We start from the raw sequence: 144,179 nt of genomic DNA on the forward strand, positions 1-144,179 counted from the left end.
AGTCAGAGGGAGCCTTCCAGTGTCCAAATGTCAGGATGTTTCCTCTGCTCGCTTTCTCACACCTGGAAATGAATTTTCATGAATATTAAAACAACAAACCCTGGTTCTGTCACACCCATATACAAACATATACAACAATAGACACAAACTCACTCTTTTCTCTCGCTCTCTCTCTCTCTCTCTCTCACACACACACACACACACACACACACACACACACACACACACACACACACACACACACACAATAAATATCAACTTGGCCATGTAGGAATTAGTCATTTTTTAATGTCCAACATTTCTCATGTTTCCGCGGTAACAGGGGAACATCTGTTTCCATGCCTCAGTCCCCTTGCCGACGGCGGGATAGAAGGCATCCCTTAATGAACACACAAATCCAACAAAGACAATCTTCCTCCTCTCCCTGACCTTATCTCTCTCTCTCTCTCTCTCTCTCTCTCTCTTTCTGTCCTTCTGCCACTCTGGATTTAATTTTTTTCTCAGAGCACATCAAAGCGTTTTAGTCTCAACTCAGCCTTTTGCCTCCCCTCGTCTGTGTGGCTCCTATTGGTCCAAACCACGTTAAGCTTTGATTTGGGACGTACCTGCACTATTTACACCCAGTATTATTCAGCCTTTAGTTTGGAGATGTTTAGATATGTTGATATTGTGTCTGGAGATGATGAATGCACCAATACGATTTTAACTTGTGTTTCTTTAGTCAAATTAACCTTGATTATTGGATATATAAATAGTGAAAAGCTAGTTGTTCCACATCAGACTGTAACCCTAGGTGTAAGTAGAGACATCTTCATCTTTACCTCTTTTCTTTCCCTCCGTCTGTGAATTTGTTGCGGTGAGAGACTCTGATCATAAGAAAACATGTGACATAAAAGAACATGTTTGGACAAAATAATTCATACATACTTCTTTACCAACAGCCTCTCATAGAAAAAAGGAAACATAAATAATAAATACAATGTCAATAAATTATTCAATAAAATAAATGTCATGTCTGTACAAGTTAAAGGTACTGTCAGCTATCTGTGAAGGAAAAAAATAAATACATGGAAAGAGTGAGAGAAGGGATCCAAGTCGGACCTTGTAAGTGTGCTACCCCTTCAACAGATCACGATCAGCAAGCGGTGTTCCCTGGCAGGAGATTTTTTCTTATTTTTTGGCAATACTACTCTCATAATAACGATGTTGACTTATAACATCCCAGGGAGATGGAAATGACCAAGCAGCAGTGGTTATAGTGGGACATGATTTGCAAGGTGTGTTTTCCTGTATTTCCATCTCATCCTTGCAGCAGTTACGTTTTGAACACAGTTGTGGTTTCTGATCCAATTTACTCTCCTTCTACCTGTGTCTGGTTTTGTACATTGTGATTTACTAGGAAGCTTATTTAGCTTTTTTTAAGACTTCTAACTTATTCATCAACTCTTTCTCTTGCTGTTCTAGCGATAAAAAAAAGATTGTTTAGACTGTTGTTTAGTCATAACTGCTCTCTGCTCGAGAGGACACTCACACACCCTATTTTTGACTTCTGTTTTTGCCTTCCCAATTCCTGAATCCCTCTGCGAGCTGGTAGAAGCTGCCTGCCTGTTACCTGAAGGCCTGAACTCAATGCTCGCTCCAGCAACTGTGAAAGAGGAGCAGCTCCAGATGGAAAGACCTGCATCTCAAAACCACTCAGAGGCTTTTAGCAATGACACAAATGACATCTCCTCTACTCTTCTCTACAGTGCTGCAGCAGAGTCAAGACTCTACAGCTTCAGGGCCAGTGCCTCTTTTCTGTGTCATGTTCTCATATATGAAGGAAATTCTGAAGCAATATCCCCAGCAACTGTGTTCAGCCAAGCAAGTAAAGACTTCTGGTATGGGATCCATGTGCAACAGACATGACACTATATTCAGATAGATAGCATGGTGGATATGTACTGCAGGTCTGCTTTGAGGTCTCCAAACTAATTTCTGCACACACCAGGGTGTGACTCTTAATGCCTTCCCTCTGATCCTCTCCCCTCCTACTGTATGTGCCAAATCAAAATCCACTGGCATCCAAATACTATATCAACCACAGTGTTATGTTGTAACACATATCCATGGCCAAAGTAATCAAAATAACTGTTCACTAAAATGACGTGTGAAAACAAAACTGAAATACACCAAATGCGTTCACATCTTGCAAGTCATTTTCATCACAGAAAAATGGAGAACATCGATGCATTGTACTGATTTCAAGCAGTTGTCCCTTTGGCTTGGATTTGCACAGATCTTTTTACATGAGAGATTGGGCTGCTCCCATGGCATGTCGTGAGGCAGTTTGAGTGGTGATGCATCAAAGTGCAAGAAACCTTGAGGTGTGTTAGAAATGGTTGTAATATGATACAGCCTCATACAGACTGATGTCTACCTTCACCCAGCAGGTCTCCAGGAGGACACTACAGATATGCTCTTGTGATATCAATGGACTGATATGCTCGGCTTCAGACAGCACCAGGCACAGAGATTCACAGACGGAGGACAAGGTCACATTCATATACAGTGGATCACAAAAAACAGCACAATCTCCACAAGGAGCTGGTACTTTGACACTCGTGACTGAGTTTTAATAGTTGATCTCTGAACCCTTAACGTCGGCCATCTTACTCTGCACAATCATCTTGTTCCATCAAATCTCTTCTCTCATAATAATCCCTTCCTCTATTTACAATCACTTTCTCGTTACTTTGATATTTTGCCTTTAACCCGCACGTTGGCGTTTTTTTGATAATCTCATCAGATACTATTGCCGGACCCCTGTCACTATACACAACGTTGATGGGTGTGAGGGAAAAATTTCTGAGGGAAAAAATATTATTCTGGGAGAAATTTGGGGATTTCTTTTTCTTTGTAGGGGAAATCTCTCCCTCAGTTAGAAAACAAGACTGCACTCGCACCAACCTCACTCACAACCTCTCAAAAGACACAATCATTAAAAAAAAAAGAACATCACAAGAGATTTCTTCTTCATCTCCAATGAAAAAGATACAAAATGTATAAAAAATGCTATTTACAATCTTTTTTTTCCTTTCAGACAGATCTTGTCCGGATCAGACTGACTTTTGCGTTTGAAATCGGAGGAATTCGCGTTTGTCTTTAAGAGTTTTTTTAGGTAGCAGGGGCGGTTGACTCATCGTCCAAAGAAACGTTACAGATCACTGTGGGCGTGGAACTTGATAAACTCAATCCATACAGCACACACTGCCCACACACATCCTCGTCTTTCCTCGGCGGACGCTCTCTTTCCCTCTGTCTCCTTAGTCCAAAGTTTGTTTGTAGTCCTCCAATGTCCCATGGTGTCCCAGTGGTTCAGGGCCAGCCATGACCTTTGAACTAATCCCTGGTGTTCCAAACACTGTCGCAATGCATAAAGGGATATGGAGGCTGTCATCAAGACTGCCCTTCACTTCTGTTGGCTCTGTGGTGAAGGAAAGGAAAAAGAGTCATCAATAAGTTTATACAGTCACCTATTCACCGATTGTATATTCACTTACACATAATGACACATAGGGGAACAAAATGAGCTATAATGCCTTGATTCCACTGCGCAGCACAGTTTGGTTGGGCAGGGCACGGTAACCCTTAATCAGTCTGTGGGTCAGAGCCATTGACCGGCGCTGGCCAAGGCAGATAGGTAACTACTGAGGTAACAGTGGAAACGAGGCTTTTGAGGCAAAATGTTTAAGAGAGAGAGAGACAGGAGACAGAGCAAACAGACTAAGAGACAGCAGACACATTGGGCCAGTTTCACAGACATGGATTAAGCCTAGTCCTGGACTAAATGGAATTTTGAATGGAGATTGTCCATTGAAAGTACAATTTAGTCCAGAACTAGGCTTAATCCATGTCTGCGAAACCGGCCCATTGATAAATAAGCTGAATATCAGGAAGAGGAACAGAGTAAGGTTGAGATGAGAATATGGAAAAAGAACAATAAGAGGTAAGGAGATCCCTACAGAGCAGCTGAGGATGAGGAGGAAGAGAAAGAGGGGAGGAAAAGGGAGGGATGCAGGAAAGTGAAAGCAAAAAGTGAGATTATACAGGATCAATGTCCAAGACAAGGAAGATAAAAACAGACATGGAAAGGGACAGAATGAGAGCTTTAGTCGAAGCAGAGGTATTCACACACAAGGACTTACTCGGAGTCAGGGGAGACTTCAGCTATGCTGTGGGAGGTGGCAGACGGGGAAGGGGAGGGGCCGTGGGCGGAGCCATTAGGCCCAGGGTTAGAGGCAGCGGGGGGAGGAGTGAGGACAGTGGAACTGAAGGAGGCTAGGATGGAGGACAGAATGTCCAGGTGTTCACTGGACGGTTGTCGACCCAGAGTGTTTGAACCTGCGAGCTGTGTGCCAGGCTGAGCAGGGTACCTACATGAAGGGGCAGAGTCCAGGCGTCCTCTGGCAGACAGCTGCTCCTGCTGGGGCTCCTCTGAGATGGGAGGAGGAGGGGAGGAGGAGGGAGGCTGGTCGGGGTGAGCGGGCTGGCGTGGAGGCAGAGTGCGGAGCCACTCCCTACATGGCTGGGCCTGGGCTCCCACTCCGTTGGTCTCTAGCTGTTCTCTGGACCTGCTGCTCATCAGAGCCCCTCCCAGGTGTTCCCTGGACGAGGCCTGACGTCGAGTCAGTGTGTTGAGCTGAGACCTGGAGCCGCTGAGGTATCCCTCCATCCCCACTCCTCCGTTCCCACTCAGGTCCTCCCTGGAGGCGTGGACGCTGCCTGTGTGATGGTTGTCCAGTCTGTCTCTAGATCCTGTCAAGTTCTCCCTGGATGAAGAGACTCTCTGGTGCTCTAGCCCGAGGCCCCCGATCCCCGGCCCCTGCCCCAGCTCTCTCCTCCTGGGTAAGAGATCTAGGTTGTCCCTGGAACCCCGGGAGTCCAGCCGGTCCCTGGACCCTCCGACAGTCTGCCTGCCTAGAGGATCCCTGGACAGCTGCCTGCGGGCCAGTGAGTCTAGCTGTTCTCTGGAGGAGTAGCGTGAGGCCGGCTGAGAGAGAGAGCCTGAGCCTCCAGCTCCAGCCGTGGCAGAACACATGCGGCCGTAGGACGCTGCAGGAACGCCCCGGTGGCCCAGAGTGGAGGTCTTGTACCAGTTGAGCTCACTGGGGACTCGGCCCATGGTGGAAATCCCCGGGGGACCGCCCACGCGATTCTTCAAAATACCTGGGAGGAGATGATGGAAAGAAGAAAGTGTGAAAGGCAGAAACAGTTGAAGAAGAAAGGATAGTAAAAATCAGAGCAGGACAAAGTGTTTGAATGTGAGGGCGGAAGGATTAGAAGTGAAAGGTGGACAAGGAGTGGGATAGAGCAGTAAAAGAAGTGTTTTGGACTTAAATATTAACCTTTGTAGGTCTTTATAAAGTTTATATACTTACTGTTAACATATAATGAATGAAAACACCATCTGAGCATTCTGGAAATCCAGTTGAGAGACTTCAAAATGAGTCATCAAACTAAAATAAACACCTTATAGTGTTATCTTGCTGTCAGCCACTATATATAAAGTATGCGTGTGTGTGTTTTTGTGACTATTCTGAGTATACATTCTGCTACTGAAGCATCATAGTGTTTTGTTCACAGTCATATTTTATGCATAGGGGTCATTCTCCTGCATGATATGCAAAAGTGTAAAGAATGGCAACCAACAAGAAAACTATAACTGCAAGAAGGAACAGAGTGATAGCAAAAAGAGAGGGCACTCCTCTGTCGCATTGAAGTTGTATTGACATAATTAAAATGTAAAACAGACAAGCTGCACATACAGCAGCTACTTTCACAGCCATTGAGCCGTGCTCTTAAACTATGCTTTGCTGATTCAGCTCACACAGCAGACATCACCACTATCTTTCTCTTGGCAAAATGCCCCATGTTACTCTTGACAACTGCGGCTGCATTAGCCAGACTGGGTCAATATTTGCCCTCAATGTTGCAAAAGAGAGAAAGAAGAAAAACATAACTTCTATAGCAACAAGCCTGTAAATCATTTCAGAAGAAACATTATTTCTAACATTTATTCACTAACATTTTAAATGTGTGTTTCACATTAAGTATTGACGTGGCACCTTCCTAACTGAAAGCATTGGAAAAATGGAAAGAAGGGAAAGACTAAATATAGAATGGAATGATATTAAAAGGGATTGCAAAATGTCAGGGTTCCCTTAGATGGTGTGTATTTGTGTTTCCCTCACCCTTGCGGTGCCTGTGTGGATGGGTGAGGCTGCTCTCATCCCCGCTGGTCAGCGCTGCATCAGCCTGGTTGTTGTTGGCAGCGTCCTTGCTGTAATCTGCCCCTAGGGGGCGCTCTGATCCCCACTTCTGAAGACTGTGGGTCTCACACTCCTCTAAAGCTGGCCAGTAGGACAGAAGGTCATTCCCATCCAGATCTGTCCCACAAACAATAACAACACCTTCTTCTTACTTTTTGATTTAACATCATTTTTAGATACAACTCGTGAAAAGCTTTTGTTAAAATCTGACATGACGTCATTGATCACTGCTTAAGCAAAACGCAAGAAGTGATGAAGAAATTGAATAGATTCTTTGAGATAGTGGACAAAATCACTATTATTGAAATCAAGACTGAATATAATTATGTATGTTTATAATAACATTATAAAGTAATAGATTATTAAAGCTAGTTAGCAGAGCCCATATGTTCCTATGCATCATGTTAATCAATTGAATTTGACAACTAGCATTGTGCTATATTTTGTTGACACGTAAATCCTGACAAACACAAAACAGATGTCTGTATCAAACAGGTGTCCGCAGACAAAAAACACATTTTCATTATGAAATAATAAATAATAGCCAGAGCAAACTAAAAGTGCCATAATGGTAAAGAATGTATCAGCCAACCATTATCCATTTATCTGTCAATTCTGTGAAATCTTCACGTTGCTTTTCTCAGATCAAGTCTAAGATATTTAATTTACAACTATATTTGACATTTTTACTTAAATAACTTGAACATTATCTTTATTTAATTTTTACAGTTTAATTATTTTCTATCAAGAAATGAAACAATCATAATTCATTCCTGCTATGAGATATCTGACATTACTGCAGCGTTGGGAAGTGCTTACTTTGAAAACCACATACTGTTTCATCTAAGAGTTCAGTAAGGCTTTTGTTCAATCTGTAAAATGCATTAAATAATGTAACAATAAAAACCATTTTATTGTCTTTGTTCTGTCTTTTTCAGCTGTCCATTTAACACTTAAATGTGCAATATAAAATTCCCAGCACAGTCCTCTACCAGCGCCCAGTCCACGTTTCTATTGACCCGATGAGGTATAATGCTTTGTCCCATTGAATAGGCCGCCATCTTTAAACTGTGACCTTTCATTAACAAGTCCACTTCCCTCAGCCCTTCAGTTTGACTGCATTGATGAATTGATTACACCGTACCAGCCATCTGGAGCCCATATTGCACTATTCCACTGACAGCTCTGGTCTATATTTTACTCTGAATAGAGTTCACATGATCCAGCTGGCTTTTTAAGCTAAGCATTGATTACTGGATTTATAGATTTGCACATGTCTGGCCTTTTGTCACAGTGAAACCTTTCACAGAACACTACATATACATGACATTTATATCACATACTAAACTCATAAATAATGCATGATATGTCTTCATGTGTATCAGAAGGAAGAAGGTATTGATTAATGACTTCCAGCTGACATTTTCTTTGGTTGTATGTGTGTGTTTGTGCCTAGACGTGTGGTATGTTTCTACATATCGGAGATAAAAGAGTGGACTGATGTAGCAGGCAGCAACCTTTCTGTCTGGACATTCTTTTTGTTCCCATGAGTCCAGGTTGATACTACAGCTGCATTCATCTTCAAAGGAGCCAGCTACAAACCTTAACCACTTTTCAACCTTACAGGAGACACATTTGATACTTAAAGGACAGATTTCCGGTGGGGTATTCATTTCAAAGCATACATGTATTCTATGCAATCTGTGTTAACGAGTACCTTTCCCACATATTACATCCTTTATTCAAATCTTTGATAAGGCCGTCCCGTATGAACTTCTCATAGGTTACATGTTCATGCATCCTCAGTGTGCTGTCAACAACTGTTGAATAAAGTGCTTTGAGCATGACACTTGACAAACGTCTTAAAAAGCAAAGGTAGGGGAAATTTTTACTTTAAATTCTGGTCTACCTTTGGTGCCGTTGTGGGTGGGCTCGGTGAGCAGGCGCTCGCTGTGATTGGAGCGTTTGAATCTCCGCTGGATGCGCCCACGCAGTCGCACGTTGTCCTCGCTCTCAGAGGAAGGGATGGAGAGACTGCGCTCCTCATCCATGGAGAGGTCAGAGTCTGAGTCAGAGTCCTCACCTGGGAGGGGAAGGAGAGAGGGAGAGAGAGACAGAGAGAGAGAGAGAGAGAGGGGATTAAAGAGGAAGGAGAGAAAGGGTTGACAGGTTTTTCTTTTCTCCCTTGTGGATATTGAGATTAATCTTTAATGAAATTCATATGGAGAGAGGGAGGGAGGCGGAAGGAAAGGAAAAAAGAGAAACAGGGGTGAAGAAATGGTGGATGGGTCACCACTGCTTATTATTAATGTGAGTCCATGGTTGTGTGATTGTGAACTCAATGTGTTTGAGTGTGTGTCTTTACCTCCGTCTCTGTGGAACATGGCTACATCCAGGTCTGTGGCTCCGGTGTGGACGATGTTTTGTTCCAGAGTCTGACGAGCCAAAAGATTTTCTCTGAAGGGAAAAAGGGAAGTAGTGAGGACACACGCACACACACAGACTGTCTACTGTATGTGTGTTATAGGGAGCATACACACATATAGCATGTACTGTACATGCACAAAAGATGGATGATCACTGAGCAATAAAGACGTCAAATGCCACTCTCAGAGCACATTAGTGTTGCTCTACATACAGTACAGTACATTGTTCCATCCAATCTCCTTCATCTTTACCCCACTGACCCAATAATACATGACCGGGGTTTTTATTAGGACAGGAATCTCTTCTCTGAAGCAAGTCATGGAGAACCAATCAAAGCTGACAGATTGCTGTTTCATTATTTGTACATAGTTGGTTAAACAATTGAAACCATTTGCTCTTCAACTACAGGATGTATTGTGCTAGTCTTAATATACTCTGCTAGCCATAGCGTGAAAGTTTTCCATTCAACAGTTGTGATGTGCGCCTAAAGAGTGTGTGTGTGTGTGTGTGTGTGTGTGTGTGTGTGTGTGTGTGTGTGTGTGTGTGTGTGTGCGTGTTGGTTCACTTGTGTACCTGGCGGAGCTGACAGATGAGACGGTGGATGCTCCCAGAGTGATGCGGTGCAGCCCGCTTTGCTCCAATAGAGATGCATTGTGATAGGGGTTCTGAGCCTGTGTAGACAAACATAAAGGTTGAGAGAGTGAGGTTCATTTAAGAGAAATGAGAGGAATAGATAATGTTAGATCCAACATCAAACTGAATGGTATAAAACATATCGGCTGTAATTACACCACATACTGCACAGTTTGAAAGTGTAATCCCACCCTCATGGTGTACTCATCAAGCCCTTCATCCATGATATATGTTTGTATTAAGCCTCTCCCTGATACTTTTCTATCCATAAAATAAGATAGTGAGTTGTCAGTATTTTAATTTGTGGTTAAAATCAAATAATGTAATTTAAATAAAACACGTCTTGACATTGGTGGGAGGTATTTGTGTCGCTGAATGTTGACCTGAACAAAAAATGAAGCTAGGCTAGTGGGGCAGATTTTAGCCTGAAAATAGGACACAACCTCCACTTTCCACACTGTACTATAGGCAACTGTAGTCATAAATAAGGTATTAGTGGTCTTTCCTACATACAGTCCATCAATGGTGAAAACAGCATAGTGTTTGTGGCTAATATTAGTTTTGGGAAGGTACAACCATTTTTTCCCCAGATGACTCAGTGATGGATAGGAAGAGCTATGGAGGAAATGGGGGTTAAAAGGGTGGAATGAAGTATGTATAAACTAAATAAATGCACGCATGTAACACAAATATCTCATGCACACACACACACACACACACACACACATCCAGGCTACACATGAAGTCCCACACACACACGCAGGCACTAAGACAGATGAGATATAATGAGTGTTTTTTTAAAAAGAGGCTAAAGAAAATGGAGGTTAAAGTGCACTGAACCATCGGCTGATAAACACACATACAAGAAAGAAGAGAGAGTGAAGGCAGGCACACACACACACACACACACACACACACACACACACACACACACACACACACACTTGACTAAATAGGCACTGCACAGTGCTTTTGTAGAAGTGGGCTAAAGAGCAGGCAGGGCTCCACTGGTCTGTATATTGTATTATCTGGGTCAGAAATAAACCCTGGAGGTAGAAGACATAGAGAGGGGACAGGAAAGATGGATGGATGGATTGAGGGAAGGAGGAATGGAGGGCAGGAGGGCTTTAGTCTAGTAATTTTTTGTGTACAAATCATTATCACAATACAATATTATAGCTAATGTTAATTATTGAAATTAAAAATAAACCAAGTAAAAATGTAAATGTAATTACATTAATTGAGTAAATAGCATGTGAGGTGTAAACGGTTCAATAAAAATACCAGTTTAGAACACGATAGCAGACGACATAAATCCTTAAAGGTGTAGCAGAGATGAGCTGCAGCCCTATGAACACCTAGTCAGAACCTGTATGTGTGTGTGTGGTCTGGTTGACTGGATATAGACAAATAGTATGGCGCTCCCGGCTCCCATTCCTCTTCCCCGCTGCAGTCTACCGTTTATACATTGCTAGGAACGGGAGACAACAGAAAGTGCGAGCGTGTTTGAGATATGGTCTGATAGTTTCAAGCTCTTAATGTTGCTGCACTGACACGGCACACATGTGTGTCATTAACTGTTTTGGGTCGGCACCTTTTATAAAAGGTCCATGGTCAGCATCAAATTGCACTATTTTTAAAGGACGGGATGCTGCTTCCTGGGCTAAGCCAAGATGATTGTGATTTGTATAAAGAAATAAAAACAGGCCAGCCCAGTTTTCCCCCTGTATGCTAGAAACAACATAGCCTGGATCCAGACCATACTACTAGCTGTGGTTTGGTCTGGCTGTGCGAGACTAGTGTGTGTGTAACTTACATTGTTCTGTGGTTGTCTTGGTGGGTCTTCTCCAGGGCTTTTCTTACCCAAACAGGCAACACTCCAGGCTTCCTTCACCTCTGAGTTGAACATAGTGAAGACCAGCATCACTGACAGACCCTGGGAGGGAGAGTGGAAGAAAGGCACCGATTGAGAGTGGAGCAAACAATAAAACTTAAACTGCTATTCTGTAAGATCCCTTTCCTAAGAGCACACCTTTTAAACCAGCAACAACAAAATGACAATCATTTGGCCAGTCATTTTGACATACAGTGTATAACAATGTGAAAGCTTAAATGAATTGAATGGAGGTTGTGTCAGAGTAAACCAGTATATACATTATGGTGAATATTAGCCCTTCAAACAAAAGTCCACAACTACAGCTACAAATACAACCATACACTTTCTTCATACCTGCACAAGGCAGAGGACATCAAATATGTAGTAGAAAGCTAAGATGCTGTTGTTAACAGCCATCAGACCACACAACCAGGTGGAGGTGGCTACCAGCAACAGCAGGATGGCATTTCGAATGGTAGCACTGGAGAGAGAAACACAGGAGGATGGGGTTAGATTACATTCTGTTTTACACGCTACGGAATTGCCCAATAACGTGCATTTGAAGCCATGACATGGTAAACGTTTTAGAGAATGAATTGGTAAATATGGTTAATGATGACACTTCAGTTGTTTAAGTAAACTTATTTGAAGCTCTTGAAAACGTCTAAGCTTCGCCCAAATATGTCCACAAGCATCAAGATATCAATTTACCATTTTGTCTGAAATCTACATTTGTACTGCAGACAATTTTTTTTAAATGTTACAACAGACTTCAATTAGCAGAGGCTTCTTTTAACACAGACTTAAAAAAAATATGTTCAGTCAACAACAGTGTTTATACAGTACCCTATGGAACCTGAAATAAAGCTACTAGAAGTAATAAAGAGGCTTACAAGGCATAATGGTAAATGGTCAAGACAGTCCCTTAAACATAATTAAACAAAGTGGGTGTATACTCACATGACAGGGATCTTTTTGGTCTCCTTCTGAGAGGCATTGAAAGACATCTTGGCTACGATCATGAAAAGCCCTCCATTTATCTTGATAAAGGGAGATCAATACATACGGTTAGGCAACATTCCTTAATGCATTTCAGCTACTCCAACACTGCCGTTAGCAACATCAGAGATGAGGATACACAGATTAGACTAAATCAATGTGGATAAAATAGTCAACTTTTACAGAAAAACGGTACATTTATTAAATGGCAAAGTGCTTTTTGTTTCCCTTTGTTCAATCGTATTTGAAAATAGACAAATTAGTGCATAAAAAGAATAATAATTGAATAAGATCAGATGAAGAAAAGGCCCAACAAAAAGAAAAATACAGCAACAGGGGACAGATAGGGAGACAGTTACCAGTATGACGATGGCTATAGGACCAGCAAAGCTCCAGATGAGTTTGTCATAGATGGAGATCCAACAGAAATCTGGGTTCCCATAACCCTCAGGGTCCAAGCCCACAGCCAGGCCTGCAGTGAAGAGACAGACAGTCAGACCAGACAGGGATATCTAAACTAAGATCTCCTCTGCTAACGGACAGAGGCTGTGCACTATGTGACAGCAGGACTTTATCTGAATGACAGTGGCAGGAAAGGTCAGAGACAGTATATAACACATCAAACGTTCATTACAGTTGTGGGTGGTGATCAGCTCCTGTGAAACGGTGGCTGTAAATGAACTATGAATTATATATATATGCAAATAATAAATGATTGTGTCTTTTGTGCTGGCATTTAAATAAATCACTGCTGAAACTATTTTATTCCATTTGCCTGTTTGTTTATTTTCCAAACAGGCTAATGGCATTATCCGATGTATAGTTATATTTTTTTAAACATCCTGATTGCTATTAAATTCACAAATTTTAGCTAATCTTGCTGAACTGACATCCACACACAACTTTAATTTTAAGGTATTTGTTTTATCATAGGAGCTTATTATTTATTTATCAATTATTTGTAGACATCCCTGACAGAAACTCAATTATAGTGCCAGACATGGTCGCTACCAGACGTGTCACATATTGGAGACATGTGAAGTATATATTCCCTGTGCATCCTTGCTTGGTTTTCAGACATGGGTATAACGACGTATTCTTACATTGAATTGCAGAGTAAGAGAGACAGGGAAAGCATAAATAAGGATGGACAGACGGATAAACACACCTATGAGCCCCAGGAAAGAGACATGCAGTCAGTATTCACTCAATATTGTGTGTGTGTGTGTGTGTGTGTGTGTGTGTGTGTGTGTGTGTGTGTGATGGGAGCAGATCTATTCCTCAGGCAAGGTGGGTCAGCACTCGATGTGTGTGTATGTGTGAGAGTGACAGAGTTGACAGGTGTATGAGTCTTAAAGGAAACTGTAAGTAAGAGAGAGAGAGAGAGAGAGAGAGAGAGAGAGAGAGAGTGAGATGAAGAAAGCAGAGCGATATTTCTTGCTTATAGCATGTTGCAAGGAGAACATTGCTCGTGCCTGTGTTTGCGTGTGTGTGTGTGCATGCTTCTGTGCATAACTATCTCTATATTAGAATGTCACTGAAACCTGCTTAATACAAATGTCAACAGGACACCTTATCTACAGAGCCAGACTCATTGTGAATGTGTGTGTGACGTCGTTGTCTGTGCACATGTATGATAGTGTGTATAACTGGGCAAGGTCTGTGTATACATGGACATATAGACACGTTCCAGCAACTATCAGTGAGATCTTATGTGTCAGCATTTGAGTGAATGTGTATGGGAGGCTCTGTTATGCTAATGGTTCTGTTATGCTAATGGGTCAGAGGCTGAGGCGCAGATTCAAGATTGTGTACGCGAGGCCAACAAGCCTTTTGAGTTTTCACTTATTAAGTCATAAATTGTCCCCACTGGAGTAAAATTAATATGAAAAACGTGACTTTTGGTGCATTTTTAAATTATGTATCCTATTTTAACTGTTACCAATTTTTTTTTTATTCATTCCATCTTTTTTTCTTCCTTCATAAAGTTTTTTTTTTTTAATCTTATTCCATCCCTGCTTGTATGTGTATTGCATTTTTATTTTAGCGTAAATGACTGGGCATGTTATTTCTACTTTGAGTTGTACTTCTTGTATTAAAGGTGATACACAAATAAAGTGTATTATTATTCTAATCATTACGTGTGTATTACCTGTGATGATGGCGGGCACTCCCCAGCCTATGGCGTAGTAGAACCTCATGGCACCATAGTTGATGTTGCGTAGCTCGGTCTGCATGCGGTAGATGTGAAGGCCCTCCACAAACATCCAGGCAAACGTGGACATGAAGAAGTAATGCAGGAGGATGGCCACCACCGTGCACAGGAACTGGAGGGAGAGAGAAGGACAGCTATTAAAATAAGGAATGGAAAAAAAATCAAAGGGAAGCAAGAGGGAGATGGGTCATGTAAAGGAAAAGGACACAATTTAATAAACCAAAATTTGATGCAAAGAAGGTGAGAGATACAATATCTGAACCTTTGTATTGATATTGCGAGAGTTGCATACATCTCGGCAGGCGACCAACAAGTTTCTATTCAAACACAGCAGGCGACAGCGATAAATTAACAGCCGTTTAAGATTGAATTACCAGAACAACTCATTTGATGGCCGCTTGTTTGAGTATATCCCCAGGAAATAAACAAAATAACTGATATGAATGTCGTTACTGTGCTCAATTATAGGAACAACACCCAAGAGTGTAAACTGTGATTATGGGTCCAACCATAAACACCATCAATAGAGGAAAGAACACACAGTATTAGGGCTGCAACTAACGATTATTTTGATAATCGATTAATCTGTCGATTATTTTCTCAATTAATCGAATATTAATCGATTAGTGTTTTGGTCCATAAAATGTCAGAAAATGGTGAAAAATGTTGATGAATTTTCCAAAGCCCATGTTGACGTCCTCAAATGTATTGTTATGTCCAAAACACACAGATATTTCAGTTTACTGTCATAATAGGATTAAAGAAACCAGAAAATATTCACATTTGAGAAGCTGAAATCAGAGAATTTGGACATGTTTTATAAAAAATTACTTGAAACGATTAATCGATCAAAATAGTTGGCAATTATTTTAATAATCGATTAATAATTGATTTGTTGAATAATTGTTGCAGCTCTGTGTGTTAAGTCAGAAAGTAATCAAAGTAATCATAATAGATTTATTACAAACAGCAAGAGATAACACTGACTTATTTCCAGGTTCTAGGGGGAATTAACAGCTCAGTTGAAGAACATTTACACTTCAATTGTTTTAATCAACAAATTAAAATCGATTTTTTTTTTTAAATATCCATGAGATAGTATTGATGCACATGGAGAGTCTTGTGTTTATTGCCATAGATGTGATGCTGAGAGGATGTCAAATCAGAGATGGTTATTCTGTAATAACGTAGTTACAGTATGTGCTTCCATAATAGCAGGAATAAATGCCAATAGGTGTTTTTAAGGCAGGAGATACTTCCAAATCCTTGTGTCAGTTAAGTGCTGCAGTGTGGTTTGGCAGCAATGCTGAACTTCCATATCAATAATGCAGAATTTAAGCATTTAAGCTTCCTGGTAATTACACTCAGGCTGTATTCAGGCAGGTCTGGAATGGTTTGTTTGTTTGAACTTATGGGTGCTTTGATTATTTGACCAGATGGGGGTGATGCCACGCAAACTGTGCCTCTGAATTACAGCACATACACATCTGACGAGTGTGAGTCACCATCTTACAAGAGAAGTGTTGTGCTGTAAGAAGTCTTAGATCTAATCCGACCACAGGGAGCAGCTTAACCAAGCACAGCTTTCTAATTCAAAATAACTAGTTGCTGGTTAGTGATAGTTAGCTTCCAAAGCCTTTTATAAAATAGAGAAGTATAACAAATAGGAGCCTTGTGTGATTTGTTCATTCGGTGCTACAGTATGTCTTAGATAATGCAAACACAGATCAATGTTATTCCATATCATTAGCAGTTCAAACTTGTTGGCTAATGATGCAGGGACTTCTTTGAAAACTTGAAACTTGCACAAACTCTCTTCCTTTGTGAATAAGCATGCTGTGATTCAGGTGAGTTTTTATAAGGTCTGATTGTGTGACATGTAAGACTGCAGTGTTGCACGTCCCAGATTGTAAGTTTAAAAGAAGCGCAGTACAAAGTCCTAACGACACATCCATAGAAGTCACAGAAATAGCAGCAGGCTTGGCAGGAATGAAGCCAGACGATGGATTTCACACGCCCCCACACACACAAACAAGAATTCAAACACTGCAAGTTACACACGAAAACATAGAAAGACTGTAAAATGCACAAGAACGTACAAACTAGTGTGCACACTAAGACACACGATTGCCGCGAGCACTAACATGCTCTCCCAAGCATGATGCACATGAATTAGAGAACATACTGTTTAGCTAGAAGTAACCCGTAGCTGTGTGGGGGGGATACAGCTTAATTAATTGGATTTCATGCTGAGTGAGCAGATATTTTCAGTATCTTCTCTACAAGACTGACTGCTCTATAAACACATACACACACAATACATGTGTGATGTAACAACATAATGAGAGAGAGAAATGGGTCATGAGAGACAGAAGAGGTAGTGCAAGTGTTGAGCATAATTAGGAAGGAGACTAAGATTAAAATAAACAGTAAAAAAAAAAAAAAAAACGGGTAGGAGAAAGATAGAGAACTGTCCAACAACAACTGTCCAACAACAACTGTGAAAAACAATCAATGATACTTTTTTAGGAGACGTTCTTGATACGAGCTTTAGTGCTGCACCAGAAAAGGAGGATATTATCGCTGTTGGTTAGAAACCTTGTATGTCCATATGGTCAATTCCCAAGCTATTTTTAATGCTTTTGGTTTGAAACGGAGATATGAGGTTTCCGCCAGACAGCGACAATATATACGATGATCCACCGTACACTGAAAGCTAACACATTTTGAGGCTAAAAGCAAATGTTTGCTCAATCACAAAGCTGTAAGGTAGGAAATGGAGGGACTGTGATTTGAGATACAGAGATAAACAAGACAATCTTAAGGCATCACACGCAAGCACACAACCCCACGCCAGTATCTACCTGCTGTTCAGTCTGATTGACCCCGAGCAGAAAGACCAGCTCAGACAGAAACATGGCGGCCGCTGTGTTTGAATGGATGCTCCTGGTGTTGGACTTGAGGCCTCGCAGACAGGACAGCACCAGGACAGTGAGCAGCAGGGCCAGCATGGAGGTGCACAGACAGGTGTATGTGATCAGGGCCAGAGCCTCCAGATCCCCCTCCAACTGCTGCTCAGAGAGAGAGAGAGAGAGAGAGAGAGAGAGAGAGAGAGAGAGAGAGAGAGAGAGAGAGAGAGAGAGAGAGAGGGGAAAGGGTGGAGAAAGTTAAAAAAGATGGTGTTATGGTGTGATTTATATCATTTTGGTGAGTTTTGATATAAAGGTAGTGTAGAGAAAAAGAAGGGATAAGTAGTAGTTAAAAAAGGTGAGAAAAAGGTAGAACATGGAAAGGTAAAGCGAGACAGACAAGGGTAAGAAAGGAGTAAAACTTAACAAAAGATGGAACATCACTGTAGAATAAGGCAGAGGGATGAACACGAATCTCTCTGACGTGTTGAAATGCAAATGAAAATGCATTACATTGTTTGAGATTTTAAAGAACATCAATAGCTGAAAATCATGAAATGGTAATGGTTAAGTGCACCAGACTACAGGCTGGTTTGTAATGCTGAACATGAAAGGACTGAACATTGACCTCTGTGTTTAAACTACACCTCATTTTAAAAAGAGAATTAATGAAAGCAGACAAGAAAAGAAGATCTACAAAAAACGATTTTGCGATTAAGCCGACAGACCAAGCCACCTAGCAGACCTTTTTAATCTGTCAGAGGAACGCAGAGTATCAAAAGCATTACATCGATTCATCGCAACCTTTGCATGCAAATGACACCACCAGAATGTTATTTGGGCAAACTGGGCACATCTACAGCATTTCAAATGATTGGAATTGATATACACCTCCTCTCATTGCTCTGGACTATACAGTGGATGCATAAAACACCATAATTGAAGATTCTAGTTTCAGACTCCTAAAGCTATTTTTGTCTATCTGTCTGACATAGGCCAGATGTATGATACATCATCACTTAGTATGCTGGAGTGTGATAGGCAGTGGGTTAGCATTCAACCGTTAAAATCTTCTACAGCTGTAACAAGGCTTCCTTTAGCCGGCTGAAAGTCAGACAGGATCTAATCCTCAAGGATTTCATACTTCCACACCGACTACATCCAACAAAGAACAGCTCAATTTCAAATGAATTTGGAAGAAACCTCCACACACTGGGTCTACACAGCAGGATCACTGATCAAAATATAATATATATATATAATATAAATAATCAAATACATGACAAGCATATTTTTAACTGAATGATTATAAATATGCGGTTCAAATGTCTATGAGCAGTTCTCCACTGACAGGTGACTAACCTCTCTCTGTGAACTGTCCATCAAGACGCCAAAGGTGCCCAGTCTCTGGCACTGACAGCGGACATGAGAAGTGTTCCTGTACACCACGATACAGTCCCTGACTGTCCAACAGCCTCCTAATTCATACCTGCAAAGAGAGATAACAAGGGGGTTTTATGATGCATCAAAATTGTGTGCAGACTTTTTAGGACATATGAAAAGACTAACTGTATGTGCAAGATATGTTCATATTTAGTGTTCTTATGATCTATCAACATTGACAGGGCATGTGTGCATGTGGCACTAGAAAGTCTAAACTGAACACAATAGCACACTTTATTATTTGTGAGTCAGATGCAAACAGGTTGTTAATATACCGAGCTAAAGACAACAAGTGGCACGTATCTGTCGATTGACTGTATTGTCTCTATAGAAGTGTCAGTGTAATCTGCACTCACTGATTGCTGTGGTTCCACTGCACACACAGGGGCTTGCTGCGATTGGCTGTTTCCAGCAGCCTAAACTCAAGCAGGATGGGCTGGTCCAAGTGTCCACTCACAAAGGTCTGATTGTTGTAGACAGAGACACTGACCACTGGGGAGTTCATTACAGGGTGCCTGGGAAGCCTGAGGGGGTGGGGGGGGGGAGAGAGAGAGAGAGAGAGAGAGAGAGAGAGAGAGAGAGAGAGAGAGAGAGAGAGAGAGAGAGAGAGAGAGCACAGTTAGCGTACATCTACAGAACAGACAGGAAGTAGAGTTTGATGTCCTAGTTAGGACGGTGAAAAGGCAAAGACAAGGTGAGCAGAGAGGAACCAAATTTGTTAACTAGACTTAAATTACTTTATCGAAAGCTATTGAAAACTGAACAGTTTGTTAAACTACATAAAGTTTCAATGAAAGAAAGAGAGAGAAAACAGATGTCAAGAAGAATTTGGTTAGTGCTGAATAAATAAGTCTAGTGTCAACTGACAAAAATGAACTGACCTCAAATCAAATGTATTGTTTTATGAAAAAAATTAAGAAATAAAAATAAGCATTTCTCATTCCAACATCTCGAATGTATCAGATGTCATCTTGGCATTTTTAATGATTTTACAGAACAAAAATATTAATGGCATAATATTTTTGAACAAACTCTAGGATGATGAGATGCTCCTGTTATATGAATGTAATAGTGGTTTTACTGTTTGCTCCTTAACAGTTGACACATGTGAACCCAGCTTTCTCTATCCCACATGCTTCCTTCCTCAGAGGGTTCAGAGAGCTGCTATAGTCACATCTGTATTGTTGTGAGTGTGTTTGACTCCCACCTGACTCCTCTGCGGTCTGTGTGGTACTTGGGAGGGAGGGCGGCGCCCAGACTGCGATAGATCAACATGATGACGATGGTGATGGGCTGCTCGGGCATGGAGACAGCGCGTCGGGCTGCGGTGTATTCTCTCGTCTGATTGGCTGAGACACTGATGGGGGCGGCAGCAGAGTTCTGAGGGGCTGAGACTGGAACAGAGAAGTCTATGTGAGTATATTCTCTAAACTTAAACACTCAATACTTAAATGATATTAGTGCATTTGTTCGTACGTTCTTTCTCCGCCCGCTCCTTTTCCTTCCAGTTGTGTTGTTGTTGTTGTCGTTGTGACACCAGGGCAGCAGGGGGCAGTATCACATGGGTGTTGGCATCCCACAAAGCCTGGCCGCGAAAAAGGCTTGTGTGGTAACGTGGGAAACGCCGCCGCACGTGGGTGTGGTTCTCCACACGGTCTAGGTTCATGACTGAACAGGTGAAACAGGTGTTATTATTCTGTACGAATAAACATAAAACGTTATTAATGCTATAAACATTAATTACTTAATACTGTTTAAATCAGTTTTTGTCACCATTCAAAATAACATAAAGTAAAGAATGTCTTTTATATTTGTTAAATTGATGAAGTGCTCAAATTGTAGAGGCCAGCTCAGTAGTTGATCTTTATTAAAGGAACAAGATTGGTAGCCAACCTCAGCATAATGTTTCCCATTCTTTAAACAGTGATTCACTTTGAGGCCCGCTGAACATGATAAAAGCATTTCCTGAATAAAGAGCAGGCTGTTACAGCAAATCAGTTACTGTCGCTTGGTTTTTCATTCACATTTGGTTCCTTAAATACAGGACCATCGTATTCAAAAGAGACTTTTACAGCCTTTCACTTCTCCCATCACTTGACATTGTTAGAAATTGTGAAGATTTGAGCTCCATTTCAAACTGGAAGAACATAGCACTGATCATGTGCTATGCCACTAAGCACTGAGGCAGATTTATTGGCATGTCTGACCTCATTGGATACAAAGTAATATGTCGGGTAGATGCCACCACAGACTGAAAAGACTTCCTGACATTTAACAAGACCAAAGGTTTGGCCATTTCTTGTTTTCTAAATGTTTCTCTTCCTTTAGCAGTGTTGACAAACTTGTTATGTAATCTGTACCACATGCAACACTTGATAGGTGTTGAATTGGCAACAGCCCTGGTAGGAATGAAGCAAGACAATGAATGTCATATTCAAGTTAATGCTCTTAGCCCCCAAACACACACACACACTCAAGTTAATGCTCTTAGCCCCCCTCCACACACACACACATTCAAATTGAATTCCTCTAAAAACACCCCAAGCTCTTTAAAGTTAGCAACTGCCGAATTTTGCTTCACCAGCTTCTTTCAGTTTAGTTTTGGTAACACAGTTAATCCCAGATTTGGGATTAGCTGTACAATTGAGATTTCCTTGCAAGAAACCACTGCAAGAAAATCTCAAACAACCTTTGATGTGACTCTTATCTCTCTTATTTCACTGTATACGCTTCCCCTTTGGAAAATATGAGGCTACTTTAAATTCACTTTCTGAGCGGAAGGAATAACAAATATGGTCAACGGTAAATTTCAAACTCTCTGCCAACTGGTATAGGGTGAATAAACCAGAGAAGATATGGGTTTGACACACACCGTTATTTTATTTGTTTTAGTTGTTGTTGTTGTAGATCATTAATGCCAAATGATCAAAATTATTTTTCTACTACTTAATACATTTCAGCTTGTCAAAACTGACTTTAAAAAGCCGAGGAACAGACACACACAGAAGCAGGTGATCACACACGCACAGACCAACACACAGACCAACACACAGACCAACACACAGGATATCAAGTGATTTCTCTCCTCTCTCTATATTGAGCGCTCTTCCACTTCTGTTTGCTGGATCAAGTGTTCGCTCATTATTGAACACTTCACATTGACTAGTACCTCCTGTCCATCGGCTCATTTCCTATCATAAAACCATTGTGTGTGTGTCTGTGTGTGTGTGTGTGTGTGTGTGTGTGTGTGTGTGAGTGTGTGTGTGTGTCTGTGTGTGTGTGTGTCTGTCTGTCTGTCTTTCTGTCTGTCTGTGTGACTGAGATAATCTAAGAGTTATCTAAGAGAGCTTTCATTAACAGTAAATACTAAAAAAGGTTTTTATGAGCTTCAGTGTTCAGTGGTGTGTGTGTGTGTGTGTGTGTGTGTGTGTGTGTGTGTGTGTGTGTGTGTGTGTGTGTGTGTGTGTGTGTGTGTGTGTGTGTTGGTGTGTGTGCTAACACTTGTAAGTCATTTAATGTGACCTTGTGTGTGTGTGTGTGTGGCATCCTTAAATCCAAATGATTTATGTTGGCCTGTGCTATAGCTACAGCGTTACAGCGCTTCAGGGTGTGTGTGCTGGAAGCATTGGCTGCTGTGTATGTGTGTGTATGGGAGTGTGAAATTCATCTCTTTGTGCTTCTGCCAGCGCTCTGGCTGTGCAATGATCATTTGCATTAGCGCTGTTCATCTTTACATTGAGTCATTGTAACTGATTTCACACAAAGTGACTTTCACTATTATGAGAAAACCGCTGCAAATCGTCTGTAAAGATTAGGATTATATTCTCTGTTATTGGGTGATTAGCAAGTGATTAGCTAAGTGCAGCATGTCTCAGTGTCTGTGGTGTGTGTAGTCATCTCTGAACCCACCTATGTTTGGAGCAACCAGTGCCACGGGGTTGAGGTAGGTGAGCTTCATGTTCTGGGCCAGGTTCTGTGCGTACGTCTCCATCAGCTCCGTCAGCTCGGCCGGACCTCCACCAGGGATGTGGTTCTGACTCTGGGCCAGGGCCCGCCACAGTCCAGAGGAGCCGGGGCCCAACAGCGCACTGCAGCCCCGCACTATGTTCTGGAAGCAGCAGAAGAATCAACCGTTACTGACAGGGTATCATTCTGGTGGTGTTCTACTTTTATGTGCTGATCCAGAGGCTCCATGTGTTTTTGAGGCAAGTAAAATACAACTATAAAACAGATGGAAGTGGACAAAGGAAGTGAGTCAACATCGTGGATCAGAAAAGACAAGAGGGATAGCAGATATGAAGAAAGTGAATCTGTTCTGTCTGTGCATACACCAGCTAGATAAGGCTGGAAAAATGTTTCACAAAAATATGTAATATTCTTTGTAACAGCATGATAGCAAAGTGGAGTTACACCTGGAAGACAAGGGGTTAGCACTGCTGCTATAAGGAGAAGTGATGAGCTAGTGACTAGATGATCAACGCTCACCAAAGGGCTAGAGTCAACATTTCCTGACCTAATTAAGCCTAATTAGAATTAAATAAGCCACACACTAAATCGAAAAAGCAAACAATATCAGGGCCGTTATTATGAATACAAAGAAAATAAAGAAGTGACGAAGCACATGGTCTACAATAGAACATAGTCTTATCCAATGTGAATCCTTTTGTCAACTATTCTGAGGATGCACACACTACTGGCTTATTATTAATGGGAGTGAAAAACAAAAGGGAGAAGTTGGACTAATATCAGAGATCAAAAGAGACAGCCAAATCATAATTATTTTCTTTATGTATTTGTTGTTTTCATGTAGGTTTGCTCATTAATCCCATATTAATTACATTCAATTGAGAGAGTGAGACGGGGAGAGAGAGAGAGAAAGGAAAAGTCTCAATAAGATTCCTTGCAGTCTGACTGCACCAAAACCAATAAAGCACTGGAATCTCACATAATGCTCTAGGGAGTAGAAAATAACAATGTACAGTGTCTTATAGGGAGAACGTAGTGCGTAGTAGAGGGAGAGGAAGGGAGAATCAGAAAGAGGGATTGTGGATAGATGGGATGCAAGGAGGGGAAACAATGTGATGATATTAAGCACCAAATGTTCCTGTGTTCTTAAAAAAAGACCATTACAGGGGGCGCTCGTGGTATAATGGTAAGAGCGCCCCCATAGAGGCTCAGTCCTCGTTGCAGCAGACCTGAGTTCAAATGCGGCCAGGGTCGATCTCTGCATGTCACCCCCCCTCTCTGCCCTATTTCAACTCTGTCTTTCCACACTATCAAATAAAGCTAGAAAATGCCAAAAAATAATAATAAAAAAAATTAGGCACATAAGACATCCCTAGTCCAGTATCCTTTAATGGCTTCTTCAGAGTTTGTTTGGAGAAAATGGGGAGCTCTATTTCATTACTAAGATTGAAAATGAGCCAATAATTGTCCATTAAAAGTGTCAAGGTGGACCAAAGGCTTTAAACCCAAGTAGGCTGTACACTGCAAAAGCTTATATGGCCTGTGTTTTACTATCGAAAAAGAAAAGGGTGATATAGAACAGAGCCCAACCAAGGGAAGGACACGTGAAGAGTTTTAAAGAGGCAGCAGACAGAGGATTACAGAGGGAAGGCACACATCACTCAAGGCTGACAGAGAGGCAGCATGGTTACTGGCTTGCTAACAAACCATGTGGATCACATGATTTTTTATTCTCTTCTCACTATTGCTCAACCATCGTGTTAGCACGTGCTGTAAAGTACATTATGGAAAATGAATGCCAAATGTTTAAAATAATATTATAGAAAATATAATATCTGAAGTTGTCTGCATCATTTTTACAAACACATTTGTCTCCTTTTTGTGTGGTGCCTGATAAGACATTAGCCCTGTCTGGAGATGCAGTAGTGTCCATGTGAATTTGAATCACTCCTTGAACATAAAAGCATTTCATCTCCCTCCACTCCTCACTACATTACTGATGTGAAAACACTTTCCTTTGTTTCTCCTGGAGCCACAGGACTCCGTTACGACCGCTGGGTTACTATAGTAACAGTGTTCTTTATTACCTGTTCGTCTGGCCCTAATAGCTGCTGTTTAAAGTGAGGTGTCAAACATTTCAAGAAAGGCTACATTTTCCAGGAAAACTGGGCAGCTCCATTTGGAAGCTGGCAAGGTAAACCAGAACCACATCATTAATTTGAGATGATGGTGTGTAGCAGCACAAATGTTCTAGAGTCAAAAGGTTAAGGTAACAAGTGAGGGGAGTTGAGCTTTCTGTTCAGAAAACACAGCTGTGAACCAGCTAACCCAATGTTAAACCCTGATGGCCATATTTCTGATGTAATGCCAGGTGAAGTTCATGTCTGTTGAAATGTCATGCAGGAAAAGATTTTCATAGGATGTCATTAATGCTACTGCTGAGTTGCTATAGCAACTGTCTTTATTTGCCAAAGATTATGTATTGATCATAAAAAGCAATGTAGCCTACTGTTTTTGGCGTCAGGCTCCAACTGTGATGTTATTTGAATGCCGAAACAAAATGTTTATATTTATTTATGATTGTTCATGAAATAGTTTTTTATTGAACAAAAACGTAGTTATAAGATTTTGTCTGATGAGTCAGCCCCTGACAGATGACGTTTGTAAGAAGAGGGAATAACTCAGATTTTGAGTTAAAGAAACACTAAAACATCCTTTATATCTTGTTCACAGAATCATAACTGGAGTCACAGTGTGTATCTGTGAATTCGGAGTGTGCAACAAGTGTGTATTCATTCAGATAAATATGAGTGATTTTTATGTTATTGTTCACCCTAACCTTAACCAATAAAATGTACAGCACAGGAGATATAATGCGACAGCCAGACTTTATGCAGTTAACTAGGCCGGGTCCTTACTCCTCATGTAGAAACTCTTGAAAATAAATGAAAATAAATCTTTTAATCAAAGATCACATGTATCTTCTATGTTTCATATTCTTACAGAAGGAAAGAGATTAAATTAATCTGCTCATAGAGTCAGATGTGACTACCACTATCGCTCAGTTTCTATGGCAACTCATTGTTCACTGTATGACAACAACCTTATTAATGACTGAGTCTGTTTCAGCACTGGGAGGCGTGGCCACTTCAGCTACAGTTGTGATGGAGAGGCTAAATCCACCCTGTTAGCAAAGCGTTTAATAATGTCTGCTGTGTTAACTGTAGGAGGGTAGAGAAATGCTTTTGACCACCATGGCCCATCGTGGATATGAATGAATCACCTCCTGGCTGCATTAAGTCATCTGCTCAGTTACACTGATTAAAATGTCAGGCAGTGTGAGATTACCATTCAAAACCATGGAAATTCCTTACTTCCAATAGAAATACACGTCTGCTTTACTTTATTGCCAATACTATTATTAAAGTTATTATTAGTACTGGTACTGCTAGCAGATAACACACAAACTGTGTATTGTATCAATGTGTTACAATGTGTGTTTGAATAATACAAATGTTTAAATCTTACCCAGATTTAATAGTACAATTCTCCTGAGTGAAAAAATGACAGGGTGTCACTTCCACTTCTTTTAATAGAGATTTGCAATTTGTCAATTACTGGCACACGAGCCAGTAATTTCAGACAGTAGTCATATGATAGGTAAGGGAGGAGGGGGGTCAGTGGGGGGGGGGTGGGGGTACTTAAGCCCATATATCCTGCCACTTATTTGTGATGTATGCACAGCTAATATCCTGTCAACCAAATTTGATTTATAAGCCAAATGATTTCTAGCAAAATGATTTGGAGGTTTTTGTTAGAGCCTTTTTGCCAAAACGCCAACATAGCCTTAAATGTTCCCTTGTCAGCTCCACATGCAAAATGAGACTCTCAGTTAATATGAATAGATGACATGTTTCAATATTTCATGAGATACTGTCACTGAATCACCATAGCAACACTACCTTCCACCTTCAGAGGAGAAAACACATCTTGTCGTAACTATCGTGGCACAAGGTCTGTACCCCATCAATATTCAGCACATCAATCACATGTAGCGTTTTTAAACCCCCGGCAGCTATTTCATGTCTTTTGTGCAGGTTTCTGCTTGCTGCCCGCAATGCCACGGACTGCTTTGTCCTTAAAATAACTTAGAGACTGTATCAAGCATTAGATGATCAATCTGTGAAGGCAAAACACTCTTTTCTGTGGTTGGATGCGCTCCGTTTAAACAACTTTTCAAAAAACGTATCAGCTTTTTAATTAATCTTTTCTTGGTTGTCAACGCCAATGTAGTCCGCTCAAACAGACCTGGTACTGTAGCCGTGATGTGTTGAGTTCCACACATTAAAATCAGTGCAAACAGATTATTGGCTTCACATTTCACTATCTGTTTTTTTCAATTGACCTTTTACAGATTGTACATTTGCTATATTTTGCATGTTGCTCAAACTGATGTTTGCACTCTGGTTAGACCCACCTACATTTCGTTGTATTGTAACCTGTTGCTGTGTAATGACAATAAAGTGAATCTAATCTAATCTAATTACTTCAATTTACCTTTCACCAATATGGTGATATATACAACAATATAATTACACATGCCATGACAATGCCGGAGCTCATTTCCACACTCTTAGTAGTGTTTGTTATAGTGTAAATAAGAATTCACAATGAATCCGTCTATTGTCCTAATGCTGCTGTTCACTCTTTTCCTGAATGGGTCTTTTGTATTTGAACAGCAAGGTGAACAATAACATTCAATAAACAGTAAATATGTCTCCATATGTTCCACCATATGCCACTTTTTTGCTGTAAACCTGCCACCACTCATCACTGCTGTACCCTTCCACTGACAAACTGTATACATTGTGAGTGTGTTTGTTGAGAAATGAACGTATTAAAATAATGTATTCTTGTTGTTACCTCGTTGAAATGTGCGTCCTGAGTAGCGGTGAGTCCGAAGCCGTTCTGTTGGGTCTCGAAGGTCAGCAGGCGGGACAGCAGCCGCTCAGCGATCTGCAGGTCGTTTCCATAGAGACGGGCGGTGGCCTCTGTGACATCACGCAGCTGGTGGGCAAGCTTCTTCTCCATGATGGTGTTCAGCTCTGTCTCATTACGCTCCAGAGAGTCAAGCTAAAGAGAGACACACCAACAACACATGAACAACTCAATCTATCCTCTTGTTACACCTATTAAGGAATTATGACAACATTGAAATGTACAACAATACTGCCGACTGTCTACATTCAGCATGGTATTGAATTTTACCTGTAGGTAATTTAAAGTTACCTACACATGTAAAATATTAGAATCAATGTATGCAATTTATACTAGATTACGAACAACATCATTGGAATTATGTGCTTCACAACCTTATAGATTAAAAAAAAATGGACAACCATATTCCTGAGTCCAAGATCTTGGCCGACTAACCCTAACCCTGATTGCACATATCAGCAAACAGTTAACCTTACTTTCTGGACTCAGTTTCTGATGGTTGCATTCAGTGCTATAACATTTTTGTTTAATTGGGTACATGTTAGATTTGCCCAGGATTTAGCACAGTTCAAGTGTTGGTATCCATGAAGACATACGTTAATACAGGGCTGTACGCTTATTTTTTAAAGTGGTAGCACTGGTGCTAGCAAGCAAAAAAATTCAGTAGCACAAAAATAAATTTGGTAGCACACAAAGTATGATCGAAAACTTGCATGACCCTAACCCTTGCATTTAGCTCTAATTACCTTTGAGCATGTCATCTTGGTTTTATTTGAGATTCTCAATGAATATGATATCCTAGTGTGCAGTAATAATTGTAGAAAAATGAATAGGGGTGCACTGATTGCAATTTAGACAAAAGAGTCTAACCTGCCAATGGCAATTTTTTTGCTGATTCAGAATTATTTCCCCCCATAGAACTATAAAAATAATGTCAATATCTATATATTTTTATAAACATATCATTATTATATTAGGCTAATAATAACAAACATTTTTAGAACATTTCATTCTTTTAATGAAAACCATACTTTAAAACATTGAACATATAGCCTATTAAATAAATTAGTAAACATATTTATACAATTTAGGCCAAGTTAAATAGGTTGTGTCAATCTTTGTTTAAATCATAGATAGTAAATAATAGGTTTAAATGTACTACTGTTGACTGCAGGGCTGTGAAGCGCTAACTTCCTGTTCTTACCTGCTTCAAAATAAAAGTCAACTCGCATTTGGCTAGTAACCGACTTTTATTGTGAAGGCGCACAGGAAATGTTCTGTTTGCACACGCACTAACTTGACTGCGTTAATGTAAAGAGAGTCGTCTCCTTCCTGTTTTTAACCGTTGGTGAAGTTAGACGCTATAATCGCCGCACGAGCACAGATCCCGAGCACACATCTTTCACCAGCCAAAGTGGAGGGTAGACTTAATAACTTACTCGCCTAAGACTACATTCACCCGCATTTAGAGAGTGTTAATGTAGAGCCCTCTAAGCAGTGTTGTGCATCGCTCCTCTGTGTCTCAAAGAGACAGCATCTGCTCATTAGCACTGGTGCGACTGGACTTGTATTCATCATCGCACGTGATCAATTTCAGTAGCAAATGCGATCAAAACTGTCGCACTGTACAGCCCTGTAATAGTATTATTGGTATGAATCTACTTACAGCGACATTGAGCTCCACAAATGGAGGTGAGGTACAGTTGTAAAGGTCTGGCTCCAGCCATCCTCTCTCTGCATCACAGTGTCTGATGGCCGCACCTGTAAGGAGGAGAAACAGGCAGTTCTACTAAGTAATGCACAAGGACATGTCATATATGAATTATACTCTAGTTCTAAACTACATTAGGTTGTATTTCTGAGTATATCAATAATCATGTGTTTGAATGCACTTTAGTTAGTGTGTATTAGTGAGTACAGTACGTACCAACAGAGCCTTTGGGGCAAGGCACAGCAGCTGGAAGGTTGAACTTGGTCCGAGGCCACCAGATCCCCTGAGTGATGGTCTTTGGACAGCCATCATAAATGACTGCAGAGGGAAACAGAACAAAAAGACATAGATGAAGTACAAATGTTCTACAAGCACGAGAGCATAAAATAACAGCAATAAAATAAAGGAAGTAATTAAGAGAGGGAAGATGGAAGGTATCAAAGCAGCACACAAGAGAAAAGCCGAGGCAATGAAGGGAGAAGATGATGAATAGAAGATAAATATAATCAAAGCTTGTGTGGTTATTTAAGGCTTAGACACAAGTTTGGCCAACATGATCAATTTGAAAGACAGAATATAAAAGGAAACTGAAATTCTATGATTACACAGTTATGAATAAAGCCCTGAAGTGCCTCATTATTTCACTCATGACTCATTGAGTCATTTCATTGACCATTAACTCAGTTTGAGTACTGGTTCAAAATCCATCTTGAAAGTTATATTACACAAGACACAGTTCTCTGTACCCCTTGCCAATTTAAGAAATTGTTTTGTTGAAAACTAGCAGTAACAAAGCATTGATATCAAAATCCGGCTGTGCAAACTATTATTGAAAAGTGGCCTATTTTTGTCAATGAAACACATTGGAGCCTCAAGACCGTGTGGATGGAAAGAGTCATATTCCACAAATGTCACGTTTCAACATGTAATCATAGTGCCTACTACCTACTGCCTACCACTATGCATTTAAGTATTTTGCAAAGAACACAAAGGAGCACTGAAATGCTAAGCTTTTTCGTTTTCCAAATTTTATACAATACACATCCAATCTGCTCAAAGACATATTACTAAAAGAACGCTGTGGCCCGTCTTGGGTAAACCAGAATAAATTGGGAAAGGCAGCAGAGAGAAACGTAATACAAAAAAAATAAATTGAACAAAATATCTGAAACTAGGGAAATAAGCATTCCTCACCTTCACAGCCTGAGTTTGTGACCTCAGCGAAGGGGTTGTCACATGCGTTGCACTGGCGACCAATCACACCGGGCCTGCACTGGCACTGGCCTGTCTCTGGGTCACATGATCGCGAGAAGGAACCCACCGGATAGCAGTCACATGGCAGGCAGGTGTCAGACCCCCGCAGACGGTAATGAAACTCCTGAACGAACACACACACACACACACACAAACAGAGACAGGGTATGCATAAGTCAGCACACAAATCAAATTCAGTCAGACGAATGTAAAATGGCACAGCGCCGCCCGCCAAGAATAGTGTCAGCGATTACATCACCACATGCATTAGGGCAAGATTTAATACAATGACCCAAAAGGGGACAATGTCGTGATTACAAGAGCAACCATGCGAGCATAGTGAGTCAAAGAAACGGACAAAGGAAAGACATACTGTATATTATTTAGAATGCTGAACTTACATGAGAATAGATATTTACCAGCACATTGTGTTGAGGATGAACTGTTTCAGTCCCCCTCCACTCAAACATAAGTTTAGCTTATTGTAACATCTCTTGGATGTTATGTTTGAGCTTCACTCTGCAGAAGGATGTATGTGCAGAATTTAAGAATTGCGTCTCCAAGAATATTCTGATGCATCACATCCAGTTTGTAATACAATCTTGGTCCAATATGTAACTTACCTAGTGTGACGTGGACACTTAAAGCACATTTTTAAACATAAGATTCTGTAAAGTATGAGACATCTTGCGTTCAGCGGTAACATTTTTAAAATCAAATGAAAGTATGTATGAATTAAAAAGGGCCTGGTTGTCGTTACCAAACAAGGGGAAAGCCTGTGAGCCTGTAGCATCTTCCTGTTGCTTGTAACAAACTGAAATTCAAAAGTAATGTGCTGCTACATGAACAGGGCGCTCTTCTCCCAGCTCAACCCTGAATTATTTAAGGTTTTCTTAAGTTTCATATCTCAGAAATACACATGATCAAAGGGAGTCCAAGGCATGATCATCATCCTTAACAACTTGTGAAAGAAAAATCAAACACTTCTAAGAATGACACCTGGAAAAAAAGCAACAATGTTTGAAGGAAATCAGGGCTCATTGCAATTCATTGAGTTGTCATGTGCTGTGCATAGCATCTTAATACAAATATGTATTTCTTTAACTGAAGGGCATTCGAAATAATTTATTTCATTATTCAGGCAGTATCGATTGATAAATCAATGTAAGAGGATCACTGCTAGCTACCATTTTACACATCACTCACTGCAGAGAAAGCCAGTTGACGATAGCACTTGAATACTTGATATAGAGTTATGCGTCACTCTTGACCAGAATGATATGTATGCAGTCTAAATAAAAATATATTTTTTTTTACAGATCATTAAATGCAAAATAAGAATCTATTGTTTTAAGATAAATTATCAAGACAATTGAGAGAAAGAGGCCAAAGAGCAAGGGGAAACATGACGTAAAGTGTTTTTTTTCTTTTTCCAAGGGTAATATCAGAGATTAGAGATTAAGGTCAGGAGATCAGATTAAGGGCAGGATAAAACAGAGTTAAACATGGCACTGGCTACACACAGGCATACCAATATAAACACACACACGTTTACACAATATGTAGAGATGATCATGGTATCATGGTTGGTATAGTTTTTATGCCTGGCTTAGTCGATCAGAGCATGACACTGTGAGATGATGTCTGTGTGTCTGGGTTAAACTACAGCTAAAGTGATTTATAGAGTGACACCACTAATCCTAACAGTATTAGTACTCAATACGAGGATGTAAAAATCTACTTATCTACACTCAGTGTGTGTGTGTGTGTGTGTGTTTTTCCAGTTTACCTTGCAGTGACAGTGCCCGCTGGTCTTGTTGCAGCTGGGGTCAAAGCCTTTGTTTGCATCACAGTGACACGGTCCACAGGTAGGAGTTCCCCACCAACCTCTGGGACACTGGTGATCAATTCTAAATACACAAACACAAACAGTTAGAATCAGTATTAGGAAATAAAGTAACTTGTATTTGTCCTTCAAAGGAATCCTATAAGAAGACTGACATCTATGCAATAAGACATCTTTAGAGCTGTTTTATTATATTCCCTCTAGATTTATGAATGTAAAAAAAGAAAATTATCTTTAGCTCCATTTAGCAGGAGCAGCCACACAGTGGACCGTAATCTCCCAAAGAGGAGCTTCTCTTTCTCCAATTAACTTTTGTAAATCTAGAGTTGCTATTCATTCATTTGAAATCAGTGCGGGACTTAGCCTGGTTTCTAAAGCTGCTCCTGATAGACACATATTCAGATTTTATCACCATGGCTTTATCTTTCTCTTTGTTCACATTTCAAATTAAGGTGCTCTCCTTTTGCTCTCACCGTCTGAAACTACAATATTAAATCTGATAGGACTGAGAAAACACTTTACAGAAATGGTGTTAAAGCTTAAACACTGAAAAGTTGATGATACATGCTTTCATTCTCAAGATTGCTACTGAGTTGAACAACTTTAATATTGATAAATACATCAATAAGTGTAAATCAGCAAATCCTCACGTTTGAGATGTTGCAACTGAAAAATGTTTGATACAAAAGAAAGTGGATTAAGTCCTTATTTGGTCCGGATTTTCGGACTTTTCCGTTTGATCTGAACTTAAATTACAGGTGTGAAACCTCCCGTGGACCGCGCTCCGGACTAAATCGTTGCATTCAAACTGATGAAGGCTATACCGCCGAATAGTCACGCTGACGAGAGATGCACGCCCATCAACAAACCAGTCAAGGTCCAGCATAGGGGGACGCAGCCCACGTAGGTAATTAACACACCTAGGTATGTCATAGAAAGCTGGCAAAACTGCAATGTGAAACCAAACCTATGCGGATCAAATCTATACAGGGGATTTAAAAAAATAGTCCTTGGTTTGAACCTTGGTGTAGACTTTAAGGTGTTAAAGCCACCTTAGATGAAAAAGAGCAAAATACAGAGGAGCGAGGCAAAACTGACATATCAGGGCAAATTTGGAGAGAGTCTTTCAGACATTTTTCATCAGCAGCAAACAGTGTGTGTGTTTGTGAGAAACACACACCAACTACTGAAGATCAAAGCTTAGAGACACTATAACACACACAGAGCAGATTGTGTTTTTAGATTTAAACTTGTGTGGATTTCAAAGGCAGGTGGAAGGAAAGGAAAGGAAAGGAAAGGGTACGGTCAGGGTCACACTCACTTCACAGTTTAACACACACACACACACACACACACACACACACACACACACACACACACACACTTGACCTTGGTGTGGTTGTGTGTGTGTTATTACTTTAAGTCTTCACTCATCCCATAGAGGATTACATGCAAGGCTGGAGACGTGAGACAACAAGGCAGAACTAAAGCTACCAACACACACACACACACACACACACACACACACACACACACACACACACACACACACACACACAGACACAGAGCTTAGCTGGTCTACGGCATCAAAGAACTTTACACTGTATTGGAAACTCATGGGGAAACTGTAGTTCAAATGTTGAGTCTGTGTGTGAGTGTGTGAGTGTGTGTGTGTGTGTGTGTGTGTGTGTGTGTGTGTGTGTGTGTGTGTGTGTGTGTGTGTGTGTGTGTGTGTGTGTGTGTGTGTGTGTGTGTGTGTGTGTGTGTGTGTGTGTGTGTGTGTGTGTGTGTGTGTGTGTGTGTGTGTGTGTGTGTGTGTGTGTGTGTACCTGTGTTGGCAGTACTGCCCATAGTGGTTGTCTCCACAGTCACAGATGTATCCATGGGAATAGCTGGGCTTCCTGTGGCACTGAGCCTCGTTTTCACATGGATTCAAATGGCAAGCATCAGTGCAGCCTCTCCCATAGTAACCTGAGAGAAACAGAGAGACACACAGAGATTGGTTAAATATTAGAAATGTGTCCTGTCTTGTGCCTCCAATCAGCATTAACTAATGCCTTTTACACACTAATTGAATAATTACATTTTGTCACAACAACAGGGGGCGTTTTGTTAACACACAGGCATCAAAAACAGAAAATCAAAGAATATCTGTTTTACAGGTTAAAGTTGTTCCATATGAATCCAGTCTTTCACACAGGAGATATCATATTTTACAGAAAGGACTTGAGGTACTTTTGACCCTGAAAACCCATTTTTTTCAAATCAGCAAAGGGTTCATCAAGATCAGCCAATTTTATGTCATAAACCTAACTATTAATACATATTAACTAAAGTTTTTTTTCTCAGACATTAAGATTAAAATACATTTTTAAAGGGGCTTTATAGCAGGTACATTTTGGTTAAGTTAACCTCTCCTTGACCATATTAGTACATCTGTTTGATATTGTAACACAGGGAACAATGTTTAACATATATGATGGAGTTTAAAAATCTAAATAATCACAAGGCACAGAGAATATGACAAATTAAGACATACATAAGTAGGCACACTGTCTGTAAAAAAAAATACTCCCTTGCATAAACAATAATGAAATGAACAACTATTGAAAATATGTGGAACATGGCTCTATTTCCCATCTGTGTGTCGGATGTAATAACCTGTCAGTTCACAAGTTCTCATCTGAAACAACTGTGATTACCAAAAATGTCACTCTCCAGACTCACTCCGACTGGAATAACCACTGGAAAACAAGCCACAATTACTATGCTGTTGTTGCACGGGTCTTCTGAGAGAAAATGACAACCACTGCTCTATGAAAGCAATTCAAAAATATAGGAATGTATTTCGATTCAGCCACTGTCAACACACACGTTACATTTCAGCATCTAAGAAGGAATTACACTAAGCATAGAGTGAACTTTTTTTTTCTCCAAACACGAGAAGAAAAAAACACATTTAAGATGTATGAAATAATGACTTTAATAGGATTGATAATTAGTTTATCTTATTTCTGAACTGTAAAGGGCAAAATGTATACTCAGTTGGCTTATTTAAAATGTTGTGAATTAATTACTTGTAAATTGTTTTGAGGAAGAAAAAAATGCCAACTATTTGCTGGTTGCAGTACCTCATGTGTCATGAATCATGGTTACAATCATGATGTCACTTTTATGGGTTTTGAAAAATAAAGAAATTGGAAGATGACGGTTGGGAAAATACACAATATAAATAATAAAAAAAGACATTAAGATGAGACATCAGTCTATGACAATAATCTTTCACTGTAGTCTTAGTATGTTTTCCTCTCAATAATAGGCATAATCTATACACTACTGCGAGTTTGAAGCAGCATCTTGCATGTAAAAACATTACATACACAGAAACAGATTAAAAATCAGGATAAACCACAAAAGATTATGTGAAGTCATTTGAGAAAAAATGTAAACATCTCACAACCATAAACGCAGAGAAATTTGCCTCGATAAAAGCAAAGACAGCACACTACAATGAGCCTCTTTAGCACAACAACGTACAACAAACACACACACACACACTGTACACTTCAGTGTGTGCCAATGCAGCAGGCTGAATCACGCCGTCATAGACTTCAATGTAATCCCCCCAGACACTCCACACAAACACACCAGCCTCTTATATGCTAATACAGGCCAGCACATACAACCCCTCTTTAGTCTAACCACCAAAGCAGAGTGCTCTATACACACTTTGGGGTGTATTTAGCACAAATGAAATACGCCTTTCACTCTGACCTGCTTTTAATTAAAAAAATACTTAATTGTTGAATTTAGTCTTTAATGTACCTGCATTAACAGTTGGATTAAAATAGAATGGGACTTAACTGAACCACAAGACCCCACTTTCATGTTGGGATTGAAATTTAAGCAAAACATCCAATAAATCTCATTAACACTAGCTCTGAAAGAATAGATGAAAAGCAGTCAAGATAATCTTCTTCCTGAGATACTGACAGACATCACACACATTATAACAACATGTATTCACATGAGTCTTAACACAACATAAACACTTTCATAATTCATTAATATTCATTTTACATTAATAGTGCTATTTAAGAAAAATACAATTCCTTGAGGAACTTTCTAAAATATATCAGTTATCCACTATCTGCTATAGGATGCTTCACAATTATATTTTGTAAAAGTTCATACTATATGTATAATCAAGTAATATACATATAAATGTTGGTGTGATGAACACATTGTTAAATATTTAGTGTTTTCATTGTTTTGAATGATTGACACTGCACTAGAGTATTTAAAATACAATTCAGGGTTTTCGAATTGTGTCTTTTTGAGTCCAAATTATCAATGTTCTCCTGACCTTAGCAATGAAAGGCCTCACAAGTGCTCCAAGACAAAATACTCATGTTAATAATAACATCAAAACTAACCATCAAGTGTAAAAACCGAAAACAATGTGATCTTTGCAACGAGTCTCTGCCTCACCTACGGTCCACCCCCTCCCTCATCAAGCCAGTTCTGCTTTCAAGCCGGCACCTTTTCAATTGAACAGCAGTGAATAGAAGGATGTCTCTATAGATTGAGGTGTGACTAAATTGTGTGTTCAGCATGTTGAGGTTGACATTCCTCCATTTAGAGGGGGCAACTATGTGTGAGGTCGGCTTTCATGTCTTCGTCTATAGAAAATACAGAAACCACTCTGCTTTTTTTTCAAGCATGTGGCCTTGGCTGCAGCTTTAGAGGTACACAGGCTTTCCAATGACCCCTTTTCTCTAAAGCTCTCTCTCTCTCTTTCTCTCTCTAGCTTATTATTTCCTTTGTGGAACTAAAACACCCACACACCTTGGAATATGCAATAAACACACACGGACCTTGCTTTTTCTTATGATTATTTTTTGGTACTTTATATGCTTGTATTGACAGTGTGGAGAGACATAGATATACCCAGGCAGGGTACGAACCCGGGTCTGCAGTGACAAGGACTGAGCCTCTATGAGTGGGGCGCCCTAACCACAACACTACGAGCGCCCCCCCCCCCCCCCCCCCCCCCACCTGACTTTGCTTTTTCTACCTTCTGAAACATTCATCTACATTTCTCTAGCTTCCTCTTGCTTGAAAATGAAGCCATTTGAAAATAGTTCTGGGATTATACAAACACAGGGGTTAACATAATTACAGCTACTGTTCCTTTTCCAATTGCTTGTTTCACAATTTCTTCCCCCATAAAAAACAAACACACAGGTATGATTGCACGTTCACAAAAATGGTGCCAGCGTTCCGTTTCTTATTTGTTCTTTCAGGGTCACACACACACACACACACCTACACACACACACACACACACACAAACACACACACACACGCACACTATCAGCCCTATACATCTTTACACTTTCACCATGGCAACTGACTGCCTCGGCTGTTTCCAGACGCTTATAATGACACTGGCCTTGTCACTACAATATGGGAGAGAGAGAGAGAGGCTAGAGCCTTCAACAACAAAGAGTTGAGAAGGCAGGGTTTTTTTCTTTGACAGTCAGGGTCCATCATTTATTTGAAAAGTTCTGCCTCTCGAGCTGTGCACACATCCAGTGTCACTTACAGCTTTGCATCTGACTTTAGGACACTTTATTGTAACACAACATCAACTTGATTCCTTCACAAGACTACAACCAAGAAAAGGAAAGGCGAGTCATCTGTTCAACGAAACCATCCGTTCATATCCTGTGTGTCTGAAAATCTTTTTCTGATAGTGCAGAGATTGTACATTTCAGAAGTGTCACATGAAAATGTGTTGGTGGGATGCCATATCGACAGGACCACATCATTTGCCTTCCAAAACCCTTCAAATCAATGATATAGATGTAATGATAAGGCTTGGTTAGGTTTAGGGAGATATCTTGTTTTGGGTTTGAATAAAATAACTACTTTGTCAAGATGAAGAAACTTCTGTTGCCATTCTTACAGTACATACATTGAGATTGAGGTTAGGCAATGATTATGACTTTAGGGAAGTTCCATTTGTCAACCCATCCATCCTCCAGTCATAAAGTCGCTGAAGAGCATTGTCAATTGACTACAAACACAAGTAGCTGTCCCTCTTTTTGGGAGGGTCTTGAAAAACAGTATTGAAGTATTCAGTATTGAAAATGTTATGAGTCTGAACAGGCTTCACATATCTACTACAGTACAATTTAAAATACTTTCTCAAGCCTTAGTGGCCCAATGGGTTACAGTTACAGGGCATAACACCTGTGTGTCTCTAGTTTTGATATCAAACCTGATCAATAAATGACATTTCTAGATGAGGAGTAATTTGTCATTGAGAACAACTTTGCCCTGATTCAGCACCTTGAGGACCTGGCATCCAGCGTAGGAACCCAGGAAATACAGCTTCAAACTCATAAATCTCTCCCTAGTTCTCCCAGAGGGACTGAGCCTAATATACTGCAGCTGCACACCAAACACTCAAAATAGCCTCATGTTTTTCAGTTTTCTGACAAACTCCATCTGAAGGTTTATACATTCGGCATGTGTTGGTTTAAATCACAAATGTTAATGTCTTGACAACAGTAGGAAATACTGATAAATGACTCATTACTACGGCACAAGTGGTTATGAAATTTCCTATTCTCAGACCCTGAGCATATGTTTTCTATATCTATAGCTCAAGCAGACATAAATCAACATGGCTGTAATTTATCATATTAAATTCAGTTTCTCACCGCAGTGAATTAGCCTGAAGCAACAGGCAGCAACTGTCAAGTAAAAACACACAGTGAGGGAATGTGAGAGCAGATGTCTCTGCGCTTTGTAATGCAGAACCATGTCTTTATGTGTGTTTGATTGATTGTGTGTGTGTGTGTGTGTGTGTGTGTGTGTGTGTGTGTGTGTGTGTGTGTGTGTGTGTGTGTGTGTGTGTGTGTGTGTGTGTGTGTGTGTGTGTGTGTGTGTCTTCTAAGAAGACGTTTTGCACATATAAGAGCTGCTGTCAATTCCTTGAGAGACCCATTGGGCTATTTTTCTGCACCAGACACACACACACACACATACACACACAAACACATGAAAGTGAATTATTTAGAGTGTTACTCTCCTTTCTTTTTTCTCTATGAGCTTTTATTAAACTTTGATTTGATGTCTCTAAGCTGAACTCATTGTAAAGCAGTGTTCATTTTTAATGCTCATTGTGCTGATGAAAGATAATGCTAATTAGACAGTGGTTGGTTGGTGTGTGTATGCACGCTTGTATGTGTGTGTTTACAGTAAATAATAAGTGTGTGTGTGTGTGTGTGTGCGCAGGCATTAATGTGTGTTACTGCTCCATGCTAATAAGGCAAGGTGTTAGCATTAGCTTGAGGGCTGGTGCAGGATGCTACAGGGATAGCAGCGCCTCTCTGCTTCCTCTTTCATGCTGTCAGGCCGGAGGCTCTTTCACTTTAATGAACCATAACCAACACACACACACACACACACACACACACACACACACACACACACACACACACACACACACACACACACACACACACACACACACACACACACACACACACACACACACACACACACACACACACACACACACACACACACACACACACACACACACACACACACACACACACACTCTTTCTTTCCTTTTTCACTCCCTTCAACTCTGCTTTAATCTCATGCTCTCAATTTAAAACTTTTCTTTCTTGAAAAACTTCCCCTGGCTTTGTCTTCTGTATAAGAGAATAAGCAGGTTGAGCTGCAGAGAAGGGTGATGGATGCTTAGAAAGAAAGTATCAATATATTGAATAACTACGGTAATATGAAAAAGATTGGCCACTTCTCTCTCTCTCCTTGTTTTTATCTTTCATGTGGTCTCATTCCGTTAATGTGCTTTTCAGGCTCTTGTCTCCTCTTTCCTTTAATCATGAATATAAGAAATCTCCTTTAATCATGTCTGTTGGTCCAGTCTGTTCAATCAATACCTGTAGAAAAGCTGAAGGCAGCTGTTGCATCACTGGGTGCTAATAAAGCCTCACATACATAAAGAGATCTCCAAGTTAAATTTAAGACTGTTTTTATACCTTTTTAATGCCACTTGTAAATTAAATGCCAACGTCAAGGCAATACTTGGAAAAGAAGGACCAATATAATGGAAATTTGACGCATTTTATGGTACTTTTATGCGCTGCTTTTACTCACATCAATATCACATTGCCATAGTGTATGAATAGCTTTGTTAAGTGTATGTATACTCTTATAACAAATCAAAAAGTGCTTATTTGGCACATTACGCCAGCTCTCCAAGTATTTATTTTAACCTACAAAACAGCAACCAAAAGATGTAAGACCTTTGTGAAGGACGTTTTATACTTGGCGGTGAAATTCAATACTTTTAAGGCCTTATTTTGAGAATATTAAATTCAATGCTTTTTTAATGTGTTCAAGAGCCCGCGGGTACCCTGTAAACATCAAATGTCACTTTTCCATCCTCTGTTGTGTGTGCATCATGTCATGTTAATTCTCTCTCTATTCTCTGATGTGTGTGCCATTGTGTGCATAAAAGTGGATCTATTCCCAGACGTGTAACCAGTGTTTTCAGGCTGTTTGATTTGACTTTCTCGTGCCCCGTTTCTTCTCTTCTTGCCTCCAAACTTTTAGTGTTTATTTGAAACTATTTCTGTCAGCCCCCCCCTGCCTTTTTGTCCTCATTAATCATTTAAATGTTCAGTCCCCCTGCTCCTCCTCTGCCTCTTTTTCATCTTTTTTAAGTTATTTGTCTTCTCTTTCTTTCAATGATCCTCTCTTTACAGCATATGTCTTCCCTTAACACCCTCTCTCTTTCTATACTTCTTCAGTTCTCTCCTTCTCTTTTAATAAGGTTTTTATACTCCACATTAATTCTGCATCATTATATTTAGCTGACTAAGGAGATTTTGGAAGTAAGCCTGCAGTCAGTCTCTTGCTCTCTGTGGATGGGAACTCATTATGCGTTCCCAAATATCTGTTTAACCCAGTTAAAGATCTGGCAGACGCCTACACGGATACGGCCATATTATAATTATTCCCTTTTCCTCTCTTTCCAAGTCGGCTTACTTCTTACACCCTCTCCCCACACACCACTATCTTATCAAATACAGAGTCAAAAGTGTACAAAATGTTACGGCCATTTCCCTGGCGCAGCGCAGAGGTTTGCGCGCCTGCAATCTAGCTTGCATGACTGAAGTGGAAAATTGTTCTTGGCAGCGTCACTTGGCCAGCTCTTTTAATGTATTCATTGGCAAAGTCAAGACACGATAAAATGCAAGAGATTTGCAGATGTGAAAATTGTTCCAGGGCTCTAATCTGTCTTTAACTTGACAAGCATTACACACTGATAGAGCAGCAACTTTTATTTTATTCTTTTTAATGAATCCCCTATTTTTCTATAAATCAATTAATTGTTTTGCCTGTAAGATGTTTTTGAAGCAGTGAAAAATGCTGAACATAGAATCTTTGCAAAAATACAAGGAAAAACCACAGAGATATGAAGACATTAAGATTGAAACCTGAATATTTCGCATTAGATTATTGATCGGAATCCTGATTTTATTATTAGACTACTAGATGTGTGTTTAGCAGCAACTAACACATTCAGAACTATCATAGCAACATCAGCCTGTTCTACAACAACACCAGCGTCATGTATCTGCTCACTCACCAGGTTCGCAGACACAGGTGTGGCGCTCCCATTGGTCAGAGCACTGGCTGTGGGAGGGGCAAGGGGAGGAGACACAGGGGTTGCCCACAGTACAGCCGCTCTCTACTTTGACAGCTCTGGACGGGCGGGGCAGGGGAGGGGAGTCTGGCCTTACGCCCAACCGAACGCCCTGTAGAAAGAGAAAGAGAAAGGAGGTATTTGTTTAAACAGAGTTGAAGAAGTTGGTTCCATTCATTTATATTAATACATTCTGTCAATCAAAAACCCAGTTCTTAGCACATTTCCATATCACATGTGCCAATAGTTCAAGCTTCCCTCCACCCATCCATCCATTGATATTAAACATGTGTCCATCCTCACCTGTATACATCCTCTGATCCCGTTCTTCACCTCTCCAGAGCCCAGCACTCCTCCCACATGCAGATGTTTCACCTTCAAACCATGAATCTCATTTCCCACTATCACTGTTCCCTAATGGGGGGAGGAGGACAGATGGAGACAGGAAGGGCAAAGATTATGACTATTAATCACTGTGCGCATACTGAATGCCTTCACAAAAATACAAAGGGAGCTCTGAATATCAGTATGTGACCACGTTAAGATATTTTAACTGATTTGAAAACATTAAGGCGTGAAAAAAAGGTAGGGAGGATGAAAAGGAAGTCACAGGAAAGCAAAGACATTATCAGCCCACAAGGTTTGTGTAAAAATATGCAATGGGAGATTCCCATCTTTAGAGGTGTATACCATGTGATAAAAGCTAGATGGAAAGGAGGTCGTTGAGAAGAGGGAAAATGGTTTCAGAGCAGCAGAGTTAATAATTGGCAGAAAAGAAAACTATTACATGCCAATATCATGAAAATGGTCAATGATTCTGGAGCAATGTTGACAGGCAACTAAGCTTGCACAGCTTGCAACAAGTATGAAAGGAAAATCAATGATCCCCATTTACCACCGTTCCAGCTCCAGTGGAAGATACAAAGATGGAAGGCAAGGTCTGCCTTAAAATATCTGCACACATGCCAAACTTGGATATGACTCTTTAATTGGCACTTGGCGGCTGCAATGTTTAATATTTTTTTTTTAAGGTTTCCTGCACAATATACTCAGTATGTTACTGGATGCACTTTGAACATGTGCCTGATGAACCACTCTAAAGAGAAGACAAGTGTCACTTGCTGATATGATTTAAAAATCTACACCAAAACAAAACATACAATTCAACATTTTAATTCACTACAGATTATGTAAACTAGGATTACATTTCCACCTTGTAAAGACACTGAATCTGTGTGTGTTGTGAGCATGTGTCTCTCTCTGTGTCGTGTGTGTGTGTGTGTGTGCGTGTGTGTGTGTGTGTGTGTGTGTGTGTGTGTGTGTGTGTGTGTGTGTGTGTGTGTGTGTGTGTGTGTGTGTGTGTCTCTATCTCCATGTGTGCGTGTGTGTTTGCGAGCGTGTGTCTTAAAAAAGACCAGCTTTAATTTAAAATTCATATAAGTCATTTCAACTATTTCTATCAATTTTTTATCAAATTTTTTTTTGTCAGTAGTGGCGATCAGCTGTGTTAATGTCACTAATGTTCACATGTTTTTGTACTGTAGTCTATTGTGGCTTCTTTTCTCTTAACCCTTCACTCATATTTCATATTTTATCATTCAAATTAAGAGCTCTACATTTTAAATGTTGTCCATCAGAGTCTCTTCTGATCTTAAAGATCCAATTATTAGAGCAGGACATGGTAAATTAAGGTTGAGAATCTGTTATCTGTTGTGTTGAGGAAAACCACAGCGGGAAATGAATTGTTCGGGGAAATTAAGTCTCATTGATTTAGTAAAGCGGAAATGATGAAACCTTGTTATTCATTAAATTATGTGTGTTCAGGGCAAATAAGACATCTAATGAATTCACAGTATTTATCATTTGCTGCCAATTAAAATTGCATCACCCTGCTTATCACTTTGTGTGATAATTGCTGGAAAATCAAGAGACTAAAAGCCTTTCCTTTGAGCTTTGTGTCACATCTCACATCTACCTGATAGAGTCCAAAGTCCAGTCGCAGCGTAGCGACGTAGCGCTTCTCACTGCCGCTGCGAACGTCTCTCAGCTCCAGCTGGAGGTCATGCCACCGGCCGTCTGCCACCTGAACCTGATCCAAACGCAAACGCAGAGGTCTGCTGGAACCGTGGGTCACTGTGAACACCAGCTGACCATTCATCACCTGAGAGGTGTGACAAGCACATAGAGAGAGGAAAAGAGGGTGAAGAAACACAAATCATAGAAAACAGTCAAAGAAGAAAATAAACTGCTTTGAAGGTAAGTAGCTGTGTGTGTGTGTGTGTGTGTGTGTGTGTGTGTGTGTGTGTGTGTGTGTGTACGTGTGTACGTGTGTACGTGTGTGCGTGTTCACACCTGAAACAGCAAGCTGGTGTACTGGCCAGCCTGAGCTTGCAGTAACGTCCCCTCCCGTGCTCTGGTTCTGAACACCAGGCCAAGGTACCAGGGCATGGAGATGGTCACATCGTTCTTCAGGTCCCACCACAGGGCGCTGTTACCCAGGAAGCGATGGGGGTGGGCCATCACTGAGGTGAAGGGTTAGAGAGAGACAGTTAATATAAAGGTCTGCAATATCCAGAACAGACTCAATATGTCACTGGTCTGGGACTGAATCACCTTTTGAGCAAAAAAAGATTAAATGTAACATTTTGACCAGGTAAAAATAATAAAGGGTGTCCTGGAGGCTTGGGGGTTAATAGGCCACACTGTTAGTGCAGCCTCTCTCCCAGGCGGGCCAGCACACACACTCATTTAACACACTTATCACATAAATGACCTATGAAGTTGTCTTAAAATAAATATAATTAAAATATAAATACCACAAAGATTGCCTTGTCTTTTTTTGTGAAAACGTAACATGGCGTTTTCAACCTGCTTACTGACTTTTCCATCATGATGAAGGATTTTGTTAAGTGTTATACTGACAAAACGTCATAACTTCAACATTTTCTTTACAATCAAACCACTCCACTTGGGCTACAGTAGTTGCCCTTTTGGGGAATCACTTAAGACTTCATCTAGGTCCAAGTGCAGTCACTGATCACGAAACAAACAACTGGTCCAGCTGGCACTAACATGCGACCCAAACATAATGATGTAACAGAGGGAGTGAATGGTGCAGACTGAGACTGAGTCTTAATGAGTCTCTAAATACTGTATTAATATTAGTATTAAAGTGTGAAGTGGCCCTTTAAACCAGCAGTCACTTTCTATTATTTAATCAATTTATAAATAACAAAAGACACTTAAAGGTGTTACCTGGAGCATTTTGACTTCAGTAATTATTCACTAATTAATGAGTAATTAGTTTAAATACTGCTGACAAGTAAGGTCAGTGGCCTTATCTGTCATTTCACGATTGTTTCAAAATAATCCCATTTATCAACACTAGCATGAGACAGAAACTGCCCATCATCACAGCCATGATCACACTTGATATTAAATATATACCAGCGTGCCACAATACATGTGACACTGCTGAAAGTTGCCATTGGTAGAAAATGCCTCCTGTAAGGATGAAGATAAGCACAGTCTCTCACCATGGCTGCAGTCCTTCCCTCCGTAGCCCAGGGGACAGTCACAGGAGAAAGTCTCCCAGCTCACCCTGCAGGTCCCTCCGTTCTGACAGGGGCTCGAGTTACAGAAGGACAGCTTGGCACTGCAGCCTTTAAAAGCAACAAAGACACCCACATCAGTGATTATCTTCTTTTTTTTTAAACAACACTATGATGTGAGTCTAAGAAATTGCATAGAATAAAACATAATGCAGAGGTGAGCTAATAATCAGGATGTTAACACCTCACATGTTCAGCTTACTAAGAAGCTGTTCAGTTACCAATGTCCAGATTTAGAGGTATTCAAGATTCAAATGGCCATTACAGCATCCAAGTCTCCAACTTTGGTTATTTGCATTTTTTGACTACGGTAGTAAAGACAACTTGAACTTGAAAATATTATATCAAATGAGTTCTTTCATTAATGATGTGTGTTAATTTTACAATAAAACAAAACAATTACACCATTGAGGTAACTAGTAGGGGAGAACGGGGTAATTTGTCACACGGGTTGGTTGTCACAATCGTTATATCTCGGAACCAGAAGGCGCTGTCTGTGATATTTTGGTATGTAAATATCCAGAATTGGGATCAGAGGTCACCTACATAGTCTTCCTTGGAGTTAGACTGCTGAATTTGAGGTGAGACGACTGTTTGTGTTTTTCATGTCAATTTGAAAATATTTAGCTCCTCTGTATTTTTCTTCTAGGCTTTTACACAATGGGTTTATAACAAAACACTTGTTACCCATACAAAGTGTGAAGGGTAAACTATAGTTTAGATTGTGGCTAGCAAGCTAATTAGTTGTCAGATGGTTGTTGGCCTTGATGCTAGCAAGAAATTCAAGTTGGGGTTGGTCGTCACATTTTTTGGGGGGTTGGTTGTCACATGTTATCTCAAGGCTGCAGCCAGAAAAGGAACCCAATAACGAAATAAATTGTCAAGCTGTATCCTCACTGACACCCCAGAGAAGGAAAGAATAGAGCAGGAAAAGGCAGCTAGCATGCAAAAGAAAAAAGGGCAACAAAATCAAAACAACCCAGTGCATCCCAAACTAGACCAGCTGCCAAGGCTACAGTAAGTTATGTAGGCCTATTTGTCAACTTGACAATGCAATTAAACTTTCAAATTTAGTTCTACTTTCTTGTCTTCTTTTTAAGATTATTCCCATTAAGATAACATTGTGACAAACAACCCCATAGTGTTTGACAACCGACCCCTTGATGGGGTTGGTTGTCACAATGTGTAAGGGTGTCTTTGATGATTAATTTCTTCTTTATTACAATAAGATAGAAAAAGTGAGGGGTACACATTTCAAGCCAACACCTTAAGCTTCAATTTAATGTAGGAATGACTATTGCAAGATGTTTAGGTGATAAGCAATTCTCACTAGAGTAAAAAGTGTGCCTACTTACCCCGTTCTCCCCTAATATTGCGGATTACATTATCATTTAATTCTACATCATGGTCGTTAAATATAAGTGCCCAGTCATTAGTCAAAATCTAATTGGATGTGCTTTACTGTGTACTATTAACGATTATGTTTTGTTTCAGTTTACTTAAGAAATACAACAGCCAAATGTCATATTTGGACGTAAATGTGTCATTGCTCATGCTCTTGTAGGAGGGAGTATACAGTTAGCAGTGCTGACCGGGGATTGTTCCATTGTTAGCGATATATCCAGCCAAGTCCAGAGGCTTGTTGTCAATGTGCAGCTCCTTCATGCAGCCGATAAACTCCCTGGAGCCAAACGGGAAGTTGTCTGGTACGTTGGGAACTCCGCCCAGAAACAATGGACCAGTCAGGTCCAGAGACCTATGAGAAGAGGAGAGACACAAGAAGAGAAGTGAGTTAGGTGGAGAGGAAATGGGAAGGAGGAATGGAGGGAAGAAGGAGGGATGGAGGATTATCGCTCAAGGATGGAAGGGAGGAGGAACGAGTGAGGGAAGGAAATGGAAGAAAGGGACAACCATGGAAAGAAGGTATGAAGGAGGCAAGGGGATTAAGCAAACGCCCAGATTTAAATGTGTCATCAGAGGTGAGTTTCAAAAGGAACAAGAATAATAAGAGAATAATTTGGGGAGAAATAATTTAATAATGATGTTGTTGAGGGTAAAAGCAGAAACCGCAGGGGAAATAGAAAAGATGAAAAAGGAAGAGAGACAGACGGAGAGACAAAGGAACAAACAGGAGATTAAATATGAGCTGCAGCAGCTATCAGGAGAGAGCAGGTAAAGGTGGATCATGAGGCAGAGGGAGAGGGGCTAGATGTTAGAGGATGTCTACAAACAACAGTCTCAGGCATTCAAAGGAGACGGGAAAATGTGGCGACAGCATGGGAGAGAGATGAACAAACAAGAGATTAAGTGTGAGTTACAGCAAATATCCAAAGAGAGCGCGTGTAAAGGCGTTATGACAAGACAGATGGAAGGCGAGAGGAGAGAAAGAAGGAGGGGCACAGTCAGGAGACGGATGAAGGGGACAGTCAGGGGACTGCAAGAGCCAGAAGAAATGTACAGAAATGCTGTTGACATTTTGGAAGAATTAGCTTTTTTTCCCCCTCCAATGTAAGATATGGGTTTTCCTTTTTAGATTCCTTTTTAAAAGCCAGTGGAAGTAGATGAAGTAGCAGCTAGAGCAAACATCAACAGAGGCTGCCATTAGCAGAGGATGTCATGTCAGAGTAAGAGGAGCGGTTAATGGAGAAATAGAGAAGGAACAGAGGAGGAGAGCGTTGAAGCAAAGTCTTTGGCCTTCCTCTTTGATCCGTCTCTCTGCCTCACTTAACGCTGACAGAACACAGCCATCTTGATTACAGCTTACAGAGCCACACATCAGCACTATGACAGGCTGCTGTTTGAGTGTATCTCTGTGTATGCGGGTGGCATGCACTTGTTGGCACAAATGTGGACAGATAGTTTGGTAGACACCAACCAGGTGTAGAATCAACTACAGAAGTTTGACAAGGTCAAAGGTAACATACACACTGAAAGCAACAGAGTGGATTTTTAAAACAGTCAATTTGAATGTTTTATATATATATATACAGTATCTATATAGTAAGTTTGATTTGATTCACTGGGAATACTGATGATGCTTCGGTAGCTGCCTTTTCTTTTCCAATAGGTTTCTTCCAATTGTGCTCCTTCTGTGGCGTTTAATTTGTCTAAAAACTCGTAGACATGAAAACAACAACCGCACAGCGAGCACACAGAACAGTATCCGCAAGCAGAAAAAGTCATCATTAGTGCTGCACTACTGGCCCAAATTCTTACAAGTGTACTTTCTATAACGTTTATACTATAAAGCCATATGTAGCCTGATAATTATTTGCTTTATTTTAGCAATGGAAAGTCATTTTCAGGTAGTAAGACCCTGTTTTGTTTCTTAAACAGTAGTTCACTCTTGAGCATGCTCCAGCATCTACAGGTATGTTTACGCCGGAGGTCACATTTGACAGTTCCAAGATAAGCGGGCAACAGTGCTCTGACAGCAACTGTAATTGTTTTCTGTATTATTAGGGCAATCTTTTAGATGTGGGAAGTTGAAGAACTTCAAGTGACCAAACTTAAGGAAAACACAGGTGTGAATAAATATTTTAAAAAAGAGATGGTGAGATGAAAGCAAGTCAAACTCACTTCTTGCTGCTGGTCTGTTTGCCCTGTGCGGCGCAGCTGTAATTTCCCAGCTGTGTCCCGAAGCGAAGGGACAAGGCTGTGTCACAGTCGTCAATGCTCACCACAGCAATCTTCTCATCTGACGGACCCTGGGCCTCACCGCTTATACTGCGCTTGGGCTGCACACGCACACACACAAGCGCACACACACACACGCACACACACACACACACACACACACACACACACACACACACACACACAAGATTGAATACAGAATACAAGAATACAAAACTCAGAAACACAATGACACCAGCACACTACAAACACATTTTTTTAGTACCCACAATTAGGGCCCGACCAATTTATCGCCGATTATTGCATATTTCGGAATTATCGGCATGAGCCGTTTTTTTGCAGATTTTTGCAGATTTATTTTTTTTTTTTTTCAAGCATTCATGTGTGAAATGTATTGCTGCCCTGGAGGTAGCCTAAATGAATAGCATGTACAGCTTAATGCTATAGCCTATTTACAGCAGCAGCAGGTGTGTTGTAATACATTGGATTAATTTACACTTGATAGTTCCCCCTGCAACCAATAGCAGAGGCATTGGTCATCGCTTGACTGTTAATAATAATAATTGATAGAATTTATATGGTGCTTTTTTGGAGGTCATTCAAAGACACTTTCCATCATAGAGAATCATACATGTAGAAAACGAAAACAAAATACAGAAAAAATTAAAATAATGTTTGAAGTGGAGTCAGGTGTCATTATGCGTCCTTAAAGAGGTGAGTTTTGAGTTGACTTTTGAATTAGTTTATCGAGTCTGAGATGCTGATGTTTGGGCGGAGGGAGTTCCAGAGGGTTGGATGCAGTAAGATAAAATGCATAATGTCTGAATTTAGACATATTTGTTACACTTTATTTTTTTTAGACAATGCGTATTGCAATAAAGAAAAAGTTCCTGTACATATTTTCAACAGTAAAGGGTGTATATATATTTAAGGGTTCAAAAAAGTAAATGTTTTCAATATATATATATAGGCTATATATTTTTATTTTATTTTTTTTAATCGGCCGATTTAATCGTGAACGGCATCGGCACTCCAAAATCACTATCGGTCGGGCCCTACCCACAATGCTACTGCACATCATGATAAAAGGAAAAGGGGGGAAATTTGAGTTAGTAGGAAAATGGAGCAAAAACTGAAAAGACAACACACTCACTCTCACTCACTGCTAGTGAAATAAATAAATAAATATTGAAGCAGAAAAAAAAAGAAACAAGAATGTGTATGTGCACCCTGACACACACTCATACTCACATAGCGTGTAGCTGGCTGAGGAAAATGAAAGCACATGAAGAAAATTAAAGGAGATGTGCCACAATTATGCATGAATGAAATGGTGACAAGCATACGCCCACATAATACTATGCGCACACGAACACTGCAGCTAAATTCAATGTGCTTTGTCGGAGGCTGAGAAAATATTCTGCCAACGCATCAGAACACAGTGCAAATAATAAATAAGTCTAATGTGAAACTTCAAAGGATAATTCATCAAACAAACATCAAAACCCGAAGGTCAGAAGTAAAATAAAAAATAAAAATGGTTTAGGACACTGAAAGAAAGAGAGATGTAAACCCACCTTGTTGTAGTAGTGGATGTGAACAGTATGCCAGTTGCCATCGCTCACGCCGCCAGGTAGGAAGGGACTCACCTGAGTTGATGACTCACCTACATTTAAAAAAAAAACAGGTGGACATATGGTCATATGTCCACACATACATTTATTCTTGCCTCTTTGTTTATACCTCATGTACGCTACTTGCATACATGTATGTATGTATAATGTTCATGTGTTCTACACATATCTATGTGTATTATTCAGCTAACCATTTTACTGAGGTCTGCGGTGGCAGGAGGGACAAAACGACCAAAGAGGGGCCGATGTCACTTGGCTCTGTTGTTAAAGTCTTGGAGAGTAGGTGTATAGTCTTTGAAGCTAATCATATATTTTAGTCCCCAACAGGATTTAACAATCTAATCTGTGACCCTAACATCTCTAAAATGATGGTAGTGGTGGTTAGCCATTACTGTAGCGTGAACAAAAAGACATCTCATCACAGTGAGGAATAGAAGGATTTTCTCATAGTAAGCGTAGCGATTTCACTTTGTCTACAGTTAACCGCTTGTCTGAACCTTAATATCGTCTAAACCCTCCCCACTTCATGTGGCTTTATAATCCTTGTTCTAATCTAATGTAATCCAATAAAGCAATGATAGCCCTACGCAACTTTTGAGAACAAAACCTTATCTCCTTTCCCCATGGGTATATATGGTCAGTATAAATACAAGTACTATAACTTGCACAATCAAATATACAGATATAGATATAGAGATATAGTACCCGTGGAATATTTGAGCACCACTTGTCCTTCCTGGATTTCCAAAGCAATGAAGTCATGTTTCTCATTGAAGCGTCCATTATAGAAGAGAAGACCACTGTTCTCCAGGGTGGCAAACCTAGACAATGAAAAAACACAGAAACCCATGTCAGAAACAAAGACCCTTATACTGTATGCACTATGAGCAATGCTATATTTTATTAAGTGTTGTTTAAATTTTTTTTTTTTTAAATTGTATCCTGAAAATATACATACAGTACATTCTTAACTATGGCTTGGTTAATGTTGCATTTGACCATGATACAATGAGCCATACAACACCTAATTACACACAAAAACTACTCCTGACCTGCAAGCCTCCTCATACAGTGTTGGTAAAGAAGAAGAAAGGTATTCAAACCGTACTACCACAATACCGTCAATAAAGCATATGGCTGCACCACTCCCTTCAGCTGTCATACAATAGTCTATTTTCTAAATCAAGGCCAGGGGGACTTGCTGAGGCCACGGCTGCCATGTTAACACCAGATCAAAAGCGCTGCTAGTTTTTTCTTGATTCTAAAGCACAGATGTCAAATCATCTCTACTGCTTAGAAGAGAGGAAAATCCAACAACAAAAAATGTCTTCTTTAAAAAGTGCTTTCATCTCGTCTTAGAATGTTTTGAAACTGAATGACTTGCTTGTTGCTTTATGAACTGGAGGCTTAATGTCAAGCCCCATGAAGAACTTCATTTCTACTCATTCTTACTTTGAATTTGCATTTTACATCTGTGGCTTGAGCATCTAACAGAGATCAATGTGGCTGTAACAATAGATGAATTACTGCAATGCAGCAGGGTTTAGAAATGTACAGAGTGCTATCACTGTTCCCATCATGACAACCTCAGACCCTGGTTATCTGAGAATGATGCCACTGTAAGATACACCCAGGATTAATCAATAGCAGACAATATATCTTGTTTGTATGGCTCTGCTGTAGTTCAAACAGCACCATGGCATCCTATTGTGTAGTATGGAGATGCTATCTTTTCAGGCCAACAATAACAGCCAAAGAATAGTGAAGGGAGACTGTGTGGACGCAGCACAGAGAGGCTGAAGGTTTTGATAAAGGCAAAGGAGCATGTGTTAGAAGTTCAATTCATTGGTTGATTTAGTTTGCTTACAAGATCATCAAATACAGTATAAGGCCACTGGTTCTCTTAACCTCATGAAGTGATGTCCATCAGTGCATTCAAATGTTAACCTTTACAGTTCTTTCATTTACAACTACAAACACTTCTGAAACAGCCTTTGAAGGAAAAAGGAAAACATTTTTGTAGCGGAGACATAAAATGCTTTGGGAGAGAGTGACATGAATAATGATTAAGTCCTGTCCGGCCCTGATGTGAAAAACAAGCCAAGGAGTAAAGCTGGCGACAAACAGGAGAAATAAAGCACTGATGTTAGGGGGAGAAGGCTGACAGTCAGTCAGAGTAATGTGCATCTACAGCTCCCACATGTCAATGTGTTTGACTGGATGTGGCAGGACAGTGATTAAAAAGACCATCCAGCGTCTGACTAGAAACACCCCTGCCCTTCTCCAGGGCTTCATGATTGTAGTTGTTGAAAGAAAAGTCACTTTCCTCCCAATTTAACGATCAACTACCACACAACCTCTTAAACATTCATAAACTGAGCTGCTCTTCAAGAGGCAAACAGTCACATCACTCTCACTTCATTCCTTGACTTAGCCTCACTGCTCAACTGGTGGCCGCAAATCAGTGAAACACATGTAAGTGCCTTTACATGCCGGCAAAGCACAGAAGCTCATTTGTCAGGAATACCATGACCGCACTTGTCTCATAGCAACCACTGCACGGTGGCCACATCCACCTAGCAACAACCCCATGGGCAAAGTTACCTTAGCAACGATCATAAGACGACATCACCCATGGCAACCATCCCATAACCCTGCCTGACCACTCTGAAAGACCACTTCAGATCTCCCAGAGACCACCACTCGGTATGTTGAGAGGAGAAGGAGCAACAGGGAAACGTAATGGTGGGCGAGCCAGACAAAGACAAAGAGCCTAAAGTAAAGAGATGACCACTGACCACGGCAGATGATACCAACAAGGAACAGAATCTTAATGCAAAGAAAACATCTTAACTTTAATGCAAATGTTCTGAGAAGCTTGAGAACCCTTGGCAAAAGTTACTTCCATTAATGCATTAATTTATTTTAATAATTTTATAAAACTTTGAACCCCTTCACAGAGCGGGCCTAGAGTCACCATAAAATGCATAACTTGCCTTTGAAACAATAATGTAAGGGGAGACCGCCGGTGCAAAAAGTTGCGATATAAGAGACAATGGACAGAGAAAGAGGAAAAAGAGATGTTACTGAAACAGTAAATTGATGGATGAAAGGAGAGAGAGGAAACACCACTCTTTTCAATGGAGAGAGAAGTGGAGGCCACAGAGAGAAGACATGAATAATAGGATTGATCTCTTAGGCGGAGATGAAATAAATAGATTAAAGCAATGAGGAGAGAGACTGTGAGAGAGCGGAAGAGAAGTGAGAATCAAAGAGGAGTGGTTGTTATGGATCTGTGTCTGAGTGCAACTGGATGACTATAGAAGCCAAAGGAGCAGAAGGAAGGAAGGAAGGAAGGAAGGAAGGAAGGAAGGAAGGAAGGAAGGAAGGAAGGAAGGAAGGAAGGAAGGAAGGAAGGAAGGAAGGAAGGAAGGAAGGAAAGAAAGAAAGAAAGAAAGAAAGAAAGAAAGAAAGAAAGAAAGAAAGAAAGAAAGAAAGAAAGAAAGAAAGAAAGAAAGAAAGAAAGAAAGAAAGAAAGAAAGAAAGAAAGAAAGAAAGAAAGAAAGAAAGAAGGAAGGAAGGAAGGAAGGAGGGAAGGCGAAACCAAAGAGACAATTTAAACTGTTGAGTAACTTGTTTCCTATCTACTCACGTTAAGGAGATGGACAGGTGGAATCTCTGCCTGAGGCCCCGGAACATGGCGAAGGACTTTGGTGGGAAGGAGCGGGCGGTGACGGTGCAGTATGGCCGCTCATAGCCTCCTGCAGGACACTCACAGCGGAACCCTCCTCCAGACAGCTCCCTGCACGTCCCTCCATTACGACACACACCGGGAACACACCTGCCCTGACGCCGGTCAAACTCACAGCGCTCACCTGGGGGGGTTGAAAATGAAAGACATTTATTCATTTACATGTATTACTTTTTTTATACTACACACACAACAATGTCTGTCTGTGTTATAATAGGTCATCACCATCATACGGTGTGTCGGCGTGCTTCTAACGCACTAGCTTAATAACTGCTCATAGCTCATTAACTGCTGACGTTAGCTTGATAACACAGGCTTGTTAATGGCCCATGTTAGCTTTTCATCTGTTGAAGTTAACCTTTTAACTGCTGACTTAGCCGGATAACTGCTGAGTTAGCTTTTAAACTTAATAAGCTAGCTTGAAAATTGTCATGCTACCTTTTCCCTTTTCTGAAGTTAGTTTAGGCTCCACACACACACACAAGTTGACCATGTCTGTTGACTTATTATGACAAGAAAGTTATACATTCAGAAATGCAATCAGCTATTCAAAGGCAGCTTGTTGCTTTAAGGGCCTTTGATATTGTCAGCAAAGTCTGTGTTGTTTCACTTGAGAGCCTTCTGTAGGTTTTGAAGAAGGATACTTAATGTGAGGGTCTTGAAATTGGCCTAGTCTAAAGTGAGATGTGTTTTTTTTCTTCCATGTCAACAGCTTCACAGAGCGCTACCGGTCTCCTACCAGGCAGTGAACTGCAGCCACCGCTTTAGATGTAAATTAGTACTTGATTAGATGGTGGCAGCTGCAGAGTGCTGATTCTTAAAGGGCAGTACTAAGAGCCACTGTTATAGAGGACTAATCTTAAGAAAATAACACAGAATATAAAAAATTAATAAAAATTAGAGTTGACAGCGATGGGATACTCAGTGAACAGTATTTGGTAACGTATATGTATACAGGAGAAAAAAAGAGAAAAAAAATCATTTTCCTGCAGACTGCAAAATCTGCTGCTTGAGAAGTTTGAGGAAAATAAACAAGGCCAACCGATCTGCAGACAGGAATAAACCCAGATTTGGCTGCCAGTCAAACAAGCACCAGTCTGAACTGTCTCAGGAGGCAGAAACACCCACGCAGCGCGCACACACACACACACACACACACACACACACACACACACACACACACATAAAAAGGTATGTGGGAGTAGACGCTGGCTCTTTTTTTTTCACTTTTCCTTGAGCATATTTGGACACACACATTGTCTGACATTTAGCAGCTGCACGCAAAGACACACACACACCCAGTGCCCTCCATATGAACAGAGCAGAAGGGCTTTGAAACTAGCCTCGAGACATATGGCTCCTTAAGGACCCACTTTAGAACCTGCTGACGGTTACACACACACACACACACACACACCCACACACACACACACGGTAAGATAACAAATAAAGAAAGAAAATGCATACATATTAATAATGGATGCAATACAGAATTTGTTCCTTCTCAAACAAAGACATTAACACACAAAAAAGTCTCATATTTCCCATTTTCTTTCTCAATCTTTTTCATTATAACACACACACACACACACGGCTCATTGCCCCTGCCCCGAGGATGTCAGGTTTTATCATGTACCGTTGTGTCTGTCTCCGTTGGCACTTTGTTTGTGGTGCTCCTAGATGCCAAAATACCCACTGGCAGAGTTTGCACATTCTAAAAGCCACACACACAACCGCATACACACACTGATGACGTAGTGCATTCATGAGTCAATGAAACCCTTCACCTTTCCTCATGATCATCCGGACTCAAACATTGTCTGACACGTACAAGACATGGATACACAGAGACAACCTCTCACCCACAGTCAAAACACAGGCAGGCAAACACACGTGTACACACACACACACACACACACACACACACACCTAAGGGCAAGTCATGACCGCACACACACATGAGCAAGTCTGACACACTGATGGAAAAGCTGTGAAAGTGCACACAGTCATGACACTGATACTGACAATATGTGACACAGGAGCAGACTGAACCCCACGTTATAATGTATTAGGCGGTGAAACATTTAAAGCTTTTACAACACACAAAGGTAAACTGCTTAAAATGCTGTGGTTCCTTTCATTTTGCTCTTATCTTGCATCTCTCCATCATCTTTCCACTTTTATGTGAGAGATATGAAGTGCAATGAACTGAAAGTGCTCAACTTTGAAGAGAGTGAGCAAAGGAGGCTTTTATTTAACTCGAGAATGTTGGCCTTGCCTGCTTTCAAACATGTATGACTGCTGTGGTAACTTCTGCCCAATACAGGCGGGCGGCCGGGTTGTAAATGAAGAATACTGGAGGCGTAGTGACCGTGAAATGACTTTATAGGTATAGCACATATCACGGCATACATCTACTGGTCATAGCAGGAAGTCAAGCTCGCTACGGAAGCCCCGAGGAGCTTATATACATCCAAACAGGAATGCACTTATCTGGCGATGCCAGTTAACGTTACACCACTTCTCCCCCTTTAACTTCCAACATTCCACAATATAGAAACATAACAATGATGTTATGACTGGCATACCTCTGAACATATACTGGTACCTTAGCACAGTTAAGAACTAAGAACACCTGAATAACAGTCACATTTGACACAAGCGTGTCACGGCACACTCTAAATGTTTGACTTGCTGATTGTTTACTCTACTTTTGTGCGGGATCATTCAGATCAATAACTTTTTTATACTTTTGTTTTTACACCTTACTTTTCTAAACTCTACATCCTTCCCTTGCCTCTTTTACTTTAACTGATTCATTCAAGAGATTCATCCCATTATTCAACACCTCCATCCAGCCAATGATCTACCTATTTACCTTTCTCTCTCTACTCTTATCAAAAACGATTTTCTCCATCCATCACTTGCTTAAATCATCATCTGTCCATCCTACTCTTCATCACTCCATGCCACCTCTCTCCTCACGCTTCCGGGCAGCCCATTTTTCTGCCAGTGACAGGCTGACAAACATATTCTTACATCACCAAGTCACCCCCAGGACACAGACACACACACACACACACACACACACACACACACACACACACACACACACACACACACACACACACACACACACACACACACACACACACACACACACACACACACACACACACACACACACACACACACACACACAAGAGGCACACCCAGTTCAGATTACAATAGCCCAAGGACATTCAAATTATCATCACATCTGTCTGTCCTTGTTTAGCGGTCTCTCATCCTCTCTCCCCTTTAACATTAAACATATACTTCCAAGTGCACACAACAGGGAACCAATTAAATAGGGAAACACACACACACACACACACACACACACACTCTCTCTCTCTAAAACAGCACAATTTCCCAGCCTTTGTCTGTAGCACCCACACACCCATACAAACCTTCTCATTAATATTAAAATAAATAAATAGATAGACGTTAATACTCATGAATTATGCGTGTGGTGAGACCAGACCCACACACCTACAAATACGCATGCTGGTTCATTATGCACATCCATGTGCGCACAGGTTGACAGACAGGTTGGCAGGAAATAAATTGATGATGGAAGACAGACAGAAAAACAAAAAGCATAAACTAATGCATGCACACATACAGTATCTTAAACTGCGGAAGAAGAAAGAAACACACACACACTAATTAAAGGGGCAAAGCAGAGCAGACGTGATCTCAGACTGACTTAAGAGCTTTTTTATTCCCGTCTTTTGCCGAGACGGTGTGAAGCGTCTACTTCACCGAGGCACTTACACTGATCAGCATTGATAGAAAACCCACACACACATAGAGGGACAGAGAGTGGCTTCAAGTGTGTGTTTCTCATTGTGCTCAGCATTCACACTCACAATAGACACAAGGGGCAAGCAATACTAACCGCAAGTGTCTGATTGCTAGATGGCAGCATAAAATCTCACACACAAGAACTTAATCTACACACACACACACACAGATGGTTTTTAATGAACATACCAGAATGGAAACGCACACACTCTGACACACAAGATGCCGCCTAATGCAACGACACAGTCACACAAAGAAGCACACCCATACACCTTTGAACCCCATCGTACACGCATAGTACCATTACTACAATACTGCAATTTCATAGTTGGTCGCATTCATAATTTTATGCTACTTTATGCTTCTCCTTATTTCAGAGAGAGATATTGTACGTTTTACTCCGTTCCAGCTGCAGCTACTCATTGCTTTGCAGATTACAAATGTTCACACAAAAGTAATGATATGGGCTTATATTTGTTGTTGTTGTACTTAATTACGTTAAATGCCCATAAGCCAAAAAAGGTAATTTACAATTTAAAAAGTAATTGATCCACTTCCTCTTAACCGACTAATCAGCAAATCCCCTAATAATTTCAATACTATAGCCAAAGGGAGTTGCTAAAATTGTCTCAAGTTAAAACAGCTAACACATTCAAATGTTGCTTACCGTATGTACTGTGTCTTTAGGACATTTTGCTTGTAATACTTTTTTAAGTTCTACTAGTACATATAGAATGCTGGACTTATTTGTTATGGAGCAGTTTTACATTGTGGTATTTCTGCTCGTATCTAAGTAAAGAATTCAAATGAATCCAAACAACCAACACCGCCACAAAGGCATTTCCACTTACAAACACAATACAAAATGTGCATCACACGACTCGCTCCACCTAAACTTGAAAATACATTTCAAGTCTCTAAGAACACTAACTCTGACTCTTCTCTGCTTTTTGCCTTTATTGTTTGAATGCAGCACACTAGTTCCATCCATTGCCTTCGTTTTTCTTCCAGCCCTCCCTCTTTTCATCCCTCTGTTTCTATCTTAGTTTTCCTTCCTTCGTTTTCTACATATAAATCACTCCACGCTCCACGCTTAACTGTTCCTCTCCTTCCTCCCCTCATATCTTGCCATTTCTCTTCTCTTTCTTCATCTCTTCTTCCTCTGTCCCTGACTTAATGCATTCACACCGCCCCTTGATTCACATGGATGTATTATTCATCAAAGCCAGTATTATTCAACCCCCCCCCCCCCCCTCTGGCATCTTAGTTTGCTCCGCCCCACCTCCCACCCCATCCTCCCCAACACATGGTACATCCCCAGAGGCAGACACACTCCCAGTCTTCTCCTCCTCTTGCCTCTGTAGGTCTCACCCTCACGCCCTCTTTTTCTTTAGTACTTTCTTCTGCCTTAACAAAAAGAGCGCTTCAAGGACTGTATGGATTTTGAGTTCTGGGTAGACATGTCATGAGTCATACAATGCCTGATTTAATGTTGTAATATGATTTAATGTTGTTATGGGTTGTGTTTTTCTACACCGTCATCCATGAATTTAACACAATTCAACGCATATCTTATTAGAACTTTTTACATATCCTGTTCTGATTCCTGGGACGGAAAGTGATGCATTTTACCATTTCTGGTTTACTTGGAACAAACTAATGAGAAGTTGGGTAGTTGGCATGAAAAGCACTAGCTAGCCACCATAGCTGAGTGAAGAGACAAAGACACTACAGTGTTTGACTGACAGGAGACCTCAGGGAAGTTTAGAGCACAGTCACTACAGCTAAGCATCACAGACAGAGTAGTGAATGAGTTCATTGGCTGCACGGCTTTTTCAATATATATTTTGGCTTTGTGGTTTTCAAGGCATTCATACTGTAGTTAGATGGTTTGAGTAAAAGTGAAATACAAGTCAATTGTCCCAGTGAAACAAGTAAAAATCGAGATTCAAGTTGTGGGACTTCTTTCCTCTGCCAGATGGTTATTCTCTGAACAGTCTCTGCGGTTAAAGGCTGACTTAAAGTAACGTAACACTGAAACTGAGATGTCTTGTCTCATTTTTCCAATCATCACACAGCTCATTGTCAAATATAATTTACCTTAATTCAGAATCGTAGAGCCTGGGGGCATGAATGGCGGTGATGTCATCAGGTGAATCTTGGGTTAACATTGTTTGAGTTTGATTTGAAAGTACAGTTTCCAGCCATGATTCACAAAATGTCCCTATGTTCAGTACAACCATCGTAGCTGCTGTACAGTCTTATTAGTTAGTCCATTATTAACTGTCTATTGAGCAGCTCCACAATGTGTATTTGGATGATCATCACAGTTTGTTTCTCGGTGGTCCACCTTTAGCTCAGGTTAGCTAAAATACACTAAATAAAACTGTCCTGAACAATATTACAGAAATAACACCCGTGATTCTAGATTGGATAAATGCTTTAAATGGTTAAGGAGGCTCCATGTTAAACCATTCAATGTCATAGTTCTTTCAATCTTCTTAGGTTGATTTGACACCTGACTCTTTGGACCGTTTGGTTCGTTTCCAGGGATAGTCAGATTTATTTTGGGTGGTGCAAGCTCAATTGAACTCAGATGCTGACCAAACAAGTGAACTCTGGATGGTCTGAAAACGTTGGTCTAGGTTTGCGGTTCATTTGAGGTGTGAAAGCAAATCGGAACAAATGAAGGAAGTGAACCAAAAAACAGTGCATCGTGGGTAGAAGGAGACATCACATCACGCACTGGTAATCAACATTGTTGTTCAGGCAAGCGTGAAAAATTCCTTGTGGACAGATGTGGTCCATTTAAGAGGTGACAGCCCTAATTGAAATGTGTTCAGATGACCACATAACACAGTCGCTTGTGACCGCACACTAAAACAACGACTTGTTCAAATTATTTAGCGAGCAACCGGAAAAATGCGCAAGAGGAGGGTCTTGTCCTTTATTCTGTCCAATAGATGTGCAGTCGTTTCAACGGTGTGACATTTGTTTAAAGTGTTTAATACGCATGACATTCTGGTCCACATTACACAAAGTGCAGTGTGAAAGTGATCCCAACCAAATGAGAAATCAACACTGATGCAACTTCATCCCCGGATTGCAGAATCTACCGAACTATAGGTGTGAACGCGGCCTTACACACAGTCTCTCTCCTCCTCTTGCTCCAGGCGTCTTTCTTTGATTTGCTTGTCTGCGCCACGCAGTTTATACTTTTTCACCCTTTCATAATACTGAACGTTCTCTTTCCAGAGGGCTCTTTGCACCTCATTTTCCTTTAGATTCATTTCTTTAAATCTTTAACATTCTTGTAGTCGCTCCCCTTCCTATTCCCCATATTCTCTGCTAAGGTTCCTCTTTACTGTATTAATGTACTATGCAGTACCATGCAGTGCAGTGTTTCCCCCAGAAAATGGCTTAGTCAAGGTCTCTGCAGGGATTACCACACACAGAACAAGGCAAGTGAGAGGCATTAAGTAAACAAAATTACAGGCTCCCAGGAATTAGTCTGTAACCTCTTGTACAACATCTTCTATCAGCACGATGGCCTGGTGGATAACCGTTAAGTATTGACTGATATCATAACAGAAGTCGGTGTATATTTTGCAATGCTACTGATAGTTTTTGAGTCTATGCATAATGCATAATCAGTCTAAAGACATGGAAGGGGAAATCATTGAGCTACTCAAGACAAATATACAGCAGGTGACGTTAAGTGAATATCATTAAAGTAAGCAATCGTCAGGAAAATAAATGGTCGAATGTCAGAGGGAGTCATATTGTATAGTGTACAGAGTGTGTAGCCCATTGAAACAAATGGTTAATTTGCTATACTATGTAATTTATTGTTATGTTGTTTTTGCATATGGCGCCCACTTTATATTTTATTTTATATTTGTATTGGTATATTTCAATTTGTACTGTTTTTTTTTAGTAGGCCTATCTTGGTCAAATTAAATGTACCATATAAATAAACCTGACCTTGGCCTTGGTTTGTGATATTGGGCAATAAATGAAACCATATTTGATTTGAAAGAACCCAATCTTGGCCATAGCTTCAAAATACAATATGTGGGGGATTTCCAGTGACTCAGTACGAATGATTTGATGAACTTGAGGAAAATTGACAACAATACAGGGATGTAATGACTTGGCTATGTTAGCAATCAAAAAGCAAATTGGTTCATAAAAGGTTTGCAAGTTGATCCAAAAATATAGTCTCACATGCCCCTGGGGCCCCTTGATGAAAAAAAAAATCGTAATTCTATCCATGAAGTTGCCCTGTGACAATGAGCTTCTTACATAGAAATGAATGGGCGCCATGTTTTAATCCACCTTCCTTCTCATAATTAGTCCATGTGTAAATGTGGTGGGGCGGCCATTGTTTTCCACATTTGTTAACAGATTGTGAATTATTCTATGAGATCAAAGGAATTACTATATTCGAAAAATAACAAAAATCGACAAAAAAAATGAAAAAAACAAACAAAACAGAATGGAACGTTGGGAAGTAGAATGATGTCACACATGATGTCACAAATACATGACATACATCAAAGGCATCAAAGGAATGTTGAATGGTAAGTTTACCAAGGACTCAGACACTTCAGAACCAGCACATTGTTCCAGAGATACTGTAACACTTAATTTGATTGATCTTGAATAATCAACATTATTTTAAAAAGAAAAAACAAAAACAGATAAAGCATCGAATTACGGAATATCAAAGAACCAGAAGAGAAGGATTAGTTAAAAAAAACTTACTTATACAACCCTACAAATAGCCATAAACCGTTTTTTTTATTGAGAAACAGCAATGGCAGAATACAATAGATCAACTGGGGAAAGTTACCAATCAGATGCCATGAGCTGTGCACAAATGGTGGATGTGGAGATGGGACCTCCCAAGGACAATAGGGAAAAGCTTTTCAACATAGGCTTGATGAAAGAAGGTACCAGCAGTACTCGCTTCACTACAAGAAGATCAAAGAGGACCAAAAGGACTCAAGACCAGGCTCACCCAACAACCCAGCCTGAAGTCAGACTCAGTACTCTTATTCAAGAGGTAGGGCAACCAGGGGACATACAAAAACACCTGGAGGATGTCTTTAATGAAGATGCCCGTAAAGAGGGGGATGCTGGCGTCTATGTGGAGCTCAGTGATGAGGCCTCAACTGTAGAGAAGTCGAAGCTTCAAGTGGTGTTAAGAAGGTTAAAAGAGGAGCACACAATAAGAATAAAGCTGGAGAAAGAGCTTAAAAAAGTCCTTTTAACTTCTTCCATTGTGCTTCAAGATGTAGCGCCCGGAATTCGCCATAACAGAGAGCTGGAGCAAGTTAGGCAGTGTGAGTGTGAAGTTGAAGAATCAAGAAGAAACTTTGACCTGACTAAAAGCCTACAGAGAGCAAATTCCAGACTGGAAGAAGAAATTAGAGCGCGGGTTTCAGCTCAAGAGGAGACCTCTGAAGAGAAGTCTAAGCTTCAAGTGGTGATGAGAAGGTTGACAGAGGAGCACAAGATGGGAATAAAGATGGAGAAACAGCTTAATGACGTCTTTTCAACTTTTGGAACAGAGCTGGAACAAGTTAGGCAGGGGCTGACGGAGGTAGAGACCGAGAATATCAAACTGAGAGGGGAAAAGAAAGCCCTCGTTCAGCAGATAGAAGCTATGACGGTCTACCAGCAAAATGTTTTCAAACGTGTAATACGTCAGCATCGGGAAGACGGTAAAAAGATTCAGGAATTGGAGGGGAAAGTGGAAAAGATGGAGAGGGAAATGGCTGAGCTTGACGTAAAAGCCGCTGAGATTGTGACAGAAAACGCTGCTCGAGTTGTTTTCACAGTCGCAGATGTTACAGAGGAGGTGCAGGAACAACTTCAGAAGGCACGTCAGCAACAAGCAAAAGAAGCCCTGAACATTTTACCACAAGGGGAGGTCCCAGAGGTGCCACAGATAGAGGCAGAATGGCCCAAACAAGATGTCCAGCAAGCTCTAAAAGAGTTCCACAAGCCGACAGAAGAGGCCAAAAAAAACCTTCAAGAGGCTGATAATCGAATGGCCAAAATGTCGCCAGTGGAAGCCGAGCAAGCAACGAAACGAGTTAAGGAGCGCACACAACCACTTCAAGAGGCTGAAAATCTAGAGGCTAAAATGATGCCACTTGAAGCCGAACAACTACTTCAACAGGCAGAAAAGTCCACAGAAGCCACCAACAAGCAGCCACCAACATTGGCCGAAGAACCAGTTGAGGACACCAAGGTTCAAACAGAAAATGAAAAAGACATTGGCAGCATGGACTCCGATGCTCCAAAGAAGGAGGTACAGGAGCAGACAGAGAAGGTCCAAGAGTCATCGAAGGCCGTACATTTGCTCATTCAAGTGCCCCAAAAAACACTTCAAGATGTCATCCAGGATCCACCAATGGCCGAAAAGCTTCTACAGGAACCCGGCACGCCCACACAAGTGTCACTTAAGCCCACACCAAAGGCCCAAGAGCCCTCACAGGAGCATGGACAGCCCCTGAAAAAGCCTTCTCTTTGGAGGCGTTTTAAAAAATGGCTCACACCTAGAGACCGCCGCACATACAAGCAGCAGGCGTGAGAGACATAAAGTCGCAAACAGTGACAAAGCTTAACCACACACACACACACACACACACTAGGCATTTTACAAAAATGCCTAACCGTGTACACGACAGAACATTTTTCGTGTACACGGTTAACCGTGACGTCATTGTCCTTGTGCGTCTGCCGTCTCAATAGTATCCAGCTGCATCCCCGGAGAACAATACTGAGGCGGGGCGAGAGTACTGAGTCGGGGTGGGAGTACTGAGGCGGGGCGGAAGAAAATACAAATAAATTTCGAACGTTATTTAGACAAATTATATTGTTTTGGCGATTAAGTTCAGGCATCACAGCTGGGTGGTTAGGCTTAGGGCAAGTGGATAGGGAGAGGTTATAATATATAGAACATTAGATTATGTTCAGGCATCACAGCTGGGTGGTTAGGGTTAGGGCAAGGGGATAGGGAGAGGTTATAATATATATATATAGAACATTAGATTATGTTCAGGCATCACAGTTGGGTGGTTAGGGTTAGGGCAAGGGGACAGGGAGAGGTTAGAATATAGATAGAACATTAGATTACGTCAAACAATAAAAAAGACTGCAGACCGATAGGCTACTAGCCCCGCCACAGTACTCCCGCCCCGCCTCAGTACTCCCGCCCCGCCTCAGTATTGTTCTCCGGGGCTGCAGCTAGACTCTACTCCATTTACACACCTCTTATAATAGGTCCATGGTACACACACACACAAACACACCCACACACACACACGTTCGCCTGTCATGCGTTTGCCACATAGATAATGGCATGCCGTCGTTATCGAGCTTCATTAATTCCCTGATTAATATAGCCTATCGCTTTCTACATGTCCACGTTTATGCAGGTTGAACAGGTGCTATAAAGTTTGGGCTACTTACGCGTGTAGTTTGAGTCAACCGGGTAACTTTAATCTTTAGGTTATCTTTCATCACTCGTCCGTGGCTGTGACTCGAGCCAGAGCACGGCGACTCCCCGTGTGTGTGTGTGTGTGTGCGCGCGCCGATACACACACTCAGACACACACACACGCCGAGGGACAGACAGATTCGGCATACTAGCTTTTACCCTCCCCAATTAGTTTATTGGTGATGTAAAATCAATAAATGCGTGTCTCCAGAACATATTTAAAAACTTTGGGAAAAAAAAATTTGAAAAAAAAAAAAAAAAACGGTTTTCGTTTATTGATTTTTCCTAAACGGTTACACGTGTACACATGTACACACACACACACACACACACACACACAAACAGTAACAGCTTAACATCACACTAGCTGTATAAGTCCATAGGGCAGTGCCGAGGTTCAGTATTTAGTCCTGACACACAGACACACACGCACTCACGCAAACAAACAAACAAACGGGTTTCTATGTGTCAGGACTTTGCATGTTCCACCGTGTCTGCGTGGGTTTCCTCCGGGTGCTCCGGTTTCCTCCCACAAAAAAAAATCAAACAACTATTGGACTTGATTCATTTCAATAAAATCTTTCAATATACATATTTCTCAATATTTGTATTTCTGTAAAGCATTAAGAGTGTGTCTATCTGCATCAAAGCCTCTTTTCTCTCCTTCCCATTTCTCGATCTCCTCTTTCCCCCATTTCCACCTCATCCGTGTTAACCACCCTCAAAACCCTCTTTTCATGCCAAAGGATCAAATCCTTCATATTGATAACCATCACATTCTACATCTATTTTCAATTGTCTTTAGCTCCCTACTTTATTTTAGACTCCACCCCTCACAGACACACACACACACTAACAATGCTCTTCTTTCATTTTCTATTCCTCCTTTCTAATCTTTAACATCCAAGGTTGAACATTTTCTCCCGTTGATTGCAACTCGATTGATGTTCAAGTTCAAACAGATTATCCCTTTACGGAAGTGTAAAACATAAATCTAAATGCTTTCTTTTATAAAAAAGAATGCAGGGTTGAGTTGAGTTATGGATTCACCACAAGTCAGGTCACTTTGTAGAGGAGGAAAAGACCCCAGAACTAAGCATGTATGACTTGTATCAGGGTGACAAAAGTTAAACTGCACTTCCATTTTGCAACCAAGTTAAAAAGGTCTGTATTGTAAAGTACAAGACAATAGACCTAAACACACTATGATTGTCCTCCTATTTAATTGTTTGGTCTTAATTGCCTTAATTGTTTGTTCATTTTGATTACCGCAACTCTGCATATCAATTAACAACTTAAAGACATCCTGAGTTTCTGTGTCTGTGCACTTGGGTCCCCTGCAAGAGAAGCTGACAAGATTATAGTCTGACACAAGATTCTTCAGCTAAGGATCAGGAACACGTCTCTCATATAGTGCTCATTCAAACAACTGTATGTGTAACTCTTGGAGGACTGTGTATATGCATAAGTATTCACTGCAGCCAAGAGCCTCTGGTACACTGTGATTACACAGCATTAACTTTTAATTGACATGACATGCACATCTCCCAATAACACCACAGCTACAGAGCCGCCTGAGGAACTTGTGTAATATTTTCTTGGCCTTCCTCCCTCCCTCCCTCCCCTCTATATTCTCCCAACTTATCTCCCTGTAACTAATTCAGTCTCCTCCTCTCTCCTTCCTCTCACACTGTTTAATGCATGTATCCCACTCAACTCAGCACATCACGTCCCCTGCGGGCACATTTTTTTGTATAACATGCACATTTTCGAATCACGTCGATTATGTATTTAGATGCGTCTATTTCCTCTATTCTCCACCCTGCTGCACTATCAGTGCTCATTCCAAACCTCATTCCAAAAACTAAGCTGCCTCATTGCTCTGGCTATCTGCACCACTTACGATTTTTTTCCACTCCCCACAAAGTCATTTATTCTACTTGCGTGTGCTGCATGCTTGCTCTTACACACACACACACACACACACACACACACACACACACACACACACACACACACACACACACACACACACACACACACACACACACACACACACACACACACACACACACACACACACACACACACACACACACACACACACACACCATTTTTTTTATTTCCTCAACGTAATCTAGTCTACCTCTCTTTTACACATAAGGAAAGACACACACACACAAACAGAAACACACACCTTATTCTCCATTACCCCCTATCAACTAATTTGTTCCCAAACACACACTCACCTTATTCTACGTTACCCCTCTCTCAAATAATTCGGTCCCACACACTCACAAGCACCCACACACACACAGACACATACTTTCACTCTATTGACCTCTGAAATGAATGTCACTGAGACTTCTGAATCCATCCTACACCATTATCTCTCACTCTCCCTCCTTAACTCCCCCGCTCTCTCACATCCAGCCTCACACTCTCTCATCCACAAACCTCAGGCCTCATCCCTCTTATCTTCAGCCGGTTTCCCCCTGTCCTCAAAGCGTTTTTACTGGTCATTTCTCCACTTCTATTATGCCTTTTAAAATGATTTTCCATTCCACCTTCATCTCTTGCACGACATATCTTCACATAACATGCCATGCGTCTAACACTCAAAAAGTGGTATCTATTCCACCTTTTAGGAATTTACTCATCTCAAATACTGTCACTGTGTTATCACACAAGAGTTTTTCTCTAAAATTCGTTCTCCCTGAATTTCTAATTTCTCATATTGTGTCTTATCATTCTAAAACAAATTGGGTTTTAATTTCTCTTTCTTTTTTCCTTTGTGCTAACTTTTGATAACTCAACTTTGAACATGTGCATTGTTATAGACTTGTTATTTGCTGTCCTGGTGTGATTCATTCTACAATAATCAGCTGTGTAATATGATACATGCTTTCAGCAGAATGCTGAATAATTCCTTTCCAATAACTTGTGTGGTGCTTTGTACAGTTAAGGGTTTTCCAGTTGTCAAAAAACTAATAGATATTAAATGTAAATATTTCCAATTTAAAAGTAGTCCATTTGTTTGAGTTAGAAAATCCTGTTACTTCTCTCTTAAGTCTAATGGAGCATACAAAGCGTCAAAACATACATTTTCTTGGCCTGGGAGTTGTAAATTTCTAAATATATATCTGCCTAAAATATTCTTCATAATTAACTCTTCCATGGCTCACTTCTGCCATCGGGCATATGTTAAGTATTCTGAGCATTCCTTCTGCTTTATCATAGACTGCCAAGGTGTGCACCTGTGTGATTGGAAGAATAATACTCTTTTTTTGGCAGATGGTCCTGTCAAATTTAGTTGTGTCATAATATTGTATGTGTACTTGTGGGAGTTCAATTTGTGTACTCCCACAACTCCCTTGTGAAGCTAAAATGAGTTCTCCAGTTGGACTGGTTCACCTTTCTGCATCTTCCAAGTCCACTGTCGGTGTGTGATAAAGTAAAACAAGTATTGAATGTAATTTAATAGTCGCTGTCCCGGGTGCTGTCCAACATACATGCCAATCGGATTTCAGCCCCTGAGCTTAACTCACATTCTCTTGGAATATCTGTTGTCTTGTTACTACTGGAGACGCAGTGTGTCTTTCATATGTGGTCACCTATGACTTTAAATTTACTCTTTACCAAATGTAACCGTCGGTGAATCTCAATTCAGGGGTTACAGCCTACGAAGGCTGCATTTGAAGACCGATTGCGTCATAGCGGCGCGCAAAGGCTTGTTCCATTTGCAAGGCTCCTTCATATGCGGCCGTGAAATGCAGCCTTCGTTTCACGGTTTTGAAGGCTGCAACAGATGGATCCTTCGCGGCCCAACATATCCCAAGATTCATTGCGTTTTTTTCAGAGATGGCATAAAATAAAATAAAAAATAACAAAACAGCAACGTGTTGCTCCATCTTCTTAACTTTTATCTTCCTTTCTTTTTTTCTTGTACTTTTTTTTCTTTTCGTCTAGTAGGCAACTTCTTTTTCTTTTTTCCTCCGTTGACAAGGCTGTCTCCGTTGGCAGCAATCAGGGTTGCTAGGCAGCACAGGAGCGGCGAGTCGTCACGCAAACCGGAAATGCTCGTAAACGGAGACCTGCGAATACCGTCTCGTTTAACAACGCTCGATCGGCCTTCACAGGCTATAGCCTTCATAGACCGGTCTCTGGATTGGGATCCAGCTCTTATCTTCCTCTCCTGTGGAACCATGCCTCGTTATTCCAACACCTGGTTGGTAGTCTGAGAAGCTAACGACAAACCCCTCTGTTCTAGTTCTGCCTTCCTTTATTCATACCGCTCTCAACCTCCTTTATACCATCCAACTTATCTTTGCCAAACGTAATTTATTTTTCTCTTTTTTATCAGCAGTCATCACCGACCCACCTCACTCTTTCATCCCAAAGCCCCAAACTAATCTACTCCGAACTTCAATCTCTGTCTCCCCCCCATTTCTTCAGTCTCTCTGTCTTTCCTTAACCAAACAAATCTATTTTCACAGCCTATACTTCAATCTCACCTCCAGCTACTAAAGTTCTTCCTTCTGTTCTACTCCATTGCTCACCGCTCTTCCCCTTTTCAAACAGTGCACACATTCTTCACCAGGCTCACATTCACTTATTCGCTGGCATAATGCTTCACAATCCTCACATAGTCTTAGCCACCTCCAGCTAATTAGCTCTGAATGTGTGATCTGTTTTGCCTGCCTATCTGCTGGATTACATTTCTCAGTCTAACATGCATATCTGCTTTATCAGATCCAGAACTAATCCCACTGCTGCCTACCGCATTTCCTCTGTCTCTCTTTCTCTAGCTCTCTGTTTCTCAGCTTCCCTCAGTGCAAAGAAAAAAACCCACATCACTTCACCACAACCAAGCTACTTAATTTCACTCGTGTCTCTCTCTTCTCACCATGTTATCGTCTCACAAACTAATTTAGTATGCATCTATGCTTCTCTCTCTGTGTGTCTCTCTCCATCTCCTAATCTTATCCTTGCATCTGTTAGAACTCTGAGGTGTATCCATCTTATATCTTGCTATATTCTGCATAATGTGCATTTCTCTTTATCCCTTCTGGGTCTTTGTTCTAAAGCGATCTTTAAGGTTTAGTGTCCATTGGGAACTTCTCTTCATACCAGTAAGGTTTTTCTTTTTCTTGGTTTCAGGGTTAATGACTGTTAAACATTCCTGACAGCACAACAAGCTTCACATGTTTTCCGAGAGAAGTGAGCGCTAGAGGTTACAAATATGCAAATTCTTATGAATGAAAGAATGCAGACTGCAGAGCTTAAGCTGAATTTAACATTGTCACAGCAGGGGATGGGACTACAACTTACCGCCTTACATTTGATGAACTCTTATGTGAAAATAGAAGAGTTGTTTTCTTGAGAGAAGCAGAAGCTAATTATTCCATGCTAAATATACATTTCTGCTCGTATCACTTCCTAACTATATACGCTTTATTCACAGGATCTGATAACATTATAACTAAAGAGGGATTCAATTTATCAATTTGAACCTATAACACATCAGAAAACTAAAAACCTTTTCACATGTAACATTTAAGCCCTATTTTTACTTGAACTCTGGAATGTAACACAGTAAGTCCTAGTTTTCATTTCAACCCTGGGCTAACACTGGCTATTTAGTACTCAGCTGAACGATAAATGACCCCAGCTGAAGCAGTGTTTCACACTCCATTTTAGCAGTACATCTCCGGGATTGGCACCAAAGGGGTATACCCAGGGCTGACCTTTCTACAGTGCAGGGTTCACCCTCTCATGTGTAAAACAGCGGTTGTATCCCTCATCCAAAGTGTCAAACCTTGTACTGAACCCAGGGTTAAATGTGTGGTTCAGAGAAGGGTTAGCCTGAGGTTATGTTTTGTTATTGTGAAATCCTTTGCCCTAGTAGTGGAGGAGTTAAGAGGCTCAGTCATCTTTAAGGAGCTCAGGTTTAAGCCTGCTGGTGTTTTAGCAAAGTACACTTAGAACAAGAGGGGCTGAGTCAATACAATCTCTAAAATTTCTTCTTAATAAAGGATCATCTTGATTAGCCTCGGATTTATTTGTTTGTTTAACCTTACTCAGTCCAGTTCAATGTTTTTGTTAACATCTATAAGTTAATACAGTTTGTTTTTTTATTGTTGAAATAATTACATTAATAACCTTACAGATTAATAGCATAATTATATTTCACTATAACAGTTTTGATGAGGCCCTTTCCCGCCAGCTTCCAAATCATCAATACTATGAACCAGCTGATCTACACTCTTCATCAGGGCACTGGTTGCTTCACATTTCATGACTCAAGGTAATTAGTTTTTTTTTTTACATGAAACATTTGGCCTAGGACGAACACAATTCAAATCACATTGCCCATTGGAAGCTTCTTTGCTAGACTTAAACACATTTCATACTGTGTGGAAAAGTAATGTTTCCAGTCTTGGTCAAACCCCAGGGCTAAGCTCCTACCTGAGCCATACATAGAAGAAAGCATTTCAAAGTCACAAAGAGGGGAAGGATGGAGGAAGGTTTCGTAAATAAGGGAGAAAGCAAAGTTGGTCTGCAGTCTGGAGATTTCTTAGTGTTGCAGAAGAATCAATTGGTCCCTGTTTATTCACGCTCCTTCTCCTCCTCCTTTTCCTCCCTCTTGCCCCTGGCACAGACATCGCAACACCCGACGCCTACGCAGGAAAAGAACTACGACTATACCCAGAAACCCATCTGATTTCCCCTCAGCTCTAGTCCTTCATCCCTGTCTCTGTCTCATTGCCCTGGGATGTCTCGCCCCATTCTCCTTCCATGTTATTGAGTCTGAATTCATCCGTCTCCCTGGTCCTCTCATACTGCTGTCATGCCTGTCTCCTCTCTGTCCGCTCCTCATCTCTCATGTTCTGTGGTTCTCTCACTGTCCCTGCTATTCACCAACACTCACTGGTATTTTCTCTCCCTCAACCTCATACATTTGACCCTTTCTGTCCTCTGTCTCCAACTTTATAGGCCCTCTACACACCCTGTCTGAACAGGGATTTTGCAGGTTCACTGCATGTCACACCATGCCAGATGGGTCTAATAAAATCTTTGTCGGACTGTACGATATCTATTTTTCTACGATATATTCTATGTCTAGGGAATGTCTGACAAATTGGAGCAGTATGATGTAGACAGAAATAAATGCAAGCAGACATGCCATCAGTCAGCCTAGCTCCAGCCATATAGCCACTGGCACATTTCACTTCTTTGTTGATGTTTTTTTAACCCTAAAAAAAAGGAGCTTACAATGTTCCAGCGGCAAATTTGCTCTGAGTCATATCAAGTCATACTCCGATTGGTTGGTTTTGTAGACATGGTTCGTAGCAACAGTCACGTTGTAAGAGTTTGGTTCTGAATTTTTGTATACTGACAAAGATTTTTGAAGGAGCCTATCTTTGGTTTACTAAAATCCATGTCTATGTATCTCTCTTGATAATGGATGTATCACTGGTATAGCCCAAAATCCAACAGTGTGTAAGGAAATCCCCTATTATATGTCTCTCTCTGCCTCCTACTTGCTTTCTCTTTCTACCTGCATTTGGCTTCACTCATTCCTTCTGTTCCTCTCTTTCGGTCTGTCTCAGCGGTAGTTTGGAAATCACTCAGACTGTCTCGTAACAGAAATGTGTTGCCTCACTCCCTCAGCACTCTTTTGATTGAAAATAAAAGGCTAGATGAAATATCCCCCAGACACACACACATACACAGATGTTCACAGCATACTCTGCTACACCCACTCAATGGTTTGAAGACTGAAGCAATGCAGCAGAAGGGGCAAGAAAGAAAACACGAAAGAGAGGGCAAATTAGTAGTAGAGTATTGGGAAAGTTGAGAAAGACAGGCTGTTATGTGTGAGAGAGGGGGAACAAATTAGTTTGGAGACAGTGAAAAAAGTGAGGGGGTTTGTGTGAGGGATGGTTGGTCTGTGTGTGAGTGTGTGTGTGTCTAAATAACACGTAAAAAGCTGTGGAGGAATATGCTCTCCCAGGTCTCCGAGTGTGTGTTTTTATGTTGTTCAGCTCAACACAACAACAGAGAAAAAACACAGTGGATCAAAAAGGAAGACAGTATGCGATATGAACAGAGACACACTGACAGTCAGTTTACCAGGGTAAAGACTTCACCAAAAACATACACATCAGACACACACACAAACAAACAAACAAATGCACCCACTGCATTCCGTCCTTTTCCTTCAAAAAGCTTCTTCACACATGCTATCCATCTTTTCATATCTGTGGCCACACCTTTCAAACCAGCAACATAAATATTAATTAAATCATTGATATACAAAAATAATTAAACAACTATAAATGTATGTGTTTGATTTTGCTTACTATGCTATTAACCTTCCAATGCAAAGGGTTTATGATTATAAAAGTATGTAAAACGAACAACACTCCATGGTTTTGAATTTTTTTCAAATATACCAAATATGTGCAGTCATTCAGAATGGATTAAATCCATTAGTAAAAGACAAACTAAAAGTAATGAAATAATAGAATGAAAGACATTCTAAGACACTTAAGAATTATTTGGGATAAATAGATAACACAAAGGCAAAGGCATTCTAGAAAACATTGTACGTTCAGTGTGAAATATTTCAGTCTGTTTTAAAAGATGTTATGAAGAACAAATTGTATATTTGTTTTAAAATGTAATTATAGTATGAGCTAGGGCTTTAAGTTATATGTGGTACCAACAAGTAGGGGAGAACGGGGTAAGTAGGCACACTTTTTACTCTAGTGAGAATTGCTCATCACCAAAACATCTGTCAATAGCCATTCCTACATTAAATTGAAGCTTAAGGTGTTGGCTAGAAATGTGTGTCTCTCTTTTTTTCCAACTTATTGTAATGAAGAAGTAATTTACCATCAAAGACACTCTGACACATTGTGACAACCAACCCCATCAAGGGGTCGGTTGTCACACACTATGGGGTTGTTTGTCACAATGTTATCTTAATGGGAAACATCTTAAAAAGAAGGCAAGGAGGCAGAACCAAATTTGAATGTTTAATTGCATTGTCAAGTTGACAAATAGGCCTACATAACGTTCTGTAGCCTTGGCAGCTGGTCTAGTTTGGGATGCACTGGGTTGTTTTGATTTTGTTGCCCTTTTTTCTTTTGCTTGCTAGCTGCCTTTTCCTGCTCTATTCTTTCCTTCTCTGGGGTGTCAGTGAGGATACAGCTTGACAATTTATTTCGTTATTGGGTTCCTTTTCTGGCTGCAGCCTTGAGATAACATGTGACAACCAACCCCCCAAAAAATTTGACGACCAACCCCAACTTGAATTTCTTGCTAGCATCAAGGCCAACAACCATCTGACAACTAATTAGCTTGCTAACCACAATCTAAACTATAGTTTACCCTTCACACTTTCTGAGGGTAACAAGTGTTTTGTTATAAACCCATTGTGTAAAAGCCTAGAAGAAAAATACTGAGAAGCAAAATATTTTGAATTTGACATGAAAAACACAAAACATCCTCTCACCTGAAATGCAGCAGTCTAACTCCAAAGAAGTCTATGTATGTGACCTCTGATCCCAATTCTGGACCTTTTTTATATCAACATTTCAGAGCTAGCGCGCTCTGGTGGCGAGATATAACGAATGTGACATCCAACCCATGTGACAAATTACCCCGTTCTCCCCTACTACATTTTAGCTGTACTTCATGGGTATACTCATCACTACCAAGCACAAACACACTTCAACTCTTAGTTGTGTATCTTGTGCAAAAACACACAACACGGCTTAATCAAGCCCTTATGTCAACCCATAAAGAACCAATAAAATCACCTAAATTGGTGAGATTTTATATTCAAAATACTTAAAGCTGGGGTATGTGATTTCTAATTGGTCAAAGTTAACATGAGCTGTACACTTTGACCAATCAGAGTGAGGCTCCGATTCTTATTGGCTGTTGGGACTGTCCATTCACTTTGGCACGACTTTGTTGGTGTAGAGCGTGTCGGGGAGGGACCAAAGAGAACAAGTGGAGCGGTTGAGGTATTTGGATTCGAATCTCTATCCCAACTGCCATTTTCTCCCCAAATCCTCCACCCCAGCTTTAATGCACAATCCCTCACCACAGCACACACTCCCCGTTCCTACTCACCGGTGAAGTCTTCCCGGCAGATACAGGTGTAGCCTCCCTCTCTGCGGGCGCACACCCCTCCGTTCAGACAGGGGTTGGAGTAACACAGGTTGATCTCCGTCTCACAGTAATCCCCCGTGAAGCCTACCGGACAGCGGCAGCGTAGGCCGGCGATGGGGTGGATGGGTCTGAACAAGATGGAGGGCGAGGAGATGAAGGGAGCGGAGCTGTTGAAGCGCAGCACGGAGATGCACTTCATGTAGTTCTGGCACGGCTCACGCAGACACACGTTGTCGTCAAACGGGAGAACCTGAAGTGGGGAGAGAGGAGAGGAAGATGTTAGTGGGATTCTTTTATTTTATATAGCACACATTATTCTGACTTCACTTTTAATAGCAGGAAAGAGATGTATCTACAAACATAACATGATGGCCCATTTGGACGTTCCAATGGTTTAATAAAAAAGGGACATTTAACCAGCTACAAACTTAAAATGGTTATAATATACTTACTTATGATAAAATCACTCATTCCCAATTTCCAACTAAAAAGTGCTTTTACTTTGAAGGAATTGGCCTCGAGAAACCGGTCCTTAAATAATAAATTCATAGATAGATTATGTCAACTGAGTGGGTAATTCTGTTTCGTGGTTAGTTCAATACATACCAAGGCATTACATTTTAGAAATGTATCATTTAAAAATATATATATGAATGAAGTTCTATTCTGAAAGATAACTACAGGTGACAGACAAAAGAAAAGCGGAATGCCGAAAGGGAGTAAAAGAGTTCAATAGCCCCCTGTAGTGCAGCATAAAATACTTAAGAGACATAAACATATACTTTGAATATTATGTACAATAGTTGAGTAAATGTAGTCTTCCAGGGAGAAAGAGTAACCGGCCCGCCTACAAGGGCCCTGGGATTGGAGCACCTGATTAGGGTTATTGATTACACCTGTGTCTTTTCTGCTCTGACATTTCAAAATGTCTGCCACTTGAACAATGTAGCCTACTTTAAGTGGTAGGTAGGCCTAAAGCTCTATGGTGGGGAAAAAAAGAGGTTTGGACTGGAGGTATAGGCCCTATATGACTGAAGAAATTATCTGCAGGAGAACATGTAGGCTATTTCAATATTTCTAAATAAAAAATATATTTTTTTAACGTTCAAAGACAGCAACACCATGCTAAAATGTATCTAAAGAAGCACCAACAAAAAGAAAGCTTAAACAAACTATTATTGTCAAAATTACAAGGTGTTTAATAACTATCCACCTTTGTTTAGGCTACTTAACTTTTTTTTAAAGTTGACGTGCCTGCCACGAGCTTTACAGCTACAATTATGAAATGCATATGTTCGTATGTTAGCATGCTAACGCTAAAGTTACCTAATATTTTCATGCTCGTGCCGAAACATGAGTACAGTAACCCTGCACACTTTCCATTTCCACTGTGAAAATTGTGTTGGGACGTGTAGGCTTTATTATCCCTCAAAAAGAGCCCCCTCAGTAAATAATAATTTCATATATTTTTTATTTACCTTTACCTTATTCGTTCTAAACTTCTTCCTCATATTGTGAAGTCGCCAACGTCCAGAATAAAAAGGTATTTGGTTGGTAAAAAAAAATTATACTCATAACATATAATTGGCTCCCAGCGTTGAGCCTATCAGCAGCAGTAGTGTGTAGATGTCTTTTAGCCCTGGGTCCTGCCTGTCAGGCTGCAGAGCTTCAATGCAGAGGCTGCTCTACCCCTTTATAATAGATTCATGGCTCTTCCCCTGTAGACTACATTTAGGAAAACACATTTCTATCCGTGATCTATCCAAGAGGCCTATAGCTGTGACATTTACCTCTAGGGGCTAAGACATGGCAAATAAGTTAAAAAAAAAAAAATAGAGAGAAATTTAAGATGACCTCTGTGATCCCTTTTTTAAATAATAAATTTTTTTCAGAACTTATTTTGTTCTTACATATAGTATTGAATCATTCTTGATAAAGCCATCTTGCATACACTCTACAGTATTTTTATTTGTACTTTAAATTCTTTGCACGTTTTGCATTGTACAGCCATTCACTCCAGACGAGTGTATTTACTGTTTCCGGTAAAGATATATTCACCAGATTGTGTCTTCTTAGACGGTGCGAGGATGTCGTTTCAGTTTGGAAGCTGTGTTGTATTTGTGTGACAGTGTCTGTTTAGAGAACTTTGCATACCTTCAGCCTTAAACTATGAATCTGTTGATACTGCTGTGCTCTCTTCATGAATATTTTATATTCACCTGCTCCCTTCCATCCAAACATCTCTTTCTGTCATGAATGTGCAGAGATTCTCTGAGGGTGTGCAGGCATGCACTGATGTGCATGCTGTGTCCAGGTGTGCCTGATTTCATGCATGAGCACATACAGTGGTCATATCAGTGTGTTGCTGCAGGAAAGCCATATGGCTGAGCTGGCATGGCATCTGTATTATATTATTATCAGTTCACATGCAATATGCTCATATGACTGTGAGGTGCATGCCTGTTTGCACACTGTGTCTTATTTTGCTTCATATGAATTTTACTTGATACCATGAATCCAGCTGCTGTGTAAACGTGTGTGTTCATTTGTGTCATTGTGTATGGGGATGATAACATTCCTTCTCAGGTTATTAATTTAAAGAATTGGATAAATTCCCAAGAAGAAAATAGAGATTTGAAACATGTTTGAATCATGTAGCGGATACATGCCCATTTACAGAGCCTTTAGGTCCACACAGTAGTACGGACAGGTAGCTTGTGAGGTGATTTGACTGTATATTCTCCAGAATCGCTGACTGCATCTTTAATTCTTGTGATTCTTGTATGTGAACTGTATGCGTGTTCTTCCATATTGTGTAAATCTGTGCCCACCTCCATTTGCGTCAGTGAGGTGAGCCTGGGCCTGTTGAGGTACAGCTGTTCCTCCAGGGCCTCCGAGGGGAAGAAGAGTCCTCCGGGCAGAGCAGCAGAGAAGCTGACGTTGAGGATGCCCCCCGGCGCTGCGTCCAGGTCGGGCTGGATGTTGAAGATGAAGACGTCCTCCACGGGCACAGAGAGCACCGCAGACACGCCCTCCAGGAAGCTCCCCAGCAGCGGGGACAGGAAGTGCTCCTGGGACATGTTCTGCAGGCGCACCGTCACACTGCTGCCCAACATGTCCTCTGTGATGATGAGCACGCGCAGAACGCACTGCGCCGAAATGCTGTGGACGCCGTCTGCAAGGTTAAAGGAGAGAGAGCAGAGGAGGGAACAACGGTTAGGTGAATGAATAGAAGCTCTCATCATTCATGGTGCGCATTCAACAATTCGATCGAAGGAGCCCGATCCGACTTGACAATCTCACGGTCAAGTAGTTGCAAAGTTTTGTTTGTGAAACGAGGATCATACTATCCGGGCTATATAGGGGTGAGGAATGTCTGATTTGATATGGCCTATTGTGGTATATCAGCCTTTTATACTGTTTAATACAAATTTTAAAATTAACTCATGAGCTTCTAATCAATCTCCTTGGTGTGAATGAATGGCAGACTTAGTCACAATAGAATCAGCTCTCATGCCAAGTGAGAATATGGATCAATTAAATTAACATGATTCGACGATTAGTCCACTATGGGCAAGAATCAACTATTTAAAATCTTAGTCTGGGACACTAGTGTGGTAAGAAGATGGACTAAATGGTTGGAGGAGATGGTGAAGGAAAGATAAAGATAGAGAGGGTTGGAAGAGGGTGATGAAGGAGGAGAGGAGGGAGATAGATGAAGGGGTAGAAGGGTCAGGGGCATCAGGGATAAACTGAAAAGAATGGAGAGGAGGAAGTAAATAGACAGTGATAAATGAATGCTAGCCAGAGAAGAAGGATTACACAGGAAAAGAGAAAGAGTGATGAGGTCACAACGATGTCATGAGATATGCAGCTTAGACCACTGTACATGCAGGACTCTAAATTGCCATATAACGTGTCATACAGTGTACGTACGCACATACAAATACAAGAGAATAATGAGGTGAATACAGGATCGTTATTAAAACTGCTTTGTTTCAAACAGAGAACATGATATGTGATATAAAAGTCTGCTAACTTTAAGTCTTATAAGACTAAGAATATGTTTGCTATTGAAGAAAACAAACTCCCTTGAAGCTTTTTATAGTCGAAAAACACTGCGTTCTCAAGACAGGAACAGCACGAACGCACATACACACAAGTCTGTTTTCAGCCAGACCTAATGTTCAATAATTCAGTGTGTTGTTCACAATTGAGAGAAAGATACTGCCAAACAAGTTGTGCAGGAAACAGAATTTCTTTGTGATTACTTTCACTGGCAACGTTTTTTTTTCCAATTCCAGGAAGTGTGATGTGATGATCATAAACTGGACAGAAGTGATAGGGAGTGGTTAGAGACTATACCAACGCACTTGATTGAGCTTATGGGAAAGATGGTGTTTTACATGGTATTGGTTAAATACTGAAATGTGTCCCATCGATCTTGTAATGTTTGAGACACAAATATACCAAGTGCATATGAGTTTCCTAAAACATAAGCATTACACATCAAAATGCAGGTAGCATTCGGGCCAAATTTAGCCTGTCCAGCCTTTGAGTGCAGTGGAAAATATCAGGGTGGAACATCTGTCATTCAAATAAAATGACAACAATGAACTAGCTTGAACACAACACTGCCCCAACATATGTTTTCATTAAATCTGTGTTTTATAACGCACTAGTTGGGAGGGGCTGAGGGACTGTTGAGAACTCAAATGAATCCTCTGGCTTAGCAGACACGTCTGAGTGGAGGTCTGTATTAGCAGGGTCGGGCTCTCGTATGATGTACTGTAATTAGAACCTGAATTTAGGAGCTTCTTCATTAGCTATGTACTTGTCATTAGCAGGCATCGGATGGCATGGTCATTTTCTGAAATCCATCACACCACTGATAATAAAGATTGCGCTGTTTTTCGGTCATATGCTCAAGTAATAAAGAGGAAACTGAGTTATATTTGTTGGTCTGTAGCCTGGAAGTTTATTTCAAGTCTTGTAGTACACGTGATTGAAAATGCCACACAAAGACAGAGGGAGAGAGATGGAAACATCATTCTCATCTCCCACCCTGTCTCCTCACATTCAAATTCAACAGAGCGCTCCTTTTTTTTCTCAGAAACCGGCTACTACACCTACAAAATGAGTTCACGTGAATGGCAGCAGGTCAAACCCTCACAGACAGTACAAAAATGTGTTTGGGCATCGGACACAGGACACGTTTCATCTACACCGAGAGACAATCCGGTGCTGCGCTGTATTGTAAACTGTAAAGCAATTTGGTACAACAAGCTGGCTGGTCTATAGCTTTAAAATGGAATACAAATTGGCACACAACCAGCACAACAGCATGAGGAGGCAATTTCCTGCATCTGCACTAACTGTCCAAGAGCATGGAAACGAGTAAGTACGTTATACGTGAGTGAGTCTTGATGCAAAAACAGCATGGCAAAAGGAGGAAAGAAGGGAGCATGGCAGTTGTGGATGGAGGGTGAGGGGTGAAAGAGACAGAGGGAGGATGTGGGGAAGAACAGAGAGGCAACGGAGGGTGAAGGAGAGCAATGGAGGTTTATTAAAAAACTAGAAAAAAGCAAAGGAGACCATAAAGGAAACAAGAGAAAAGAAATATGAGAAAGGGAAAAGGGGCATTTAACCAGGGATCAATGGAAAAGATAATAATAGTTATCTACTCCTTTTAATACCGGTTGATAATCTATTGATTATTGATGTTCACCTTTGCTCATACTATAATAAATATCATTCTATTGTTGTAGAATTCCATAAATGGTTAAAGTAGGTCAAATGAATCAATTGATTTCCCTCATTTAGAATTGATTACACATTTGCTGTCGACATGAAGTGTTTCCAAAATAAAAGCAGACAGAAAGGTGATAGGGAGAGAAAGAATCAGGCAAAAAAGGTTTTAAAGGAAGGAGAGACAAAAGAAACAATGCGTAGTTTGTGATTATTATTTACTACAGATAGAGAAGAAATAAACTGCGAAAAATATTTGAGGTAAAGGCAGCAGGCGGATACAGAAATACAGTATGAAGACGAAACAATTCAGAGAGAGGAAATGGTGAATAAATGGAGAAAGAGACGGAGAGGGATGGAGAGAAAAGAGAAGGAGGCATGGGGGGTTGGGGCGGAATGGCAGCTGGTTTGATTACCGGATTATGAGGAGCCTCACTCCCCACTGACCTCCAACACACATGCGCACACGCACACGCACACAGAAACACGCACACACACACACACACACACACTCAAATCCAGAGCCCTCAAATCCAGAGCCCATCATAAGAAATGAACAGCCAGGGGAAGGAGTGGCAGAGGAGAAAAAACTCCCACAGTAAAATAAACAGAAAACACTGGAATGGATTCATTATGGAGAAAATGATGGATAGATGGATGGATGGACGGATGGACGGATGGATGGATGGATGGATGGATGGATGGATGGATGGATGGATGGATGGATGGATGGATGGATGGATGGATGGATGGATGGATGGATGGATGGAGTGTAAGGTATTAAGTAAATGTCACCCGGTCTGCTGAGGCTAAAAGCCAGCTCTGTTATCAGCTCTCTGGATCACAATGCAAATACGCAGCAGTAATTGATGCTGATCTCCTATTGTCATTGAAATGAGACAGAGATCTATGAAAAGACCCGGGATAATCTGCTGTGAGCATAGGACCAGATCATTTTACAAACACCAACTCCCATCACAAATACCCACTTTCACTCAAACATATTTCTGTACAGCTAAAACACACTACACTTGTGAGGACCAAGATTGACACGATGCATTCACTGGCCCTTAACTCTTTACATACCTACATGGCTAACCCAAGGACATACCCTAAATATGAGTCACGTTAAAGGAGTAGTTACACACTTTGTGACATATGACACAGTCTCATGTCTATATACAGTAAATATGAAAGCAGGAGCTATAGGAGGAGATTAATTTATCTTAGCACTGAGACTGTTAAAAAGGATCCAGCTAGACTACATTCATGTAATTACCAGTAACACACAGACACACACATCTTATTCAGGAAGTTAGATTACATATGATTTGGAATGAACTCAAAATTACATTATGCATTATTCTTTCCACTATGGCTTTGTTCGGCAGTACTTTGATTTAATTGATATTGTTCAAACTGGAGAGTATACACTGCATATACCTCTAAGGCTTGGTTTATTTCAAAAGGGTGAACAAAAAAACGAACTTTAATAGTACATGCTGTATTCCCTGCTAGAAGATCTTGCGGTATTTTTCATCTCTGCCTCGTCTTTACCAAGGTTTCTTTTTTTTTGACAACCTGTTCCTTGTGCCAGTTCCCATGTAGCTTGCCGTAGACTTGAGTTTGACAGTGTTTTTCCCCTGCCAGGCACACTGAATAAGTCAAAGGCTCCCGCGAAGCCCCTCCAGTGGCCCACAGGGGACAACTGTGACACTCAGACAGGAAGATTTGACATCTCAACAAAACTGGTAACTTTTGGGAAATGGTGCAACTAAATATCCATGCCTGTTTGCCCTGACACTGTTTAACACACACACACACACACACACACACACACACACACACACACACACACACACAATGTATCAGCCATCCGAGGTGATTTTGCCCCAGGCAGCCATTAACATTTGAATACAAACCTGGTGCACAAGGAAACATTGCACAGTAAAATATATCTTCATTTGGCTTCTCTGCGTGGCTGCGGCTCAGCTAATTTGGCCGACCTGCATCGACACAGGGCTCTTCACTCAACCCCTCCACATAAAAAGCCATTTGGAGGCTCTCAATAGGAAAGAAAGACAACACTTCAAGCTTAATGGCAAGTCGGGAAATTAGGGCCACCGAACTCTTTTCCATTTTCAGTCCGCCCGGGTCGATGACTAACCCTCCTCCTTGTCTGAGGGCAGCTATGAATTTAACACAGGTCCCTGCCCTGACGTGATAATTACAGTTCTACTGGAAACACAAAAACTCTGAGCCAATAAGACCATGTTCCAACCTTTCTGCAAGGTAATTTTTTTTAAAGTTTTGTGCAGTAGTTTCCCAATAGAGGATTGACCCAACAGCATGGGAATGTCTTGAAATATCTGTTACCAACACTTAGCCTCATTATAATGTTTCCTGCTGTGCATATCCCACTTAAAGAATAACATTTTCAAACAAAACTTCAGATAACCTCATAAGCTCAACTAAATGTTCATTACAGACTGTCAAATCTAAATTCGAATAAATAGTAAGTAACTAGTAAGTCAGTAATGGTCTAACACCGCTGTATCATATAGATTAGAATACAACTCCAATGATTTATTGATGGACATAATTATTATAAAGTTATGGATATATTTCTACCCTTAATCTGCCACATCAGAGCCAATTGAAAAAAGTCTCATTTAAAGGTATTAGCCCCAAAATGCTGAACCATAAATGTCATAAAAAAAGGTTAAATTCTATATGATGGACCACTGGCACTCAATAAACAGAGAGAATCCACTGAGTTCATGGACATAGGTCAACTACAATCCTTTTAATCTCCACACGGGTTTACAGGAACCTGAGGTGTCAATCATTTGGTCTGACAATATGAAAAAACCTTCCTTACGGGGCTGATGGTGTCATTTAAAGTGCAAACCCTTCATATCCTGAACCAGAGCTGGATCCAGAATCATGTTGGTCTATCTCAGCGGAATAGGAAGTGACTTTTGAGGAACTGTGATATTATTTTTGAATCCCGGTGAGAGGCGAGTGGGGTAGATGTTGTCCACAGAACTTTTCCAATAAGCCAGGAAGCCATCACTAATGCATGGCCCCTTTCTCCTTCCCCACTTTCTCCTTTACTTTATCGTCAAATGAAACAATAAAAGATTAATAACCTCCAAACTCCACAAATGGGAGGTTATTTTGGTATCCATAGCGCAGCAGGAAAAACAAAGCATTTCGTAAACAACTCGGACGGCTACGCATCTGCAAGGCTTTTCACGTCTCCTGTGGGCATCGAGCCAAAAGTTTTCCCCCCTTTTTTCCTATGTACATGCTTCAAAGTGGGACGAGAGCTTGAGGGGCTGGCGCATATAAAGCCTCTAAGAATAAACACACTGATCTGGAATCATCGGGGAGGTCCTATGGATGCGTGAACATCAATACGTCATGATGAGAGAGAGGCTGGCCTCTGATCAGCGAGGTGCTTTGTGGCTGTCTCCAGCGTTTTCAAAGGGTTGAGAGAGTTCAGTGCTATCTCTCCGTGCCAGGTAGCCTGACTAATAACACACTCATAGCTTCTCGAATGTCAGGGCGTCCTGAGCTCGCTTCCTGGAAATCCAGGCGGATGTAGTCTGCAAAGTAGGGTACTAAAGAAGCCCACTGCCGGAGCTGAAAACAGCCCCCAGAAGCTCTTTTAAAAGCTGCATTACCGGGCAGGAGGATGGGTCAAAAAGAAAAGTCATTTGAGGAAGGAAGAAAGAAAGTCACAGAGTTAAAGCAACCCAAAGGTTTAGAGACACTGGTCAGGTGGTTTGTGAAGGAAGTCTGGGATTTCAAAATGATGAAAGCTAAAGTGTTATCTTTTCAGGATCTTCGTGCTGAGAAACAACTGAATTGAATGTACAGTCAATGATAACTAGGTGCAATCAGGTCAGAAGCAAGTTGTCAGCCTGATGATGAAGAAGAAGCACTACATTTTTAAGGAATATTTATCTTTATCCTGTGACGTTTGCTTTGCAATGTTCTTCAACAGTTGCAGTTTGATGTATATCGTTTAGTATAGTTACTGTCTGATTTGTTTTTATGTTGGTACAAAATGGTAAAGAACATTGATTGCTTATTAACTAAAAACTATTGGGCAGTACGTACAGTAGTCTATACAATTATGTTGTTGTCCAGTTGTGGTTACAGTGAAATATAAATGAGGGTTCAAGGCAGTCGTGGTTGACTATCATCTACATGTTTAAGGTGAAGATGCAGCTTTCCTCTGCTACCATGGGAGGAGTTTATCAAACCGCATCATTTACCAATAGACATTCATTTTGATTTCAATTAGTTTTGAATGGGGATCATAGGTTTCTGTGTTGCTTAGTTTTGTACGGGATAACATCGTTGGGGTGAGCAGTTCAAACCCATACTGTCAACAATTGCCACTGCCATGGTTTAGAGTCTGACCCAAACTAACAGCACTCTCTATAAGGAGTTGGGATTAAAAGGGTAAAAAAAGCCCAAAAGGGGAGATACATAACAACGAGCATGCAAAAACCCCAAAACAGTTCAATTGGATTTATGGGCGAACAAAAGCCTGTGCTGCTTCTCTGAAACACACTAAACCCAGTCATGGTGCCTTCAGCCCATTAGCTCGCAGGGCATGTACCCACAATCGCATGGGTGTAAATCCCATTTCACACTGTGTTCTCACAGCCCTTTGTCTGGCCTTTCCCTGCCTGTCCTCTGTGTTCAATGTCCTCCAGAAAGAAAAAGTCCTAATAAAATACATGAGAAGGTTGAATTTTCAAAACGCTTGGTAACAAATAAGTGAGGAGTGCTCACAGGTCAGGAAAAAAAAAGAGAAAAAGGTAGCCGCTGAACAAACGCCACCCTTTTCAAACGCACGGAAATACACAATGGACTCTCTGATGCACAGTCACCTAAAAGTAATGTCCGCCACAACCCCGAGAGAGAGAGAGAGAGAGAGAGAGAGAGAGAGAGAGAGAGAGAGAGAGAGAGAGAGAGAGAGAGAGAGAGAGAGAGAGAGAGAGAAAGTGTAAACATCCAAAGTGGCGCTCATACACAAATGAATGAGTAAATGGATAGATGCGGAGAGACACAGACCAAACATTAATGCTCATAAAATTGTACAAGCGTTAACAATATTTTGAACACATCATTGCAAAACACACAAACAAACACACACACACATGAACACACACACACACACACACACACAGCCCAGGCGCTGGCTTGACAGCTGATTTCTGCGCTCTGTTTGTTTTTTAAAGCCTTTACTGCCCCTGAGGTCTGGGCACTCATTGTACTCGGTGCAAAGTAGAACAGAGAAAAAAAAGAAGCAACACACACACACACACACACACACACACACACACACACACACACACACACACACACACACACACACGCACACACACACACACACACACACGCACACACACACGCACACACACAGGCGCACAGGCACAGCAACATAATGGTTTAAACCAGCCTTTTAAAACAGAAGCCCTAATCCTTTACATTAAACCAGATACACTTAACTCTCTGAACACTCTCGCTTGTAAAGACTCACTTTTAGCCCATATCACGTTTACACACACACACCCGAGTGTCCATTCTACTTATGGACAAATCCACAGTGTGCATAAATCCACACTCTGGCCTGATCAGTTAGCAGCTGTTTGTAGCAGCACACGTCCTGCTCCTCTGCCGTGTATTTGTTTTCTATATTCACTATGGCTCTTCTGCTGCTACTGTGGTTAGTGGTTTCTATCCAATGTACAACCGCAGAGACGTTACAATTGTGTGACTGGGAAGCACAACAACACATTTGTGTATTATTCATGCAAAAAGAAGGAACTTTTTGTCCGCAAATAGGGCTCTGTCTTGTCTGCCGCGAGATGTTTTTCAGTGAAATAATGTGGTATTTTGGAGCATATAACATTGTGTGCTGACACTCCTGTCACTGCCGCACCTGAGACAGGCTGTATGTGTAGCGGCTTTCATGGCTCCCATCACTGCCAGAGCCTCCTGTCACCTGAAAAGATCCCCACAGCTACATTCTACAAACAATCGCTCCAGTGGGGCGGTGTAACACTGCTGCAGTAATGGTCTGCTCTGTACGGTGTGTGGAAGCAAATAGGACTCTTGTGATGCTTTTACCTTTGAAAGCCAGTCAAGCAGAAACATGCACATGCACCCAATGTAATGGCGTTTTAATTGCAAATAGTAGTGTTCACAACATAAAGGGAGTAATGGAAATGTTGGAAACCATTCCACAAATGGCAAAGCCTCAAAAGAAATTGTGATATGTAATGATTTGGTTAACGGCAAAAATCAATGTGTCTATTACATTATCAAGCCCTATGATCTGGATAGGCGACAGCAATGAACATGGATGCACTCTTCACTGATACAAGTCATGAGTTGTTGTTGTTGGTTGTGCTGACTTTATAACTCTTTTTCAAATCAAATAGTTAACAAGACCCAAAAGAAGGCTCAGGCCAACCCAGGTCGTGGTACTTTTAATGTTTTGCCAAATTAATTAAAGGCCTTTTTATTTTAAAACCAACCTTGATTGCCCCTGATTTGGATTTTGTATGACTTGTTTTGGTGATAACTCTTCTTCCTCTCCAGTAAACGAGACAACTTTACAGTAACACTATACAACACAAGCTTCCGATTTCCCTCAGCCATGCCCCACTCCACATGGAAAAACCTAACCAAATGGAAAATGTTCCAGGTGTGACCACACAGCCGGTTAACATCAGGGTACATCCAATATTCATTCCTTTAGTCACACACAGCTGTCCTGATTTAATCCAGGTTTTTTTTATGCAAGTCATTTTGCGATAGTTCCAAGCAGACCCAGAGAGAGAGAGAGAGAGAGAGAGAGAGAATCAACGCTGTTACAATTACCTACCAATTAAAAGCAGCAGCAGTTGAAAAAAAGCAGTGAGACATTTTCCCCTCACAGTTCACAAACTCATTAAAAATAAATTAAAAGGAATCTCCCGTGGTGATTATAATGCACCAGATCAATGGCGAACAAGTCCACAAAACTAGTCAAAATCTAAATGTATTTCACTTATATTCCCCAGTTTATCATGACCTCCTGAGTTCAGATAGCTACCTTGTATTACTAATCAAAAGTCAAGTGACATTCTTCAAGTCTATGAGTGGACGCGTTAACAAGTGACATGAACTCCCTGGATTCATACATGTGTCATACATATCCACACAAATGGTTACCGCCTTCCACTGGCTATGGAATTTCAGAGGATCCAGCCACTGACTTTTTACATGTCAAATAAGCCCTGATTTCTCCTGAAAAGCATATTTTTCGCTTTTTAGTTTTCCCAAAGCATTACAGCTATACAAGTAATCCTAAAGGCACCAGCAGACTCATCAAATCCAAACCCGTTGTCACACAGTTAAAACATAAGAGCACAGAGGCAGGATTAGAGGCAGGATCAAGTCTGTTGATGGTGATCTTTACTCATTTTTCCCCTCACACTCTCACCCCAGTGTCTGAACACATTTTCATTTAGCCTCAGACCATCGTAAACAAATCATTAAAAATGCCATTTATGAACATTCTGCACTTGGCACTTTGATATCTTGAAAGGTCAGGGGACCTGGCCTCTGGGTAATAAACTCTGCTTGCTTGTCAGCTGCGGACTCTGTCATGCACTTGAAGTAGTAATGTGTTCCTATAGGGCTTGGAATAAGCTTTAGCTCGCAGATAAGGTTTTTTTGCCTCCGACTTGACCAAATATCCTCAAACTCCAGGCTGTTTTCATAATTAAAGTTTCTTGGATAAAGGACAAAGTTTTGAGAAAATGCCTCCTGATGTCTTACATAATGCCTCATTGCATAATACTGTGTCCCAGAAGCAGTTTTTTTTCTCTCTCTCTCTCCCTCATTTGGTGCCTTTGTCTCGGCTTAAACGTCACCCAGTATTTGGTTATTTTTGGAATCTCATCCAGCCATGGGTGTTTCAGACGGCTAATGTGGAACAAAATGTAATGGAGAATTGTTAGCCTTCCTGAGCAATGAAACAAAGAAATGACCAAATCATCCAGAAATGTCATGCAGTGTAGCAAAGATACAAAGAAAAAAATCCTTTACATGTGGGCTATATTTAATACTATTTAATTACCACTTATTTATCACAAACAATTATAATACTATTCGAGAAAATCTTTAAAAAAAGAAATTGCTATGAAACTCTTCCTATCAAGAGTTTGCATATTTCATTTGAACTTTTGCCAGAGTTGAATGCATTGCGGAGGCTGGATATGCTGTCAGCGCAGGAACCATATTCAACCTGCAAAATACAGCTCTGTGATACGTGCTGCAAGTTTTATGACTTTCTCTGTCAGGCTTCACAAGAGCCGTTTGGAGAACTTTGGTTCTGCTTTCACAACGAAAAGTTTAGGCTGTATGTGATCAAAAAGCCTCAAGAATGAAACTCAGTGGAGCTAAACGCAAATGATTCGAGGTAAGGGTATGAAAACACCCTCACAGAAGGTTAATCTACAGCGGCCTGTTACCTCAACCGTTACTGTATCAATTATCTAACCATTATTACCTCTATCCTCTGCTTCAGGACATCATTATTTTTCTCATATAACATCATGTTGATGCTTTTAATTTTGCTATTATAATCAGGATCCTTCTTTTTATACATTTAATTTATAAGCTCATTTCTATATTCTTTAGTTTATTATTTTGTACATTTAAAGACTGGGGGTGTGGGTGGGAGGAGATGAGCAAGCTGGATGTATTTGTTTGTTTTTGTTCATAATGTTAATCTGTTATGTAACTTTGTTTCCCTTGTGTGTACGTCATGTGGCAGCATTTTTGTATCTGTGTCCATAGGACCCCCTTGAGACTGAGATGCTGCATCTCAAAAGGCTATCCTTAATCCAATAAATTCAAATTAAAATCCATATGTGCCCTGCTAATGAAGAAATAAAAAATAGATCTGTAGGCTAATGTATGATATGCATGCATTTCTCTAAGCCTCTGTTATTTTATCTCCCTCAAGCTGCCAGGCTATGTTTGCCTCTCTCTCTCTCTCTCTCTCTCTCTCTCTCTATCCCTAGTTTCCTCTCTTTCACTCAGGTTTTTCTGTGCAGGGCCATCTGTCGCCCTGGGACCAGACTCTCTCTCCTCGCTGTCGGTGCCAGGATTCACGACTGGTTCATAGTCCAGCAGATTTAACCTCTTTACGGCATGTTTTCCTGTCTCTCTCTCTTTCTCTCTTTTTCTCTCTCTCTCTCTCTCCCTCTTAGATCTGTCTGTCTCTCTCCATGGTGGAAAGTTGGTCATGTGGCTCAGGTCCTACCAATTTGATGACAGCTGATGTTGAATATGGGGGAGTTTCCCTAGATGAATCAAGTAATATGGACAGTGGGAGTATTATGCTGTACACAATGTAAATCTCCACTGTAGCAAATTGCTATTTGTGACACATAAATTGACTTGACTTGACTTCCCAGCCCCATGCAAATCCCTCATGAATGTGTTATGCTCTCAACGCCCTGAAAACGTAGGTGAAAATATTCCCTTGTGACAGTCGAGCTCACCATGACTGTGAATGTTCAACGTGACCTGCCCTGTGCATAATGGTGCCTTTATATATCACTATTTCACCTCAGTCACCCTGTCACTCAAACTACATTGTTATCTCAGGGAAAGGGACAGTGTGTGTGTGTGTGTGTGTGTGTGTGTGTGTGTGTGTGTGTGTGTGTGTGTGTGTGTGTGTGTGTGTGTGTGTGTGTGTGTGTGTGTGTGTGTGTGTGTGTGTGTGTGTGTGTGTGTGTGTGTGTGTGTGTGAGTGTGTGTGTATTTTTCACAGAGCAGTCCCGAGATTCCTAGATGACTAGTGCACGGCTCTAGGGAACACAAATTTAACTTGACATTTACTCTAAACAGAGACGCAATGCAAGTCTAACACATCTTATAAAAGCTGGGAAATGGACACCTTATTAGCACTTTTAACTCAGCACCCCAATTCCTTTAGGCCCCAAGAAAAATACATGCATAACATAACAGAGGCCATTTACTAAAGCACACATCACAGTTTCCTTGTAATACAAGCCTTGCATTTTCAACAACTCACTATATCAATGTGTCATAATGTTAGACAGACTAAGGCCCCCTTACCCACCCACCACCTAAATAACTTCTGCCCTTATGGAGCTTATACAAACAAACAGCGCAAATCAGATTAATGCATGTCCCTACAGCAAAAGCTTGATCAGGGGCACACTGGATCTCACACTGATTAAAAATTACTAAAATCTCATACGAAACCCCTTTGTAATTGCTATTGCAACACCGCCCAGCTGTTGAGTTTAGCCTAAATATGTATGCAGTTATGAAAAAGAGGTCATATATTGGTCAATGTAAAAAAAAACATGTCGAGGTCGTAAGTTCGATCCCCGGGCCCGTGTCATGGTTACTACATGACACTAATCATCCAGCGGACGGACCTGCCATCTGGCCATCAGTCCCTATGAGAGAAAAGAACTGTGTCAAAGTCCACCAGCTCCTCTGCTAGACCTCAGCCATTCAACTCCTCGCGGGGTGGTAAATGGATCTTGCCACACGACAGGCCGAAGATGTATGGAGTACGTCTAATGGATTCTAATGGGCTGCTAAAAGTTTCTTTATAGTATGCTTGGCCTGTATGGACTGCAGGCTATATGTAGGTCATGGTGCTTGCTAAATGAGTGGTAGGCCTAAGTGCTTGTATGCTCCTGAAGCTTTGGGTTTAAGCCCACTTTTTGAAGCGGTTTCTTTTTGTCGCATAATGTGATGGCGATTAGCACATATCAAGTGTGTCGCACAGAGAGAGGAGGTAGTGAGGATCGGATTATGCTAAGGAACAGTTCAACCACGATGGAAGACGAACGTGTTTATATGTTCCAAAAGGCATCACTCCATGTAATAATTGTAGTGCTACTCTAGTGAAAACGCATGTTGTAAAAATCCATTTTACCCAAACAACTATGAATATCTCCTCACGATCTGATAGCTGTATACTATGTGTGCACTGAAACAGAATCCGGTGTTAATACACCAGCTAAGCTCTGTTAATGGGTATGTAAACAAAGAGGCTCAGACTGACCCATTGTAGCTAGCAACAACGCTACCGATAAGCTATTGATCGGCTTATACTTTGGCTTTGATAAGCATTTGGCTTCAACACCTATTTAAATATTGACAGGATTATTGTCACACTTGCTACAGTCCTAACTAAAAAAACATTATACCTGTATTTTCATAGCAAAAAGCCTATCGATAGCAGATGACGTCTGGGCCACTTTGGTTACATCCCTGTTTACAGAGCCTAGGCTGTGTATTAACACCAGCTTTTTTTTCAGCGCACAAAAAACAGCACAGCTAGTGGATTGTGAGACAATATTCACTGATCTTGACAAAAAGTGAATTTGACAACAATCGTTCTCCAGAGTCGCTGACTCCAACTTTAATAGTGTTACTCTAAAAAGCACTAGCTGTTGTTGTAAGTGCAGTAATAGCTCTGTAGAAAGAGCATAAAGATATAATATGATGATTCATCTGTGCATTTGAAACTACTTAGACTAGATGTATACATTTTGAGATTAAAGATGCGTCACAGTATAGGCATTGTAGCCTGCAGAGTGCTGTTTATATTACCACTGGTTTAAGATGCGGAAAACATCCATTGCCCCCGCTCTAAAGCTGTGGCAGCCTGTGAAATCTCTGACTGGTCAAATCAATACAGAGAGAGAGAGAGGGAGAAAGAGAGAAAGGGAGACAGTGAGAGAGAGAGAGAGAGAGAGAAAGAGAGAGAGAGACAGAGACAGAGAGGAGGAGGACGGGTGGTAACACACACAGCTTTCCAAAGGGCTATTATATAAAACCACTTTGTTGTGGTGCTGAGACTAAGCCTGGGGTGCTTCCAGGGGCTCCAGGGGGCAAACCATGTTTTCATCACTACATGACAGTAAAATTGGTCCATGACATCTACTTTCTGTTCTGTGTCCTCTTTTCTTTATATGCCCTGAAATACATTCTTCTCTTTCTTTGCTGTAGCATAACATAAATACATAGCAGAAAGGCAATAGATAGATCACAGAAATACAGAAAAAATGGGTCGGAACCATGACATCAGCAACAAAAATAAAAAAAACAAGAGATTAACGCACACATTTGCCTCATTTTACCTCCACGCTTGTTATGTAATGTCAAAACCACATTATTATCTGAATAAGGACAATGCTCATGTATCTAATGCATCAGCTGTCTTATACATGCAGCATCAGCTTAGTGCGTAAGGCTCCAGTTAACATCAGTGCAATGACCTATATGTACTGAGAGTGTATTCATGCCATGGTGCACTGACCCTATGTCACAGGCAGCAACGGCAAATAGTAAACCAGTGTGGGGCCCTTAACCCATTGATGACTATGGCAATCTAGGATGCATGTCCTTAATGCCTGAGGGTTTTCTGAAAAAATTGTACGAATTGTCAAGTCTACCAAAACCTTAATATCTAAGCCTGTGTAGCACATAGAAACATGAAATAAAATACATTTAAAAGTTAAGGTTCACAGGTTTTATTTAAACATGCTCCCTTAGCGCTTACAAACCAACAAATATTTCTAAAAATCGTCAAAATTAAATGAATTAGAAAATTATTAAATATTGTTAATAAATAGATGCAATGTGTTGTGTGATTTTCGTCAGTAGTCTATAGTAGACCTTGATTCTGCGCACCAAACGCCACTAACTGTTCTGTCGCCGACATAGCTGGCGTATTTTTTTTATTATTTTGTTTTATTTTTTTATTTTTTTGATTGACATGATTTTCGGCAAACCACACAACTTTTGGGTGGTCACGTGGTCTTCAAAAAATCAACAAAACCCACCTCATGTGTATTTGAACCAATGACAGTGCATTCTATGCTGGGAATGCCATGAAAATTAGATAAAGTAATAATGCTGCGCGACGCAGCATCAGGCAGGAGAGCCAATGTGGCATCGCGCAGCAGCCGTCATCAATGGGTTAATTCAAATTAGTGAAGAGAAAATAACAGCTGTATGTTCAGCTTGCCTAATCTGGATTTGTTTCATCGGATGTTTCAAAAGATCTGCGAAATTCTCGCTATTTTATTCACTAACACCTGCAAACAAGTGCCAGCGTGTGAATTTTTTTGTATTACCAACACTTTATCTAATTAATTGCTCTGTACCTACCAAGCCCTTTAAATGTATTTGAAAAGGTGACATTCATGAGCAATGAAGCCATATTGCTGTAACAGTAGCCCACTTAGCACCAACAAACTGCTGAGGCCTACAACTGCACTTTGTCACTCTGGAGTCTTTGGCGATCTTTATAGAGCTCAACTAATCAATATAAACAGTGGATCTGTGTAGTATGCATGGAGAAAGGTGTTATATTTTTCACAACCCCTTAAAGAGCTGTTCATTGTTTTATTTCTAAAGCACATTTACCGTTTGGTTCAGTCTCACATCAACCTGGCTTCCAGCAGAAGATAAACCCACTGCACAAGACCTGACCATTGAACAGAACAGCACATGTAGCAAGTATTTTCCTTTGGAAGTATAGTGGAAATGAAACCAGAGCTACAAAGAGGGTTAACGATTGACCTACATGTGTTCAGGTGGACACAAAGGCAACACCTAATGAATGCTAATGTTGCTCCATATCCACTGGATTTGTTAATAAGCACTAACTCACTAACACTTACTGCATAATGGGTGATTTTTTAGATTCCTTCTTCTCCCAGATGTGGCCTAAATTTTTTTATGTATGCCGCTTTGACTAAACGTGAATCTTATCAGAATCAGAATGAGAACAGTGACACACATGCGAGCCATATTTCGGACAACTGTCAATTAGGAGTATGTGTTGCTTCTGAGATCTGCCATATAAATTTGTCCGTGGTTTCAAAGCTACACTTAACTCTAATAGCAGAAGTGTGTAACGTTGTTGGCAATGGCAGAGAGATATTTCATGCACCCAGATTGAGACAATTGTCTTGGCAGCAAAAATATCTTTCTCTGTCAGACTGTTTTGGGGCATTCACTGCCAATAGACCTGTTTTCACAGCAGGCCTTTTTACTTCTCAAAAGCAAAGCGCAGGTGTTACTAATAACATGACAGCAAGCCAGCGTGCACAATACCAGGGGTCCTGAAAGTAAAGCAGTTAAATGTAATAACACCATCCTTAATATCATTTACACATGTCACACGTCAAATAACTGCTGGTGAAATAAAGCAGATTGACCAGAATAATAAGACACCACAGAGTCTTTGTTTCAACCTTCATCTACCCAGGGAAGACTATCTAGGCTCATGTTCCCTGCTCAACATTCAAACTGCTGCTACACACTTTCCCAACTGGGAGCTGGCCAACACAACTGCAGCAGTCTTTTGCTGCCTGCCGGCCACAGTAGCAATGTGAGGGGGTTGCTCTGCCAAAGGGCACCTTGGGCTGATGCTTTGCGTTCGGGGTGCCAAGCTAACTAGATTTTTTTTTTTTTTACTTGCCTCTACCAACTGACCCTTAAGCCAGTTACAAGGGTGTGAATGGAAATTTGTGCAAGCTGGTGTGTGTGTGTTAGTGTGTCAGTGTGTGTGTGTGTGTGTGTGTGTGTGTGTGTGTGTGTGTGTGTGTGTGTGTGTGTGTGTGTGTGTGTGTGTGTGTGTGTGCACGCGTATGAGCTTAAACTGTTGGCAAACACCAACACAAATGTGTAGTGTCTAATCTCTGCACTATAAATATGGGAATTATTTACAGAATCAATAGCATTAAACTAGCAGTCGTATGGAGAAGGAGAGGGAAAGATGATATGGAGAGTAGGAGAGAGAAAGGGAGACAAGAGAGAACGTGAAAGAGGAAAGTGAGAAAGACTGAGGAAGTAAGTCATGCAGAGAAAGAGAGGAGTGCAGTCCCAGGCCAGCACTCTCTGGCATGCATAGATATTATTCATTGAAAAGACATGAATACACTCTCAAGCGCAATGCTTTGAAGCCACCTGAGAGTACACACACACATAAACACACACACACACACACACACAAACACACACACACACACACACACACACACACACACACAAACACACATGCTGACAGGACTACTATGTGCAAACAAGTCATGCACAAGCACGCACACACCGAGAAATCTCTCTGCCACAAGAGACCATTGCTCGAACACACACACACGCCTGCCAGTGGGAAAACACACACAAACAAATACACAACATATTCAGGAACTTGAGTTCAGATAATGAAACACACACACACACACACACACACACACACACACACACACACACAAGACACCAGAGTGGAGGAAGGAGAGAGCAGAGTTGAACAGAGGATGCAGCGGAAGAGAAGCAGCCCGTGAGAGTTATATGAGAGGATTACAGGGAAGGATTGAGGGAAAGGGAAGAGTCCGAAGAGAGACGGATGGAAAACAAACAACAGGGTAGAGACCGGGTCGAAGGAAGAGAGAGAGGAAGAAAACCAGAAGCTAAATAATCCATCCACCCATACAAGGATGGGTAGAATAAAGGAGGGGAAGGAAGTGACGGTTAGAGGAGGGAAGGGTAGTCGCAGATAACACACAGCGGCGCACAATGGAAATGACAGCTTTGCTCCAAGCCTGACTCTCAGCTCGCGCACTGTTGTTTTATTATAATCTCATAACTGTCAAATCGTGTAGAAACAGAGAACGAGAGAAAAAGAACGAGAGAGAGAGCCAGAGAGAGAGAGAGAGAGAAAGAGAGGGAGAGTAAGAAGGCATGTAAGGGAGAGCAAGTGGGAAAAATTGGAAATGAATCTTCATGTCTGGTTCAACCGAGCTGAATGCACATTTGAAGAGGCTCAAGGGTACAAAGGTTGGCACTCACAAGTATACATACATATGGTTTCATGAGTGACACAAATAAGCACACACCCATGTAAAGACAACATGTGTTAAGTTTGCCTGATTGCTTGCCCATTCACTCATTCACTGATTCACTGATGCCCTTATTAAATCCCTCATTTGTTCTCTCGGTCTTTCATTTAGTCATCTGTTAACCAAGTTGCGCAACCACTTCTCTGTTCACTCATTCGCTTATGTATATGTTCACTGTATTGGCCATTTGATCGCTCATGCGCTCTCTCATATGATAATCAATCAGATTTATTGGAGCAACTAATGTCCATTTAAAAGACATACAACATACATACAAGTTTTAAAAAGGCAATTATACCAATTTTCCACATTGGTGACTGGTATTGTACAGTACATAGATAAGGCTTTGACAACAGCATGATAATTATAAGAATCATTCAGTCGACAGATACATTTGTACATCAGATTGTTCAAAAGAACTTGGAAAATGCTAACTCCTACATTACAAAACACTTCATTTGCACTGCACCGCCTTGGTATTTGAAGCAATATAGTTTGATCACTAATGTTTTTACTCTCCTTTACTCACTGAAACGCTCATTTATTCAGTCACTATGGGTCCCTCTTTGAGTAAACGCCCTCACTTCACTTACTCAGTATAGCTTCTGCCTTCATTCACTCATGCAGCCCATTATGGTGCTTACTGTGTATACTCACTCCATCACTTGCTTATCCGCCCACTCACCTGTTTGCTCACACACTCATTTCCTCTCTTACACATGTTACACTCTATCAGTCGTGTGATCATCATTATTTTCTTCACAACTAAATGTGTAATGTGTAAACCAATTTGTTCACTCACTCACTTGTTTACTCAGTGCCTTTCTACTCTATTTGCCCAAGTCACGCCACTGTCTCACATTGGACACGCATTCAAACACATTGACCTCCTTCAGTCACAACCTTAACCCTGTTGTTTACTCTCTCAATCACTCTATCTATCATGATAACTCACTTGATGAGTACCTTGTGCACCCTTTTAGTCCTTACCACACTCATTTTCTCTCTATCACTCACTGGAAATCCAAAATGACGTCAAAACGAATATGTATAAACCTGCATGATGAACAGTCAGGCTGGTTTAAAAGGGCAGTGTAAATAGGGAAGCAGGTCACACACACTCTTAAGCCAGTGCTCCTTTTCCGTTAAAGCTTTCCTACAGAGTACAAAGCCTTCAAAGCAACAGTGCTGCCTTTGGATTTTTCTTCCTTATTCATTTTCATATGGCTTTGATTGACATTGACGGCAAAGAAGCATGGAAAGCTTAGGGAGCATTTATCATAAGACCAAAGCCTAGAAGTGCACGTGAAAAAACAATAAAATACATCTAAATACTGTACAACAAAAAAAGCTTAAATATACATTTAATATAGAGCAAAAATATCATTTGAAACATTATTTCCTAAGGCATTGTCCTATTTCATTAGGAAATGTATTAAGTTAAGGAACTATTGATACCATTTTGTGCAATATTCAACGGCAAGTGACAGTCTGTCTTGTGTGCTTGCTTGTTTTTCCTACTCAATAGATTTCCTTTATTTGACAAAAATTGCCATTGCAACTTGGACAGCACTTAGCCTAGATCACCTGTCAATCAAACGGGTTGGGTGCTGGGATACCGATCGATACTCAACTACACAGCTCTCAAACCTGTCATTGCCGGCATGCCCCAAATAAAACAATTGCTCTACAACAGTTGCACAAAATAAGATATTTAATACTCTGCTAACACACTGTCTGATATGAAAATGTTATATTAAAAAACTCAGAATAATTGCACAGTTATCAAATATTAATAGATAGCTTCATTAAATCAGTTTCTCGTCACACATGTTTACTCTCTTCCGGGCTATGTATGCTACTGTCAGAAAAAATCCACACTGATCATCCTGCTTGCCTTTTTTCTTGGAATCTTTTTCAACTGTTCTTCTCAACTTCTTTACACTTTGCAAGCCCTGCTTAGCCATGCAGCATCTACGTTGACATGCTTTCAGGTAAATCTAAATAGAGTTACCGCTCTGTCACCATCTATATTTCTCTCATAACTCCTATGCACACACAATTTCTCCCAAGAGCCTTCTCCTTCTGGGACTAGTGTACATCTAGCAGATGTCTGAGAAAACACGTGAGAGAAAACCAATTTTTCTCGCTCGGCTTCTTGTGTATTCTAGAAGACCAGATAATTCCTCATTTCCTCACACAACAAAGAGACAGAAGATGAAGGTAAAAGCAATGGTGGATCTCAACCAAATGTCATCCAGTCTTATCACTCCCACTCTCAGTCTGAGTCCTTATCTTCACAGAATTACTGTAATTAAAGCCACAGGGTATCCAAAAACTGACTTCACACACACACACACACACACACACACACACACACACACACACACACACACACACACACACACACACACACACACACACACACACACACACACACACACACACACACACACACACACACACACACACACACACACACACACACACACACACACACACACACACACACACACACACACACACACACACACACACACACACACACACACACACACACACACACACACACACACACACACACACACACACACACACACTTCCATCCTTCCTCCCCCTTTTCCCTTCACGGCCTCTTACCTGTGACGGTGATCAGCATGGGGGCCACCAGGGGCCTGTTGTTATCCAGTTTTCGGCTCAGTCGGATCTCCCCACTGGTGTGATTGAGGAGCAGCAGGTGAAGCTCGTTCCCGCGGTCGATGGTGTAGTACAGCCTGTCTGACACGTCTGGATCGTGGGCGGGCACTCTCCCAATGACCCCGCTGGGGAAGCTGTTGGAGCGGTTGGACACGAAGTTGTTGAAAATGATTTGAAAGTCCTGCAGAGTGGGCCTGTTGTCATTCTGGTCCACCAGGCGGATCCGCACGGTGGCTCGGCTGACCAGAGGTGCAGACGTGGCCTGGACTACTATGACATACTCATTGAGGGCCTCATAGTCGAGATCAATGAGTGAGGTGAGCTCCCCCGAGAAGATGTCCATCTGGAAGATCTCAGGGATGTTGCCCTCCACGATTTGGTACATGATCTGAGCGTTGGCGCCCTCGTCCGGGTCAGCTGCTGTGATCTGGGCCACCACCGAGCCCACTGCACTGTTTTCCTTCACCAGAACCTCAAAGTCATCGGCAGGGAAGACAGGGGCATTGTCATTCACGTCCAGAACCGTCACCTGGATGTGGACGGGGGTTCGCTGAGGAGGCACCCCGCGGTCAACGGCATAGGCTGTGAGCTCATAGAACGGAACGCTTTCACGGTCCAATCGGCGAACGGTTCGGACGATGCCAGACGTAGGTTCAATGGTAAAGTCTCCATCCCCGTCCTCGCCATTTTGGAAAGTGTACTGCACGCGTCCGTTGGCGTGCGCATCACGGTCAGTGGCTGAGATCTGGAGGACACTGGTGAATGGAGGGGCGTCTTCACTCACTGATCCCTGATATCTGGGGCTGAGGAACTGAGGGGCATTGTCGTTCACATCGTTCACGTTCACCTCGACATATGTAGTGTCTGATTTCTGTGGTATGCCGTTGTCTTTGGCGGTGATAGCCAAAGTGTAGGTCATCTGGTCCTCATAGTCCAGCTCTGCCTGGAGCGTTATGGCCCCTGTGGATGAGTCGATGCGAAACTGTGGGATGTTGTCCTCCAGGAGGTACGTGATTCGAGCATTTTCGCCGACATCGTCATCGGTGGCACTGATCACAACCACAGTGCTGCCATGGGGTTGGTCCTCATTCACACTGATAGAGTAGTGGGCGCTCTGGAACACAGGCCTATGTGTGTTGGCATCTGTGATGTTGACATGAACCTGACAGGTGTCGTGGAGTGTGCGGTCCGAGGCGGTGACTGTAAGAACGTAACGGCGCTCCTGTTTGTAGTCCAATGGGAGGGATAGTGAGAGGAGTCCAGACCCTCCTGCTGTGCTGATGGAGAAGCGGTTTCTGGTGTTGCCTCCTGTTATCTGATAGGTCACCGCACTGTTGACATCTCGGTCCACAGCAGTGACAACCATAACACTGGTGCCGACCGAAGCGTCCTCATTCAGGCGAGCATAGTACTCCTTTTGGAGGAACTCAGGGCGGTTGTCGTTAACATCCATGACCGTAATTGTTACGCTGGCAGTAGCAGAGAGAGGTGGCATCCCATAATCCCTGGCCTCCACGCCAAAGAAATAGTGCTCTACGGATTCTCGGTCGAGCATGGTCTTCACAGTGACCCAGCCGGTTGCAGCATTGATGACGAATGGCGTGTCAGGGCTGGTGCCGGTTAACCTGTACTCCAGACGGGCATTATCAGCAGAATCGGTATCGATGGCCTGAATGTGGAGGATGGAACTACCGATCGGGGCACTTTCGAGCACAGATGCCTGGAATGGTGTTGATACAAAGATGGGTGGGTTGTCATTGACATCCGTCACCTGTACGCTGACAATACCGGTGTTGTTGGAGAGAGGCGGCCGGCCATTGTCCTGGGCACGAACACGGAGCGTATACTCCCGTTCTGACTCATAGTCCAGTGGTGCCACAACCTGGATCTCCCCAGTGACGCTGTCGATGTTAAACTGTCCCCGGCTGTTACCGCTGATGATGTTATAGTGAACGGCAGCGTTACTGTCCTTGTCTCGGTCTGTGGCGCTCACACGCAGGATTTCAGAGTGAGGCCTTACGTCCTCCCTCACTGCCACCACGTAGCGCTTTTCACTGAACTGCGGCACATTGTCGTTCTCATCCAGAACTGTGATGAAAACCTTAACGGTAACCGAGCGCGGTCCAGGTTCCTTGCCCTGATCGCTGGCCTCCACCAGGAGAGTGAAGTGCTCGTTTAACTCCCGGTCCACCGCCCCACGGGTTGTGATGAGGCCGGAGCGTGGGTCAATCTCAAAGGCTGCACGTGCAATGACAGCAGTGTCACCGATAAAGCGGTACCGGATATTGGCATTGGACGGGGAGTCTAAGTCTGTCGCTCTCAGCTGTAGGATGGGATAACCCTCCTCTACGTTCTCCCTGATGGTCTCCCTGTATTCAGTCTGCTCGAATATAGGGGGGTGATCGTTTCGATCTGCAACTGTAATGGCCACCATCGTGGTGCCCGAGAGGCGGGAGGAGCCAAAATCGGTCCCTGTGACCCGGAAGTAATGCAGATCCATGTGCTCTCTGTCTAGGATCTGAGTGGTGGTGATAAGACCTGTGTCTGGGTGGATGTGGAAGTAGTCGGACGATCTGCTGTTCATCAGTGGGGCCATGGAGTAGCTCACCCTGCCTGCATCTCCCGGGTCTGGGTCTACAGCAGTCATGATGATGACTGAGGTGCCGGGGGGCTGGTTCTCGGCTACTTGCACTTGGTAGTTATACTGGGCAAAGTGGGGGTGTCTGTTGGCTGCACGTCGAGAGCGAGGCCACGGTATCAGAATCTTCCTTCCCCTGTCTCCCTGTGGGGTTTCATCATCTGCTACTATTATCAGTCGCTCCAGACTCCTCTCCCCTCCTGTACTGTGCCTCTCATCCCCCTCTCCTACCTCATGGCTTTCATCAGTGTGGCTCTCTTTCTTCTCTCTTTCGCTATCTGACTGTGTGGTGGTGGTGGTGGTGCTACTGCCCCTACCCTGACCCTCTGGCTCTCTCTTCTCTGCCTGGCTTGTCTTTGTTGTTCCCTTCTCCCTCTCCCACTCCTCCCTTTGCTCTTTCCCTGCTGGTTCTGCTCTCCCTCCCATCAGCCGCGCCTGTCTCCCGCGGCCCGCCCCCACCTGTAATGTCCCTCCCCCAACAGAGGCAGCAGCAGCAACAGCAGCAGCGGAGCCCTCCGAGCCCTCTCCCTCCTTCTCCCTCTCCCTTTCTCCCTCGGCCCCCATCTGCCGCCTCTCTGACTGTCTGACACCTTCGGGCTCCAATGGCACTTGCTTACCGGGTTTAAATGGCGTATGCTCACCGTCCCCTTGAATCTTGGTGTCAGAACAGTCGGCGGAAACGCCGCCGCCAGCACAACCCGCGTGCACCATCTCTCGCAGTGCGCTCTCCCACATGTCTCGCTTCTCTGTCTGGCCATGCCAGGGTGATTTCTCTATCTCAGATTCATGACTATATGCATTGATCTCCTTGCTATCCTCCCCTTCTTTGTTGTTGTTGTTGTTATTATTGCTGTTAATGTTAAATTTGCTCCACAATAACACGCGCTGGGAGTCGAGGGGAGCTGTCCGCGGTGCTGAAATCATGTCCTCCACAGAGGCTAATTGGATTGAACGTGAGTCATTCTGCCACGCGGTCAGGTTCATTTCCGAGAAGTGTGCAGAGCGAGAAGTGGTGCTGGAGGCTGACGCGACGCCGCTGGATATAACGGGAAACTTTGCAGGCGAGGAGAAAAAGCCTGAGTCACCGGCAGCAGACTCTGCCTCTGAAGTTGCGTTCACTTTCTCAGCGTACAGGCAGATCGGTTTTACACTTTCTGCACAATCGCCTGTTCTTGTTTGAGTGAACATATTGAGAAAGGGATATGATTTTACGTTTGCGCGTTTTGTGCCGGATGGAAAACGTTGTTCGGGCGACTCTGTGCTGCTACTGCTGCTGGGGGTAAATTGGATGGGGACCTTCTTCTGAGCTATGCCTCCCTCCGGGCCCATAAACTCGGCTAAATAACCATCCCCCAATGCTACTCGGTTCAAACAACCACCGGGAACCTCCTCACGTTCATCCCAGGTTTGACTACTCGGCCCTCTTTCTGCTGCTGCTGATTGCCTCTGCCCAAGCTCATTATCAGCCATATAATTATCCGGATAATTACATAGGGTATTGTGCTTGGTAGCTTGGTTCCTCCCTCCTCCCATTCTCTCTTTTCCCTCTCTTCTCTCATCCTTATCCATAATTATGTCGTGGTAATACCTTGCCTTCGCGTCACTGACTGTGGGGTCATAACAGTCTGATGGGTGTGCCCTGGTATTGGGGTTAATCACGGCCGGTGCGCTACATCTGTATGCTTCCTCACCTTTCTCCACATCTCCCTCATTCCTTCTCCCCCTCTTCCTCCCCTCACTCCTAATGCACGCAGTCAAACAGCCATCATCACCCCCCTCCTTACTGCAACTGCTGGTGGGATCGATAACATTGTGCCTGCCCAAATGAGAACAATTACCAGCCCTTCTGTCCACTCTGGCTAAGTCCCCGTAGGCACCCGAAGCCCCGCTGCTGTTGCTGTTGGATAGATTCAGCTGATCTGTAGGGCTGTCTGTGTCGCATGTCTGGGATGCACTACAAGCTGAAAACTGACACATGTAGTCCAGCAATGATCCCTTGATACACTCTGCATTGTTGGTGAAATTGGAATGCAATTTAAAGGCGTTGTTTGGAGCCCCAGTGCATGGTGAATTGTATCCAAAAAGAGGACGAATGCAACAGGAGCAACCGGTTGGCAAAGGGCCAGGTGATGGGATGTTGACCGGGGAGAGGGCTGCTTGTTTGACAGGGCTACACCAGTAGAAAAGCCCGTGTACCAGAGGGCACCATGTGGCAAAGAGCATCCTCACCTCACGAGCCCTCTCCTTCGACACCTCACCCCTTCTCCTCCCTTTTACACTTCCGGGTGGCCCGCACAGGCCAGAGGCGTGCACAAAGGCTCCGACACGTTTGGCGAGGTGTGGCCTCCCCCTCGACGCCTTCGGACACCATTGCGCGCACGCTCTGGTAGTCCTTTGTACTGACCGTTTTTTGCCATTATGAACCGGCGAGGAAAAAGCAGGTGAGGCGGGTGGAGAAACAACGCCCTTACCCCTCACTCTCCTCCCTCGCTCCACTCCCTTCCCTGCGCCGACGCCATCAGAGCTCGACCTGCTCCTAGTACCTGGGTGGAGAGGGGGAGATGATGGTTCCCAAAACGTCCCGACTCCTTTAAGTCTCTCCTTCCGTGTCCCCCTCTCCCCATCCCGGTGACTTCCTCTGAGCGTCCCCCGTGCGGTCTTTACTCCAGAGCATCCCTCAGTCTGTATCCGCTCTACGGTCCACCTGCTTGGGCGTATATTCCAGCTCGGCGACTCCCCCCCTGCTTGCCCGCTCTGTTGCCGTTGCTGGCTCACTTCTTTACCGGCGTCTCCGTAGCAGTGGCCCGGGGTCCACGGGTTGGAAGCCCCTCCTGTAGTATTCACCGTCCCCGGGGCGAGGGCGAACAAAGGGCCGAGTAGGGAGAGAAAAAGCAGGTGGAGTGCCAGAGACGAGAGCAGGAGCGGGGTGAAGCCCGGTAGCGGTGCAGCCATTTAGTAGTCTCTTCCTTTTCTCTGTCTCTCTCCCCACTCCTTTCCACACCTCTGCCTATTCTGTCTCACGAGTGCGTATTCCCTTCTTCTACTACTTCTTCTTCTTCTCTCTCTCTCTCCCTCGTTCCGGCTATGTGGCCAGATCCAGGTCTGCCGGCACCGCCCGACACCTTCCCCCAGGCTCCCCCGTCTCTCCGTCGGCCTGGAGAGTTGGCATCTACCCGCTGTGGTCCGTGGAGCTGGAGGTGTGAGCGTTCTTAGGAGCGGCGCGGCAGCAGCAGCAGCATCTCTCCTCCCGTTCATTCACATCCAACATGGCTTACACACACTCACACTGACTGCCTGGCTGGCTGGCTGGCTCACACACACTCCCCTTCTGAGTGTGTGTGTGTGTGTGCGTGTATGTGTGTTTGTGCGCGCGTGCTCTTCTAGCAGTGGCGGAACAGCCCCGGTGGTAGGCTATCCAACCATCCATACACACACTCACACAGTCACACTCTCCTCCTCTCTCCCTTTTCTACCCCTCCCCCTAATGCTTGCATCGCTACCGCTCTTCTCTCTCTCTCTCTCTCCTTCCCTCTCTCATAATGGTTTGCACCCATGCGCAGGGATGTTACACAGCGCCCGCGGCGGCAGCCATGTCCACAACTGGAATAGGATGGAGAAAATGTGTGTATCTCTTACACCATCACACCGTCATCACCGTGTCATCTGAGGATTTTTTTTTTCATCTTAAATAGACCTGCAGGTAACCCTTTCCCGGGATTCTGAGAGATTAGAGCTAACATTAAGAGTTTGACATTTTAAAATAATGATCCAGCAATGGGACCGCTTTTGGGTGAATTGCGGAAAAATCAATTCCTTAAAACTTCACCAAAAGGGAGAAAACAACATCAACATGGTAGTACAGACTATTGTGACAAAGCATCTATACGTTTTTTATGATTTGGGATATAGGCCTAATATAATATTCATTTTCATAAATAAAATCCAGTCTGTCCCTGAAGGACTAGATGTTCTTATTTTGTGATAGCATCCTCGTCAAAGCGGCACAGTAGGCTATGTTCCAGATCAGTGGTGTGATCTAAGCTCTGAGTCCTATAGCTCTAGTAAAAGTGACGTCATCTCCCGTAGCGTTACCCATGAGTAATTCACACACTCGCGCACAAGAAAAGTCCAGAGAATACATTTAATTGATTTCAGGGCAGTATCAATGCCCTGCATTGTGAAAAAATTGTACCGTAAAAGGATAAACTATAGCCTATATTTTATAGCCTAGTTCATAATAGTCCCATAGGGATCCATACATTTGCTATATAGTGGTGTAGCCAAATTTATTATAGGATTAGTGTGATTCGGTGGGTGGTACAGGCACACGCGCGCAATCCAGCAATCATCCCAATTTACCACTAATTTGCGCATGGCTAAATGGGCAGATCCATTTACTGATACTTGTTGGAGGAAAAAAAATCACATTATGCAAGTATGTAGGATACACATTTCCTCCAAGATTCACTCACCATCTCCCTATTCAAAACCCATGTATAATGCCGGCTGGGTGGTGTGCAGCTTTTCTAATGACACGGCTGGAATTGAATATGATTTCTTCCTGTGGCTGATGGGAGGAGATACACAAGGCGTGTCATTCGGGGACGCCGTGCATCAGCGCCCGGGGAAGCTGAGGAGCAGACAAATCTGAGCTGCGTGACCGAGCATGCGCGTGCACACATCCCTGCCGGGTTCTTGTTCTGCCTCGGCCTCGTGTGTGACACTGATTGCTATGGTTTCTATCTGACTTCAGTTCAGATTCATATTTTAGGTTTGGACTAACTAACCCCAATTTCTGAAAATAGTATCAGGTTTAAATGTGGGTAAGGTCAGGTCAGGTGTAAGTGTTTTATATGAGTATCGAACCTCAACATATAAATATTATTTTGTATCCTAAATGATATTGTAGCCAATTGCCTTCTATCAGAACTTTCAAATACACAGCTGTGCTGCCATACTGTTAACCATTCAGATACAATTTCTAAATAACTTTACTTTACTTTTTTGAATTCTTATAGAAAAGTTAGCTGGCAGACCGTTTGTCTATGTTGATTATTTGTTGTAAGTTGCTGCATTCTCGGTTTTCTTGCTCCACTTTTCTTCTTAAACAATGTCCTATTGTTATGGGTGTATTGAGTGTGTTTGTGTCTCAGTCCTAGTTTATTCTCAAAGCTGGTAGGAGGTTGGAGCACTTCCAGCAATACAGTGCCCCAGACCACATATCCTCCTTTTTGCTTCCTTAAGATTTGTATGCGACAAATAAAAAATGCTCTCTCTATTTTCTTTTCTAGGTGTCAGCAGCATTGTGCTCTGTCACCAGGATTTTCTGCCACTTTCTACATCATCCCTCAGTCAGTCAGTCAGTGGGCTCAGTGTGGAATGTAGGTTATTGTGGCGTAGGGTGGCTGTGGCGGCGTTAACAGGATTTGAAATGGGTGCGTGTGTGTCTAGGGAGCATGAGGCCTAGACAAGTGTGTGACTAGGCAGCGTGTGAAACAGTGTGACAGGTATTACTCAGTTTACCCATGTTCCTCTCTATTTCTTTGCAGAGAGGGTCAGGGGTCACAGTGACCCATACAGCTGTCAGGGGTTTCAATTACTTGCTCAAGGGCCAACATCTTCAATTCCTCCAGATAAATCGAGGACTTTTATTCGTGCCGCTCAGCCCACAAAATATGTGAAAATGAAATTGAAATAGTATAATTCATACCCAGACTATTCCTGTTTCAGCACAATTACCACTAATTAAATCTCTTTGTTATTATCCTCTCTAAGATAATTAAGTTTTGTAAGCCAAAGCCTGCAGAGGACTTTAAGTTTCCCCGTCTGAAATGAAAAGGGTAAAGAATTTCACGTTTTCTTTTTTTTTAAAGATTATTTTCTATCGTTTTTATGCTTTATGAGACAGTTTGGAGAGACAGAGGGGTAAGACATGCAGATAATGATCACGGGCCATATTCGAAACTGTTGTCTGCTGCTTCTGGACTGAGCCTCTATGGGCGGGCGCTCTAATCAACACGCTAGAATTTCACTTTAACCAGTTACTGTACAGTTACTTTAACCACTTTAACTCGGATACTGTCTTCACAGATAATTGATTGTGCTAAAACTCAATGAGTACACTGGGAATCGAAGCAGTTGATTTTCATCTGTCAAAGTCACAAACATCTCATATTTTCAATCAAAAGGGGACGCATTTGGCAAATTTAGGGGTCGTAATGTTGAAAGTAATGTACCAAATGGCACAATATCTCTCCATAACAAAACATACTGTAGCATACACACAACAGAGGGGACTAACAGAAGGCAGAGGGGATTACACAGCATATTTCACATCAAAAAATATTCCCACTCTGGATATATCAGAATATGAAAACTACTTTAATCCTTGTATGCCCTTGAAGGTCTTTGCGATATTAATAGCCATGGGGTCTATCAGGGCGGGTACAATCCAGGCAGCTCTAAATCCACCAGGGGGCAAATGTCTGGCATGAAGTCATTCTGATTCCTACTCTGGAAGTTAATTACACAGAATGGGAACTCTAATAATATGAAAATGTGAAAGAAACTGGGAGAGCCTCTGCCTCCCATGGAGAAACTTGTTGAGATATTAAATGGATCCAATTTTCCAGGCCCAAAGTACATCAATCAATCCCTTTCCGATTTGGAAGACTATAGCAGAACTTGGTCGTGAACTAGAGAATCCAGATAAACTGATAAAATATTCATCTTTACCGAGACCCCAATAAAAAGAACCCACCTTGTGTATCTCAAAACGTATAGGGTACAAACAGTAAACACAAAAACAGTCCACACGTGTCTACAGCCAAGGAGTCAAAATGCCTTCAGGCCTAATTATATTGATTATGATTGGCATTTGGAAATACTAGCAGCAGATTTAAATCGACTGGGCCTGATCCCTGTTTGTCTGTGTTGCTCTTATTAACGAATTAAGCAAACTCATCATGCCTGCTTAGATAAACACATTCATCAATATTAGTCTTTTCATTTTATAATTTGTTTTTTACATTATACCAACTAGCTAATATAATTTATGGTTCATTATGTAACGGTTTGACGTCCAACTTTATTTTTAGTCCTGTCAACTGGTCAGATTAATTAGGTTAAGTACACAGACTAATAAATGAAATGTGCTGTGTGATGGAGTGAGGGAGTGCTCAGCCACTTAAAGCTATTTAGAATGGATCAGAGAGGCTGGACAGACTATAAACACTAAACAAAACTGACTGACTGACTGACAGTTAGTACAGCACCCTTTGGGGATCTAACATCACAGTGATGGATGGATGGATGGATGGATGGATGGATGGAGAGTGTTAGAAGAGAGAGAGAGATTAGGAAAAGAGGGTGAGTGATGAGTGACAATGAGGGAGAAAGAAGAAAGGAGTGAGGAAGGACTAAAAAGTTAAAGGTGGAGTCAACGATTCTGGAGAATGCTTTTTGTCGAAATCCCCTTTTGTCAAAATAAGTGGATATCACGAGGAGATATTCGCTGATTTTGAGAAAAGGATATTTTGACAACAGGTCTTCTCCAGAATCGCTGACTCCACCTTTAAGCAGTTGTTAAACACGAACCCTGAATAATGACTCTTCATTTATGAAACAGTTGGAAAACCACAAAGTGCATTAAAACAAAGTCAAATAAAACAATAAAATACAATAAAATTTTTGTTTAAAAATGTTTCTCTAACAGATAATGTATTCTTATTCCTTTGTTCACTAAAGACAAGTCTCCAAACTAATTCTTGCTGCAAGCAAGCTGCACAAGACGACACATTCGCCCACACTCACTGCATTGCTCCTGGCATTTGTTTTATGCATTATGCAAAAATGTCATAACCTTTGCATGTTTCAGCCCTTGAGTGTTGCAGCTAACATTCCCGGAAATGTCACAAGGTCGTGATTTGGGAAAATTGCTGGGTGATCTTTTTCCACAACGTCAACTCCAGCGCCTGTAAGTGCAAGTTTCAAACAGAGGAAATTTGCTAAAGACTATTTTAGTCCTTGTTTGAAGCCTTGAACCCTTAAAAGAGGGCAAAGGACAAAAAAACAATGGTTAAAATAATAAAGTTAGAGATGAGACGTGAGGCATGGAGGCATCTACCATAACTAATGCTTTAATAACGATCACTGCAATGTGTCATAGTTCAACAACCAGTCTTTCAATTGACTGCAGTCAAGACGTCAGCAACCCATAAGGCATCTCATCCAGGACTATGTAATTACATTAAGCAATTTAATCATCTCATTCCAGGCTATCAAAGTCCCATTTACAGATTGAAACCTTGACAGATGCATTTATAGACCAGGCCAGCCCACATATAAAAACAAGGCTTGTTATTAAGTCATGCAGGATTTAAAGGTTAACCATCCTCTTCTCTGAAAAACCTAGTTCATTTAATCTGATTGTGTTAAGGTTCCATGACTTTTGAACATCCATGGTGTTCCCGGTCAAAAAGGAGCGTCCGAGGCGCTGATGGTGTAGTGGATAAAGCGCCCCCTAGAGGCTCAGTCCACATCGCAGCAGACCCGGTTCGAATCCGACCCGTGGTTGGATCTCTGCATGTCCTCCCCTCTTTGCCCCATTAAACTCTGTCCCTCCAAATCTGTATAATAAAATAAAAGTCCCCCTAAAAATTATCTGAAAAGAAATCAGTCCATTAGAAATGAATAGATGTGACTACAATTTGTATACAACATTGAGTTTAGGCATATATCCATTATTCACCCATCCACTCCCATACACCAACATGCATGTGTGTTTTGGAGACACAGGCCATACATAGCAAATAGCACACGTTGGTAAAAAGAAAGTGATAACAAACAGTATTCATTGTTTGGGTGAGCTGAGCTACGATGGGGCGTATTTGACACACAAAATAGTTGAAATGAAACTAACACAACTGGAGGGTTAAGACCTATTTCACTGCACCACTGCCTCAGGACAAAGGCTGAGGCAGTGGCGCCCAGTCCCTTGCAAAACACACTGTGAACATTTCCAGGAACAAAAAAGTACGCCTTTATACTTAACACATTTGCCTGACCTTAACCTGCCATGTCTATTTTCATACATTTCCCCAGAAGCAATTTGGGGGGGAACTGAGTTTTCCCTTTACAGCTGCAGATTGCACTATAAGAGAACAGAGTGATAGCAGATGGGGATGGTTTTATGAAAGGGATGTATTCTTTACTTTTTTATCTAATTCCTTGTCTATTCTACCTAACATGTCAGTGGAGGAAAAGTGCAGGTTATTATATTCAGAAAGGGCCTTTTACTGAAGATAATAACCCGCATGAATTTTCCATATCAGTGCAAAGTGGTGTCCCAGACTCTAAAACCTCATGTTCAAATTGCTCTTTCCGTTAGCGGAGACATTTTCTGCCATCTATGTCCATTTTTAGCTGTGACTGGAAACTTCCCAATGAGATGTCAGACTGTCCAATCTACGGAGCCCCTAAAGGGACATGGAGGAAAAAAAAAATTTTGGTTGAAAAAAAAAAAAAAAAAAAAAAATCAAACTCGAGATCTTGAGTTCAAACTCGAGATCTCGAGTTCAAACTCGAGATCTCGAGTTTGAACTCGAGATCTCGAGTTTGAACTCAAGATCTCGAGATCAAACTCGAGATCTCGAGTTCGAACTCGAGATCTCGAGTTTGAACTCGAGATCTCGAGATCAAACTCGAGATCTCGAGAACAAACTTCCGGGTCAGAATTTAACTTCCGGATCAGAGGAAAAACTAACAACAACAATGGAGCGCACACACACGTGGGGGAGATTTATCGACCTTTATTTCGAGCTTGGCCTCAAATATTTGGACATTAAATCAGTGCTTGCCAGTAGGCACGGCTTCCACATAAGTGAGAGACACCTGAAGAGGATACTGCGAGAAAGGGGACACTCTCGCCGCAAGGCGTACTCTGACCTGTCGGTCCTGGTAGATTTTATTAGCGACCAACTGCAGTACTCTGGACAGCTTCACGGGTACCGATGGATGTACGCTAAATGCAGGGAGCATGGACTGCGTGTGAGGAAAGAGGATGTGCGGTTGGTGTTGAAAGAGCTCGATCCCAGAGGAGTGGCACGAAGGCAAGCCAGACGTCTCAGACGACGGAATTACTTCTCCAAAGGGCCGAACTTCATATGGCACATGGACTCTTATGATAAACTTAAGCCATATGGCATTTGCATCAATGGAAGTATCGATGGCTTCTCAAGAAAAATGATTTGGCTCAATGCTTACACAACAAGCAGTGACCCAAAGTTGATTGGAGGGTATTACATAGAAGCAGTGCAGCGTTTAGGGGGCTGTCCCAGAGTTGTGCGCGGCGATCTTGGAACCGAAAATGGCCACGTCAGAGACTTTCAGCGTTTGCTCGTCCCCATTCAGCCAGACTGCACCATTGACAGTTACTTGGAGGGAGCCAGCACCGCCAATCAAAGGATTGAATCTTGGTGGGGTTTTCTCCGTAGGGAGTGCGTGGAGTTCTGGTTAACGTTGTTTGCAGACCTCAGAGACAACGGTTTCTTTGATGGTGGGTTTCTGGATAAAGGTCTCCTTCAGTTCTGTTGCATGGGACTCATCCAGGTGAGTCAATTAATGATATACATGTGAATGTGTATGTGAGTGAGATATGAGGGGTCCGATTAGAGGAAGAAGAGGAAAAGTAGAAAAGGGAGATATAAACAGAGTTGACAGAGAGGGGCATGAAAGAAAGAGACAGAGGTGGGGGGGATGAGGGTGAATGCTACAATGTTGTGCTTGATTTCATTTGATAGGCTAATCGCACTAGTGGACAGGTTGCTAATGAACAGATGCTGTCTTTGAGACAAAGAGGAGTGATGCACAACACGGCTTAAAAGGTTAAAAATTGCGGTTAAAGTGGTCTTAAGTTATTGAGTCCACCCGCCACTTTGGCTGGTGAAGGATATGTGCTAATGCGGCTATTCTAGCGTCTAATAAACTTCACCGACGTTAACAAAGGAGAAGGACACGGCTCATTACATAAACTCAGTTAAATTACCTAATTTCCTGTGCACCTTCACATTAAAAGCATCACATTAGCAAAAAGTGAGTTGACTTTTATTTTGAAGCAGATAAGAACAGGAAGTTAGCGCTTCACAGTTTACAGTAGCCTATAAACACATTTTGAAATAAACCATGGAAGAACTAATCCCAAAACATTCACAACAACCCATTTAATTTATCCTAAATTGTACAAATATGTATACTTATTCATTTAATCATTCATTTAATAGGATGTGTTCAATGTGTTCAATGAAATGTTCTAAACACGTTTGTTATTATTAATATAATAATTATGTGTATAAACAATATATAGATATTAATAGTATTGTTCTATGGGGGAAAAAAAGATGACATGCTCAAAGGTAATAGGAGCGACATGCAAGGGTTAGGGTTATGCAAGTTTTCGATCATACTGTGTGCTACAAAATTGATTTTTGTGCTACAGAATATTTTGCTTGCTAGCACCAGTGCTACCACTTAAAAAAAATAAGCGTACAGCCCTAGATATGCATGTAAAGTTCTTCTTTAATGTATTTACTATTTTTATATTCTTACTTTTAACAGGATGAGTTGGATGACACTGCACAGGTTTGGAACACACACACCATCAGGCCATCCAAAAACCCTCAAGTCCCCAGCGGTCGGCCGAACGTGATGTTTGCATTACCTGACCTCTATGGGACAAGAGACTACCTTTCCCCATTTGAAGATGGTGATTTTCAACTGTGCAAAAGTGCATGTGTCTTTCGCCTGACCAAACCGTGTGATCCAGATCTATATGAACTATGCAACATCTTTATGGCTGAGTCCAATCTCACTCTACCAACAGATCCATATCAGGCAGTGAACTTGTACATGCACCTCAGAGAGGTCATCAGTGCATGTGTGTAGGTCAGAACAGATTCAACAGATAGTTGTGTCTTGTGTTGAGCTTCGAAGTAGCAGGATTTTTTGGTCACTTAAGTTATTTTACCTTGGTGTCCTTTTCCTTGATAAGTTTCCTTTAAAGTCATAACTCAACATCTCTAGCTTTTGGCAAATGTTCTATTCCTTTAAACGATATTTTAGAAACACAGAAATGAGGGGGGGGGGGCTTTATAGACAAATCCTGAAAAAGGTAAATAAAATGTGGATCAATTTGAGAACTTTACTTGTAACAAATGTGTCACTTTTTTCAGTTAGGATTGTATTTAACAAAAAGGTATAACTGGCTTCAGTTACTAAATGTGAATACTTATTCTGAGTCTGTCATGATAGAAGATCATTGGATTTGGAATGATGAGACCAAAGAAATGTATGTATCTATCGAACTCTGAACTTTTTATGGCCAATCAGTACAAATACTGACATGTTACAGACAGGATATTATCTGAGCATTTACAACCTGTAGTTTAAAATACTGAGAGATGTGTTAAAAAATGACAACACACGCTATTCATATTTTTGTTGAGACTGGAACATTTTTTATTACTGTAACTATATTGCTATCTTGTATGTAATCCTGGTGTGGAACTCTGAATAAACAAAAAATTGCCAAACATGTTTGGTGCTGTTTCCTGGTATTGTCAGGCCACATTTTACACTGGCCACAATAGCTTGATGAAAAACTTAACAATTATTTAATAATTGTACTTTTTCAAGAACAATTGACTTAATTGTTCTTGTAATCAGACTAGTATTACTTTTCATACCATGACAAGTTCCTGCAGTCTTCTTCTAAATGTCACAAGATGTTGCTGCGATGACAAGACAGCTGATTGTATACAGTAGGGGGTGCGGTGCGGTCGTCCTGCCGGTTCAGGTAGGATGACCTGAAACCTGTATAAAATCAGCTGTCTTGACACCACAGCAACATCATGTGACATTGAGAAGACTGCAGGAATGTTAACAGTCAAAACATGTCAAGTTATGAAAAGTAATACTAGTCTGATCACAAGAACAATTAAGTCAATTAACTATTGTAGAAAATGTGGAGGAGAAGAAAAAAAAAGGCAGTGAGGCACACGGATTACTGTTTAAACTCAATATTAATCATATGCATCATAAAATGACATGAAACAACTGCATATTAATGGGAATTATCTATGAAAACTAGTACTGTATGTTAAACACATTATTAATGGGTTTAACGCAAACCCATTTTAACATCGCAACGTTCTTTTTGGCCTAGCAAACTGTCGTTTTTTAACATGCTGTTGCAACAACTAGTAACCTTAAAGATACAACACCAAAAACTATCCCTGCGTTCCAATACCCATACAATCAACAATTTAGTATGATAGAAAAAATATTTAGGATGTCCCGATTCTTGTGGCCAGATTTAGTATTGTTATAAATACCCGGATGTCTACTACATCTACTACTACGAGATTTTTTGTGTTTTAAACAGCATCCTATCTGGGCGATTCTGAGCCACAATCCAGTGCACACCGGACGTGACGTCACATCGACGAAGCCTCGAAAACAAACGGGGATGCAAGGGATATAAAAGAGGCAAGATCAAGGCGCAATATTATGATGAAATACATAAGTAAAAGCATGTCCAAAGTGTATGCGTACTGCATCCTAAGTAGATTCTTAGTATGTAGAATAGAAAAAAATCAAGTATGTACGGAGCCCCTAAAGGGACATGGAGGAAAAAAAAATTTTTGGTAAAAAAAAAAAAAAAAAAAAAAAATCAAACTCGAGATCTTGAGTTCAAACTCGAGATCTCGAGTTCAAACTCGAGATCTCGAGTTTGAACTCAAGATCTTGAGATCAAACTCGAGATCTCGAGTTTGAACTCGAGATCTCGAGTTTGAACTCGAGATCTCGAGATCGAACTCGAGATCTCGAGAACAAACTTCCGGGTCAGAATTTAACTTCCTGATCAGAGGAAAAACTAACAACAACAATGGAGCGCACACACACGTGGGGGAGATTTATCGACCTTTATTTCGAGCTTTCAAGCAACGTGTAAACAATTTAACGGCAGTCCTCGTTCATTCGCTTTTTGTGAGGACACACTGATGGAGGAGGATTTGGAGCATTTCCTTCGGTCCAGAGGGGTCCCAAGAGAGGACATCATACGAATGCAACGAGACAAGGTGGGCAGGAACTTAATTTAAGAGAAATTGGACTAGCGTTAATGTCACGTGAGCTCATAGCCCTCATATCTTCCCTGCTCTGATCTATGCTAGTCCAACGCTGTTAGAGATGTTGTAAATTAGCTTCAGATATATTTTAATTTGCTTTATGAGTAGCTATGTGGGTTTTATCTCTGTCATATCTTGTTACCATTGAAAACACTACCGCTAGTAAATGGTCTTTATACAAAATCAATAACTAAGCGGGTAGATTTGCCTGCTGGCGTGTAAATTATGTCACTTCGCCCGCCACTGTGTCGGGTAATACTTCCCATTCAGGTCCGATCGAATTTGCATTTAATACATTCGTCATAATAAACATGATGCAAGTGCACTGCACAGTTCCACAGTTTCTTTTTGCCTTTCATATTGAACTGAACTACGGCGCGATCCGCTCCGCGGGTAAATACTATCCGCGAGTTGACGTGTGGAGGCCAGTTGGGGAAAAAAGTTGCATTGAACCCATAGTATATATGGAGTTCAATTATAAAATGTTTTAAACATGGCGTGTATTGTGTATCATATATAGTAAGATTGTACCATTTGCAACTCAGTTCCTTGGTAGCACCTACTTACAGTATAAATCACTTCTGATGGAAAACATTTGTATGAAAAACACTTTTATTAGCTATTCTTACTATTGTATTGTTTACCATTAACGCATATATTAAAAAATATATTGCGTGTAAAAAGTGGCTGGTAAAAAAGATGAGTGGCTGGTAGATTTTTAAATCTACCTGCCACAGTGGCTGGTGGACAAAAAAGTTCATTTCCATCTCTGGTGTGTGTGTGTGTGTGTGTGCGCGCGCGTGTGTGTGCGTGCGTGCGTGTGTGTGAGAATTATGTTTAAAATAAGCATATTAAGTATTTCTTCTTATATTTACAGGTTGACAAGGCAGTGCTAGCCATCATGAGCGATGAGCAAATGGCAAAGTACATCATGTCATATGGGGACAGATTAGCTGTCCTCTCATTCTCTCAACAATCCACCAGCACCACCGATAAAGAGACGCTTCTACAGAAAATAAGATCTAAAATAGGAGCACGGAAAATGAAGACAAAAGGAGTGTCACAGTCAGGTCTCTTGGAGAGAAAAGCAGAGGAGATGACGACACTGAAGACACATAATGGCGAAAAGACTACAAGAAAGATTGAGATTGGATGGCTTAATTTTACTTGCAATGAATACCGTCAAGTGCGGACCCAATATGGGGGGGGGACAAGGCACGCGACAATGGACAAAGCGTCACATGTGTCTCAGATCCTCGAAATGGGAAAGCAGCTGTTCTTCCCAGATGGGATCTCGACAAAGGGCCGAGCGGAAGAGTTTGACTTTGTTGTCTGCGATTTTAAAAGGAAGGAGATTGCTTTAGACGTGTCTATCGGCAGTCTTTACGAGCAGATAAAGTTAAAGCTGCTTAGATTCTACATCTGCACCAAAAAACAAGCAGCTTTAACACATCAGTCCTTAGATGATGACACTTCAGATGAGGATGTAACTCCCATTGATGCAGATGAAGCATTTACTGCTGACCTGGAGCCTGGGCCATCACACAGTGACTTCACTGATCAGGTTTGTGGCTAATGGAAATAGATTGTTGTACATGTGTAGATAATATGTGTATGTGTGTGTGTATGAATTACATCTGAAACATATTAAAATATTACTCTTAGTAGAGTAATGGAGCTTTCTTGGGCAATATATTTTTTATCACTATTTAATATACATTGTGAAAACGTGTTTCACCCTGCCATATTTGAAATAACAGCTTTAAAAAATAGTAAATGTGATTTCTTTCATTACAGAACCTGCTTTTCCAGATGCAACCAAAGTCCAAAAAACATAAAAGCACATCAGAGATTGTGACTGCACAAGGTTCAACAAAATCACATCCTGCTCATTCAACTCCAAAAGACAATACAAAAACCTACATCGGCCAAAGGAAGGATACTGATTCAAGTGATGATGATGTTTTGAATCATCTCGAGCCTTCTTCTGCTGTCCCTGACTCCTGCTTTGAAACTATTGATCTGACCAGTGCAGTTCCACAATCGGAGTCTAACTCTGATGAGGCAGACACTGTTGAGTGGGATCCAGAAGATGACCTTGGTGGAGCAAATTATGATGAGACAGATGTCATAACATTTCATTTAGTCAACAATGAGGATGTCACACAGGTAATGTGATTAAAATAAGCAAAGGAAGTATAAATAGTAATACAGGTATTAAAACCAGTAAAAATTTAAGTTTGTCCACACTGTGATACTGTAGAAACATGGCGGTGCAACATGGCGTCCTCAGCGCCCTGCTCCTATGTAGATTTTTTATTTTTTTCTGTTTTCTTAATTTTATAAAAATGTAAGTGGAATGTTTACCATCTCACCAGTGTTCCTGGATTTCAAGAGAACACTGGCTTATGAAGAAGACTCGTTTAGAAAATGTTTTATAGATTGCAATCTGCAATCACATATTATACATGTAGGTCAAAGTGTCTGCTGTCAAATAATACTGTATTCTTAATTCATTCTTCAGAGTGTCGACCTGAGTGGAGAACCTATTCAGGATATAACCCTCCTGTTGTCTTCAGCTAATGGCCTGCCTACACCAAATGTGCAGTCCATACACGAGGCAGCATTGCAAACTGCACAAGTAAGATTAAGCACTACAAGAAACCCTGAACACATTATTTAAACTAGTATAAGATTTTAGAGAACTGTTAAGATATAATTAAGTTGTTCAGCATAGCATTTTTTTCCCAACATTGTGTATCTGGATGATATAAAAGGACAAAAGTAGGGAGATCATGTTCAGAAGTACATTCATTGTGTTTCAAATCCATTTTCAAAATACATTCACATACTCATATTTGGATATAGAAATGTGATAGCCTGCGTTATAAACTGACGGTGTGCTGTTTGAGGGTAATGAAGGGAAGCTTTCGAGCTTCATTAGTAGAAATAGCATTCCAACATTATTTGTACTTTGACACCAATGTAGCACACTTGAATAATCAAACTCAAGAGCGGCTCGAAGAGTTGTATTTATATAGAGTTGTTTCTTTTATTAGATTCTCTGTAAATATACACAGACATAGCGACACATTTTTTAAGACATGTTTCTGTCCGCCATCCGTCTCAGTACAGCACTACATGTATAGGTTTCACAGGACAGAGAGTACAATAACAGGTCAAATCCACCCTGTGGCGGAAATTAGGTACTACATGAATCACATTCTATGCCTTTGTAAGACAAATGGAACATAATGTCTACTTCAACATTAAACAAATAACAAGCAGAATGACTGTTAAACTGAAGAAGTCAAAATAAGGACTTCAGGCAATAAAATTAAATATGTGTAGGGGTGTGTACTAATCCAAAATACACTATTCTCACACCAACATACAAACAAGTATTGATATGTGGGTCTTTCCTTCACTCATTGGCCACTCTTTTCACAATGTGTATTGTCTTTTTCCCGCAGGACAGTGGACGGACTTTCTCCCCACAAGATTTCCCGTCAAGTTCATACAGCCAACCTTTCTCATCAACCTCAGCTGGCAACTCCGGAAATCCAGAGAGTCCACGACGAGCATCAATTTGCAGGATGAAGGTGGTTGCTGATCTTGTGGCTGTATTTATGGACAGCAGCATTTTGAATTTGACTCTGAAGATGGACTTTGTCAATGAAAAAGCTATTGATGCTGATGGAGTGTCAAGGGAAGTTTACACTGCATTCTGGGAGCAGTTTCTTGAACAGTGTGAAGGGGAATCAGAGCGAGTTCCAAAGCTGAGGCCAGATTTCTCTGAGGTTGAATGGCAAGCAGTTGGTCGGATCTGGGTGAAAGGATTCCTCGAACATGGTGTCATGCCAGTGACGCTTTCAAAGGCTTTCATTTTAGCCTGCATCCATGGAATTGACTCAGTTGATACCGACATCCTGATGAGCTCATTTCTCGAATACCTCCCTTCTGTTGAGAGATCAGCTGTTGAAAAAGCTCTCCAGGGCACAATGGAGGAAAGTGATGAAGAGGAATTGCTTGACCTTTTCACAAGGATGGGTTCCCATATCCTACCTCCAAAGAACAACATGGAGCCTGCAATCAAAATAATGGCTCACAAAGCCATTCTCCAAGAGCCAAAATATATACTCGATTGCTTCTCCACATCCATGGCACTTGTACAGATAAGGTTGCCAGACAAGCAAAGTGTGTTGTCTCTATATGAGTCAAAGAAGGCCACAGGAAAAAGAGTGTTTCAACTGTTGGAAACATCAAAAGTGGTGCTGTCTCAGAGAGAACAGACAACCTTTAACCACCTGAAACGTTATGTGAAAAATGCTGAACCAACCCAAGCAGAAAAAATCCTGCGTTTCTGCACTGGGTCTTCTGTCATATGTGTTGACAAAATATTGGTTTGCTTCAACGCTGAAACCGGGCTCAGCAGAAGGCCCATTGGTCATACCTGTGGAGCTACCCTTGAAGTACCGTACACTTACGGTTCATACCCTGAATTTCGCACTGAGTTTGACAACATACTGTCCAGCAACTACTTGAATATGGACATTCTTTAAACTTTTGGGCAGTCTTATATGACTTGATAATACAAGTTGTAATATTATTTTAATTTAAAAAAATGTTTTGTTGGTTTGTCATTGACTGTGTGTGGACACACTATACGCCTGTGTGCACTCAGTGGTTGCTATGGCGCTGCTGCAGCCAAGGTGTTCCAGTCGCCCTTCGCAAGGAAAGTGAAAATGAATGACTGCCGGCCGCCACTAACGTTCATTAAGCTTTTGGTGTGAGCGCAGTGTTACAAGTATTCCTATTGCAAATGACAAGATTTTGTTTCTGTTCTTTCACCGCGTAGTCCCAGGGTCACACACGGAAGAGGCTACCTGTGACGGAAGCTAGGAAAAGCTAGGTTCCGGCTTTGCTTCCAAATAAAAGTCTAAATTTATTTGACGTTTTTTCGTTTTGCCAGTTAAATGATTTTAATGTTTTAATGTAAAGTTTGACTGAATAAAATGTTCAGTTTGAATGAACAGTCACTTAACTGCGAGTTACATGTATACCCTGCGTTCCAAATCGCATACTTGATTTTTTTCTATTCTACATACTAAGAATCTACTTAGGATGCAGTACGCATACACTTTGGACATGCTTTTACTTATGTATTTCATCATAATATTGCGCCTTGATCTTGCCTCTTTTATATCCCTTGCATCCCCGTTTGTTTTCGAGGCTTCGTCGATGTGACGTCACGTCCGGTGTGCACTGGATTGTGGCTCAGAATCGCCCAGATAGGATGCTGTTTAAAACACAAAAAATCTCGTAGTAGTAGATGTAGTAGACATCCGGGTATTTATAACAATACTAAATCTGGCCACAAGAATCGGGACATCCTAAATATTTTTTCTATCATACTAAATTGTTGATTGTATGGGTATTGGAACGCAGGGATAGTTTTTGGTGTTGTATCTTTAAGGTTACTAGTTGTTGCAACAGCATGTTAAAAAACGACAGTTTGCTAGGCCAAAAAGAACGTTGCGATGTTAAAATGGGTTTGCGTTAAACCCATTAATAATGTGTTTAACATACAGTACTAGTTTTCATAGATAATTCCCATTAATATGCAGTTGTTTCATGTCATTTTATGATGCATATGATTAATATTGAGTTTAAACAGTAATCCGTGTGCCTCACTGCCTTTTTTTTTCTTCTCCTCCACATTTTCTACAATAGTTAATTGACTTAATTGTTCTTGTGATCAGACTAGTATTACTTTTCATAACTTGACATGTTTTGACTGTTAACATTCCTGCAGTCTTCTCAATGTCACATGATGTTGCTGTGGTGTCAAGACAGCTGATTTTATACAGGTTTCAGGTCATCCTACCTGAACCGGCAGGACGACCGCACCGCACCCCCTACTGTATACAATCAGCTGTCTTGTCATCGCAGCAACATCTTGTGACATTTAGAAGAAGACTGCAGGAACTTGTCATGGTATGAAAAGTAATACTAGTCTGATTACAAGAACAATTAAGTCAATTGTTCTTGAAAAAGTACAATTATTAAATAATTGTTAAGTTTTTCATCAAGCTATTGTGGCCAGTGTAAAATGTGGCCTGACAATACCAGGAAACAGCACCAAACATGTTTGGCAATTTTTTGTTTATTCAGAGTTCCACACCAGGATTACATACAAGATAGCAATATAGTTACAGTAATAAAAAATGTTCCAGTCTCAACAAAAATATGAATAGCGTGTGTTGTCATTTTTTAACACATCTCTCAGTATTTTAAACTACAGGTTGTAAATGCTCAGATAATATCCTGTCTGTAACATGTCAGTATTTGTACTGATTGGCCATAAAAAGTTCAGAGTTCGATAGATACATACATTTCTTTGGTCTCATCATTCCAAATCCAATGATCTTCTATCATGACAGACTCAGAATAAGTATTCACATTTAGTAACTGAAGCCAGTTATACCTTTTTGTTAAATACAATCCTAACTGAAAAAAGTGACACATTTGTTACAAGTAAAGTTCTCAAATTGATCCACATTTTATTTACCTTTTTCAGGATTTGTCTATAAAGCCCCCCCCCCCTCATTTCTGTGTTTCTAAAATATCGTTTAAAGGAATAGAACATTTGCCAAAAGCTAGAGATGTTGAGTTATGACTTTAAAGGAAACTTATCAAGGAAAAGGACACCAAGGTAAAATAACTTAAGTGACCAAAAAATCCTGCTACTTCGAAGCTCAACACAAGACACAACTATCTGTTGAATCTGTTCTGACCTACACACATGCACTGATGACCTCTCTGAGGTGCATGTACAAGTTCACTGCCTGATATGGATCTGTTGGTAGAGTGAGATTGGACTCAGCCATAAAGATGTTGCATAGTTCATATAGATCTGGATCACACGGTTTGGTCAGGCGAAAGACACATGCACTTTTGCACAGTTGAAAATCACCATCTTCAAATGGGGAAAGGTAGTCTCTTGTCCCATAGAGGTCAGGTAATGCAAACATCACGTTCGGCCGACCGCTGGGGACTTGAGGGTTTTTGGATGGCCTGATGGTGTGTGTGTTCCAAACCTGTGCAGTGTCATCCAACTCATCCTGTTAAAAGTAAGAATATAAAAATAGTAAATACATTAAAGAAGAACTTTACATGCATATCTAGGGCTGTACGCTTATTTTTTTTAAGTGGTAGCACTGGTGCTAGCAAGCAAAATATTCTGTAGCACAAAAATCAATTTTGTAGCACACAGTATGATCGAAAACTTGCATAACCCTAACCCTTGCATGTCGCTCCTATTACCTTTGAGCATGTCATCTTTTTTTCCCCCATAGAACAATACTATTAATATCTATATATTGTTTATACACATAATTATTATATTAATAATAACAAACGTGTTTAGAACATTTCATTGAACACATTGAACACATCCTATTAAATGAATGATTAAATGAATAAGTATACATATTTGTACAATTTAGGATAAATTAAATGGGTTGTTGTGAATGTTTTGGGATTAGTTCTTCCATGGTTTATTTCAAAATGTGTTTATAGGCTACTGTAAACTGTGAAGCGCTAACTTCCTGTTCTTATCTGCTTCAAAATAAAAGTCAACTCACTTTTTGCTAATGTGATGCTTTTAATGTGAAGGTGCACAGGAAATTAGGTAATTTAACTGAGTTTATGTAATGAGCCGTGTCCTTCTCCTTTGTTAACGTCGGTGAAGTTTATTAGACGCTAGAATAGCCGCATTAGCACATATCCTTCACCAGCCAAAGTGGCGGGTGGACTCAATAACTTAAGACCACTTTAACCGCAATTTTTAACCTTTTAAGCCGTGTTGTGCATCACTCCTCTTTGTCTCAAAGACAGCATCTGTTCATTAGCAACCTGTCCACTAGTGCGATTAGCCTATCAAATGAAATCAAGCACAACATTGTAGCATTCACCCTCATCCCCCCCACCTCTGTCTCTTTCTTTCATGCCCCTCTCTGTCAACTCTGTTTATATCTCCCTTTTCTACTTTTCCTCTTCTTCCTCTAATCGGACCCCTCATATCTCACTCACATACACATTCACATGTATATCATTAATTGACTCACCTGGATGAGTCCCATGCAACAGAACTGAAGGAGACCTTTATCCAGAAACCCACCATCAAAGAAACCGTTGTCTCTGAGGTCTGCAAACAACGTTAACCAGAACTCCACGCACTCCCTACGGAGAAAACCCCACCAAGATTCAATCCTTTGATTGGCGGTGCTGGCTCCCTCCAAGTAACTGTCAATGGTGCAGTCTGGCTGAATGGGGACGAGCAAACGCTGAAAGTCTCTGACGTGGCCATTTTCGGTTCCAAGATCGCCGCGCACAACTCTGGGACAGCCCCCTAAACGCTGCACTGCTTCTATGTAATACCCTCCAATCAACTTTGGGTCACTGCTTGTTGTGTAAGCATTGAGCCAAATCATTTTTCTTGAGAAGCCATCGATACTTCCATTGATGCAAATGCCATATGGCTTAAGTTTATCATAAGAGTCCATGTGCCATATGAAGTTCGGCCCTTTGGAGAAGTAATTCCGTCGTCTGAGACGTCTGGCTTGCCTTCGTGCCACTCCTCTGGGATCGAGCTCTTTCAACACCAACCGCACATCCTCTTTCCTCACACGCAGTCCATGCTCCCTGCATTTAGCGTACATCCATCGGTACCCGTGAAGCTGTCCAGAGTACTGCAGTTGGTCGCTAATAAAATCTACCAGGACCGACAGGTCAGAGTACGCCTTGCGGCGAGAGTGTCCCCTTTCTCGCAGTATCCTCTTCAGGTGTCTCTCACTTATGTGGAAGCCGTGCCTACTGGCAAGCACTGATTTAATGTCCAAATATTTGAGGCCAAGCTCGAAATAAAGGTCGATAAATCTCCCCCACGTGTGTGTGCGCTCCATTGTTGTTGTTAGTTTTTCCTCTGATCCGGAAGTTAAATTCTGACCCGGAAGTTTGTTCTCGAGATCTCGAGTTTGATCTCGAGATCTCGAGTTCAAACTCGAGATCTCGAGTTCGAACTCGAGATCTCGAGTTTGATCTCGAGATCTTGAGTTCAAACTCGAGATCTCGAGTTCAAACTCGAGATCTCGAGTTTGAACTCGAGATCTCGAGTTTGAACTCAAGATCTCGAGTTTGATTTTTTTTTTTTTTTTTTTTTTTCAACCAAAATTTTTTTTTTCCTCCATGTCCCTTTAGGGGCTCCGTACATTCGTATGATGTCCTCTCTTGGGACCCCTCTGGACCGAAGGAAATGCTCCAAATCCTCCTCCATCAGTGTGTCCTCACAAAAAGCGAATGAACGAGGACTGCCGTTAAATTGTTTACACGTTGCTTGAAAGCTCGAAATAAAGGTCGATAAATCTCCCCCACGTGTGTGTGCGCTCCATTGTTGTTGTTAGTTTTTCCTCTGATCAGGAAGTTAAATTCTGACCCGGAAGTTTGTTCTCGAGATCTCGAGTTCGATCTCGAGATCTCGAGTTCAAACTCGAGATCTCGAGTTCAAACTCGAGATCTCGAGTTTGATCTCAAGATCTTGAGTTCAAACTCGAGATCTCGAGTTTGAACTCGAGATCTCGAGTTTGAACTCAAGATCTCGAGTTTGATTTTTTTTTTTTTTTTTTTTTTTTACCAAAAATTTTTTTTTCCTCCATGTCCCTTTAGGGGCTCCGTACATTGGTGACGGTGAGAGAGGTTTGAAGGCAAAGTCGAGATCTCGACTTTGAACTCGAGATCTTGACTTTAAACTCGAGATCTTGACTTCAAACTCGAGATCTCGAGTTTGATTTTTTTTTTTTTTTTTTTTTTTTACCAAAACATTTTTTTTCCTCCATGTCCCTTTAGGGGCTCCGTAAGTATGCGATTTGGAACGCAGGGTATACATGTAACTCGCAGTTAAGTGACTGTTCATTCAAACTGAACATTTTATTCAGTCAAACTTTACATTAAAACATTAAAATCATTTAACTGGCAAAACGAAAAAACGTCAAATAAATTTAGACTTTTATTTGGAAGCAAAGCCGGAACCTAGCTTTTCCTAGCTTCCGTCACAGGTAGCCTCTTCCGTGTGTGACCCTGGGACTACGCGGTGAAAGAACAGAAACAAAATCTTGTCATTTGCAATAGGAATACTTGTAACACTGCGCTCACACCAAAAGCTTAATGAACGTTAGTGGCGGCCGGCAGTCATTCATTTTCACTTTCCTTGCGAAGGGCGACTGGAACACCTTGGCTGCAGCAGCGCCATAGCAACCACTGAGTGCACACAGGCGTATAGTGTGTCCACACACAGTCAATGACAAACCAACAAAACATTTTTTTAAATTAAAATAATATTACAACTTGTATTATCAAGTCATATAAGACTGCCCAAAAGTTTAAAGAATGTCCATATTCAAGTAGTTGCTGGACAGTATGTTGTCAAACTCAGTGCGAAATTCAGGGTATGAACCGTAAGTGTACGGTACTTCAAGGGTAGCTCCACAGGTATGACCAATGGGCCTTCTGCTGAGCCCGGTTTCAGCGTTGAAGCAAACCAATATTTTGTCAACACATATGACAGAAGACCCAGTGCAGAAACGCAGGATTTTTTCTGCTTGGGTTGGTTCAGCATTTTTCACATAACGTTTCAGGTGGTTAAAGGTTGTCTGTTCTCTCTGAGACAGCACCACTTTTGATGTTTCCAACAGTTGAAACACTCTTTTTCCTGTGGCCTTCTTTGACTCATATAGAGACAACACACTTTGCTTGTCTGGCAACCTTATCTGTACAAGTGCCATGGATGTGGAGAAGCAATCGAGTATATATTTTGGCTCTTGGAGAATGGCTTTGTGAGCCATTATTTTGATTGCAGGCTCCATGTTGTTCTTTGGAGGTAGGATATGGGAACCCATCCTTGTGAAAAGGTCAAGCAATTCCTCTTCATCACTTTCCTCCATTGTGCCCTGGAGAGCTTTTTCAACAGCTGATCTCTCAACAGAAGGGAGGTATTCGAGAAATGAGCTCATCAGGATGTCGGTATCAACTGAGTCAATTCCATGGATGCAGGCTAAAATGAAAGCCTTTGAAAGCGTCACTGGCATGACACCATGTTCGAGGAATCCTTTCACCCAGATCCGACCAACTGCTTGCCATTCAACCTCAGAGAAATCTGGCCTCAGCTTTGGAACTCGCTCTGATTCCCCTTCACACTGTTCAAGAAACTGCTCCCAGAATGCAGTGTAAACTTCCCTTGACACTCCATCAGCATCAATAGCTTTTTCATTGACAAAGTCCATCTTCAGAGTCAAATTCAAAATGCTGCTGTCCATAAATACAGCCACAAGATCAGCAACCACCTTCATCCTGCAAATTGATGCTCGTCGTGGACTCTCTGGATTTCCGGAGTTGCCAGCTGAGGTTGATGAGAAAGGTTGGCTGTATGAACTTGACGGGAAATCTTGTGGGGAGAAAGTCCGTCCACTGTCCTGCGGGAAAAAGACAATACACATTGTGAAAAGAGTGGCCAATGAGTGAAGGAAAGACCCACATATCAATACTTGTTTGTATGTTGGTGTGAGAATAGTGTATTTTGGATTAGTACACACCCCTACACATATTTAATTTTATTGCCTGAAGTCCTTATTTTGACTTCTTCAGTTTAACAGTCATTCTGCTTGTTATTTGTTTAATGTTGAAGTAGACATTATGTTCCATTTGTCTTACAAAGGCATAGAATGTGATTCATGTAGTACCTAATTTCCGCCACAGGGTGGATTTGACCTGTTATTGTACTCTCTGTCCTGTGAAACCTATACATGTAGTGCTGTACTGAGACGGATGGCGGACAGAAACATGTCTTAAAAAATGTGTCGCTATGTCTGTGTATATTTACAGAGAATCTAATAAAAGAAACAACTCTATATAAATACAACTCTTCGAGCCGCTCTTGAGTTTGATTATTCAAGTGTGCTACATTGGTGTCAAAGTACAAATAATGTTGGAATGCTATTTCTACTAATGAAGCTCGAAAGCTTCCCTTCATTACCCTCAAACAGCACACCGTCAGTTTATAACGCAGGCTATCACATTTCTATATCCAAATATGAGTATGTGAATGTATTTTGAAAATGGATTTGAAACACAATGAATGTACTTCTGAACATGATCTCCCTACTTTTGTCCTTTTATATCATCCAGATACACAATGTTGGGAAAAAAATGCTATGCTGAACAACTTAATTATATCTTAACAGTTCTCTAAAATCTTATACTAGTTTAAATAATGTGTTCAGGGTTTCTTGTAGTGCTTAATCTTACTTGTGCAGTTTGCAATGCTGCCTCGTGTATGGACTGCACATTTGGTGTAGGCAGGCCATTAGCTGAAGACAACAGGAGGGTTATATCCTGAATAGGTTCTCCACTCAGGTCGACACTCTGAAGAATGAATTAAGAATACAGTATTATTTGACAGCAGACACTTTGACCTACATGTATAATATGTGATTGCAGATTGCAATCTATAAAACATTTTCTAAACGAGTCTTCTTCATAAGCCAGTGTTCTCTTGAAATCCAGGAACACTGGTGAGATGGTAAACATTCCACTTACATTTTTATAAAATTAAGAAAACAGAAAAAAATAAAAAATCTACATAGGAGCAGGGCGCTGAGGACGCCATGTTGCACCGCCATGTTTCTACAGTATCACAGTGTGGACAAACTTAAATTTTTACTGGTTTTAATACCTGTATTACTATTTATACTTCCTTTGCTTATTTTAATCACATTACCTGTGTGACATCCTCATTGTTGACTAAATGAAATGTTATGACATCTGTCTCATCATAATTTGCTCCACCAAGGTCATCTTCTGGATCCCACTCAACAGTGTCTGCCTCATCAGAGTTAGACTCCGATTGTGGAACTGCACTGGTCAGATCAATAGTTTCAAAGCAGGAGTCAGGGACAGCAGAAGAAGGCTCGAGATGATTCAAAACATCATCATCACTTGAATCAGTATCCTTCCTTTGGCCGATGTAGGTTTTTGTATTGTCTTTTGGAGTTGAATGAGCAGGATGTGATTTTGTTGAACCTTGTGCAGTCACAATCTCTGATGTGCTTTTATGTTTTTTGGACTTTGGTTGCATCTGGAAAAGCAGGTTCTGTAATGAAAGAAATCACATTTACTATTTTTTAAAGCTGTTATTTCAAATATGGCAGGGTGAAACACGTTTTCACAATGTATATTAAATAGTGATAAAAAATATATTGCCCAAGAAAGCTCCATTACTCTACTAAGAGTAATATTTTAATATGTTTCAGATGTAATTCATACACACACACATACACATATTATCTACACATGTACAACAATCTATTTCCATTAGCCACAAACCTGATCAGTGAAGTCACTGTGTGATGGCCCAGGCTCCAGGTCAGCAGTAAATGCTTCATCTGCATCAATGGGAGTTACATCCTCATCTGAAGTGTCATCATCTAAGGACTGATGTGTTAAAGCTGCTTGTTTTTTGGTGCAGATGTAGAATCTAAGCAGCTTTAACTTTATCTGCTCGTAAAGACTGCCGATAGACACGTCTAAAGCAATCTCCTTCCTTTTAAAATCGCAGACAACAAAGTCAAACTCTTCCGCTCGGCCCTTTGTCGAGATCCCATCTGGGAAGAACAGCTGCTTTCCCATTTCGAGGATCTGAGACACATGTGACGCTTTGTCCATTGTCGCGTGCCTTGTCCCCCCCCCATATTGGGTCCGCACTTGACGGTATTCATTGCAAGTAAAATTAAGCCATCCAATCTCAATCTTTCTTGTAGTCTTTTCGCCATTATGTGTCTTCAGTGTCGTCATCTCCTCTGCTTTTCTCTCCAAGAGACCTGACTGTGACACTCCTTTTGTCTTCATTTTCCGTGCTCCTATTTTAGATCTTATTTTCTGTAGAAGCGTCTCTTTATCGGTGGTGCTGGTGGATTGTTGAGAGAATGAGAGGACAGCTAATCTGTCCCCATATGACATGATGTACTTTGCCATTTGCTCATCGCTCATGATGGCTAGCACTGCCTTGTCAACCTGTAAATATAAGAAGAAATACTTAATATGCTTATTTTAAACATAATTCTCACACACACGCACGCACGCACACACACGCGCGCGCACACACACACACACACACACCAGAGATGGAAATGAACTTTTTTGTCCACCAGCCACTGTGGCAGGTAGATTTAAAAATCTACCAGCCACTCATCTTTTTTACCAGCCACTTTTTACACGCAATATATTTTTTAATATATGCGTTAATGGTAAACAATACAATAGTAAGAATAGCTAATAAAAGTGTTTTTCATACAAATGTTTTCCATCAGAAGTGATTTATACTGTAAGTAGGTGCTACCAAGGAACTGAGTTGCAAATGGTACAATCTTACTATATATGATACACAATACACGCCATGTTTAAAACATTTTATAATTGAACTCCATATATACTATGGGTTCAATGCAACTTTTTTCCCCAACTGGCCTCCACACGTCAACTCGCGGATAGTATTTACCCGCGGAGCGGATCGCGCCGTAGTTCAGTTCAATATGAAAGGCAAAAAGAAACTGTGGAACTGTGCAGTGCACTTGCATCATGTTTATTATGACGAATGTATTAAATGCAAATTCGATCGGACCTGAATGGGAAGTATTACCCGACACAGTGGCGGGCGAAGTGACATAATTTACACGCCAGCAGGCAAATCTACCCGCTTAGTTATTGATTTTGTATAAAGACCATTTACTAGCGGTAGTGTTTTCAATGGTAACAAGATATGACAGAGATAAAACCCACATAGCTACTCATAAAGCAAATTAAAATATATCTGAAGCTAATTTACAACATCTCTAACAGCGTTGGACTAGCATAGATCAGAGCAGGGAAGATATGAGGGCTATGAGCTCACGTGACATTAACGCTAGTCCAATTTCTCTTAAATTAAGTTCCTGCCCACCTTGTCTCGTTGCATTCGTACGGAGCCCCTAAAGGGACATGGAGGAAAAAAAAATTTTTGGTAAAAAAAAAAAAAAAAAAAAAAAAATCAAACTCGAGATCTTGAGTTCAAACTCGAGATCTCGAGTTTGAACTCGAGATCTCGAGTTTGAAGTCAAGATCTCGAGTTTAAAGTCAAGATCTCGAGTTCAAAGTCGAGATCTCGACTTTGCCTTCAAACCTCTCTCACCGTCACCAATGGTCCATGCATCAAAGGCATATCAATTAATTTATGGGAAACCACACAATAGTGTCATGGAGGAGTACTTGGAGCATTCTTTTCTCACACTAACACCAAACTACAACCTATTTGGCCTAAATCTAACGTTTATTATGCACATTGGAGAGAAAAGTGACAATGATTCACTTCATTTTGGCGCACCATGGACCGAGAGCGGAGGTCTAATTGTCAACACACACACACACACACACACACACACACACACACACACACACACACACACACACACACACACACACACACACACACACACACACACACACACACACACACACACACAATATGTAGACGGTAAACATTTGACTATATCAAAACGTGAACGTTTCCAAGACACAATGCCGCCTACACTTGAGGAGAACTCTGTTTGGCTGTATTGGCTGGTCTGATGAAGGCTATTATGAGTCGCAAAGAGTAATTTGCACCGGATTAGACTATGTCCGCGTTCTCCAGTGACTCCATATGATCGGATCTTGAAGCACTCACAATAGTGCAGGCAAAATATGAAATTCAATTGGATTATGCGAACTTTCTATTTTTCTTCACTTGGAGAGAGAAAAAGCGCTGTTCCCGTGCGCTCTGGCAGCACTACACCTGTGCCCGGCGTGAGCCTCAAACTGCGTCTTAATAGAAAAGATAACTGCAGGTCATATGACAAAACTAGCGATCGGACTAGGTTAGTAAAGCCTAATTAAGCCTTTCCCAGGAAGGGATCGTGTGTGAATAAAACACAGAGTCTGGACTGGCGTATTTTTAATAGCCTATAGCAGAACTTCCTTTGCTGTGCGCTGGGGAGAAACAGACACGCTGGTAACTATTCTGCTCCAGATCTGCACATTGGACAGCGCCACGCGATCCTCACAGTTTTGCTGCTGTTTAGTTAAAATTTGTGATTTTTTGGGTGCAATAGATGAATAACATGTGCCGTCGGGTGAAGCCTCTTATCTCTCTCGAGTCTCGACCGTGTGCGAGGCAAAACAAATCAGGCGCTGTTTCTCCCCAGCGCACAGCAGAGGAATTTCTGCTATAATTAGAAATCACCAGTGCAGACTCTCCTCAAACTATTAGTTTAATTTAGTTTTTATAATCAGCGATCGATTGTTTCATTTGTACACAGAGACAAACATGTAGGCATGTAGCGGTGTGGCACATTTACGCACGAAAGCTTCCCTCAGAACGGAAGAGAAAAAAATTAGCTTTTTTATTTAATTATTATTATTGTAGTCCAGACTGTGTTTTATTCACACACGATCCCTTCCTGGGAAAGGCTGAAAGTGTGAATGAGGCTTTACTAACTTAGTCCAATCGCTAGTTTTGTCATATGACCTGCAGTTATCTTTTCTATTAAGACACAGTTTGAGGCTCAAGGCGGGCACAGCTGGTGTAGTGCCAGAGCGCACAGGAACAGCGCTTTTTCTCTCTCCAAGTGAGGAAAAATAGAAAGTTCGCATAATCCGGTTGAATTTCATATTTTGCCTGCACTATTGTGAGTGCTTCAAGATCCGATCATATGGAGTCACTGGAGAACGCGGACATAGTCTAATCCGGTGCAAATTATAGCCTTCATCAGACCAGCCAATACAGCCAAACAGAGTTCTCCTCAGGTGTAGTGTAGGCGGCATTGTGTCTTGGAAACGTTCACGTTTTGATATAGTCAAATGTATACCGTCTACATATTGTGTGTGTGTGTGTGTGTGTGTGTGTGTGTGTGTGTGTGTGTGTGTGTGTGTGTGTGTGTGTGTGTGTGTGTGTGTGTGTGTGTGTGTGTGTGTGTGTTGACAATTAGACCTCCGCTCTCGGTCCATGGTGCGCCAAAATGAAGTGAATCATTGTCACTTTTCTCTCCAATGTGCATAATAAACGTTAGATTTAGGCCAAATAGGTTGTAGTTTGGTGTTAGTGTGAGAAAAGAATGCTCCAAGTACTCCTCCATGACACTATTGTGTGGTTTCCCATAAATTAATTGATATGCCTTTGATGCATGGACCATTGGTGACGGTGAGAGAGGTTTGAAGGCAAAGTCGAGATCTCGACTTTGAACTCGAGATCTTGACTTTAAACTCGAGATCTTGACTTCAAACTCGAGATCTCGAGTTTGATTTTTTTTTTTTTTTTTTTTTTTTACCAAAACATTTTTTTTCCTCCATGTCCCTTTAGGGGCTCCGTACCAATGGTCCATGCATCAAAGGCATATCAATTAATTTATGGGAAACCACACAATAGTGTCATGGAGGAGTACTTGGAGCATTCTTTTCTCACACTAACACCAAACTACAACCTATTTGGCCTAAATCTAACGTTTATTATGCACATTGGAGAGAAAAGTGACAATGATTCACTTCATTTTGGCGCACCATGGACCGAGAGCGGAGGTCTAATTGTCAACACACACACACACACACACACACACACACACACACACACACACACACACACACACACACACACACACACACACACACACACACACACACACACACACACAATATGTAGACGGTATACATTTGACTATATCAAAACGTGAACGTTTCCAAGACACAATGCCGCCTACACTACACCTGAGGAGAACTCTGTTTGGCTGTATTGGCTGGTCTGATGAAGGCTATAATTTGCACCGGATTAGACTATGTCCGCGTTCTCCAGTGACTCCATATGATCGGATCTTGAAGCACTCACAATAGTGCAGGCAAAATATGAAATTCAACCGGATTATGCGAACTTTCTATTTTTCCTCACTTGGAGAGAGAAAAAGCGCTGTTCCTGTGCGCTCTGGCACTACACCAGCTGTGCCCGCCTTGAGCCTCAAACTGTGTCTTAATAGAAAAGATAACTGCAGGTCATATGACAAAACTAGCGATTGGACTAAGTTAGTAAAGCCTCATTCACACTTTCAGCCTTTCCCAGGAAGGGATCGTGTGTGAATAAAACACAGTCTGGACTACAATAATAATAATTAAATAAAAAAGCTAATTTTTTTCTCTTCCGTTCTGAGGGAAGCTTTCGTGCGTAAATGTGCCACACCGCTACATGCCTACATGTTTGTCTCTGTGTACAAATGAAACAATCGATCGCTGATTATAAAAACTAAATTAAACTAATAGTTTGAGGAGAGTCTGCACTGGTGATTTCTAATTATAGCAGAAATTCCTCTGCTGTGCGCTGGGGAGAAACAGCGCCTGATTTGTTTTGCCTCGCACACGGTCGAGACTCGAGAGAGATAAGAGGCTTCACCCGACGGCACATGTTATTCATCTATTGCACCCAAAAAATCACAAATTTTAACTAAACAGCAGCAAAACTGTGAGGATCGCGTGGCGCTGTCCAATGTGCAGATCTGGAGCAGAATAGTTACCAGCGTGTCTGTTTCTCCCCAGCGCACAGCAAAGGAAGTTCTGCTATAGGCTATTAAAAATACGCCAGTCCAGACTCTGTGTTTTATTCACACACGATCCCTTCCTGGGAAAGGCTTAATTAGGCTTTACTAACCTAGTCCGATCGCTAGTTTTGTCATATGACCTGCAGTTATCTTTTCTATTAAGACGCAGTTTGAGGCTCACGCCGGGCACAGGTGTAGTGCTGCCAGAGCGCACGGGAACAGCGCTTTTTCTCTCTCCAAGTGAAGAAAAATAGAAAGTTCGCATAATCCAATTGAATTTCATATTTTGCCTGCACTATTGTGAGTGCTTCAAGATCCGATCATATGGAGTCACTGGAGAACGCGGACATAGTCTAATCCGGTGCAAATTACTCTTTGCGACTCATAATAGCCTTCATCAGACCAGCCAATACAGCCAAACAGAGTTCTCCTCAAGTGTAGGCGGCATTGTGTCTTGGAAACGTTCACGTTTTGATATAGTCAAATGTTTACCGTCTACATATTGTGTGTGTGTGTGTGTGTGTGTGTGTGTGTGTGTGTGTGTGTGTGTGTGTGTGTGTGTGTGTGTGTGTGTGTGTGTGTGTGTGTGTGTGTGTGTGTGTGTGTGTGTGTTGACAATTAGACCTCCGCTCTCGGTCCATGGTGCGCCAAAATGAAGTGAATCATTGTCACTTTTCTCTCCAATGTGCATAATAAACGTTAGATTTAGGCCAAATAGGTTGTAGTTTGGTGTTAGTGTGAGAAAAGAATGCTCCAAGTACTCCTCCATGACACTATTGTGTGGTTTCCCATAAATTAATTGATATGCCTTTGATGCATGGACCATTGGTGACGGTGAGAGAGGTTTGAAGGCAAAGTCGAGATCTCGACTTTGAACTCGAGATCTTGACTTTAAACTCGAGATCTTGACTTCAAACTCGAGATCTCGAGTTCAAACTCGAGATCTCGAGTTTGAACTCAAGATCTCGAGTTTGATTTTTTTTTTTTTTTTTTTTTTTTTACCAAAAATTTTTTTTTCCTCCATGTCCCTTTAGGGGCTCCGTACCGTACCAATCAGACGCATAAACAGGGAAAAATACAGCACCAAGCCAAGCAGGTATACATCACAGTTACATTTTAACAGTGTGTGAAATGAGTGTGAGGGAATTCTATGGGCAGGTTTTTTGGCTCATTCAGCACCATGGACAGCTGCCCGCTATAACGACTTCTGAAATGTGATTCTTGAGAGGTGAAAGCAGAATAATCTGGGGTTCCAAGATGTTTGCTATATTGTACCTAAAATAATGAACTCCCTGACTTCAAGGCACACTTAATGCCGTGATGAGTGTGCCAGCCTGTAATGCCACTTGCCCTGCAGTCAGAAATGAGTAGACCTAATTCCAAGGAGAAAATCTTATTCCCAGTTTAGCTGAGGTAATGTGGGTCAGGGACAGCTGTTTGCTGCTGCCGCTGATCCAAGCCGCCGTCTGCTCTGAAATCCATCAAAAGCAGCGTGTGTATGCACACATGAACACAATCTCTGACATAGTTCTGTAAACAGGGAACTAATGCCACTTCCGTGCAGCTTGGTCCGACTGTTTTTTTACAAGCTTGAGATGACCAGATGTTTCGTGACTTTCTTACGGTCCCGCTGACTGCAAATAAAATGGAAGCTTTCTCTCTCTCTCCCGCATGGGAAATGAAGCAAATCAACTGATTTAGAAAAATGTTGGCGGAAGTTTATTAATGAATATTATGATTCTGGTCTACCAAACGTTATGCGAGCGGTTTAAATACATGTGCCTGTGTGTGGCTTATTGTAACCCTGCATTCTCATTACATTTAGAGGAGGCGGAGAGAAGGATTTCATCTGCATTTATTAAAAAAAAAAATTGCTACAGCCTTTATTACAATTTCCTGTATGTCACGCACAATATCTGACATGCTGTGAATTGGATTTCCACGAGCCCTCGGGGAATTATTCATTTCATCGCTTTCCGGCATTTCATTGGAATAAACGTCATTGGCATGTTGGATTTTGGGGGGGAATGCTCTCAGCGCTGTGTTCTCACATTTCCCAATCTGCAAACATCAGCCCTTTTGAGGCTTTTGCTTTTTCTCATTCAAAAGGTGTCAGAGGTAAAAGCTGACATCCCGTGCTTCAACTACAATTACAGCTTAGACATGAGGTTAAACCTCTGCTGCTGCTACTGGGATTTTGCCATTTGCCAGAGATGACACTTGTAAAGTGTTGCAATAATGCTTTTTTTTAGGCAACAGCGTTCATATGAAGTGTTAGTGGGACACTCTTTTCGTGGATCTGTTTCTTTTGCAGAGAGCAGCAGTGTGTGTGTGTGTGTGTGTGTGTGTGTGTGTGTGTGTGTGTGTGTGTGTGTGTGTGTGTGTGTGTGTGTGTGTGTGTGTGTGTGTGTGTGTGTGTGTGTGTGTGTGTGTGTGTGTGTGTGTGTGTGTGTGTGTGTGTGTGTGTGTGTGTGTGTGTGTGCGTGTGTGTACTTGGCAAGTTGTCCAGCCTCTGTGTGCTGAGGGGATCGATAGCCGGCTGACTCCTTGCGGGAAGTGTCCCTGCTGCCTTGAGCCTGCAGGCAGGGCCCGGCGTGCTTTCCGTCGGTTTGGGTTTCCATGGGAACAGCCGGTGATAGTGTGTGTGTGTGTGTGTGTGTGTGTGTGTGTGTGTGTGTGTGTGTGTGTGTGAGGTTCAGGGGGTACACTGAGACTGCTTCACTGCTGCCTGCCGTGTTTGTCTGCGTGAGAGAGAGAAGAAAAGGTGAGAGCGCGAGGTTGAGGGAGACGAAGAGAAAAGGAACGCTCAAATGAAAGGGAACACCAGTGCAGACAACACATGCACACACACACACACACGCACGCACACACGTGTACTGTGCACCTCAACATTCAAATTCCCACCAAGTATATTGGTCTAAATTCTAATTAAAATATCTCATGACACTTAATAACAGACACAATCACCTAACAAACAACATACAGGGACTTGTGTGTTTAATACGCTTGAATTGACTATTTGGATTACAAGGCTGGTTTACATGACACAAAAGCTCATCTTAAAATGCTAAAATATCACATAATAATCTTAATAATCTTTATTCTTTATATAAGTAGGTGATTTTGAAATAAGTTAAATTACACTTGTATGAAGAAAACGACATGGACAAGTCGGGGGAGGAATACTGCTTTTGAGCATTACCGGCTTATTATGATACATACCACTTCTTCATACTAGTCAAATATACTGCAAAATGAGTTTTCCGAGCTAATGTCAAGATCTCTTCCATCTTGACAGGCTTAAATATTGCATCTTAATTTCAAAAATCTTAACAAGAAAATGTTTCACTGGTTCCATTGGCCCATTTCTATGTATATTTTCAATTTATATCAAGTACAATAATCCTTGTTTCGCTTGTTTTTTAACTTGTTTTTGCGACAGAGACAGTTTACCAACAACACAAAAAAGATGGGAATATCAAAAAATAGAGGGGTCTTTATGGGACAAGGTCGTCTTGTGTTCTCGATGCTTTTCCACACTCCCCTCTAATTGCATGCTGCCCTCAGCCTTTTGCCTCTCTGTTGATCCGTCCCACAGGGGGGTTTTGAAGGGGTGTGTGTATGTAAAGGGGGCCGGCCACAGGCTGTCTATAGCCCACATCCCCCCTCCCTACAACCCCCACACAAACCCGGGGAGATCCTGAGCGGCAGGCCAGCAGGTGGCCGTTGGCCTGCTGCTCATCTGTCCAGCTTGGAGGAGATTTCAGCAGTGATGCATATTCAACACAGGGGCCAGGGTTATGGGGGCAGGACAGTGTGTGTTAGTGTGAGTGTGAGTGTGAGTGTGAGTGTGAGTGTGAGTGTGTGTGTGTGTGTGTGTGTGTGTGTGTGTGTGTGTGTGTGTGTGTGTGTGTGTGTGTGTGTGTGTGTGTGTGTGTGTGTGTGTGTGTGTGTGTGTGTGTGTGTGTGTGTGTGTGTGTGTGTGTGTGTGTGTGTGTGTGTGTGTGTGTGTGTGTGTGTGTGTGTGTGTGTGTGTGTGTGTGTGTGTGTGTGTGTGAGTGAGAGAGTGAGCGAGTGAGATGAGAGAGAGGAGCCAAGGATGAAAAGTTTGAACACATATACACACACACATATATATAAAATAAATACATCAACACGCACATTGGGCCTTGACCACATTTACACTTTTAAAAAAAAACATTATTATTTGAATAGCTTTGTCTTTCATTGATCATTACCTTTGATATAATGTTATTATTGTTGCTTTAGTTTTGATTATTGCTAATGCTCTTGAATTTATATTCATTTTGAGTGATACTTTGGATAAAGAGAGAGATGCTTCGGAGAAAGAGGGAGAGAGAGGTGCATACATCCTGACATTCAGACTCCCCCCTCTCCACACACACACACAAACACACACACACACGCACACGCACACACACAAATATGGCATATGGCAGCAGCTGCCCGGCGCATGTCGTGATTGTGTGAATTAGAAGCAGCGTGTCGCGCGCCTGTATAATGAGCCTCGCCTCTCCGCGGGGACGAGCCTGGCATGATGAAAAGATGAAAGAATTATGGGAAAGGAAAGAGGAGAAAACCTCCTGTTGAGCGGCTCATCCCCATGTTATCCATAACAGCTGGCTACAACTCATTTCATCATTAAACTCCCCATCCTCGGCCCCTCTGCTCTCAGTCCCTGTCTTGTCTCATTTAAATTTGATCTCAATTCATGTCATTTTGTTCCCGTTCAGTTTAAACACCGTCAGTCCCCCTGCAGGAGGAGATTAGGCTGCAAGACTTCAGTGTCATTACTTAAAGGATTGGCTCTCAACCTTTTTAAAACTAATGTCAAACATTTTCAAATTTACACAGTGCCTGGTTAAGTATATGTCTATCTATACTCTTCCAAAGTACTGCTGCTTGAGTGTGAGAGTGCATTTTTGACATTGGAGAAGTACATTGATATACATGAGTCTACAATCTGGAATTAAGGTTCACTTACTGGATTTCCTTGCAGGACTTTCACCAAGGTCTCAGGTTCTTCACTAGTGGATGGAGTTTACCCAGAGTGCTCCGTATGGGCTTTGCATCTTTTCCTTGCCTACTCTGTATTTAATGAAGAGATATAGTTATTTCCCATGAGACACACTTTTATTCAGCAGAATCATTAATGCTTATGATGTCTTTTCATGCATGAGAGGACCACATGTGCCTTCAGTTCAAAAGGTTAAGAGAACTGATGTTGCATGGTCACTGATAATTGATTTGTGCTTATTATTTCATTTTCACAGACAACAACAAGAGTACTCAAATGAAGAAGATAACTTTCACTTTTAACATCAAAATACATCAACCGCTTTTCCGGGGTTGGGACGCAGGGGCAGCAACTCCAGCAGGGGACCCCAAACTTCCCTTTCCCATGTCACATCAACCAGCTCTGACTGGGGGATCCAAAGGCTTTCCCAGGCCAGCACAGATATAATCTCTCCACCTAGCCCTGGGTCTTCCCTGAGGCCTCCTTCGTGTCTGAAACATTTCCTAGGAAGGCACCCAGGGGGCATCCTTACCAGATGCCCCGAACCACCTCAACTCTTTCCACGCAGCAGCTTTACTTCCGAGCCTCTCCCATTTCGGCTGCTTGTCCCTGCAATCTAGTTATTTCGGTCATGACTCAGCCTTCATGACCATAGATGAGGGTGAGAATGAGGACAGACCGGCAGATCAAGAGCTTTGTCTTCCGGCTCTGCTCTCTATGTCGTCACAACCGTGTGTTAAAGCCAGTGAAATACCGCCCCTGCTCCGATTATCCGGCTTCACTCATGCTCCATCACTCGCGGACAAGACCCCAAGGTCCTTGATCTCCTCCACTTTGGGTAAGGACTCATTCCCTACCCGGAGGAGGCAGTCCATGGGTTTGCTGCTGAGAACCACTGCCCTCAGATTTAGAGGTGCTGATCCTCATCCCAGCCGCTTCAAACGATCCAGTGAGAGCTGAAGGCTACATACTGTTGATGTCTTCAGGACCACATCATCTGCATACAGCATCAATGCGATCCCCAGCTCATCGAACTGCAACCCCTCTCCTCCCCGCCACGACTACGCCTTGATACGATATCCGGTCCATGAATTTCATGCCCCACTTTAATGCCTCGACATGTTCATTAACATTGGCTAACTAGTGAGTTTTTTTTAAACATTTGGTAAACATAAAACAAGACTTGTCAACCTTGACATCACGTCGAAAAGTAATGCTATGGCACTCCTCTTGATGCATTAGCCTCCCCGCTAATCACTAGCTAAAGCCAGTGGCTAACTTGCTGAACCGCTGGCTAACTGTAAATTGTAATCAATACCTTTGTGTTGGCACTCAAGTCAGACAGGACAAAGGATCCAAACCCAAAGACAGCTTTTTTTATCCCACTAACTAAAACAAGTTGTAGCCTATTTACGTTTCCTGCTTGGTACAAAATACTAGATAACTAAATTACATGAGGGAAGAAGGTTGAGTATTTAGCCAAAGAGAGACAGATATTTTCCTCAAGGGTCTGTGGAGCAAGCCAGAAATAAACAGTAAATTCTGGACTTGGATTTTAACAGGTGGTGATATAGACTCTAGGGAACTCCAGGTGGATGCCTGTGTTGCGCAGTTTTTGCTGGAAGAGTAAGTAATGCTATCCACTAAATCTTGATGAACATTACCCAAGCTTGTTATTAGACTGCTCAGAGTCTTTCTGCTCTCTCAAGATTAATCTAATGCAGGTGATATTTGTCCTGCAGCTCTTCATATTCTATTCCTGTTTGTGTGCTTTGGCTCTGAGGTACTATTGATTTTAGTGTATTCTGCAATATCACAGCTCAAAAAATAATAAATAAAGCATATACTGTATAAATACAAATGGTTGAAGGTCCCACCCACAACCACTCCTCTTCTGCATTCAACCTTTTCTTTTCTTTCCCTTCACCTTCTCTTTGTGATTTGTCAGATTTGTTATATCAACCCCTTGCTCTCTATCTCTTTTCATAAATGCTTCCTTTGTCCCTGTTCTTCTATTCTGTCTGTCTCGCTCTCTCCGTCTTTATTACCGCTGGCGTCCAAATTGGCTGGCATTGTAGAAACTACGACAAGAAATGATGTCATTCATTGTGTGTGTGTGTGTGTGTGTGTGTGTGTGTGTGTGTGTGTGTGTGTGTGTGTGTGTGTGTGTGTGTGTGTGTGTGTGTGTGTGTGAGAGTGTACTACATGTATTTGTGATTGTGTGTTGTATCTGGTGGTCACATTATTAGATTCAGATGAGAGCCTGCATGCATGGGTAATTTGTTCGTTAAATTGTTGACCCACTGCTACTTTGCAGCTGCAATGCAAACAACCACAAGAACGCACATAGTCAAACACACAAATAATGTCCCCTCCAGATCTCCCATACGGCATAAAGACAATAAGTAACTAAATGTAATAAAAAGTTCAATAAATGACACTGACTGACATCCAAAAAACAAACAGTCTTAGCTGAAAGTATGTAGGTTGTAAGTAAATATAATGATCTGAGGGACATGGACACCCCCATCCTAATTAGTGTCCCCCAGCAACATGTACGTTGGTTGAGAGGCGTGGTTCATTTTCACATAAACCATTCCTGTCCAGATTGTTGTCAAGAATCAAATCATTTATTGGTAAAATAATGTGTAAAAAAAATCAAATTTG

The 144,179-nt window shown here is 41.5% G+C and overlaps 1 protein-coding gene across 1 annotated transcript; it reads right to left on the bottom strand.

Moving 5' to 3' along the window:
* Positions 1-3,438: 3,438 nt before the first annotated feature.
* celsr3 (cadherin, EGF LAG seven-pass G-type receptor 3) lies at positions 3,439-106,542 on the bottom strand (the record flags this gene model as incomplete). The annotated part of the gene is made up of 37 exons (XM_080030764.1): positions 3,439-3,466; positions 4,188-5,208; positions 6,234-6,428; positions 8,221-8,394; positions 8,677-8,768; positions 9,312-9,409; positions 11,188-11,307; positions 11,602-11,728; positions 12,208-12,287; positions 12,606-12,718; positions 14,399-14,573; positions 17,326-17,532; positions 18,733-18,859; positions 19,170-19,337; positions 20,021-20,207; positions 20,290-20,481; positions 22,723-22,921; positions 27,703-27,912; positions 29,444-29,538; positions 29,705-29,806; positions 30,683-30,866; positions 32,532-32,652; positions 34,418-34,559; positions 42,289-42,457; positions 42,649-42,759; positions 44,321-44,506; positions 44,698-44,867; positions 45,882-46,007; positions 47,549-47,712; positions 49,536-49,693; positions 50,844-50,858; positions 51,170-51,258; positions 51,932-52,047; positions 54,879-55,101; positions 76,489-76,777; positions 79,359-79,702; positions 100,896-106,542. The coding sequence occupies 37 exons, from the start codon at positions 106,540-106,542 to the stop codon at positions 3,439-3,441; spliced, it is 11,964 nt and encodes a 3,987-aa protein (XP_079886890.1).
* Positions 106,543-144,179: the final 37,637 nt, after the last annotated feature.

The sequence above is a fragment of the Ammodytes marinus genome (genome assembly GCF_949987685.1).
Source record: "Ammodytes marinus genome assembly, chromosome: 7".
Classification (NCBI taxonomy): Eukaryota; Metazoa; Chordata; class Actinopteri; order Uranoscopiformes; family Ammodytidae; genus Ammodytes; species Ammodytes marinus.